At 46.7% G+C, this 120,781-nt stretch overlaps 1 protein-coding gene across 2 annotated transcripts; it reads right to left on the bottom strand.

Annotated features, from left to right (window-relative positions):
* Positions 1 to 24,531: 24,531 nt before the first annotated feature.
* Positions 24,532 to 56,617, bottom strand: ARK2N (arkadia (RNF111) N-terminal like PKA signaling regulator 2N). 2 transcript variants are annotated; one of them, XM_009905072.2, is made up of 4 exons: positions 55,859 to 56,617; positions 37,355 to 37,537; positions 31,811 to 31,937; positions 24,532 to 25,615 (listed from the first exon to the last, which is right to left on the bottom strand). In XM_009905072.2, exons 1-4 carry the CDS (start codon positions 56,580 to 56,582, stop codon positions 25,426 to 25,428), a joined length of 1,224 nt encoding a protein of 407 aa, XP_009903374.1. In that variant the 5' UTR covers positions 56,583 to 56,617; the 3' UTR covers positions 24,532 to 25,425. The 2 variants fall into 2 exon arrangements, with proteins under 2 accessions (XP_009903374.1, XP_054034510.1); XM_054178535.1 differs by lacking the exons at positions 24,532 to 25,615; positions 31,811 to 31,937; positions 37,355 to 37,537 and adding an exon at positions 48,723 to 49,660 and having other exon boundaries at positions 55,859 to 56,611.
* Positions 56,618 to 120,781: the final 64,164 nt, after the last annotated feature.

Raw genomic sequence — 120,781 nt, 5'->3', positions numbered from 1 at the left:
GTGTGTGCGCGCGCAAGGGGAGGGGGAACGCTCGTGGGCTCTGGCACGCGCACGTACGCGTGCGGGACGCGTGTGGACGCGCAGCCGCAGGCGCACGTCCGCCGGGCACGCTGGCCGCGGGCACACGCAAACATACGTGCAGGCATGTACCCGGCTGCCTGCGTGTCAGTGCGCGTGTGCACGCGTGCGTGCGCGTGCAGGCACACAGACCCAGGCACACACGGGTGCGGGCGCACGCGCACGTAAATGCAGTCACCAATGTACATTACGTACGTGCACAGGCGCGCGCACACACGTGCGCGTGCACACATTGACGCACACACGTGCACACACAGAGATACACAGACTGATGTACACGCATGCACATACTGATGGAGACGTGCAGACACATATTGATGTATACACACATGCACACACACACCGACATACACATGCACACACGTGCATACATGCACATGCACTCAGGCATGCACAGCACACAAAGGTGCAGATGTATGCACACAGTGCATACAGCCCACTGCAGATGTGCCACTGGAGGAATACACACGCACATGCACACAAACACACATGCACACACACCAGCAGCATCGTGGCACACACCATCCACCCCACACCATCCCACAAGTTCCCAGAGGCCAACAGCCACAGCCATACATCCTCTCTTTTCCCCCAGCCAGTATAGGAAGCATAGGTCAGAGGTGCAGGAGGATGGAGAGGCTCAACCCTGTCCCCCCATCACCGCAGGCCACACGGTGGCCGGTTGTGTTGATGTCCCAGTTACCGACAGAACTTCCTAATTGGGCGGACCTAAAATGGCTCTGTCTGAGCCCAGGATGCTCATGGAAACCCAGCAGGGCTTGGAGCTGTCCTCCTCACGGAGTGAAGAACCTTCATGACTTAAAGATAAGTCCTCCTCACACAAAAAAAAAAAAACAAAAACCAAACCAAACCGACAGCCAGAAGCTTGTCCCTGTTCACCCAGAACTGTTTTAAAGCAGTGGGAAAGACCCTGCTGTGTAGGAGGGGTGGCTGCCAGGGTACCAGGAAGCACTTCGCTGTGTTGCAAAGTGATGTTCTGGGGCCCTGTCCGCTCCGTCCAGGCCAGGGGGTTGCTTTGGCTGCCATCCGTTGTGGGGAGCCCTGTTAATCCCCGCTTAGCCTTATCCATCCTGTGCATCTGGCCGGTTTAAGTGCTCGACAGCTTCCGAACGTGGCCGTGCGGTGGATTTGTTTGCCTGGATTACGACGTCGGATCTGCCCCAGGTTTATTTTGGGGTTTGGGTTTGTTTTCCTGATCTGAACTAATAGTGGCGACCTGGGTCTGTCTAACCTTCTCCCTCACACCCCCACAACCTGAGGGCCGATGCTGGGCAGTGGTATGGGGAGGATTAACTTGATCCGCAGGCAGCAGGGGCAGCTGCTTGCCTGCCCTTGTTGCTTTCTTCAGACCTGTGACATCCACCCAAAGGGGCTCTTTGGGGATAAGTTTTCACACAGCTGCTGCACTGATCTCCTCTCAAATGGGAGGAGGAAAAGTCCCAGGTGCCCACTGCCTCCCAGTGCCCACTTGATTGTATCCCACTTTGGATTTTGTCTCCTGCCTCACACCCTTTGGTGTCTCCCAGGAGGCTATGCAACCCCGGGAGAGTTTGCTGCTGGGGAGAGGCTGGACCTTGTCTGCCACAGTCACTGTGCTGCTTTGAGCAATGCCCACACTATGACCCTGCATCTGCCACACTCAGTATTTGCAGGTAGCACAGACTGTCCCACCAGCAGGGGTAATTCCAACTAAAGAGCAAACTCGTTGTTCTTTTGTTTTTCCCCCACGTTTATGTTGTAAAGAAACAGTTCCCATGCCCTGTTTATGGTGCACCACAGAAAAATTACCATTTTCCACCCATTTCTACAAGTGGCAGGAAACTGTTTCCAGCAGCAAGGTGCAATCTGCTTGGTCATGCTGTATTAGACACATCCTACAAAGGCACACGTCCCTAAGTGCTTAAAAGCCTGGAAGGTGTACTGCAGACAAACGTGCACATGCAAACCCAAGGAATGATCTCCACCATGTTTCCCACTCCTGTCCCCACTCTGGTGGCTGCAGGACAGGCCCTGGGAGTCTCCCCATATGTGCACGGACCCTGCAAAGCACTTTGACATCCCCTCCGTGGTCCTCTGAGATCAATGCTGGCTGTGGGCCAAGGGCAGCCCTGCCACCAGCTGCAGCTGCCTTGGGCAGCTGCTCCTGTGGCCTGCAGCCCTGACACAGCAGTTGTTACAGCTATTTCATGGGGCTAAGCCCTCACTGCTGTTGCTTTTCATCCGCACACACTCACCTCCCCCCAGGACACCTGATCCATCACTGGGTCTTTGCATGTCACACAGATGCTGCAGTCACAGGTTGACATTAAAATTAGCCCTCAGCTTCCTCATGGCCAAATGGTCAGTGCCTGGTAAGGCCCTGCAACACAGCTTTTGGGGTCCCAGCTCCTCCTCCCATTTTTTTTTCTGCTCTCTTTAAAAGTGAACAAACACCATGACATTCTTCTTCAGTGCAGTGTCACACCTGCTGGCAATGAACTTGTGGAGCTGATGTTTTGGAGATGCTGCAGCACAGGTGTCAGGGCACTAGGGATGTCTCGCTCTTCAGTCCCACAGGGAGGGTTTTGCCTCTCAGCCAGGCATGCATGGAGGATATTCAGTAAATATCAATGTGTTAAGAGAACAGCTGAGCAGTTGTGAGGCTCATATGGCATGTCAGCCACCCTCCCTGTGCAGATCTGGAGGTGACCATAGCTTTCAGCTCATTGCCAGACCTGGTAGTCATTCTCTGCCCAGTTCAAAGCCATTGGCAATTTCAATGTGATGTGGAATTTTTCACCTTCTCTGCAAAAGCAAGCTGGATGAAATCCTTTGGCAAGCCAGGATGGAGTCAACTGGCTCAAATAAGCCAGTTTCCTTCAAACTTGAGGGGTTTTTGTCCAACACCTGAAAGAACAGTGGAAATCTCCAGTGATGAAATATTTCTTGTCTCATCAGTTTTGAAGCCATGGTTTTCCTTGGGGAAGACATCTGGCACTCCCAGAGATCAGTTCATGGCAGGAGGGGAGCAGTGGGTTTGGTGGCATGAGAAGATCTGACACCTCATTCCTGGTAGGGATGAAACACGAGGATTGTGTGATCTCTTGCTAGACAACAGTCTGAGGTTCTGATCTCAGCTAGTCTTTGGGTAATTCTTCCCTTGCCAGCATATCCTGATGTCCCCAGTGACACAACCACAGCACGGCCGTGGTTGGATCTGTGGTAGAGCCTCTAGGGCAAGGGTAATGGGAAAGGCAGGGGGTCTTACAAACACTACAAAGAAGTCTGGGGTTTTGAGAATCTGAAGTTTCATGGGGTAGGGGGTAGGGGGGAAAACAAAAATCCTGTTGGGCTTGGTATACTAGAACTTAAAGAAAAAGTGATAGTGGAAACATAAAGATGCTGAGTTACAGGAACACGTCCAGAGAAGGGCAACAAAGCTGGGGAGGGGTCTGGAGCACAGCCCTGTGAGGAGAGGATGAGGGAGCTGGGGTTGCTTAGCCTGGAGAAGAGGAGGCTCAGGGGAGACCTTCTTGCTGTCTACAACTACCTGAGGGAGGTTGTGGCCTGGTGGGGGTTGGTCTCTTCTCCCAGGCACCCAGCACCAGAACAAGAGGACACAATCTCAAGCTGTGCCAGGGGAGGTTCAGGCAGAATCCAACGGCATGAGGTTGAACACATCCAAGTGCCAGGTTCTACACATTGTCCACAGCAACCCCAGGCAGTGCTACAGGCTGGGGTCAGAGTGGCTGGAGAGTGGCCAGGCAGAGAGGGACCTGGGGGTGCTGGTCGATGGTAGGCTGAACATGAGCCTGCAGTGTGCCCAGGCAGCCAAGAGGGCCAATGGCATCCTGGCCTGCATCAGGTACAGTGTGGCCAGTAGGAGCAGGGAGGTCATTCTCCCCCTGTACACTGCACTGGTTAGGCTGCACCTTGAGTCCTGTGTCCAGTTCTGGGCCCCTCAGTTTAGGAAGGAGGTTGACTTGCTGGAGCGAGTCCAGAGAAGAGCAACAAAGCTGGGGAGGGGTCTGGAGCACAGCCCTGTGAGGAGAGGCTGAGGGAGCTGGGGTTGCTTAGCCTGGAGGAGGCTCAGGGGAGACCTTCTTGCTGTCTACAACTACCTGAGGGAGGTTGTAGCCAGGTGGGGGTTGGTCTCTTCTCCCAGGCACCCAGCACCAGAACAAGAGGACACAGTCTCAGGCTGCGCCAGGGGAGGTTTAGGCTGGATGTTAGGAAGAAGTTCTATACAGAGAGAGTGATTGCCCATTGGAATGGGCTGCCTGGGGAGGTGGTGGAGTTGCCATCGTTGGAGGTTTTCAGGAGGAGACTTGATGGGGTGCTTGGTGCCATGGGTTAGTTGTTTAGGTGGTGTTGGATTGGTTGATGGGTTGGATGCAATGATCTTGAAGGTCTCTTCCAACCTGGTTTATTCTACTCTACTCCTATTCTATTCTATTCTATTCTATTCTATTCTATTCTATTCTATTCTATTCTATTCTATTCTAAGAAGTTCTTCTTACAAAGAGAGATTGGCCATTGGAATGTGCTGCCCAGGGAGGTGGTGGAGTCACCATCCCTGGAGGTGTTTAGGAAGAGCCTGGATGAGGCACTTGGTGCCATGGTTGAGTTGACTAGATGGTGTTGATGGTGATGATAGGTTGGACTTGATGATCTCTGAGGTCTTTTCCAACCTGGTTAATTCTATTCCTATTCTATTCCTATTCCTATTCCTATTCTATTCTATTCTATTCTGTTCTAGGTGGAATGGAGAATGGACAGAGAAAAAGTGAAAAGGGAGAAGAAATCTCTCCAAGAAACACTGTAGCATTGTTCCATGCCTGAGAAAAACAGCAGCCCAAGCCCAGGTGGAGAGCCAGAAAGCGAGGGACTCTTGGTTCATGAAAGGGATTTGAGTTTTATTTACACTGACATTTAATCTGTGCTTATTTCGTTCCTTTATTTGATGCCTCCCTGCAATTTGTTGTCTCTCTTCTCCTTTCGACCCCTTTTGTTGTTGGTGTTATTTTTGTTTGTTTTTCTTTTCTTAAAAAAAAAAAAAAGGCAAGTTATAGACAATCATCATGCATTTGTTTAAAATTAACTATTTCCAGTTTCATAAGGGAAAAAAAAATAGTAAATGGCTGAAAAACTCCTATGCAAAGAGCAGCCACTTAGGAGGTGAGGAAGAAAATGCCATGCTCCTCTTTTACCAGAGCAGATTCCAGGTAAGTGTCACAGGGCTTTCTCCAGGGGAATGCAGAAAGCTGCTTTTCATCTTTCCCCAAGAGTAAGGATTTTCAGGAGCTGACAGCTGCCCAAAGAGAGCCAGTGATCACCCAGCACCACCACCCCCCCAGACAGTCCTGCAACTTCATCGGATTCTGGATGAAGCTGATGTTTCCATCCATTGTCTAGCTAGGTACTAGCTGTCTTCAGGAAGGCTGCTGTAACTTAAACAAGAAGATTTTGCAGAGCATCCACCTCCAGCATCACATTTCAAGAGGGATCACAACTTATTGCAGCAGGGGGAATAGGGAGTCACATGTCCAAAGAAGGGCTGGTGAAGGGCCCAGAGAACAAGTCTTAGTTAAGAAGAGTGGCTGAGCAAACTGGGGTTGTATATTCTGGAGAAGAAACAGCTGAGGAGAGACCTTCTTGCTCTTTACCTGGAAGGAGGTTGGATCCAGGCAGGGGTCAGTTCCTTCTCCCAAGTAACAAGGGATAGGACAAGAAGAAATGATCTCAAGTTGCACCAGGAGAGGTTTAGGTTGGATATTAGGGAAAAAAAAATCTCACTGAAAGGGTTGTCAAGCAGTGAAACAGGCTGTCTGGAGAAGTGGTGGAGATACCATTCCTGGAAGCACTTAAAGGCATGTAGACATGGTGCTGAGGATCATAGCTTAGTGGTGGACTTGGCAATGCTGGTTTGATGGTTAAATTCAATGACCTGAAAGATCTTTTCCAAGCAAAACAGCACTACCCTGCCATTTATGTCTAATCATTTTCCTAGAACAGAATCATTTTGATTCAAGGCTTTTCACTGTCCTTTTGTGCAGGTACAGCAGGCTACAAAACATTTTCCTGTCACATGCTACCTGTTGCAGGGTGAGAGACAGCAATGTTTTGCTGTGGTGACTTTGGGGTGGGATACTGGAGCTGATGAAATGCTTCCTGCAAAGGATACTTACAAGCACACATCCTCAACGTCAACTCTGTGCCTCATTACAAAGCAGGCAGGGACTGGGCTGTAGGATATTTCACATCACTGTTTCTTGAGAAGACCAAAGCCTTGTCCTCTCCATCCTGCCCAAAATTTAGAATCACAGAATTGTTAGGGTTGGAAGGTTTCTCAGGGATCATCCAGTTCTAGCCCTCCAGCCACAGGCAGGGACACCTCACACTACAGCAGGTTGCTCACAGACACATCCAGCCTGGCTGCAAACACCTCCAGGCAGGAGGCTTCCACCACCTCCCTGGGCAACCTGTGCCAGTCTCTCACCACCCTCCTGGGGAAGAACTTCTTCCTAACAGCCGATCTCAGTCTCCCCATTTCTAGTTTTGCTCCATCCCCCCCAGTCCTATCACTCCCTGACACCCTCAAAAGTCCCTCCCCAGCTTTCTTGTGGCCCCCTGCAGATCCCAGAAGGCCACAATTAGGTCTCCTGGGAGCCTTCTCTTCTCCAGACTGCACAACCCCAACTCTGTCAGGCTGTGCTCATAGGAGAGCAGCTCCAGCCCTCTGCTCATCCTCATGGCCCTTCTCTGGACACCTTCCAGCACCTCCAGATCCTTCCTGGAACAGAGGCTCCAGAACTGGACATAGAGCTCCAGCTGTGGTCTCACCAGAGTGGAGTAGAGGGGGAAAATCACCTTCCTTGACCTGCTGGCCACACTTCTCTTGATGCAGCCCAGGCTCTGCTTGGCTCTCAGGGCTGCAAGTGCTCACTGCTGGCTCCTGTTGAGCTTCTCCTCCCCCAGCACCCCCAGGTCCTTTTCTTCAGGGCTACTCTCAAGCCAGTCCCTGCCCAGCCTATATTGGTGCTTGGGATTGCCCTGACCCAGCTGCAGGACCTTGCACTTGGTCTTGTTGAACCTCCTGAGGTTGGCTTGTGCCCACCTCTCTAGCCTGTCCAGGTCCCTCTGGATGGATCCCTTCCTTCCAGCTGTCAGCTGCACCACACAGCTTGGTGTCATCAGCAGACTTGCTGAGGGTGCACTCAATGCCACTGTCCATGGCACCCACAAAGATGTTGAACAAGCCTGGTCCCAGGACTGATCCCTGAGGGACTCCCCTTGTCCCTGGCCTCCACTTGGACATGGACCATTGACAGCCACCCTTTGGGTGCAGCCCTTAAGCCAGTTCTGTACCCACTGAATGCTCCATCCATGGAACCCATCCTGCACCAGCCTGGAGCCCAGGATGTGGCTCAGGACAGTGTTGAAGGCTTTGCTCAGGTCCAGGTCAATGACATCAGCTGCTTGGCCTTCATCTATTGATGTTGTGACCTTGCCACAGAAGGCCACCAGGTTTGCCAGGCAGGATTTGCCCTTGGTGAAGCCCTGCTGATTGTGCCCAATCACCTCTTTGTTAGTCCTCTGCCTCAGCAGTGTCTCCAGGAGGATCTGCTCCATGATCTCTTTGGGCACAGAGGTGAGACTGCCTGGCCTGTAGTTCCCTGGGTCATCCCTCCTTCCCTTCTTGACAATGGGAGTTATGTTTCCCCTTTTCCAGTCACTGGGGACCTCCCTGGACTGCCAGGACTTTTGGAGTATGATGGAGAGCAGCCTGGCAACCTCCTCTGCCAGTTCCCACAGCACCCATGGGTGTATCCCATTGGGTCCCATGGACTTGAACACTTTCAGGCTCTTCAGATGGTCACAACCTGATCTTCACTCACCATGGGCAGTTCCTTCTTCCAGCCCCTGCCATTATCTTCCATTACTCTGGGAGTGCAGCTGGAGCCCTTGCCAATGAAGACTTGAGGCAAGGAAGTTCTTGAGAGCCTCAGCCTTCTCCATGTCACTCATCACCAGCTCACCTGTTTGCTTTCTGAGGGGGTCCACACCTTCCCCAGGCTTCTTTTTACCATTAATGTACCTATAGAAATGTTTGCTGTTCCCCTGGATCTCCCTGGCTGAATTGAAGTCTAACTGAGCTTTAGCTTTTCTAAGCAGGTCTCCTGCTGCTCAGGCAGCTTCCTTACATGCCCCCATTCCAGCTGTCCTTTCTTCCACTCCTTGTAGAGTTTCCTTTTGTGTGCCAGTGTGTCCAGGAGCTCCCTGCTCATCCAGGCAGGTCTCCCAGCATTCTTTCCTGCTTACCTCTTTGTGGGTACACTTTACTCCTGGGCACAGAGAAGGTGGTCCTTGAACACTGCCCAGCTGTCCTGGGCCCCTCTTCCCTCTAGGGCTTTATCCCACGGTACTTTGGCCAGCAGATCCCTGAAGTGATCCAAGTCTGCATGCCTAAAGTCCAGGGCTGTAAGCTTGGAATACTTCCTCCTAGTTGCCCTGAGGATCTTAAATTCTGTTGCTTCATGGTCGCTTGCAGCCAAGGTTATCCCTGAGCCTCACACTGGTGACCAGCCCTTCCCCATTGGTGAGAACAAGGTCCAGCACAGCACTTCAGCTGGGCTGGCAGTGCCACCCTCTTAGGTGAAACCCTCTTGATTCCCTTGGGGTGTCCCAGTGCTTCATCCTTGGCTTGCCTGAGGTCAGCAGGTTGAGAGCCCTTGCTAGCATCCATCCTTCTGCCTCTGGTGAGCTGCCATGATGTTTGTCACAGGCAAGCATGAGATTAACAACTCCTTTTCCCTTAAAATCTAGTTTAAAGCCCTATCAATGAGCTCTGCCACCTCCTGCCCTAGAATCCTTTTCCCCCTCTGGGCCAGGTGCATCCCATTGGTTGCTTGCAGCTCTGGTGCCCTGCAAACTGAGCTGTGATCACGAAATCCAAACCCCTGTTGACGACAGCAGTCCTGGAGCCATGAATTGACCTCTTGGCTCTTCCTAAACATTCCCTCATCCATTGCTGATGTCAGAGGGATGGAGAAGAACACAACTTGAGCTCCTGATCCCTTTAGCAGTTGCCCCAAGGTCCTGAAGTCTCTTTTAATCACTCCCCACCTGAAAAACCAGCAGTGGGTGACAGTCTGAAGGACTCACAAGGGTGGGAAATTTACCTACAACATCCTTCACCCAGGCACCAGGGAGCCAGCAGAGCTCTCTATGGAGTGGGTCCAGTCTGCTTATCAGGGCCTCCCCCCCCCTCAGCAGGGAGTCACCTACAACAATGACCTTTCCATTTGGCTTTTCAGGGTCAGTTTTCATGGCTGGCCTGAGGCAGGTCGGCCTTGGTGGTACCTCTGCCTTTGTGGCACTTTTGGCTTTCGTGAGCCCTCATCCTTGCTCACAAGCAGTTCCTCCTGCAGAGCCTCATAGCTGTTCTGCAGGGGCACTGTGGGTTGTGTGCTTCTCAAAGGAGCAGGTTTGCTCCATTGGTATGGTTTGTGTCATCAGGTGGCTGCCTGTTCCCACTGACCCTGCACAGGTGAGTTACTGCAGGAGGGCTGGGGGCTACCTGATGAGAGGATATTGAATCCTCTGCCCCATTTAGAGTTAGCTCCTGTTCTGTTTCTGTTAAGATCAGTTTGCAGAAGCTATCAATTTCCCTCTCACTCTCCCTGATGTTTCTCAACCTGCTTGCCTCTTCCCTGAGCTCCATCACTTCATCCTGGAGCTGTGTTACCCGGCTAAGCAGTTCAAAACCTGCTCACACCTCACACCCCCATAGTTGGTGTGGCCCCCTGTTGCCTGTGAAAGGCTGTGGCACTCCTCACAGCCTGTGGTCTGGGTGCCAATATCCATTTTGGTGGGTGCAGAGAGCACAGTCTTCCTCCTCCAAGCAGCCACCATCATTCCTCACTGAAACTGAAGCACCTGGTGCCCTGCCCTCATGCCCTGCTCATGCCAACTACTGAGCTGTGCTGGGGCACACTCAGTCACTATTTGCTTTCCTGTTAGCCTGCCTGTACCAATGGCCGCACGCTCCCAGCTGTCTGCACACAGCACCCTTCCGCTCGCACCCCACTCACTGGGTTCCAAGCAGCAAGAAAGCTGTTGCCTCACACTTCACAGTCTGAGAATCATATTCTGGGGGAGCAGATGTTTTGGCTTGTTGTGCTTGCTGGTGCCCTGATGGTCTTTGCATCCCACTAGTGGCTTTGGGACGCAACCGCAGCGGGTGCAAGAGACGGGATGAAAGGAAAGCCCTCTCCCGGCAACATGCTCAGTAGCAGCCTTGCTGCAAGACTCAATCGTTTCTGTCACTAATCAAGGACGCTGCAATATTTTACCTGTGAAATTTGCTCCTTGCTCTCAAAGTGGTTTTTCACTAACCAGAAATAAGGCAAGGTCAGTGACCATTGTTTGTGTCTCCAGATCCAGGCTAGAAACCCAGAGAAACGACTCTGTCACACTCATCAGTAATTAACTGCCTTGAAATGTCTGCTGGGTAATTTAATTGTAGCTTTACATTTCTTTTGCTCTTCCTGGGACCCTTTTCCCTGCTGTGGGATAGACGCTGCCTGTGTGGGCAGGGTCTGGCCAAGGCAAGTGTCCAACATGGTCAGGAAAACCAAAATCTTTGATATCTTTGCATTTTTATCTGCTTTTGAAGGGTCTTCCCCTGTTCTGGGCAATGCAGCAGAGGGTGTGAATGCAGCCTGAAGCCCATATCCTCCGGCTTTGGTGCCATCTAGTGCCTTCCCATGGGCTGCTTCCAGCCCAGGCTTTCGGAGCTAAAACATCAGTGATCAAATTGCATTAAAAGTAGTTAATGCTACCCCATTTGAGAGCTCTCACCTCCACACACACACTCCCCTCCAGCCTGTCCGTGGGGCTGGGACTGGGCTGGGCTGAGATTGGTGCACTGGGAATTGAGGGCACAGGGAAGAGGCAGGTGTAAAGCTAATTTTGAAGCATTTTTGAGAACTTTCCATAGCATTGTAAGTGTTCTGCTATACCCCTGCACAAAGTGTGAGTGCTGGTCCGTTGAGGCATGATGGAGCTCAGCATCTCCCCTTAAAAAACTTGACTGTAGCATGCAGTGCTGCTGCTTGCCAGGGTATAAATAATTATTATAACACTTTCTTGGCTGATTTGGAGCTCAGCCCCTACTGGAAAGCATGCTCACTGTGCTGTGCCCTGCCCAGGCCTGGGACTTCTTTTAACATTGTGTGATTTTTATCTCTCAACAAGCAGCTGGTACAAGAAGACAGTGGTTTCATAGCTCCAGTTGGAATGGGGTTTTTAATGTCCTGAGGCCATGTTTTAGTGGTACTCCAGCCACAGAAAAAGTTTCCAAACTGCCAGAGGAGTTGTGGAGGACAGTCAGTTGTGTGTTAGGAGCTCATCCTCCTTTTGCATTGGAGGAGATGAACTAAAGAGTATTTTCAACTTGCCAAATCTTGTCTGAGACATGCTGTGAGCTGCCATTGGAAGTTGTCTTTGGCTTCATTAGGATTTGCTCAGTGTTTTGTCTTCTTCTCTGGGTGTCTTAAACCTCCAGCCTGCTCTTCCTCTTCCTGGTGTACACTTTTAGAGGCTTGCATCTACTGTGGCTTGCCCCAAAGGCTACCTCCATCCATTTCCCCAGCTCTGTGGGCAACAGTGGTCTTCAAAGCTAGAAAGAACCCATGAGGGTGTGTGACTGAGGAAAATAAGATGTGAAATGTAAAATCCAGGTGAATAAAGAATATTGAGACCAGTCATATACTGCCCCACAGCAGAGAGGGGCAGAATGCTGCTCCTTCTTCCCTTGATCACAGCACAGCTTCTCATGGAGCTCCAGCACTCACACATCTCAGTGGGCTCTGGCATTCTCTAGGAGCACCTGGAGAGAAAAACAAGTAGGGAAAAGCTGGGGGGTTAGGATTCCAGTGGTGACCTCAAAGTCACCTGAATTTCTGCTCTGCAGTGTCCCTAAGGCATCAAGGAACCCACAAAGAAAGTCAGGAGGTGTCCAACAGGACACACAAGCTTCCTGACCCCCAGCCTGCAGTGCCCTGTGGAGCCTACTGTGCCCTACACTACACTGCAGCAACACCACCATTTGCTGCTTAAGGCTAAGACCAAGCCTGGAAGGACCTGCCTGCCTGCTGCCACTCAGTACACTGCTGCACTCACAGAGTCACAGACAGGTTGGTGCTGGCCTGTTCTCACTGGTAATTAGTGATAGAACAAGAAGGAATGGCATCAAGCTGCCACTGGTGGAGAGGATTAGACTGGAAATTAGGAAACATTTTTTCACATCAAGAGTGGCCAAACATTGCAATGTCCTGCCCAGGGAGGTGGTAGAGTCACCAAGCCTGGGGGTGATCAAAGGTGGTTTGGATGTGGTGCTTGAGCTTATATGCTTCAGGGGTGAATCTTGAGGTCTGTGATTCTGTGATAGGGGAAGGGATGTGATGATGTGGTGCCAGAAAGCAAGGCTCTGACGGCTCCATCTGACCAGACAGGTAGGACTTGTGGCCTCGGGGCTTGTGGACAGGCAGCAGGCTGCAGGCCAGCCCAAAGCCGGGGAACTGGATGAAGCTTCTCGGCTGCGGCACAGATCCACTTGGGGAGCGTCTTTCTGAAAGGAAGCCAGGGTGGGAAGTGGGGCGCCCTAGAAAAGAAGAAGAAGAAAAAGAGGAGGAAGAGGAGGAAGAAGAAGAAGGGCATCCAGAAAAAGTGGATACTCTTCTTCTTCTTCCTCCTCTTCCTCCGCTTGCTCTGACACAAAGAGGACGGAGCAAAGAGGATGATACGGAAGAAGAGGACAGCAGAGAGAGGACAAGAGCAAAGAAGGGAAAAATGAGGGAGCAAGAGAAGGAAAGGAGAGGAAGCAGAAGAGGACAAGACAGAAAGAGGAGAAGGAGGACAGTGCAAGAGAAGGGCAAGGGAAAGAAGGAGAAGGCCCTGATGCAAGAGAGGACGAGGCAGAAGAAGGAGAAGAAGAACCATTTGTAGGCAAGCCCACCCTCTGCCCACCACCTGCTTCCCCTGGTGCAGCACACCATGGATGCCCCAAACCACCACGTCCTCCCAAAGCTCAGCCTTGTTCTCCCCAAGCCCAGCAAGCTCTCCCCAAATCCCTTCTTTCTTCCTCCTTAATTCAACTTCTTCTTCATATTCTTCAGTTTCTTCTCCATCTTCCCCTTCTTCATCTTCTTAGTCATCTTCTTGCTCTTCTTTTCTTCTTCCTCTGTGTCACTGCCGTGTTCTCCCCAAACCTACCGTGTTCGCCCCATGCCCAGCAGCACCTCTTTGCCAAGCCCACAATGTTCTCCTCCAAGAAGAAAAAGGGAAAGAAGAAGATGGGCCCTGAGGGAAGAGAGGATGACGCAGAGGGAAGGAGAGGAAGGGGAGGGCACCAAAGGAGCCCAGGGGACGGCGCGGAGGAGGGGAATGCATCCACTGCTTCTGGATGCTCTTTCACTTGGACCTCCTCTTCCTCTGACAATTGGACACTAAGAAGACGGTGCAAAGAGGACGACGCAGAGGGAGAGGATTGTGCAGAGGGAGAGGAAGGAGCAGAGGGAAAGGACCGCACAGAGGGAGGGGATTGCACAGAAGGAGAGGTTTGCAGAGGGAATGCGCAGAGGGAGAGGAATGCTCAGAGGGAGAGGGTTGTGCAGAGGGAGAGGCTTGCGCCCAGGGAATGCGCAGGGAGAGGAATGAGCAGAGGGAGAAGACTGCGCAGAGGGAGTGGACTGTGCAGAGGGAGAGGAATGCGCAGAGGGAGAGGAATGCGCAGAGGGAGAGGCTTGAGAAGAGGGAAAGGGATGTCCACAGGGGAGGTGCAGAGGGAGAGGAATGCGCAGAGGGAGAATGCTGTGCAGAGGGAGTGGGTTGTGCACTGGGAATGCGTAGGGGTGAGGGTTGTTCAGAGGGAGTGGACCGCACAGAGGGAGAGGAATGTGCAGAGGGAGAGGGTTGCCCAGAGGGTGAGGGATGAGCAGAGGGAGAGGAATGAGTAGAGGGAGAGGAATGCGCAGAGGGAGAGGGCTGTGCAGAGGGAGCGGGTTGCACAGAGGGAGAGGAATGCGCAGAGGGGGAGGGCTGTGCAGAGGGAGTGGGTTGTACACTGGGAATGCATAGGGGGTGAGGATGGTTCAGAGGGAGTGGACTGCACAGAGGGAGAGGAATGTGCAGAGGGAGAGGGTTGCCCAGAGGGTGAGGGAGGAGCAGAGGGAGAGGAATGAGTTGAGGGAGAGGAATGCACAGAGGGAGAGGGCTGTGCAGAGGGAGCGGGTTGAATACTGGGAATGCGTAGGGGGTGAGGACTGTTCAGAGGGAGTGGACTGTGCAGAGGGAGAGGGTTGCTCAGAGGGATAAGAATGAGTAGAGGGAGAGGAATGCGCAGAGGGAGAGGGTTGCACAGAAGGAGAGGACTGCTCAGAGGGAGACAAATGAGTAGAGGGAGAGGAATGCACAGAGGGAGAGGGTTGAAGAGAGGGTGAGGAATGCGCAGAGGGAGAGGGTTGCACAGAGAGAGAGGAATGCACAGAGGGAGAGGGCTGTGCAGAGGGAGCGGGTTGCCCAGAGGGTCAGGGATGAGCAGAGGGAGAGGAATGAGTAGAGGGAGAGGAATGCGCAGAGGGAGAGGGTTGCACAGAGGGAGAGGAATGCGCAGAGGGGAGGTGTGCGCAGAGGGAGTGGGTTGCACGCTGGGAATGCATAGGGGGCGAGGATTGTTCTGCGGGAGCGGGCTGCGCAGAGGGAGAGGGTTGTGCAGAGGGAGGAGGCCGCTCAGAGGGAGACAAATGAGTAGAGGGAGAGGAATGCGCAGAGGGAGAGGGTTGAGAAGAGGGATAGGGTTGTGCACAGGGGATGCGCTGAGGGAGAGGAATGTGCAGAGGGAGAGGAATGCGCAGAGGGAGAGGGTTGGCAGAGGGAGAGGGTTGGCAGAGGGAGAGGAAAGGGCAGAGGGAGAGGAATGCGCAGAGGGAGAGGGTCGAGAAGAGGGAGAGGGAGAGGGTTGCGCAGAGGGAGAGGAATGGGCAGAGGGAGAGGAAAGGGCAGAGGGAGAGGAATGCGCAGAGGGAGAGGGTCGAGAAGAGGGAGAGGGAGAGGGTTGCGCAGAGGGGATGCGTAGAGGGAGAGGAATGTGCAGACGGAGAGGAATGTGCAGAGGGAGAGGGTTGCGCAGAGGGAGAGGGTTGCACAGAGGGAGCGGGCTGTGCACTGGGATGCCTAGGGGAGAGGATTGTTCAGAGGGAGTGGACTGTGCAGAAGGAGAGGGTTGCAGAGAGGGAGAGGACTGTGAAGAGGGAGTGGCCTGCACAGAGGGAGAGGATACTGCAGAGGGAGAGGACGGCACAGAGGGAGGGGACGGCACAGAGGGAGAGCACGGCGCAGGGGAGGAGGACAGGGTAGAGGAGGAGGACGCTGCCACTAGGATGACACAGGGGAAAATTGATAGGGTAAGAAAAGGGAGGGAGAGGAATGAGAAGAGGTCAAGAGGAAGGAGGGAGAGGATTAGGCAGAAGGTGGGGATTGCGCAGAGGGAGAGGTTTGTGCAGATGATGAGGACAGCGCCGAGGGAGAGGATTGCAGAGAGGGTGAGGAATATTCAGAGGAAGAGGATGGCGCAAAGTGAGGATGAGGACAGTGCAGAGCAAGAGGACCCTGCAGAGGAGGAAGACGGTGCCAATAGAAAGACACAGGGGAAAACTGACAGGGCAAGGGAAGGGAGGGAGAGGAAGGAGAAGAGGACTACAGGAAGAGGATGAGAAGGAGGGCAGAAGAAATCGGGAAAGGGAAAGAAGGATAAGGCCCTGACGTAGGAGAGGACAACGCAAAAGGGGGCAATGGGGATGATGCAGAAGCATTTCTAAGCAAGCCCACCCTCTGCCCACCACCTGCTTCCTCTGGTGCAGCAAACCAGGGCTGCCCCAAACCACCACGTTCCCGTAAGCTCACCTTTGTTCTACCCAGACCCACCATGGTCTCCCCAGTTGCCTTTCTTCTTCCTCTTCTCATTCAGCTTCTTTCTCTTCTTTTACTTCTTCTTCTTCTTCTGTTTCATCCACCCTATCTTCTTGTGCTGTAGCCCTCCCATGTTCTCCCCTAATCCACCATCCTGTCGACCAACCCCACCCAAGCCCACCTATGTTAACCCCAAGCACATCACTTTCTAACCAAGCCCACCCTCCTCCCTCCAAGCCCACCCTGTGCTCCTCTCAGAAGGAAAAGGGAAAGCAGGAGAAGGGACCCGACGCATATGGGTACGATGCAGCCCAAGTGGAGCCAGGTCTGACCAAGCCCACCGCCTTCTCCTCAAGAGCACCAAGCACTCCCCAACACAACCATGTCCTCCCAAAGCTCACCCTTGTCCTGCCCAAACCCACTACGCTCTCCCCAAATCCCCTTCTTCTTCTTCTTTAATGCAACTTCTTCAGCTTCCTCAGTTTCTTCTCCTCCTTCCTCTTCTTCTTCATCTTCTTTGTCTTCATCTGCCTTCTCTCTCACTCCCCTATTCTCCCCAAATGCACTATGCTCTCTTCTACGACTCCGTCCCCAACCCTGCCTACCGTTATCCAGCCCCAAGAGCCTTATTTTCCCTCCAAGCCCACCACGCTCTCCCCAAACCCTCTTCTTCTTCCTTCACTCGCTCAGCTTCTTTTTCTTCTTTTCCTTCCTTCTCTTCTACATCTTCTTGGTCTGTTCCTTCCTCTGTACCTTTCCCGCCCTCTCCCCAAATCCACCCCAATGCCCACCCACCTCCACCAGCAGCATCTTCTTCCCAAGCCCACCAAAGAAAGAGAAAGAAGCAAACGGGCCTTGACAAAATAAAGGCAAGGTGGAGGGAAAAAGAGGAAAGGGAGTGTGCAGCAGGAGCCAAGGGGAAGGTGGCAAAGGACAAGAAGGGAAGATGCAGAGCAGGGGAATGCAGAAGAAGAAGGGATTCAATGCAGGAGAGGAGGCGGCAGAAGGCAGCCTTGCAGGCAGAAGAAAGAGAGGAGGATGCAGAGCTACAAGTCTTAAGAGGACAATGCAGCAGAGCACCAAGCACAGGTGGGCCATGCAGATGCAGAAGAAGAAGAGAAAGAAGATGAAGGAGGAAAAGGGCACAGCGTCAGTGAGGACGATGGCGCTGAACCACCTGCTGCTGCAGCTGCAGAAGCGGCAGGCAAAGAAGAGGAGGAAGAAGAGAGAGAAGAGAGAAAGAGAAAGATACCTTGGTGCAGCAGAGTGTTCCATGGAACAAGGGCAGGCACTGTGTCCCACACAGCCATTGGCTCTGCAAAGTGAACAAGAACCAAAGTCACTCTCTGTGTCCTCCACAGGACGCCAGCTGTCACCACCATCCCCATCCCCACAGACGGAGACCAGCACCCACTCTGAGGTGACCTTGTGCTCTCAGCCTTGTCCCCTCCCTCCAGGAGCTCTTGGGCACTGCAAGGTCCCAACCCCTTGGTACCTTCAGCGGTGGTGCTGCACACCATGAAAAGGGCCTACAACCCATCCCAGAAGTCCATCTTGCTCAGTCTCTCCTTGCTGGGACACTCCCCAGTGGGAGCTCCTTCCACCACTGGCTGCTCCTGCAGAGTGCGGGACCCGTGGTTCTGCGTCCCCTTTTCCCTCCTCGGCCGGGTGTGTTGCCACGGCACCCGGAATGCAACTGACAGTGCTGCCCACGGTGAGGTCACAATCACTGCCTGCCTGACGGTGCTGCCGCCACTCACGCTGCCCCGCTGCCCTCTGGGACGAGCTTGCCACCACAGCCTCCTTCTGCCTTCAGCCTCCAGCTCACGTCTGATTAATCAGGCTGACTCCTTTGCCTTCTCCTCAAGGGACTCCAAAGGGATAAAGCCTGGCTAGGTGCCTCTGGTAAAAGGAGGGGCAAGGACAACCTCCACTCCTCACTGGACATGGGAGGGACTAGAACACGGAAGAGGAGGAAAATGCCTCCTTTGCCTCAATCTTCTGTAACAGTAGCACAGGTTGTCTTCAGGACGGTTGGCCTCCAGAGCTGGCAGGTGGAGTCAGGGAGCAGTGTAGTAACACTGTCAGGCAGGAGGAAGCAGGTAGAGACCTGCTGAGCCACCTGGATCCCCGCTAGCCTATGGGATTGGATGGGCCAGACCTTGAGGCCTGTGTCCAGTTCTGGGGCCCCTCAATTCCAGAAAGATGTTGAGTTGCTGGAACATGCCCAGAGAAGGGCAACAAAGCTGGGGAGGGGTCGGGAGCACAAGCCCTGGGAGCAGCAGCTGAGGGAGCTGGGGTTGTTTAGCCTGGAGAAGGGGAGGCTCAGGGGAGACCTCGTTGCCACCAAGTTGACCAGGTAGTTACCTGCAGAGCCCGGTTCCTCAGATCCAACGCCGCCTCCCATTCGCTTCACAGTCCTAAGTGCAGCAACTTCTTCCTTCAGTTCAGCCACTAGGTTAAGCAGGCAATCAAGCTGCTCGCACCAAAGACAGGTGGTATCTCCATTGCCCTCCACTTAATGTGCCAGGCTCCAGCACTCTCTGCAGCCAGTTGCCTGAACAAGTCTTGCATGTTCACGTTTGACCTCAGTTTGGGCTGACACAGGTCACTTCAATACTGCTGTAGGGGGAGTGGTGCCCATCTCTGCACCTGCCAGTGTGACCTATCCACACATCATATGTCACAATCTGAGGTGGTGGCATGGTCTTGATTGCACAAGAGGAGTCCAAGGGCTGTCTGATGCTCGTCATCAAGATACATCTGCAACATACCCACAGTAAATGAATGCATCAGCTAAACAAACAGTCTTCAATTATTCAAGGGAAGGCATCTGCTTACTCTCACCAGCCTAAGTAATGCATGAACATGTGAGAGCTTCACACCTCCCCTAGAGCAAACAGACACCAAAAAGCTGCAAGACCATGTGTTAGGTGTTAAGGGATAGGTCGAGTGTCTGGTTATTTAGTTCCTTCTGTGGGAGTCAGAGCAAACCCCTGCCTGGTCCTGTGTTAAAGAAGCACAGTGTGAGCCCACAGTTTCCCACAGCAGAGTGTTAGGTGTAGAACATAATATAATTCAGTAGAATTCCACAAGCAGCAGAGTCAGTTTGAGATGTCTTCAGAGGGGGACCCCAAACAAATAAATCCCTGGGCCTTTATGCCCTTACAGACCATGTGTCCACTTCCCATGTGACCCTCAAGCACCTTGCATATGCCCTTTGGTCTGATGTTTATTCTGGCCTGAGGTCCTCTCACACCTTCTGATTCCCTTGTATGTTTCTTCATTGTGTCCAGCCAGGCCATTTTCTTGGCTAGTTGCCAGGCCAACACCAAGCTGTGTGGTGCAGCAGACATATCGGAGGGAAGGGGTCCATCCAGAGGGACACTGACAGGCTGGAGAGGTGAGCCCATGCCAACCTGATGAAGTTCAAGAAGGTCCTCCATCCAGGTCAGGCAATCCCAAGCACAGATAGAGGCTAGTTGAGAAGTGGACTGAGAACAGCCCTGCAGAGAACGACTTGGGGGTGCTGGTTGATGAAGCACATGAGCCTACAATTGCATTAGCAGCCCCAAAAGCCAACTGTATCCTAGGCTGCATCAAAATATGCGTGGGCAGCAGGTTAAGAGAGGTGCTTCTGACCTTCTGCTCTGCTCTGCTCTTGTAAGACCTCACCTGAAGTGCTGCATCCAGCTCTGGAGCCTGCAACACAGGAAGGACACGGATCTGCTGGAGAGCATCCAGAGGAGCACCCCTCCTGCAAAGACAGGCTGAAGAAGGGAAGACTCTGGTGAGACCTTACGGTGGCCTTCCAGTACCTGAAGGGGGCCTACAGGAAAGCTGGAAAGAGACTGTTTACAAAGGCCTGTTGTGATAAAACTAGGGAAAATGTCTTTTGACTACAGTAGGGTAGATTTAGATGGGGTCTTAGGAAGACGTTCTTTACTATGAGGGCTGTTAGACACTGGAATGAGTTCTCAGAGAAGCTGTGAACACCTCATCCCTAGAAATATTTAAGACAAAAGTAGATGAGGGTTTGAACAAGAACATCTAGTGGGATGTGTCCTGCCCATGTCCCAGTCTTGTTCAACATCTTTGTGGGTGCCATGGACAGTGGCATTGAGTGCACCCTCAGCAAGTTTGCTGATGACACCAAGCTGTGTGGTGCAGCAGACAGGCTGGAGGGAAGGGATCCATCCAGATGGACCTTGACAGGCTGGAGAGGTGGGCACAAGCCAACCTCATGAGGTTCAACAAGACCAAGTGCAGGCTCCTGCAGCTGGGTCGAGGCAATCACAGGTACAAATCCAGGCTGGGCAGTGCCTGGCTGGAAAGCAGCCCTGAGGAGAGAGACTTGGGGGTGCTGGGGGAGAAGCTCAACAGGAGCTCTCAGTGTGCACTTGCAGCCCGGAAAGCCAATCAGATCCTGGGCTGCAGCAAGAGAAGTGTGGCCAGCAGGGCAAGGGAGGTGATTCTCCCCATCTGCTCAGCTCTGGTGAGACCCCACCTGGAGTACTGCCTCCAGTTCTGGAGCCCCTATTACAAGAGGGATCTGGAGGTGCTGGAAGGTGTCCAGAGAAGGGCCACGAGGATGAGCAGAGGGCTGGAGCACCTCTCCTGTGAGGACAGACTGAAGGAGTTGGGGCTGTTCAGTCTGGAGAAGAGAAGGCTCCCAGGTGACCTCATTGTGGCCTTCCAGTATCTGAAGGGGGCTACAAGAAGGCTGGGGAGGGACTGCTCAGGATCTCAGGTAGTGCTAGGACTAGGGGGAATGGAATGAAGCTGGAGGTGGGGAGATTCAGGCTGGAGGTGAGGAGGAAGTTCTCCCCATGGGAGTGGTGAAGCCCTGGAATGGGTTGTCCAGGGAGATGGTTGAGGCCCCATCCCTGGAGGTGTTTAAGCCCAGGCTGGATAAGGCTCTGGCCAGCCTGATCTAGTGTGGGGTGTCCCTGCCCATGGCAGGGGGGCTGGAACTGGATGATCCTTGTGGTCCCTTCCAACCCTGACTGATACTGTGGTCTTGGAGCCTGCTCAGGATCTCAGGTAGTGCTAGGACTAGGGGGAATGGAATGAAGCTGGAGGTGGGGAGATTCAGGCTGGAGGTGAGGAGGAAGTTCTTCCCCATGAGAGTGGTGAAACCCTGGAATGGGTTGTCCAGGGTGGTGGTTGAGTGTGGGGTGTCCCTGCCCATGGCAGGGGGGTTGGAACTAGATGATCCTTGTGGTCCCTACCAACCCTGACTGATACTATGGTACTATGATTCCATGTCAGGGGTATTGGAACTAGATGAACTTTAAGTGTCTTTCCAATTCAAGCCATTCCGTGACTCCATGATCTTGGCTAGTTAACAGCTGCTGGTTGCAGCTGATGGTTGTGGACTTGAAGCTTCCTCCTGATTTACCCTGGTTCTTGAGGGCCTGTTTTGCCTCACCAGAACCACAGAATCATAGAATTGTTTTGCTTGAATGTTATGAATGTATGGTTATTAATATTTAATAGACAATTAAAATATTAATAGAACAGAACAGGGATAGGATAGGATAGGATAGGATAGGATAGGATAGGATAGGATAGGATAGGATAGGATAGGATAGGATAGGATAGAATTAACCAGGTTGGAAAAGACCTCAGAGATCATTGAGTCCAACCTATCACCCAACACCATCTAATCAACTCAACCATGGCACCAAGTGCCTCAGCCAGGCTCTTCCTAAACACCTCCAGGGATGGGGACTCCACCACCTCCCAGGCAGCACATCCCAGTGGGCAATTACTCTTTCTACGAAGAACTTCTTCCTACCATCCAGCCTAAACCTCCCCTGGCACAGCTTGAGACCAACCCCCACCTGGCTACAACCTCCCTTCAGGGAGTTGTAGAGAGCAAGGTCTCCCCTGAGGCTGCTCTTCTCCAGGCTAAGCAACCCCAGCTCCCTCAGCCTCTCCTCACAGGGCTGTGCTCCAGACCCCTCCCCAGCTTTGTTGCACTTCTCTGGACACCTTCCAGCAACTCAACATCTTACATATCCATACAGTGAATGAAACCAGAACAACAACAACAAAACCCAACAAAGTGGTATTGTTTAAATAATACACTCTATTTTATTTAATCTTAAAATAGTTTAACCTTTATGCTACAGACTTGTTTCAAAAAACAGAAGGTCTCATCTTGCACCAAAAATATATATATTTTTATATATATATATAACACTCTGTTTTATTATTATTTTTTTCTCCAAAGACCATTAAATACTAGATGGAAAATGAGAACTAAATAATGAGTGTCGAGAAGAAACAAATTTTGTAGCTAGTTGCATTTTTTTAAAACATTTATAATCTAAGTAATTATTTGTCTTCACTACAGAAGATTCTAAGTTCACACTCCAGCAATTCAGGAACTGCTAAACCATGAAGGGCTCCAGCCAATGCACACCGAAGTCGATGGAAAGCCCGGTTATCAACTACAGTGGGTTCTGGATCAGGCCCCAAGTGCATTGGTTTTTAGCCATACAATGGCTAACATTTCTCTTTCTTGCTGAGAAGAGCAAAACTGTCCAGGCACCTTTTGCTCTTAAAGGAAAAAAAAAAACAACAACAGAGAGAGAGGGAAAAATAAACCAAAACCACTCACTAGTTCTGCAGTGATTCTGGTTTTTCATATCACTAACCCTTTCAATTTTGTTAAGAGAAACATATGTAGTGTTTTAAATAAAAGGAAAACTGCATTGGACTACAACACATGGATTGTTTAAACAAACACAGTGCACAATTGGAGGAAGTTTGGTGAGGACGCAGTCATGTTCATATATACATGGAAGTCACATCATATACAAACTGAGAAACCAGTTAGTTTGTATTTTTCATGGAAGAAGTACTACAAATGGGTCCCTGCAGCTTTCTGAAGAACTCATCTTTGAAAGACACTGTGAAGCAGGAAACAGCAGCTGCACTAAATCACTGCTCCAAAAGTTACCTAGCCCACTAAAACAATCGCTGCGTTGCATGATTCAAAATGTGAGGAGGAGAGATCAGCAGCCACGAGTGACACAGTGCACCAACGACACAGGGGCCTTCCCTACTGAGTGCAAATGGGCTCCATCCACACACTGCTCCCCTGCTTCCACCTGCAGAGACGGGAATCGGTCACCAGAAGCACCACACGCGTTTTCTGGCCGTGCAATACACTTCTGTTCAGTGTTTTAGAAAGGTGGAAGCCGGAACTCTGAAGCTTGACACTGGAACATCCCTTTCCTAGCTGTTCTTCCAAATGCAGTCACAACCTTTCTGCTTACTATAAAGCAAAGGATGTCTGCTACCAACTACACCACCACTGCTGGGTTTCTTTGCCATCATGTGTAATCTTGTTTATTCTTCTGGCCCACAGATAACATTCTTCGAAGCCAAATAAATTCAGAAAGAAGCCAAGACAGAAGCAGAACTTCCTGTGTCCTGACTGCACCCAGCTTGGTCTGCAGTGGCACAAAACCAGAATCTGATGACAGAGCTGTACAAAATTTCCACTGGAAACACTCTGAATACAAAGGAACATCTTAATTGCACAACAGACATTTAAAGTGAATATCATCTTGTCAAAGTCTAATCTTTGGTTTTTACCTTGAGAGAGGCTCAAAATGACATATGAGGGGCAGGAACTTTTTGATACACTACAGGAACTACATCCCACTGAAGTAAGCAGTTCCACTGATTTTGGTTAAGTATTCTGGCAGGAAGTGTTTCCTGGATCATGCTCTAAAAAGAGTTCCAAAACCAGGATAAGAGACCATGAGCTGAAGCCAGGGAAATGTTGCAGATCTAATTAAAATAAAATAAAATAAAGTGAAATAAAAAAAATAAAATAAAATAAATAAAGTAAAATAAAGTAAAATAAAAGTAAAATAAAATAAAATAAAAATAAAGTAAATTAAAATAAAGTAAAATAAAGTAAAATAAAAGTAAAATAAAGCAAAATAAAATAAAGTTTAAAAAGTAAAATAAAATAAAATTGAATTAAAATAAAATAAAATTAAAATAAAATAAAAAGTAAAATTAAATTAAAATAAAAGTAAAATAAATCAAAATAAAAGAACGTAAAATAAAATAAAATAAAAATAAATTAAAATAAAAGAAAATAAAGTTAAATTAAAGTAAAATTAAAATAAAGTTAAATAAAATAAAATAAAAATAAAGTAAAATAAATAAAATAAGATAAAATGAAATTCAATTTTTAAAAAAATTAAAACTTTAAGCTCTGATCTTGTGTGGCAAAGTTAATGTTGGGGGGAAAGTTGAACCCACCACATCCTGCAGCATCTTTTGGGACAAAGTTTTAAGCACTTGAACGGCCACAGGAGTTTCAGTGAGCTGCCTGAGCTGAAGGCGACGCAGCTGCTCTGCCAGGCTGGGGCCTTGCACGGTGGTTGGTTGTGGTTTTGTTGTTTGTGGTTCTGTTGTTTGTGGTTTTGTTGTTTGGGTTTCCTTTTTTTTTTTCTCCTCAAAATGGTCAGTGAAGCAAAATAAGGATCAGCAGCGATGAGGATTACGAGCAAAAAGTTTTTCTCCCCTTGTACTCCAGGCAAGACTTGGATATAGATTAAAAAAATAAAACAAAATAGAAGTTCATCTCTACTTAAAAGAGAGCAGGATGCTGGACCTTTTTGTTGCTTTTTCTTGTGCTTTTGCCATCATCAGCTGCTACCAAGTCACTACTACTACTATTTTAAACCATAACAAGCTGTAGGAAACGATCAGTGAAACACAGTAGTCGAGTAGACAGAAGACTCAGCACTGAAGAAAGTGTAAACTATAAATTATACTGAAAATAAAAATTCTTTAATTAAAAGCCATTCAGTGCATATGTTATGGGCCGTTGGTATCAAGGACAGTCCCTTCTGCTGGTAGGATAACCAAATCAGCGTCGGCAGAAATACTCTTGGCCCAGAAGTGTTGAATAACCCCAATTCCACTGAAATCAGCAAGGACACAGCAATTCTAAAAACCACTGATGCTCACACAGCAAAACACTAACTTCTACAAACAAACTCAGTATACTGATAAATTAAGAAAGCTCTGAAGGTGGAGGTGGACATAAGTTTGCACAGAGTTATTTCTTCAGATTAACACACACACACGTTAGTAACCGCAGATGCATTTTAAATTTGGTGCTATTAGCTTTTCATTCTGGGAGGAATCCTCCTTTTGAGAAGGCAAAGCCATTTTAAATGATATTGAAATTATACTACATTCTTATAGAACTGAAAAACTTTGTGAGTTTGGATTTGATAATGCCGGGAAGAGGGCTTCTGAAGCTGAAGTTTTAACAGTGAACATCTGTGCCACAAAAGGGGGAAGGGGTGGGGACAGAAACGCGGCGGCACTGCATTACAGTAGGTATTTGCGCCTGGTATCCTCATCCAAAGTGAGGTCTACTACTTCTGGGGGCGAAGACCAATTCTGCTGGGGAGTCACAGCTGTCCATGATTGTGTTTGCTGAGTGTTAACGTACTGTGAGCCTGAGCCGTGTTTCCAGGAAGACACACTCTGAATCACGCCTCCCCTGGGATGCGCACACCTGTAGTGAGGCAAAAAACACAGAGGATTAAACTTACTGTCGAATTCGGGCAGGAGATTCTTAGCTGCAGTGCTTTAGCATCTTGTTAACACATTCCTCTCCAAAACATCCTCATGAATTCCCCATTTGTAGAACCTGTAACATCTTAAATACCCAGTAACAAAGCTGAGACCAGCCCTGAATTTGAACTTGGGGGTGGTGACGAGGATTAAATTGTTTTCAAGAACCAGGGGTGTAAAATGTGTGGCTTTTAATGCACATGTCCATATGAGCATGGATCCCAAAGACCTGGACTACTGTGCCCAGTTCTGGAGTCTTTATTACAGGAAGGATCTGGAGGTGCTGGTAGGTGTCCAGAGAAGGGTCACGAGGAGGAGCAGAGGGCTGGAGCTGCTCTGCTATGGAGACAGACTGAGGGAGTTGGGGTTGTGCAGTCTGGAGAAGAGAAGGCTCCCAGGAGACCTAATTGTGGCCTTCTGAGATCTAAAGGAGGTTACAAGAAAGCTGGGGAGGGACTTTTGAGGGTGTCAGGGAGTGACAGGACTCGGGGGGGATGGAGCAAAACTAGAAATGGGTAGATTCAGATTGGAGGTGAGGAAGAAGTTGTTCCCCATGAGGGTGGTGAGAGCCTGGCACAGGTTGCCCAGGGAGGTGGTGGAAGCCTCCTGCCTGGAGGGTTTTGCAGCCGGGCTGGCTGTGGCTGTGAGCAACCTGCTGCAGTGTGAGGTGTCCCTGCCCATGGCAGGGGGTTGGAACTGCATGATCCTTGAGATCCCTTCCAACCCTGGCAATTCTGATTCTATGACCTTGAAGAAGTCTGCCCTGTCATGTGTAGTACCACAAGGGGCAATGGTTTGAAATCAGAGAAGAGGAGGTTTAGATTGGATGTTAGGAAAAAGTTCTTTGCAATGAGGGTGGTTGACCATGGGAACAAGTTGCCCAGAGAGGTGGTTGAGGCCCCACCCCTGGAGATATTCAAGGTGAAGCTTGATGGGGCTCTGGGCAGCCTGGTCCAGTTGAGGATGTCCCTGTTCACTGCATGTGGGTTGGACTAGACGGCCTTTCGAGGTGCTTTCCAACACAGGTGATTCTATGATAATTCAGAAGCAATTTTACCCACTGGACTTTCTGAAAAATTGAATAGAGGCTTGATGAGAAAAATAGAAAAGATAACTTTCTATATGAAATAAAAACTATGCTGAAATAAGGACATAATGATGTCTTCATGACAACAACTACAAGAGAGATCTTGCAATTACACTATTACAGCCATTACCTTTGATTTTCCTTGATCTTGACTAACAATGATAAACATGCTGGGAAATGCTCACTTACAACAGCACAGCTTCAACAAAGCAAATCACACAGTTAAAAATGAGCACAGGCTCAAGTGAGGTAGGTACCTACTTATCTGCACCTATTTTAATATTCTCCCCTATTATATTGGTAATAGATATGTGACAATTCAAGCACAGGCTAATCATAATTAGACCAAATCAAACCACCCAAAAAAACCCCAACCAACTAAAAAAACCCCAAAAGCTAGACTAATTTTATTATGTGATGACGTGATGACAAGAATTTACCAGTGTCTTTAACAAGATCACTCCATTCCCAGCTGTAAACCTTACACAAGTGCTCCAAACTTGTGCAAAACTTTACACCTGGTGCTCCAAATGTTGTTTTGCTCTTTTGAGTGCTGGTGGTGGCTGTAGCTGCTCCTGGCTCCATATGCAAGTACAAGATGTTTGGCTGCTGGGGTAATGCTTTTGTGTTTCTTCATGACGGCACCACTGTGTTTTAGGAACTCAAGTTTTCTGCACTGGTCAAATACCCTTGGCATTGCTTTTCTTGGTGTTTTTTTTTGTGTTTGGGGAGGTTTTTTATTATGTTTTATTTAAGGCAGTGCATCTTTTTTTTGTTTCTTCAAAACTGCTTAGGTTTTGCCCTCCTCTCTTGGCTGCCTCATGAAAGAGAATGCAGTATCTCATTCTCTGAGCTCTAATTCTCTGAATATCAATATCTAGTCTCCTTTTCAGAAACACAACAGAGTTCTGGATGTGATAATCCAAATGGCATTTTGCTACTTCTTCAGTCTTTAAAGCATGTACTCAAAAGTACATGCTTTAAAGTACAAGAGTTAGTAACGTGACACTGGAACTCTAATAAATGCAGATTCTTTTTAAGCTTTCTATTAAGGAGAAATATTTCAGTGTAACTGACAAGAAAAGATTGTTGTTCAAGCAAGTTAAGCAACAATATTTGGTGTCTCAGGAACTGTGGTCCTGATGCAGAACAGGCCTCAATGCTTGTGCAAAGCTAATGCCAACTCTTCTCCCTGAAGATGACAAAAAGCAAGCTATAAATGATCTCACAGAAATGGTACCTCACAAAAATGAAGTGTTTATCCTCAAACAAATCACACAGACAGAGCAAAATGTTCAGTGAAACTCTAGCTTAGGGAACATGCTTTGCAGTTTTGCAGGAAAGATACCAACTCAATCCAACAAAAAAGCAAGGAGAGAGCCCAACCAGCCAAACCAGGAGAAAAAAAGAGGAAGACTGTTTCATATGCATCCATCATAAGAAAATCTATTGAAGCAAAAGCAAATAAACTCAAAAATGTAACTTAAGTGTCCTAAATAGATGCCAAGTAACATTCCAGTCATGTGAAACAGATTAACCAGGTTGGAAGAGACCTTCAAGATCATTGTGTCCAACCTATCACCCAACACCATCTGATCAACTAAACCATGGCACCAAGTGCCTCATCCAGGCTCTTCCTAAACACCTCCAGTGATGGTGACTCCACCACCTCCCTGGGCATCACATTCCAATGGCCAATCTCTCTTGCTGGGAAGAACTTCTTCCTAACATCCAGCCTGAATCTCCCCTGGCACAGCTTGAGACTGTGTCCTCTTGTTCTGGTGCTGGTTGCCTGGGAGAAGAGACCAACCCCCACCTGACTACAACCTGCCTTCAGGGAGCTGTAGACAGCAAGAATGTCCCCCCAGAGCCTCCTCTTCTCCAGGCTAAGCAACACCAGCTCCCTCAGTCTCTCCTCACAGGGCTGTGCTCCAGACCCCTCCCCAGCTTTGTTGCCCTTCTCTGGACACCTTCCAGCAACTCAACCTCTTTCCTAAACTGAGGAGCCCAGAACTGGACACAGGACTCGAGGTGCAGCCTAACCAGTGCAGTGTACAGGGGCAGAATGACCTCCCTGCTCCTGCTGGCCACACTGTTTCTGATGCAGGCCAGGATGCCACTGGCCTTCTTGGCCACCTGGGCACACTGCTGGCTCATGTTCAGCCTACTCTCAACCAGTACCCCCAGGTCCCTCTCTGCCTGGCTGCTCTCCAGCCACTCTGACCCCAGCCTGTAGCACTGCATGGGGTTGCTGTGGCCAATGTGCAGAACCTGGCACTTGGATGTGTTCAGTCTCCTGCCCTTGGACTCTGCCCATCTGTCCAGCCTGGCGAGGTCCCTCTGCAGAGCCTCTCTACCCTCCAGCAGATCAACTCCTGCCCCCAGCTTGCTGTTGTCTGCAAACTTACTGATGATGGATTCAATCCCCTCATCCAGATCATCAACAAAGATATTGAACAGGGTGGGGCCCAGCACTGATCCCTGGGGGACACCACTGGTGCCTGGCTGCCAGCTGGATGTGGCACCACTCATCACCACTCTCTGGGCTCAGCCTCCAGCCAGTTCCTAACCCAATGCAGTGTGCTCCATCCAAGCCATGGTCTGACAGTTTGCTGTGGGGGACAGTGTCAAAGGCCTTGCTGAAGTCCAGGCAGACTACATCCACAGCCTGCCCCACATCCACCAGGCAGTGTCTTCGTCATAGAAGGAGATCAGCTTGGTCAGGCAGGTGCAACTCACCAACTCACTACCAATCTGACAGCGTATGAATGCTAGACAAGCTCTAGGGTCTCACAACTCATGCCAGTGCAACAATGACATAGGATATGGAGCATGATAAAAAAACATGTGGGCAAAAGAACTGAATCCAGAGATCATTCTAAGCATGCAAAAAGCACTGATGAAAATCCTAAACCTCTTCCAAACAACAACCCTATTGGAAGCCCATCAACACTTCATAACTGCAAGCCTAGACCTGCAAAAGAGATGAAATTCTAAACAGGAATCAAACAACTTAACTTGAGTACTCAACAGAGCTGGTTAGAACTAGCCTTTGGAAGGTGGTAGATGGTTACATGAACAAAGGATACCACAGATGTGTGCTTCATCTCTTGTCTTTGCTGAAATAATTTAAGTTCATATCTACTAAAACTGATTTAAAAGAAGCAGCTGTGCATTTGCTTATTTCCACTGTTATACATGGCAAGTATTACCCAAGCAAGCAGCAGGTAAAGCTTTTGCACAGGGTACCTCAAGCAGAAGGGTTGTGTCTATGTAGTGCTAAAACAGACTTAGAAGAACTAGTATGGAAGGACAAGTCCACACTGCTCATCATTAGGACAAACACCCTCCATGGCCTGGATCTGCTGAACAGAGCTGTTTCCTCAGAAATTATTATCTTCCAAGTGAGACACCCATGCAAGCACTTTCACTACCTTAAAAGTGAAGACTAAACCTCTCTTCCTTCCTTACATTTCCTTTGTTCCATATCCAGCACCACTGGACTGTGTCTGCACTATCTGTAGAGTTTCCTGTCTGGGAAATTTGGTCTCGTACATCTTTCTTCTTCCTTTCCTAAGGAAAGGAGGACAAGGAGGGACATCTCTGTTCCTCATCCCTCACTCCTTTTCTTGCCACTAAGCAGCATCCTAGTTTTAGGAAAAGCTTGTCTGCATCCTGTTTTAACTTACTTACTTTTATTCCATCCAGTTAGCATGCTGTATGAAATGTCAGTCTTGTTAACTGCTGCATGATACCACAAGCCACAGAAAAATCATGAAGATGAAGAGTCGTATCAAAGAATACCTACTGAGAAGAGCAGCTGAAGCACAGCTAGACAGCATTCTCTCTGAGCTTGAGAAAAACCTCTGGCTTCCTTAACCTTCATCTACTTTGGAGGTTTGAACTCTTTTGTATATATTGAAACAGAATCAAGACTTAAAAGGATCTTAATTTCAACCTAAAGGGACCATCTTATGACATTAACCATTGAAAAGCTGGTAGCATTTTCACAGCTACTGATTGACTTAATAAAATGGAATTGGATTAAACAATTAAAGTAAGCATATTTTAAAAGGAAGCAAGAACCCACATAAATATTTTTATATGTGGTTGCATATTCACACTATCCCCTTACAAATCTGAATTCCTAGGAAGTCGTTCTGGCCCTGCACACTGCACTGGTTAGGACACATCTCAAGTCCTCTGCCCAGTTCTGGGCCCCTCAGTTTAGGAAAGATGTTGAGCTGCTGGAAGGTGTCCAGAGAAGGGCAACAAAGCTGGGGAGGGGTCTGGAGCACAGCCCTGTGAGGAGAGGCCGAGGGAGCTGGGGTTGCTTAGCCTGGAGAAGAGAAGGCTCAGAGGAGACCTTCTTGCCCTCTACAACTCCCTGAAGGGAGGCTGTATCCAGGTGGGGGTTGGTCTCTTCTCCCAGGCACCCAGCACCAGAACAAGAGGACACAATCTCAAGCCATGCCAGGGGAGGTTCAGACTGGATGTTAGGAAGAAATTCTACAGAGAGAGAGAGAGAGATTGGCCACTGGGATGTGCTGCCCAGGGAGGTGGCATTGGAGATGTTTAAGGAAGAGACTTGATGGGGTGCTTGATGCCATGCTTTAGTTGATTGGGTGGTGTTGGACACAATGATCTTGAAGGTCTCTTCCAACCTGGTCTATTCTATTCTATTCTATTCTATTCTATTCTATTCCATTCCATTCCATTCCATTCCATTCCATTCTATTCCAAATTTGAAGTTTCACTCTCTGTTATTTTCATAGTATGTATCTGTAGCCTGCAACTGTTTGATACCAAGTCACAAGCTTAATTTTAATACTTACCAAGTTGGTTAAGCTTCTAAAAGCAAAACACATTCTGACATCACTATGATCAGTAGAACAGGGAAAAACAAGTGCAAAGTTTGCTGCCTTGTGAGCATCAGTGATGGATAACTACAGAACCTGAAGCCCATTTTTAATTTATTGGTTTGGCAATACATATATTCTGATAAATTCAAAGAAATATTAAAGCAAACAAAAAAATAACAATTCATACCTGGCATGTTCCTGAACTCCAACAATCTCTACTTCACTATCAGAAGAGGTGATATTAATTTCTTCAGTGATCTGGGCATTACCAGAAGAGGTTTTGTCACTCACAATGAAGCCTGGATCCAAGTGACCTTCAAATGGGGGAGATGAAAACACAGCCCATGTTCAACAGCTTACACAACTCACAAATCATCTGAAATAGGAATTTTTGAAGCTAACCAAAAATTAAAGGGGGGGGGGGAAGGGGGTGGGGGGAAGGGGGGGGAGGGGCAGGGAGGGTACTGAAACACTGAGATTGGAACATATTATTAGACCAAGTTAACCAAACTCCAGTACACCACCTGATTCAGAATCACTCCTGCACTTCTCTAGCAGCTCTCATGACAGTGTTATCACGCAAATGTGAACAAAATCCAACTATTGCCTCCAGGACATGATGTACACAGATGTGACAGTGTGTCCTAATATGACTTCTCACTTAGATAAAGCTTATGTTGTTATTCTAATGTTCACAGAGACCACACTCTACGTTCAGTTGTTGCAAAAGCAAAGAAAGACCCTTGGTGCAACACCTGATCATGGATAGCAAAGAAAGGAAACCTGTATGCTGTCATGTACCAGAATGGGATGGGATGGGATGGGATGGGATGGGATGGGATGGGATGGGATGGGATGGGATGGGATGGGATGGGATGGGATGGGACGGGACGGGACGGGACCAGGCTGGAAGAGACCTTCAAGATTATCGCGTCCAACCCATCAACCAATCCAACACCACCTAATCAACTAACCCACGGCACCAAGCCCATCAACCCCATCAAGTCTCCTGAACACCTTCAATGATGGTGACTCCACCACCTCCCCAGGCAGCCCATTCCAATGGGCAATCACTCTCTCTCTGTAGAACTTCTTACTAACATCCAGCCTAAACCTCCCCTGGCACAGCTTCAGATGTGTCCTCTTGTTCTGGTGATGGTTGCCTGCCTCTGCCTGTCTACAACCTCCCTTAAGGTAGTTGTAGAGAGCAAGAAGGTGTCCTCTTCTCCAGGCTAAGCAACCCCAGCTCCCTCAGCCTCTCCTCACAGGGCTGTGCTCCAAACCCCTCCCCAGCTTCATTGCCCTTCTCTGGACACCTTCCAGCAACTCAACCTCCTTCCTAAACTGAGGGGCCCAGAACTGGACACAGGACTCAAGGTGTGGCCTAACCAGTGCAGTGTACAGGGGCAGAATGACCTCCCTGCTCCTGCTGGCCACACTGTTCCTGATGCAGGCCAGGATGCCATTGGCCCTCTTGGCTGCCTGGCTCATGTTCAGCCTACCATTGACCAGTACCCCCAGGGTCCCTCTCTACCTGGCTGCTCTCCAGCCACTCTGACCCCAACCTGTAGCACTGCATGGGGTTGCTGTGGCCAATGTGCAGAACCTGGCACCTAGATGTGTTCAATCTCCTGCCCTTGGACTCTGCCCATCTGTCCAGCCTGTCGAAGTCCCTCTGCAGAGCCTCTCTGCCCTCCAGCAGATCAACTCCTGCCCCCAGCTTGGTGTCATCTGCAAATTTACTGATGATGGACTCAATGCCCTCATCCAGATCATCAATGAAGATGTTAAAGAACATGGGGCCCAGCACTGATCCTTGGGGACTGGCAGCCAGCTGGCTGTGGCACCATTCACCACCACTCTCTGGGCTCAGCCTCCAGCCAGTTCCTAACCCAGCTCAAAGAGCTGCTGTCCAAGCCATGGGCTGACAGCTTGGCCAGGAGTTTGCTGTGGGGAACGGTGTCAAAGGCCTTGCTGAAGTCCAGGCAGACTACATCCACAGCCTGCCCCACATCCACCAGGCACTCACCTGATCATAGAAGGAGATCAGGTTGGTCAGGCAGGACCTGCCCTTCCTGAATCCATGCTGATCCCTTGACCATCCTGTAACTGCTGTGTGATTGCACTCAAGATGACCTGTTCCATCATCTTTCCTGGCACTGAGGTCAGGCTGACAGGGCTGGAATTCCCTGGCTCATCCAACTGGCCCTACTTGCGGATGGGTTTGCAACTTTTTAAAGTAAAAAACCACAAGATTTGTCAGCTGAATATCAATCACAGACTCACAGAATTGTTTGGGTTGGAAGGGACCTCCAAAGTCCATCTCATCCAAAGCCTCTGCAGTGAGCTGGGACAGCCTCTATTAGATCAGGTTGCCCAGAGCCCTGTCGAGCCTCACCTTCAATGTCTCCAAGGATGGGGCCCCAGCTACCTCCCTGGGCAACCTGTTCCAATGTTCCACTACCCTCATGGTAAAAAAATTGTTCGTAATATCCAACCTAAATCTACTCTTTGCTAATCACAAACCATTGTTCTTCATCCTATCCCTACAGGCCTTTGCAAACAGTCCCTTTCCATCCTTCTTGTAGGCCTTCTTCAGGTGCTGGCAGGCCACTCCCAGGTCTCCCCAGAATCTTCTGCTATCCAGGCTGAACCCCAGCTCACTCAGCCTGTCCTCACAGGAGGTGTTCCAGCCCCCTGATCATTTTTGTGGCCCCACACCATCAGGTCCATGTTCTTCTTGTGTGTAGGGCATCAGAGCTGGATGCAGTACTCTGGGTCTTAACCAGAGCTGGCCATGCTTCTTCCAAGGCAGCCTTCTCCCAACCTTACAGTACAGCTGAACACTCCTTGGCAAAATCACTGACTGACAGAAAGCCCCAGAATGGGTCACAGGTATTTCTTTAAAAGTGGCTAGGTATACTGTGACACATGACATGGAGGTGTCAGAGGCTTTGATCCACGTGCTGGCAATGCAAACTGTGAGCTTCATGTGTTCACTGCCCCAGTGACTCACCTTGGCCTGCTCCTGAATGTCACTGCTGCTACAGCACATGCAGATGAACAGCAGCATGATCCTTAGTCATCAGTTCATGCAGGGCAGTATGGACCTCAACCTGCCTTAACACGCTGTACTAATGATAGATTACTGTTCTGCACCCTTTGCTAGACAAGGTAATGTCCGGCAGAGGGGAAAAACAGAGCAATTCTTAAACAGCCCACAAAAGAAGGACCAGATATGTAAAAGAGAGCCTCAAAAGAACAGTGTATTGCCATGGCTTTAAGTTCAGACAACAAAAAGATGGATTAGCAGAAGAGAAACCATGATTAGCTGAGTCAATGTTGCAACAGTATTGCTGAATGCAAATCAGAACCACAGCATGCAGAGAGATTCACAGCCTCTGGCCACACAAACTTCATGCCTAATAACATGACTGCACTGTTAATTTCTTTGCATGAGCATTAGGATGATGCCCAAAGGAGATGTTTTGTTTGCCCTACAACTTCAGAGCTTGCAAAAACAGCCCGAAATACTTGCTCATGTACACAAATGTGACAGTTTGTCCTCATAAGATGTTTCACTTATGGTGTTATTCTCCCACAGGAACACACTGTTTAGTATCTGTTACACTAGATACTGGGGTTCAAATATGCAGTCCTGGACATGGTTAAGAAAAGGCTGACTAGTTGGACTTGATGATCTTAGAGGTATTCTCCTACTGAAACAACTCTATGATCCTATGAAATGCAGAAGTGTGCTGAGACTACTGGGTTCTGGGGCACGGTGTACGCAGAAAGAAAAAGAGATTGGTCCTTTCAGACACTGGCGGCAGCACCAGGAGCAAATTTGTCTGGACATGTTCCCACAGGCTCAGGGATTAATTATTTTCTTGAAGTTTTCCAGTTTTCCTTTACCTGGCAACCTCTTCCTTGGAAACGGAAGGAAGACAAATGTCTACCCACGCTGCAGCACTGTACTCAGAAAGTGGAATAAAGCTTGGTAAGAAACATTACTTTATATTTCCTTACACTCCTCTGAAACACCAGTCCATTAGTACTATATAAAAAGGACAATATCAGCTGTTCTAATAATTCAATAGATTACATAATTAAGGAGTGCACTTGTTAGGATTCACATGGCTTTGTTAGGATTCTCAAGCTGCCCCAGGGGAAGTTTAGGCTGGAGGTGAGGAGAAAGTCCTTCCCAAAAAGAGGAATTGGCCATTGGGATGTGCTGCCCAGGGAGGTGGTGGAGTCACCATCACTGGAGGTGTTCAAAAAAGGATTGGATGTGGCACTTGGTGCCATGGTTTGGTTGGTGTTGGGTGATAGGTTGACTTGATGATCTCTGAGGTCTTTTCTAACCTTGTAGATTCTATGATTCTATGAAAATTCAATAGCTAACTATCAGCCAGGTGCCATCCTGCTAACAAAACCAGTGGGCTTGGAAAACGCTGGCCAGTTTCAAACAGGCTGGAACAACATCCAGCCACAGATCACAGTGAAAATAACACAGCAGAGATTCTCATATTGAAAGAACAGATTCACCTGCTTTATAACCACAGAACAGCTCTTTCAAAATCAGCCACATACTTTTGTTTCTTCCAGGCACTGAAAAGCAGCTCAGAACCACCCAGACACTTTGGAGGTAGCTTCCCTTTGGCAGGCTTTTGTTTGGACAACACAGAATGAAACAAAAAACTGCCATGAAGCACTACTGCAGGTAAAGCTCCAGGTCTTATGTATCCACCATCACTAGAGGTGTTTAAGAGCGGACTGGATGAGGCGCTTGGTGCCATGGTTTAGCTGATCAGATGGTGTTGGGTGATAGGTTGGACTCAATGATCCCAAAGGTCTTTTCCAACCTGGTTAATTGTACTCTATTCTAAAAATCTTAACATGTCTATTGAAAAATGAGTGGAGAGGAAGGCAGTGTGTTGGCATACAAAGCTATGTATGGGATAAAGTCAACTGGAAATATCCTATGCATTGAAAACACAGTGGCATTTCATGTTGCTGTTTAACTCCCTTTATTAGTGAAGAGCCATAAACATTTAGTGAGGCTGAACAACTTTCATGAGCTGCATAAACTTCTCTGAATTCCTCCACAGCATTTTTGCTCTTTCTTTTTTGAAGGAAATTTCTTTGCTGTCAGTTGATGGCAAGACCATTTACAGTGTTTTCACCCTTCATCTCTACCTCATGCTGGCCTGTTCAGTTTTCTAGGGTATGTTAGAAATGCAGATGGAATACAAGAATAGTTAATGCTTGTATTTCAGAGAAATAAAGACATATACAAAAGAGACAAAAAAGACACAGACAGGCAATTACAACACTTAAAATGGGATTATGATGATGGTGGCATGGGTTATCATAACCAACCATTCAGTAATAAGCTTAGCTCACTTTTTTTTCTTTCCTTAATTAAAAAAAACCCAAACCCAAAACTAAGTTCCAGGAACTAATTAGAGGGAAAAGAAGGAGAAAAAATAATAATTAACAAAATTAGTGTCAAAGAATTCATTGCAGGAATCTTTGTCAATTTTTATCAGTTGTGTTTTGGAATTAATGTCAGACTTTGTTAACAGGCACCTATTCCGGTTTACTGCAAAATCCACACAAGGAGCTTTTAAAGTTGTATAAACTATAAAAATACTAATAGCAGGGAAAAAAAAAAGGAAGCAGCACTGAGTTAGTTAAACAAATACAAGAAGAGGGAAATTACACAAACCTGCATCAGCATTCAGTTTATCTAGCAGCCCTCTGGCTCTCCAGGTAGATGCTGAGTCTTGATTTGCTAAAGAATTACTGTGCTCTTGAACTACTGCAGCCGCCAACAGATTGTCCACATTTACCACTTCTGGGTCTGAATTTGTGTCTGATATATCATAGTGAGCTACAACTGGAGGTCCATCTGCAGGGGGAGAGCAAAGCAACGTGGATTAGAAGTCAGCATACAGTGAAAGAAAACTTCAGAAGCACAAATAATTTCTTTAAGGATTACTGCGACCTCCTACATGAGGCTCTTAAAGACCATAAATTGTATGAATTATTAAAGTTCAGTTAATTAACATAATTTGTGGTTACAGAGACATTTTAAGCTTTGTATACACAGAAGACACAAATGTCAGAAAACCATGTTTATCAGTGTATCAGCTATTTGTGTATCCTCTTTTACATTAACACATAAACATCTCCATGTCTGACAGTGTCACATTTACAATCTTGAAAGGGTAAAAACCTTCAGTTTAAAATAAAAAATAGTAAGTTACAGGACATTAAATTTGGCAAGACATTTCCCTAGAGAATTTTACAAGACTTCTGTGACAGCTCACATTACTCTGGGGCTGACTGAATAAAACTAACTCGTGATATGACTGGTCCAGTAACAATACATTTACCATTAGGCAGCGCTCCTTTCGTAACATTCACCTGTCAAGGGCAGTGGAAATCTTTTAACTGGCAATGTGTTTTGGTGTTGTCTTTTTAAGATCAAGAACAACATGAAACAAAACTACAATGTGCAGTGACAAATATGCTTTTAATTCAATGACAATCATACCCATTTTTGGACACCGAACTGAAAGGGGGAGAGAAAACTGCTTACATGATTCTGAAATCTGTTCTTGAGGAATAACAAAAGCCTATTTCTAGTCTATTTTAACAGGATGGACTATTTTCTTGTGAGGAATGAGAAACACTTGAAAAGCATTCTAGAAACAGAAAAGGCTCAGGAAAAAAAAAAAAAGGAAAAAAGTCAAATTCAAGACAAGGATTAATGTGGAAGCAAAGAGTAAATGGAAAAATACTGTAATTCTGAAAGGATGCACAATTTAAGTCAAATGCCTCGTCACAGCTACAGCTTTTTGACTCAGAGTGGAGTAAAGTGGTTGGAGTTCCCACTTCCCCAGTGGCAGAATCAAAACTTTCTTTGGGCTTTGTCTACAAAAATGAGTATGAAAGAGAAAAACAGGCTGGGCCAAAGCTCAGCTGCTTTGCTACTGCAGTTCTTTCTAAGTCCAAGGAAGTTTTAACAGTTGAGTGTCTGGAGATTTTTGTTATGGGTATGATACCTAGTGGTTGTAACCTGTATGGGATAATATGCAATAAAGTGTTTAGGAAGATAGGACAGTCAGAATTACAGAATGACTACAGAAATATTTTAAAGCCACAAAGAATTAAATGAAAAAAAAAATTCAGGAAAGATTAGTTTATTTTAGGAATCTTAAGTGGCTACTGAAGGCAGAAAAGACCACAATGAACTTAAAAGCTTCAAATTTAGTTTCCTGAAAAGCTGTTTCTATTGAGGCTCTTAAGAGTGGTGCTTTGTTTTATGTGGGTTTGTAACTTGGTCCCTGAAACACGATTAAACTCACTGTTTCTCTGACTAGCAACACACTTCTTTGAAGAGTGACCACATTGCTTAAGCTGTACTAAAGATCAGCTCTGCAACACCATATGAAGAAATTTACAAAGCACTGCTGATCAGACCTGCCTCCAAAACAACACTTTCATTAAAAAAAAAAAAAAAAAAGATTTATATTACAAACTTAAAACAGACCTGACAAAAATAAATGGGTAGTTAAATGCCAATGTATTAAAGACCAAACTGTTTGCAACATGAAACACTGATGATGAGGACTGAAAAAGATGTCCTGGCAATCAACTGCAAAGCAATCTTCCTCTTTTTCAAACAGCAGTTATAAACCAATGGACTACCCAGTTCAGAATTAAGCTGGCTGATGTTTAGTTAATTATTTGTGAAGGCCAGTGGTTAAGTTACATGCAGAAGTTACAACTGGAGCAGATCATGAGAGGCCTGCTTTCTTTCAGTCTTCTCATCAGAGCTCAGCGTGGACATATATAATGTGATCAAAATAAACAGTCGAGTGCAGAAGATACGAGGGTCAAGTACAATATTGACTATTTGACCATTTTTTTCCACAGGTTAACTAAAATTTCAGGAACTGTGTACTGCTCTTTCAGGTGTTTGTTTCTCTCACTTCTTACTAAGATCTCCAAAAGCAGAAGCAAAATTTTGTTTTAGGTAGACGTGTCTACACAAGTAGAATCATATTTGGACAAAAGGCACCAATAGTCTCAAGTCAAAATTGTACCACTCCTACATGTATAATCATGCAAAAATGTATAATAAATGTATATACATGCAGAGTGATATTCTCATCACCTACCCATAGAAATAACTTGTGTGAAAGTCTTCATCAGTAGAAAATACAAGCATAAACTTGTTATCTGTAGCTCCACTCTTGTATCTTCCACACTTCCAAACAGCACACCTTATAACTTAGCTTAAATTTAGTATACATCAAACAGACAAAAATATTTTCAATATAATTTACATACTGTAATTATATTTGTCAGTGTAATAGCCACCAATTTAACAGTCTGGAAAAAACAAGCTGCCTATCTGCAGAGCAATCACAGCAGGGATCTATTTTTGCTTTCCTCGGCCTTGCCTTTCAGGATAAGATTTGTAAATGAGAGGCCCCTGACATGAGCAATATCCACACCTATCAGCAGTAAATGACCAGTGAGGCAACAGGGATGATGCTAAAACAAATCCTAGGATTCCCAGCATGAATAAAAGAATAATTAGACAATAAACATCTACATGTGTTTAAAGGGAGAAAAGAAATAGAAAACCCAACACAAACCAAACAGTAAGTGAATCAGTAAGTAAGTTGCAGACAACGAGATGAGAGTTGCAGCAAAGGCATGTAAAAAATTCCTCCAAAAGCCCTGTTCTAAAAAGCCAGTTTCTTTTTCAGTGCTACAGGAACAGGACAGGAGGGTTTAATTTGGAAATAAATAATATTTCTCTAGCCAACTATGTAATCATCTGATGATGGTGATGCAAAGTGAATGTGTGGTGCCAAGAAATAAGGACAACTGGCTTCAGTTAGGAAATAAGTGAAAAAATGCTTTCAGATTGAAAGGCCAAAAGGATTAACTCCTGCCATAGATGCAGTTTATCATCATTTCTTTCTTAGAAAGTCACTCATGTCACTGACTGCAACAGGATTTCAACAGAGAGAAAAGCAGACACCAAAACAAAGCATGCCAGAATCAAAATTCAATGTTGCAGAGTGAGGAGGTTCCCTGGTCAGTAATTTAAACAATCTGTTTCAGCAAATTTGCATCTTTTGAGAAGCCAGTGTAGCTGGAAGACTTACATTTTTCCCTAGTGATAAGCTTTAATTAATTTCTAAAGCCTGCTTTTTGCTGAAAGTCAGCAGCAAAATACAGCTGTTGACATTCAGTATTAACCAGGGAGGGGAAGACTGTTTTGGTTTTTTTTGTTTTGTTTAGGATTTTTTCAAAAGAATTCAGAGGCAGAGGTCACCATGGGGACAGCTTCCAAATGTCCAATTGTCCCTTCATTTACACATCGCATCAAAATGAGTTCTGCTGAGCAACAGAATCCGAAGACACGTACACAAAACCCCCATGCTTTCATGTCAAGCTTTACATTTACAATTCAACAGTTCATCTGCTAGCCACTCCCATGCTTTTCACAGAGCCACATCTCAACATGCAGTGGGTGTAAACAGCACTGCGAGAGCCACACTCCTAATACCCCTTAATTTATCCTAGAGGTAGCACAAACGAAAACAGGGAATCAACTGTAAAACTCTAGGCTGTATGTTAAAAGCAGAGAACCTGTAGGAAAGCACCATACCTCTGTGATGCCACAGCTGTGTACCAATGCACAGTAGTACCTTGTCAGAGGAAATCAAAGATAATAGCTAGCATAACCTGAATGAGGAATTTTGTCCTTTTAAGTCATTATTTCTCTTCAGATTTCTTCAATTTAAGCTGGCAGTGCCAAGCTCATCACCTAAATGCCCTCCCACTGCAGCCAGAGACAGGAACTTCAGAATCAAGTGATCTCAGCGTGGAAACTGCAGCCTAAGCATCACCTTCCTTCCCTCCCCAGTAAACAGAAAGAGGTTAGACAAGCACTGCAGACAAGGCACACCTAACTTTTACTCTGCTAAAGTGCACTCCTGCATTAGGGAGAGAATATTTTCTCTACAAGTAAAGGGCAAATTAAAAAATCTCTGGAGAACCATCCCAATTGAAATTATTTCAAAAGCCAAAGACTAATTTTGGGGGTCAGAAACACCCTCTGGCTGTGCAATGCGCAGCATCTTTGCAATGGAGCCTTATTTAGGTGTAAGTAGCACCCTAAGCTTCAAAACACAGAACATGTACAATAGTAATAGCAGTAATTATAGCACATCATTCTTACAAAAAGCTTTGCATTAGTGGATCTCAAAGATGTCCCAAGTGGTTATTAACCTCCTTTTGCCTATGGGGGAAACTGAGGCAAGCAGAGATTTGCAGCCTGCTCAAGGCTAACAAGCAGAGGAGGTCATCTTTGCTGAAAATACTCCCCTCAAATTACTAAGCTATTCTTAACTGGCCAAATTATTAAGGAGTTTAAAAATAGCGTTTAGGAATGCACTCTTGAAACATGCAAAAACTAGAAAGGCAACACACAAAGCCACCTAAGGAACCACAAGCCCAAGAAGACAAGGTTCCAGCCTCACCTTTGCACACTGACTCTGCAAGCAGGCACTGCTCTGTCTCAATCTCAGTACTTGAAACTAAATTGCATTTATTTTTATATACAAAAGGGACTGTTGAGACATTTTAACATAATAAAAGATCTAAGACTGCCCTCATTTACACTTGACAAATTTGAGGCATAACTCCATTTACTTTAAGATTAAGCAAAATATATAATGGACTTCAATACCTATATAAATTTTAAGTTCAGATGATCATTACAACTATTGAAACAATAATATTTTATGAAACAAAGCCTGTAAGATTCACCTTAAGTGGCCTGCCAAAATAATTTTTACAGTAGACACACCAGTAAGTTTGATCTAAAAAGAAAGGGTTCTATACAAGACTACAGGCTGAATTTACAGCCTCTTTGTTCCAGGTAAACAATACAAACCTGGTACTACTCAAAAACACAATCCAGAGCTGTAATTTCATAAAGTACAACTCAGATGGCATAAACTACCTGAACCCTACAACAATTCCCAAAGAGTGATGGGGGAGCAGGAAATTTGTGCTTTCTTATGCTGTTGAGCAACATGAAACACTTCATTACTATTTTTATTCATTTATTTATTCCAGGTTACAGTAGTTACATTGCAAAATGTACAGGGTGAGGCAAAGAATACTACATAGTAATTACAACAGAAAAACAACAGTAGTGTAACAACATTCTCTCCAAAATCATAAAGTGAACAAGAAGTTATTGATGAATCAACTTTACTTGCATTTTCCTTCATTTCACACAGTAAAGCTTTCTCTCTTTTTTTGTTTGGTGTGTTCTGTTTGTTTTTCACAATAAGAAACTAAACAAAGCCAAAACAAGGTGATCAAATCAGTATCTGTTCTCAGACTAAATCACTTTCAATATGTCACATCGAAGGAGGTCTCAGAAATTCAAGTCTTGCTGATCAACATTCAATCCTTCAGGCTTTTGATGATTAGATGGAAAATACACTGTTCTACCAAATTATGTATAAAGACATCATAAAGTCTTCTTTGTTGTGCGTTAAGCAAAGGCACATGGAACATGGCTGATACTGAAAATATCCCAAGTGGCCTGCACTTCATATCCTATGTTAAGGTTCATTTTTCCTGATGATGCCTAATGATTCATTCATTAATTATGGCAGTAGATACATTAGCCAGATCCCATCCCCAGATTTACTTGGGGTTTTGGAAATCATCACACCTTACTCTTGGCTAAGACAGTTAAAAATATCCCCATGTAAGTAAAGCCTGCATTAGGAAAAGGCAGGCAAAACACACACTCAACCAGAAAACATCACATTTTATATATACAAAATGCATCTTCCATGGAAGGACTGATAAAGCCTTGATACAAAACTTTTAATGGTCCAGACTAAATCCCCTGCTCAATCAGTCTTTGAGACTTAACAGAGCACTCCACTTCTAACTTAATAAGCCTGTTTTCCATGTGCCTTCATGTCGTGAGAAAGATGAGTTTCTAGCTGCATGTTTGGCAAAGTACTGCCCATCTCTATCAATCAGCCTGAGTATTTTAGCTTCTACAGCACAAATTACACAGTACAGTTGTTCTAATGCTTCCAAATGTAACTGCAGCAGTCATAGTGTAGACCTTGATTGTTTTAAAAACATCTATCCAGTTGGCCTGGTTTAAACAGACTCATCAGGTAAACACTCACTTAAAAGACTGTTAAAGGATTTTTTTGACCACAAACTGCAAAATAAGTTCATTTTTTCATGAGGTGAAATGCTATTCCCACTGAATCAGTAGAAATTTTCAACTGGTTCTAATAGGGCTAGGATTTATTTTCTAAATGCTCCTGAAACACTGATTTAAAAAAAAAAAAAAAAAAAAAGATTTACAGTATATGGATACAGGAAGAGACAAAAATATATAAAGAACAGAAATCAGTCATAATAAATACATTTCAATTTGTAAAATAACTGCCAAATACAATCCTGTATCATTGAAGTTAAGATTGGTCCTCCAGTCTTAACTCTAGCAGCTCAGGTAAAATAACCTAATGATCCTGCAAAAAAAAACCATTAACATACACTGTGAACTTAAAAAAAAAAATAGAGATGCACCTTTCTGGCTGAATCATTTTGTCCTAATACTGTTAAAAATTACAGTGAAGAGCAGCATGTTTGAAAGGCTCAGGTACTTGTTTGTTTGTTTTTCCCCAGACTTTGTTTTTGCAATAGAAAGTTTCACTCCCTTTAATCCATCCTGCGCTGTAAATTACCTGCCTTTTTATTTTTTTATTTCCTAAATAAAACTTGCAAATTTATATATTTTGTAGAGAAGCTTATGAAGGAAACACCAGGCTCTCAGATAAAATGATGTGTGAAGGGTGGAATTCCCTACAGACCTTCCTTAAAACCCCACTTGAGGGAAGGGAAGCAGCACAAATGCCTGAAAAAGAACCTGCAGCCAAGCCTGCAGAAAACACTGCACACAAAAGTCCTCCTACACAGGGCCCAATTCTAGGAACAGATCCTTTAATTTTTCTTTTACTGGGCTGTCAGTTTGACATTCAGTGACATTTAGACTGAGACTTTTCACAAAGACTTACTTCTTTTGCGCTTGCACAAAAAAAGACCCTAACAAAGTCGCTGTGTTTCACCTGCGACCAAACCCTGACAGCATGGTCATACCCGTGTTTAATCACTCCCATGCAGAAACAGCTGCCACCTTGAAAATACATGATGCAACATTACAAATGGCAATATAGGCAACCTGAAAGAGCCAGCTGGATTTAAACTGGCACCATCTTTCCTGGGATTGCATCAGTCCACATCAGCGATGCATTTACTCTTCAAAACCCTAAGGTGAGTGTGATTCTCCAGCATGTTTCTTTATGCCGTTCTAAAGTACAGAACTCAGGGCAATGAGGGAGGTTTTAAATTATCATCTGTGAGTCTCCACATCTGAGCAAAACTCATATTGATTTCTCCTCTGCCTGAAAATTTGGCAGTTTGGGAGGAATTTGTTGAGATGATAACATAAACATACATTCAAAAATGTAACTCTGGGTTGGAAAGTAAGGAAAGTTTCCGTCAGATAATCTTAGGACAGTCTTAAGTAAGGCCAGACTGCTTTAACCAAATATGGAATGGATAAGATTAAAATTTATGTTAAAATTTCAGCTGAAGAAATTTTAACTCCCTGAAAGTTTCAAGTCAAAGCCCTTCATACATGAGACCATTTAATGGAAACCCTGAAAAATTTCACTGCAGCCCTATAATGTAGTAACAATACTTCCAAGAGAAAAAAAAAATAAATCTGAAGTGATGTATTAGGAATCTGTTTTCTCACAGAAATCATAGAAACAAAGAATTCCCAGGGTTGGAAGGGACCTCCAAGATCTTCCAACCCCCCTGCCATGGGCAGGGACACCTCACACTACAGCAGGTTGCTCACAGACACATCCAGCCTGGCTGCAAACACCTCCAGGCATGAGGCTTCCACCACCTCCCTGGGCAACCTGTGCCAGTCTCTCACCACCCTCCTGGGGAACAACTTCTTCCTCACAGCCAATCTGAATCTACCTATGTCTAGTTTTGCTCCATTCCCCCCCGTCCTATCACTCCCTGACACCCTCAGAAGTCCCTCCCCAGCTTTCTTGTAGCCCCCTGCAGATACTGGAAGGCCACAATTAGGTCTCCTGGGAGCCTTCTCTTCTCCAGACTGAACAACCCCAACTCTCTCAGGCTGACCCACACATTTGAAATACTGCTCCATCGCTGGCATAGCTAATTAGAGGTTGGTTTCTCCAGTGCTCTGCGTCTTTTAAATTCACAATACAAAGCAAGAAGAGAGATGCTCCTGTTACATTTGACAGCCTGTGAAATCCTTCACCAGGTAGGTTACACTACACCTGAACAACAGAAAGGTGGGGCTCCCCTCCCAGCTTCTTTCAGAAGAAGAGAGTGGAAAACAAGCTAATGGACAAAATACTCTACTGTGCAAATCAACACACACTACTCATTTCAAAGGAGATTATTTTTGACAGCTGAAGTCCTGGCTCCAGGTTTGAGGCAAGTGTTAAAAAGAGCAACCAACCAAAACAATATTTACCATTGACAATCACTGGTCTTACACTAGGTAGATTTTGTGAAGGGCAATAGTTAAAATTATATTTCATCTGAACTATTCCTTCAGTCTTATAGGTACCTTGGAATGCTTTTATCCTTAGAAGAGTACAGCTTTGAAGACTATATACTCTATTGCTGTAATGCTCTTGCTTGCTCTTTCACATTCCTAGCTACCTGCACTGAAAAAACTACCATCAACAAATGGATAAAATGCTTGAGTTTTTACTTTTTGCCTATAGTAACTAAATTTTTTTTTTTCCCCTTTCCTTTTCATTTATCCCAGTATTTTGGGCTTGGTTTTTTTTTGTGTGTGTGTGTATTGTTTGCTGTTGTTTGCTTGGTTCTGGGGTTTTTTGGGGTTTGTTTGTTTGAAGAGATTACCTAACTGAAACATTAAAAGTTGAAAGAACTGTCGCTGACTACATCCCGAACAGTTATCATCCATTCTGAGAGATAAAGGAGTTCAATTAATCCCCTCACACAAGTTGTTTGTAAGTATCTAATTCATACATACATACTATTTCATAAAGAAAAATGTTAAGGGCATGCTTACAGACATACCAAGTTAAGTGACTCTTAGAAATAAAAAGAAACCAGTCACTGCTAAAAAGCTGCTTCTGCATGCATGGGAAGGCTTGCAAAGTTGTCATGCCTTAAAGTATGCTGTTCTTATCATAAAGGTGTATATATATATGTATCTCTATCTCAAATCTATGAACACCAGAAGGAACTGATTTTATGTCAGCAAATAATCTTCCCTGAAATATTTTAAGTTTTAAGCAGGTAAGGACAAGTTTCTTACACTGCAGACAAACACAAACTCATCTAACTCTTTACCTACAGCTAAATGCACACAATGTCAGATTAGGGAGTTTTCTTACAAGTTCATATCAAAAGTTTTGTATCAAAATTATGCATGAAGGCGATCTGTAAAGAATTTATTCCAGTACTTAAAAATTCTCTCCTGCATAGTCTTTTTCAAAGAGTTACTCTGAAAATAACACACCTCTCTAACCCTTTTTTTTTGTCCTTTTTTTTTTTTTTTTAATGAAGGCATCACATACTTTAAAAAAAAAAAAAATCTGGGCCAAGAATGTTAAAACACTAGTGTTAGTATCATACTGATAAGAAAAAGCGTTTCTTGAGCTCCTGTTACAGGTTTGATCCAAACCCCCATATAAATAGACGGAAAAACTCCCATGGACTTCAGGAAGGGGGGAAAAAAGAAAACAACAACAACAAAAAAATAATCAGACTGACATAAAATACAGTGGCTGCTTCCAAATGGAAGCAAAGAAATTATGCTACATTAGGAAATGTAAAATACCAGGACTAAAGGAAACCTCTAGTGTTCTCCTTATTTAATTAAGTCTATGCAATTTCCCTTATTAGAATATTTTTTAATTTGCATTAGAGATTTTAGCAAGTTCTAGCTGATGATAGAAATTTTTGGTAGCTAAACTGAAGTTACTTCACAAAAGAAAGGCCTTAATGAAGAAGTGAGAAAAAATCCCCATGTTTAGCAATAATAGTAAGAAGTAAATAGAGATTTCTAATATATAGATTAAATTAATCCTACTTTAAGCATCACAGTTTTAAGCCTGCCTATTCAGGATAACTATCAGTATAAAAAAAAAATCCACACAATATCAAGTTACTGTATTATTTGAATGAAATTAATGCTCTGGCATTCCCCATCACAGGTAAGTAATGATCTCAGTGGCATTCAGATGTGGTTCAGAAGAAGCTCCTGATGTCTGACCAAGACTAGCAGCCTCTACCTTCAGACTACCACAGTGATTACTAATCTGGCTGCTAAAACTTCCTTTAAATTCCTGTGCCAAGGCTCAGTCCATCTAGTGGCTGCAGCTCGTCCTGGGACTGACACGACTCTCTCTATCGCAGCACGGAGGATGCGACTTGATCGCACACAGAGAAGGAAGCAGCAGCGCTTTGTGTGCACAGGCCATGCATGCACATGCAGTCGGGTGTGACTCATGTCACCTACACTCAGCCAAAAGTTATCTAAACTGCTTATCAGGGAAGTTTAGACAACAAATGGAAGGGGAAGGCACTGCCAGGAGGTGCCCTCTGTAGGCTTATCTCTTACCATTGATGCAGAGGATGGACAGAAGAGCAAAGTAGACACCTTAAACTTAGAGGAGATGACTTCCACCCAAACCAAGCATGCGTGTATGCATGTGCATATCTGTGCACACAATATACGGCAGCTGCTGCTTTAAATATGCCATGTGCAATACAGCAGTGACACTAATAAAAGCTCTGCACAGAAAGTGAACTACTAAATGGGAGGAGGGAAAAAAAAAATCTGCTGTGTATATTTGTTATACATAGATACATCTTCAAGGGAAGCTTTTGAAACCTGCCTAAAGAGAAGGAAAAAAACTAATGTGAGACAAGTTCAAGCTGCAAAACTTGGGAGTAAACAGACAGCTGAGAAAATATTATGGATCTCTAACTAGTCTGGTTCTCTAGGGTACTTCACATCTTTAAATATAAAACTTACTTCCTTATATAAATGTTCTAGCATGCGAGAAAGAGCGTTTGGATGAATACTCTGAATGCTCCTATTGTATCAAACACAGCTCTACTCATTTTGGGGTACCTAAGCAAGGATTCTAAGTTACATTTTCCCAGGTTTTGTGATGAAAGCTTAGAGTGGTTCCCCTGCACACACACCCCTCTAAAGGTGTTTGTATGTGTGTGCTGGCACATGCATGTGGGGTACACTGTGGGGTATTTAAAGAAAAGAAAAAAAAGATACCATGGTAATAGAACACAAAAGAGAAAGCCAAAACAAACATATACAAAGAGAAAAGCAAACTTTGTTCTGAGCATCATTCAAAGTAACATCAAGATAGCAGAGACTGCTTTTTTCAAGTTTATGACTGATTCAAATCACGCTCTGCAATATTCCCATTCTCAGGAAACAGAGGTGGAAAATTGTTATTAAAAGTCGCTGGAAACTCTAGCGTTGCATCAACATTCTGATAGCCCATGTAAGAATTGGACGACTGCTGTGGAAGTACTTGGCTATCAGGCATCTGCATGAAAGCCCCTGACTGTGTGGTAGGGGGGATTCTTTGGCCAACTAGTTGAATTTTAGGTTCCCTGGGCTCCAGTTGTTGCTTGCTTTCTTCATCCGTGTCAAGATGGGTTAGCTTTTCTATCCACAAGCGAAATTTCTCCTCTGTCTGCCTCTGCATCTCGGCAAAGCAGTTCATGGCCTCTTCCAGGACATTGCCTATGCAGTTCCTATCCCACACGGTGCCCCTGTCAAGCAATCCTGGAATTTCCCTGGTCGCTCCTCCAGATCCCCCAGCACGACTGAAGCCAGCTTTAAAGACATTGAGGCCATTTGATAAGACATCATTAAGTAAGAACATAACACTGTTTATTAAGGCATGTTAGCTCAGGAAAACAAACTTTTCTAGTTGTGTCCCTTGGACATGACAACAGGGGAGGACTTAGCAAATATCAACCAACAGTATCACCATCATCAACAACAGAATATTTCTGTTATTCTTTTTGGTTTGGGTTTTTGTTTTTGTTTGTCTGTTTTCTTTTGTTTAGTTGGTTGGTTTTGGTTTTCCTCTCCCACTGAGGTAATAACAGAAATTTTGGCTTCAAAATTATTTTTATTCTTGGAACTCTCAGAAAATTATGTCACAAATGCATGTAGGGTTGTTGTTTTTTTAACCTGTTGTTTTTCATTTGGTTGGTTTGGGTATTTTTTAAATAATCCAAATTAGTCCAATTCCTTGACAAAACCATTACACAGTAACATATTTAAACTGTTGAACTGTGATCCAAAGTTCTACTGTTTGATAAACTTGAAAAATGGGGTGTATTTTACCTGCACATTTGAACCTTTTGGTAATGGAGTGTGAAACACAGACAAAACTGCACACCAGCTGCGAGACGTTAAAGGCTGATACAGTGATTGCAGCATCTAACAGTAGCCAAGAGCAAAGCTCTTGGTCCAGTTTTGGGAAACACACTAAATGCCAACAAAGAGAACACACCACACAGTCACACATACACAAACATGGAAGGATATGTGAATGCTATGCTAATACATGAGCTGAAAGCAACCTCCATCAGGCTTGATGGACAGCACTACACTGTAGGGGTAAACCACACAACGTGGAGTGATCAGCCCCACACCAATTCAAAGTGTGCCCTTCACTGCAGGAGCCACCAACTACGCAGCATTCTAGTGCAATTCCAGTTAAGGCAGAAAACAGACAGGGCATAGCTGGAAGGAGATTGTTTTTTCTTCTATTAATAAAAAAGATGGTTTAAAATGACTGGCTTTGGGATTATGAGGAAAAACTTTAGCAGCAAGAGAAGGCCATTCTCATTAATTTACTCTACATATTAATAAGAAAAGGCACTGATATCCCCATTTTTAGATTCAGAGTTCACTCAGGAATCCTCTAGGAAACAACAAAACCCCAAGAAAACCTGTACCTTTTTTGAAGAATAGTAAATAACGTGTGCATGCCCTCTGAATACACAAATGTTAACTATAATAATGCTGAAAACAAGACAAGCATCACATTAAGCTACACAAAGTCATTACAACATCTGACAAACATGAACACAAAACTTGTGGGATCCTCTAGCTTAAAAAGAATAGAAAATAGGATATCCTAAGACTAAATCACTGCACAACCTAAGCAAATTTTTACTAATAAAAGCATAAGGCACTAAATCCTTATTGGGACTTCACTGTGTACCTGAAATTGCAGAATTAAACAATACTTTCTTTTTAGGAGCTATTTATGAGCTACACATCAGTCCCTCACTAAGAGCTAAACAAAGCCCAGGATTAGTCTCTTATTTTCCAGCAGTAGCAAAGCTACCTGCAGGAGGCCAAAAAACTTCTAGTAAACTCCCTTTTTAAGTCTTCTCTGTCACCTGTTTACCTGTTGAACAGGCTGGAAATTCAGCATTCAGGTCCTCTGCTCAAAAATACTTTACAGCAATTAATTTGCTTCTATCCAACTGCATTTTAATTGAAAGTAATTAAGTGAAACAGTAACTTTTTCCTAAACCATGGTTCCTCTTCTATATGCAATGTCTTTTTCCTCTCTGAAAAAGAATATTCCTCTATTCCTATATTCCCAGGGTTAAACATTCAACATGACTGCCTGTCATTTGTCTTCAGTCAGGGATTCTATCCTACGATCATGTAATAAATGGCAGTATTTCTGATTTCCAGAGGCCTACACCTTTAAGTAATGCTTAGAAAGCTTTAACTGCATTTTGAACTTTTAAAGTGAAGAGTGAGATAGCATGGTCAAAGATGACAACATGGGTTTGTAAAGTAGAATAACTACATATTACCTTGCAATACTGTTTTTAAAAAGGCATCATTCGCAGAGTATCTACAATTGACAGTAGCAGCAAATTAATGTTTCCAGTGTTTCCCTTGCAGTTCTTGCAACAAGCCTTATTCAATCTGCTCTCTGCTGGAGGCCTTCAGGTTTAAAAATCAGGCCCCAAAATGCATTTTTATTATATTAGAAATGCCAGCATTTATCTAACTGGTCACTTTGCTACCTGTAAACTTACAGCTCTACAGCCTTCGAAGTTATGTCAGATTAAAGGTAAAGACATTAGCAGTTGCAAAGCAGTCAGAATGCAATACCTGTATCTCATTTTCAAAGCAGCAAAACAGCACCCAAAATTCTAATGATTGATGCCTCCATGTTACTATGCCACACAACAATTTCAAATTAGTACCTTACTGCACATCATTCTTAGTAGATTTTGGGTTTCCATGTTCTTATATAATGGCCATCTTGAGTCACTTCATCTAAACTCGTCCTTCGCAAGGTGCTTCACGCAACATCTGTGCACAGTTCTTAGGAAGCAGTGACCTATCTGAGAGTCCCTCACACACTGTACTCCTCTCTTTGGATTTCTGTGTATTTTTACTGTTTAAGCCTAAAATACAAGCCACCCTTAATTTTCTGAGTTGGGGAAAGCACAATGGTAGTAAAATGTTAACATTTTCATATTTGAATTTTTTAAAACCCCTTCCTCCTTCCAAAGAAAATGTTTAGAGAGAAATAAATACTGACTCCCAGATTTGCACTCATGCCAATTTCATTCAGAGTTAATATGCATGGTCAAATTAGAAACTGTTTAAAGGAAAAATTTTCTACAGCAGCAGGTCTAGTAAAGCCTATTTCAGGACTCAAAGCTCATCCTCTTATGCCATGAATGCCTGCTGGTATTTACAAATGGTAAGATCCTACATGCCAACAGAGAGGCTCAATCATTATTGCAGGTGAGGGACAGTTTCTGTCAATTCAAAAGTCATTCCCCAAATTAAAATGGCACTCCCCAAACTAGGGAGACCAAGATTATGACTTCTCAGTTCAGTAAAAATATTTTCAGTGGCACCCATGAAGTTCAGGTGTAAATTAACAACATATAATGTATTCAGAATAACAACATATGTCGTGCTTTGTTCCTACTGAGCTCACAATATTTGTGTCAAAATTATCACCAGTAAGACTTCAACACTTTACTCTTCAGCATGAGGAGAAAAAACAACCCTGCCTGTATTTTAATCCACATTACCTTTGAGTTTAGCAGAGAGAACTGACTCTGTATTGCACAACCGTTCAGTTCACAACTCGAGGTCATTATCTACCTCACTGAACATTTTCCTTACCTTCCTAATTTAACCAAACCTATTTCAGAGCCAGTGACGTGGATGCTTTGAAAAAAAGAAAAGAAACCAACCTGCACTATTAAAATGAAATAGCTTTTGTTACACAACAGGAAAGATTACTGTATTCTCAAATGTGGCACTTCAATTCTCAGACCAAATACAAGCAAACTATTGTCTGTAACACTACATGTCCAAGAAGGTTAAAAGCCAAGGTATGTATAACTTCTGCACATTAAGGTCCCATTTTCACTGGAAATTTTAGAGCATCTCTGTTGGCAAAGCTGTTTTTCATACATCAACCTTTTGAAATCAGTCCCAGTAATAAGCTATGTCGAGATACTAAACAACACTACAGCTGAATTATCCAAACACATTAAGAGTAAGGACAACACAGGCTGCCTGTGAAACTTTTCTGCATCAAGGTGTGGAGACTTTTTTCAAAAGTAAAGGCCAACATCTTTTTCATGCTTGTGGCCTTGAGAGGTACACTCTAGTTTCCTGACACTCAGGTTCAAGCTGAACCTCAGATTTTGACTTGTGCAGAGGACACGTGTGGCCTGAACTTCCAGTAGTGCTTTTGACTCCCTGTATTATTTTCTAACTAAATGTTGATTCTCTAAGTTTTGGTGACACTCAGTGTAATACTAAGTACACTAAAATGGCTTCCCAGTGCAAAAAAAAAAAAAAAACCAACAAAAATATTCAGTTAAGCACTTTGCCAGTTCCAAGAAGAGGGATCACAGATGGCATATGAACCTACCACTGTGACAGAGAGCTGGGAGTCCTACTCAGACTCACAGTTCCACAGCATCTGTTACAACCACAACGTTTCATTAACCCACAAGTAGAAGAGGATTCCTTTTTGGCCAAACTTGTCCTTATCTCTACAGAATGTATTTTGCTTTGGCACTTGGAGACTGTTTCCCACAAACCACAGTCGCTTCTATTTAAAGGAAAACCGCAATGTGGCAGGTATGAATTACACCCAATTTCAAAATGACAGGCCACAAGTTCTAATCTCTTCAATGTAATTTACCATCAAGCAGCTAACTGTGATTAAAGAAGTAAAATGTCATTGCTCCTCAGGATGGTTTCTACACTCCCACATCTTGCATCACAGGTCAAGTGGGGCCTTGGTGTAATCACCACCAAGTCATCAAGTCATTGCCTTGTTTCACTGCAAGCACCTCGCAGCTAAAGATGGAGAGCTCAAATACAGAAGAGCCTAGTGACACATAAGTACCCCAGAGTGGCTTCAGGTCCCTGCAGTGGAAGTCTGAAATCTAAGCATATACAGAAATATCATGTGGTGCCTTTCTGGGTCACAAGGTACTTTTATGACATTAAAAAAACCCCAAAACTAAATAAATTATATATCTATATAACTTGGGGATTTGTTGTGTGTGTTTGGGGCTGTCTGGAGGGTGAGGAACCTGTCCCAAAACTTAATGAAACAGTCTTCTTCAGCAGGCTTTAAATGAAGCTTCAATTGCTTGGTAAAGTACAAATGTAGTAAATCTAAACAGGCACAAAACTATGAAAGGTCAAAGTCTGACTGAGTACTAAATTGGTAAAAATTATTTTAGATCTCCACTAAAAGTTTGCAACACAATAATTACAGGACTATGGCTTTCCAGACTTTCTAATAATAAACATTAGCTTCCTTTGTGCAACCTGCTTCCCAGCAAGACGTGGGAAGAATGCCAGTACTCAGGGTGACAGAATCATTCACCATAAGCAAGTTTGTTACAAGGCATTTGTCAAGTCTGATGCCAATTTTAAATCTAACAAACACTAGTTCAGCGTCTTAGTCTAAGACTAATTATTGCAGTTTTCCTTTAAATGCTCTTGCCCTACGTAAGCTGGTATTTATCTCCAAAAAAACCCAACCACCAGCACAAGAGGCAAAAAGGCATGTAACCCAGTAAAAATTGGAAAGCCAAAAGGTTTATTTTTATGTGATTTTATTTTTGATTGCCATATGAAGATTGCCATAGGATGATAGCTCTATGTTATAATATTCTGCAAGAATAACCCACACAAAATCTATCCACAGCACTTAGGCTAGTGAAATAAAGGCTCAGCAGACCAAAAAAAAAAAAAAGAAGAATTCACCTTTCTTTCCTTAATAAATTTATGAGAAGGCCACTATAGCTTGCTGGATCAAATCTTAACACAGACGTGTCAAAAAATCAGAACTACATAACTTATAGGTCCTTAAAAGACCTCAAAAATGCTGAAAAATTAGGTGTGGTTATAGCTTGGCACCCACACAAACAAACTGGCATCTATGTCCCAAAACAGGTGACCAGCTACAACCCACAAGAATTTACAATAAGGCTAAACAGGTTTGTCATGCACTGAGATGTAGAGCTGAAAGCACGGCACGAGTGCAATAATGAACGGGGCCTCACTGTAACATGAGCGAGAGGTATGCCATGTTATTTCTGACACAGCTGCTGAACTGTGGTCTTAATATCCTAAAGCAAAGCTGGCCACTTATCCTAAGAATGTATTTATTAGATTATCACCACCTAATGGGATTTGACAGCACTAATAAAAGTTCATAGAGGCTTACAAAGGAGAAGAACTTAAAACTCCAGAATTCAATGGTAGTCCTTTTTCCAATTGACCATTTCTAAGCTTTGTTGGTGTGCAAAAGTGCACTGGCACCTCAGGACAGATTTTAAATTTGCCCATGTCTTGTTAACATACTGCAGTCTTCAAATTTACACAGAGCTGCAGCTCTCCCGGTTTTTCTCAAGTGTCACTCATGTAATTTAGCATGACAGCTGAGAAACGATGTCAGATGCGTTACAGTTCAGTTTAAAAAACATCCTCTACCTGGTATCTCTGCAGTGATTGTCTTGCTGCTCCCTGAAACCTCTTCATCATCATCTGATGAGCTCGTGCTCGAGTCACAGGTCAGGTCACTGTCGCTGGTACTGCTGTCCTGCAGCAGGTTGTACTTCTTGCGAGCAGCTGCCTCCCGCTTCTGTCTTAAGAGACGGATTCTTTCTTTGTGCTTTTGGCTTCGATGGCCTTTTACCTTGGTAACTCGACCATTCTGCTTATCGCTAGACTGTCGGTTTTTCTTGGCAGCCATTGTTGAAGTATCACTTTCAGACCTGGATCGCCTGGATTTCCTCCCAACTGTAGCCCCAGAAACTGCAGAAGGGTCTCCCTCTACAGCAGCTTCAGCCTGACAGGGCTCATTCTCTTCTGTGGAAGACAAGGTGTCTGAGTCAGCCAAATGCCCACTGGATGAAGGTGAAAGCATGCAATGATTAGAAGAGTCACTCTCGTAAACTCGACCACCAGTCGGCTTATCGCTCTCTGTAGACGCTAACTGCGATTCTGAGGAGTCTCTCCTCAGTTCCATCAGTAAGCAAGGCATTGAAGAGAGCACTGCAGAGTCTGCTGCAGTGGGCATGTTATCCTTCTGATTTTGTGTCTCAAGTTCTATAGGTCCATCTTCATCAGGAGCAGTCTCTTGCTTTGCAGAAGTCTTTGGTGGAACTTCTGAATCAACAAGTTCTTCTGTTTTTCCCACTGCCTCCATCTTCATTTCAGAGCATCAAGATCCCCTGGTCTCAAAGCATGAAGCACACTACCTGAAGACTTGGTGCACTAGATGCGGACTTCAGCAACCTGCACAAGAACAAAGAGTAAGAATAATTTACCCACATAATTCAGTCCCACTTTTCACAGTATTACCTAAGTAACTCCTTGCTTTTGACCACAGACAGGTTGGTTCAGTACCATTGGTTTTCTTCCTTTTCCTTTTCCAAGTGACCTCATCCTGTTACAACACATTATTCTTCCTCTTATATACCCATGAAAGATGGTTTTAAAATTGTATTAAACATAATTCACCCCACAGGAATCAAAACACATCAGTAAATAATAAACAGACTTCCAAATTCTGACTTTATAATTAAATCAAGCCATTACAAGCAATATAACCTAACCTTCTTTACCCAGAACTTTAAACTTGAGAATTTTTGCCATTACAAACAATGCCAGGCTGAAAGTTCCCAAACTTAGTAGCCATCTACTTGGACAGACCAGAATACAGCACTGTATTCATATCACAGAATCCTAGAATTAGTCAGGGTTGGAAGGGACCACAAGGATCATCCAGTTCCAACCTCCCTGCCATGGGCAGGGACACCCCACACTACATCAGCCTGGCCAGAGCCTCAACCAGCCTGGCCTTAAACACCTCCAGGGATGGGGCCTCAACCACCTCCCTGGACAACCCATTCCAGGGCTTCACCACTCTCATGGGGAAGAACTTCCTCCTCACCTCCAGCCTCAATCTCCCCACCTCCAGCTTCATTCCATTCCCCCTAGTCCATCATTACCTGAGATCCTGAGCAGTCCCTCCCCAGCCTTCTTGGAGCCCCCTTCAGACACCGGAAGGCCACAGTGAGGTCACCTCAGAGCCTTCTCCAGACTGAACAGCCCCAACTCCTTCAGTCTGTCCTCATAGGAGAGGTGCTCCAGCCCTCTGATCATCCTCATGGCCCTTCTCTGGACACCTTCCAGCACCTCCAGATCCCTCTGGTAATAGGGGCTCCAGAACTGGAGGCAGTACTCCAGGTGGGGTCTCACCAGAGCTGAGAAGAGGGGGAGAATCCCCTCCCTTGCCCTGCTGGCCACACTTCTCTTGCTGCAGCCCAGGATCTGCTTGGCTTTCCAGGCTGCAAGTGCACACTGAGAGCTCCTGTTGAGCTTCTCCTCCACCAGCACCCCCAAGTCTCCCTCCTCAGGGCTGCTGTAAGCAAACTACTTTCAGCTGAACAGGTACCTCCACCTTATTGAATGACAATGTTTTTATGGTAAGTTGCAAACTCACAGTTCCACCATGATAGAGGAGAAACCCAGTCCCTTTGAGCAGAAGCCAAGCAACTGCCAAACATTACAAAGCCAGTCTACAGATACATTCCTTTTCTAGTAAAACTGCTCAGCCAGCAGAACTCACCTAAGATGTATTCACAATAGAATGAGTGATTCTAAATTGTCAAGGACATGGTATTTGCAACATCTGTGAGCAAGTTCTTGAGAAGTATTACCTATGTCTAATGCAGACTTGCTCTCAGCAGACAATCACGACGATAGTGAGTCATGTAAAGACTTCTTAAGACAATCTAGCGCAGCATTTGAGAGCTTCTTCAGTGTCCCTCATACACATCCTGGTTGTAAGAGAACCTACAGGCTGATCTAATTTCTCTCAAATTTGTCAGAAAACCAGCAACAATTAGCATGGGCTGCAAGCAAGAAAAAGGATGCATCCCACACCAGCAACCTAAATTTCACTTCAAGTTAAAATTTAGCAAATTGCACTACCTCAGTGCAAACAAAAAACTCATGCTAGTTATCCACTTGATAAACTACATGTTATCAACCCAAAAAGTACCTTAAACATTCAGTGAAATGTTGTTTTAGAGATCAGTTATTTTACCTGCATTACCCACACTTTGCCTTCCACCTAATTTTCTCTGGGCATTCAGTGTAAAGGTCTTTCCGTTACCACGTTGGCATTAAGGGAATGGAACAATATCCTTCATGGGTTTAGAAGGAAATGGTAAATTTAAGGCCCTTCAAAAAACAATGTAGATAAGAAAAAGCAGGAGTAAAATTTAATCTACTGCTCTACAAAAATGCATTTCTGCAGACAAGGGCAATAAGTACTTGAGTAGCCTGAAGAAAGCACGGATGGTTCAGAGGGACTTTCTGTGCTTTGACAATCCTCCCACAGATTCCTGATGGATCCCAAGCTGCCTGCAATTGCATGTACAACTGTAGTCTACTTCCCTCCATCTGCAGCACATGGTAAGGCATCTTCCCTGCTTCTAAAAGGTGCTATGGAAAGCTCAGTGCTGTCCTGCCTGCCTTAGCCCACTTTGAAAATTCATCTTTTAAAGAACACTAAAGCAGAGGTCATACTTCCTTGAGGTTAATGAATGAAATACTGCATGATGCACGGGAATCAGGAAAGTACTTGTTTTGGGGAAACACCAGTTATGGGAGGAAAGTTTACCTGATAGAAGACAACACAAGAAAGGAGATGACAACTCTAGGTCTGCTAAGTATTAAAATACAAAGCAAAACACAAACAACAAAAAACACCAAAACCAAACACAAAAACAACCCCAAAAGCCCCAAGCAAACAGTAAACCCAGCTTTTTACTTCCCCCTGGGAAAGAGTAAAGCACATACTGTAAAAATACAGGAACACATATAAAGAAAAATGTTTGTCAATACTTGCACTGAGTAAAAAGTCTCTTGAAAGCAATGCTAATTTATGTAGATGGTAATTTAATGTAGGCAATAAATATGATATGAGAACCAATTAATATCCAGGCCACAGCAAAACACTGACAAACCCAAATGATGAATACATGTTCTGAGAGATGAACACATCCCAATACTGTAATAAAATCAGTGTATCTACATATTTTATATGCAAATCTACATTACCAAATGATTCTCCTGTTACATGGGTAAGTAAAACATAGACTTGATGACCAAATGGCTGCCCACACACAACGCAGTATGTATCATACATACCAGTGCAACACCCGGCCTTGCTCTGTCCATGCACTTAGAAAAGCATCTTTTCTAAGAGTTTTGAAAAGTGCCATGGAAGGAAAAAATGTCTTGCTCAAACACACACCTGACCAAAAGAAATGTAGTTAAATATTCACAATAACAACTGCAGAACGTTTTCTGCGCTCTTCATCCTGTTAGCGTGTAGAGCACACAGAGCACAGCTCGACACGAAGCTGAAGGACAGCCAATGTGAACTAGAGCCTCTTTTTTCACAAATGTCCTACTTGGGAACATTATCTACCTCACAGCTCCCAAAGGGACTATAAGAACACCTGTACTTGCCTTTCCATTTCTCTGGCCTATGAGCCAGAAGAAAATCACATTTCATCCCCATCTTGCCACCCTCCTAGAAGACTAATTACAACGACTTAAGAAAACCTTTTATTAAGTAGGATCTCCAAGTGCTTGAGCCATGCTGGTTTGATTCCCTCATGCAGGGATCAGTGATTTGTATTTTCAGTGACAAGGCAGCACAGGGACTAGAAACTTCACAAAAGTCTGTCCAGGACACGTTGACATGTCAAAACTTCTGTGCTGGATTCTTCCAACAGAAATCACGTCTTCCATCCACACGCAGAACAACACACCAGGATGCAGAAGCCATCACGGATCTAACAGTACCTTTACCTGGGAAATAATTTCTTTTGTGGACCTATTTGTAAAGGCACATTATTTGTGCACTACAAAATCTGCACTCTGGTGAGGAAATCCAGAAGGACTTTGAAGGTCAGATTAGCAAAGGCAATTTAACAGTTTGCTTCCACTAACGGAGGTGAGCTTTTACCCCCTAACTGTGACTGTGCCGTCGTATTTCCTACTGTGCAGCAGAAATGCCACATCCATCCTTGGGTAGATTCACTTCACTAAGCCAGTATAAAGCAAACACAGAAAACAAGTGAAATTTTCTGCCAGAGCTGTCAGGAAGGAGAGAAGGGAGTGCAAGCACAAATCATCCCCCTGGAAGAAACCGAACTTGACTAACAACTACCTGTGCTCTTTGGTCTCATCAGACCTTGAACTCTCAGGTTCCAGCCAGACACAGGAGATGGTACTGAGTGTTTCTTTCACAGCAGTGTTTGCTCTAAGAAGATAAAGAAGTGTAAACGCAAAACTTAAATCCACACTGAAGTGTCAGCAGCTTCCTAAAGAACAATTATCTGGAACGTAAGCTATTCAGTAGTACATACTACTGCACAGTTGTACCACAGATGGCATATGTGCCCTTTATTAATGAACAACTAGCCACTCACATGCCCTTCTTAATACCAGTTTTGATTGCTCTCTGTAAATGCTCTTTGTAATTGTGTATCCTGCAGTGTCAGAAGGAAACTAATTTCACCCAAATTATAAGGCCTGAAATACTCAATAAACACCATAGCATGCTAACCTTAATTGTACATTGTTATTTTTGGTGTTCAGTGAAGTATTTAATGATAAGGGATGCCTAGCTTAGGTGATGTGAAGCATCTCTTCCCAGCATCTGTGAATATGACCCATTCTTACTTCAGAAGTGATGCATTTATCATGGGAGCTTGCTGTCAAAAGCTACTGTAATACATTACTGACGAGTTTGTTCCTATTCAGAGCTCAACTGACCACTTCTTTTTATTGCTTATGACTGTATCACCTCCTTATGCCAGTTACAGCAACTGTGTAAACACAACTATCCCACAGAATACTGGGTCTTAATGCCATTTTAGTTAGCACTGGAAAGTTTGTTCACCCCACTTCCTCAGACCACAACCTACTACTGCAGCAGTTTGGGCTGGGTGCCTCCTGTTCCTGTCACATGAGATGCACCCTCGGTGCCCCAGGTGTGCAGCCCAGTGGGTGGGCACAGGGAGCTGTGTATTCCATTCTCATCATGTCCTGCTCCCTGTAAATCTATCAGCAAGGTCTCACACTTCCTCTTTCTTCCCTCGCCATTCCTGTGGGAGATGCTCCCTCTCTGGTTATGGAAGGGGAGTTATCTCAAGGCCTCTTAGGCCTGGCCAGGCCTAATGCCAGGAGGAGAAGGAAGAAGGGCAACCTCAGATCTGGCCAGCTGAGATTAGCCTAACAGTGGGGGGGTGGGGGGAGAAAGACCCCTGGGGTTTTGCGTGTACCCTCAGGTGCGGAGAGGGGAGTGCTGGGAGGCTTCTGGGTATGCTTTGGGATCTCTTCTGTCACTGTGCTTGTGGTTGTCTGCAAAGCACTCGCTGCTTTCCCATTTCAACTTTCCCTCACTTCTGCAATCCATCTGCCCGAGTCTCGTTTTTCTGCCCTGGTGGGAGGCAAGAGAGGATCTGCCTTCAAACTGGGACACCTATTTATTTGCAAGCTGTGATTTGAAAAGAATGAAACTGCACCTATATTTTTGCAGGAAACACCACCAAGTGTGTTCTTTAAGCTTTTGTGACTTCACAAATCAGAAGTGAAACTGCACTGCTGCATAGGAAATGTTCAGAATACACAGCTAACTACAGAGATTCTTCCAGAGCATCTACTATCAGTGTCACACAAGTGACACACAAGTCAATACATCCATTTACATTGGAATGGGTTTGTGTTTATAAAAAGCTAAAGACTAGAGTAGCTCCTACTTATATAATCCATGGGCAAAGGCAGTTGATTACATTGTCTTGTGTCTACCCAACACAAATGAAATAAATCAGAAGTGAGAGAGGTAATGACAAATGTGTACAACTGAGGGTAATAAAATAATGTAAACTATCTGACTTCTTTTGAATGAAAACACTCAGCCCAGCTCATCAGGCACACACATTTGTCTAAGGATGGTGGGGGGTTAGGAAAGGACAGTGGCACTGAAGAGTTGATTCTAAGGCACAAGTCCACTTCATAAGACAGGAGAAAGTTTTGACAAAGACCAAAGTTATGCCCTCTTCTGAGAGACTGTAAGATAAATCTGAGGATGTGAAGTGCTAAAACCTCTAGCCACTCCCAAAGATTTACCAGACACTTTTGTAGGTGGACTTGTTTTGTTGCTTGTGCTATTTTTCCCTTCTTCTCGTTTCAAATAGCTATCTTTCTCAAGTGAAACCTTAACTCTGCATACTCAGTAGGTGACCTTCTCTTATGTTCAACATATAGAGGCATGATCAACCACAAAAAGTCCAAGTAACTAATGAATCCAAATAACCAGAGCTCTGTGAGACAAGAATAACCTGCATGAGGGCAAATGTGGGAAGTCCAGAAAGCACTGGTGCTTCTAACTCATGTCTTTTGGACTTGTTCATCTCCTCCCCAAGACATCATACAGGCTTTTAAAATGTGTTTTATTACAAAGTAAAATAGACCAGACCAGGTTGGAATAGACTTTTGAGATCATCGAGTCAAATCGATCAAACCACACCATCTGATCAACTGAAAACACGGCACCAAGCACTCCATCAAGTCTCCTCCTGAACACCTCCAGTGGTGGTGACTCCACCACCTCCCTGGGCAGCACATTCCAATGGGCAATCACTCTTTCTACAAAGAACTTCTTCCTAACATCCAGCCTAAACCTCCCCTGGCACAGCTTACATAGAATACATACATAGAATAAACCAGGTTGGAAGAGACCTTCAAGATCACTGCATCCAACCCATCAACCAATCCAACACCACCCAGCTTGAGACTGTGTCCTCTTGTTCTGGTGCTGGATACCTGGGAGAAGAGACCAACCCCCACCTGGCTACAACCTCCCTTCAGGGAGATGGAGAGAGCAGGAAGGTCTCCCCTGAGCCTCCTCTTCTCCAGGCTAAGCAACCCCAGCTCCCTCAGTCTCTCCTCACAGGGCTATGCCCCAGACCCCTCCCCAGCTTTGTTGCCTTTCTCTGGACACCTTCCAGCAACTCAACATCTTTCCTAAACTGAGGAGCCCAGAACTGGACACAGGACTCAAGGTGTGGCCTAACCAGTGCTGAGCACAGGGGCAGAATGACCTCCCTGCTCCTGCTGCCCACACTGTTCCTGATGCAGGCCAGGATGCCATTGGCCTTCTTGGCTGCCTGGGCACACTGCTGGCTCATGTTCAGCCTACTCTCAACCCATACCCCCAGGCCCCTTTCTGCCTGGCTGCCCTCCAGCCACTCTGACCCCAGCCTGTAGCACTGCATGGGACTTCTGTGGCCAATGTGCAGAACCTGGCACTTGGATGTGTTCAATCTACTGCCCTTGGACTCTGCCCATCTGTCCAGCCTGGCAAGGTCCCTCTGCAGAGCTGTCCTACACTCTAACAGATCAACTCCTGCCCCCAGCTTGCTGTCATCTGCAAATTTACTGATGATGGACTCAATGCCCTCCTTCACATCATCAGTAAAGATATTGAACAGGATGGGGCCCAGTACTGATCCCTGGGGCACACCACTAGTAACTGGCAACCAGCTGGATGTGGCACCATTCACCACCACTCTCTGGGCTCAGCCTCCAGCCAGTTCCTAACCCAGCTCAGAGTGCTGCTGTCCAAGCCAGGGGCTGACAGCTTGGCCAGGAGTTTGCTGTGGGGGATGGTGTCAAAGGCCTTGCTGAGGTCCAGGCAGACTACATCCACAGCCTGCCCCACATCCACCAGGCAGTCACCTGATCATAGAAGGAGATCAGGTTGGTCAGGCAGGACCTGCCCTTCCTAAACCCATGCTGGCTGGGCCTGATCCCTTGGCCATCCTCTAAGTGCTGTGTGATTGCACTCAAGATGACCTGTTCCATGATCTTGCCTGGCACTGAGGTCAGGCTGACAGGCCTGGAATTCCCTGGCTCATCCAACCAGCCCTGCTTGTGGATGGGCACCATGTTGGCAGCTTCCAGTCTTCTGGGACCTCTCCAGTGAGCCAGGACTGGTGATAAATGATGGAGAGTGGCTTGGCACCTCATCTGCCAGCTCTCTCAGCACCCTAGGATGGATCCCATCCGGTCCCATGGACTTGTGGCAATTCAAGTGGCTAAAGAAATCTCTAACTACTTCTTCCTGGATCACAGGGCAACCATCCTGCTCCCTGCCTCCATCTGCCAGCTCAGGAGGCCACTTGTCCTGCAGACAACCTATCCTGCTATTGAAAATGGAGGCAAAGAAGGTGTTAAGTACCTCTGCCTTTTCCTCCTCTTTTGTTACTATGTTCTCCTCGGTGTCCACCAAGGAGTGGAGTTTGTCCTTGCCCTCCTCTTGCCATTGATTTATTTGTAGAAGGAGTTTTTGTTGTCCTTCACAGCAGTGGCTAAGCTCTAAATGGGCTTTTGCCTCTCTAAGTTTTTTCCTGCATGACCTAGCAACATGCTTAAACATTCCTTGGCTCACCTCTGCTTCCTTCCAAAGATGATACCTCCTCTTTTTCCCCCCTTAATTCACTCAGAAGTTCATTGCCCATCCAGACAATGCCCTGGGGCTCATCTCTGGCACATTGGCACAGCCTGTTCTGGGCCTTCAAGAGTTCCTTCTGGAAGCAGCTGCAGCACTCCTGGACCCCTTTGTTTTTAAGGGCTGTTTCCCAAGGTACCTTCTGAGTTAGTTCCTTGAGTAAGCTGAGGTCTGCCCTCCAGAAGTCCAGAGTGGAGGTTTTGTTGAGTGGAGGTTTTGTTGCTGCCCCTCTTAGCTTGACTGCATATTGAACACTCAACTGTCTCAGCAGGTATCAGGCAGGTTGAAGTCCCCCATGAGAACAAGGTCTGGTGATCTTGAGACAGCCTCTAGCTGCCTATAGAATAAGCCCCGAAGCCCGTTTTGATTGCCCTGGGACCCCTGGTTGCAACATCATCGTTCCCTAACTGCGTAACTATTACGGGGCAGTAATCAGAAGGCTGCACCAGACTAAGCAGCTTTCTGGATCCCTGATTTGGGCCCCCGAGAGGCAGCAGGCTTCCCCGTGGGAAGGATCTGGCCGACTGTGGTGGTTTAGGCTGGGTGCTTGCCCAGATGCCACTGCGCAGGCCACACCTGGGAGGTCCCAAGGGGGAACCAGGTATTCCATTCCCATAGTGCCCTGCTCCCCTATAAAAAGTCCATGCAGGGTCTTCACTTCCTCTTTCGTCCCCTGCTGCTGCCTAGGTAAAATGGCTGAGCTGCCTCCCTTGGGCCTGCCCAGGCCCAAGGCTGGGTCGGGGTGGGGGGGAGGAAAGAGCCCTGGGGGGGGGTTGGGTATACCCCCAGGTGGGGATGGGATGTTCTTGGGTATGTTCTGGGATCTCTCTCTTTGTCATGGTGCTTGTGGTTCTCTGTAAAACTTTCATTGTTGTTTATTGTTGTTTTCCTATTTAAACTTTCCATCACTTTTGCAATCCGTTTGTCTGAGTCGTTATTTCTGCCTGTGGTGGGGAGGGGATCTGCCCCAATCCATTACACCGACATATGTGGCCCTCTGTTCCCCTCAGGAGGGAATCACCAACAACAATTACCCTCCTCTTGTTTTTGAGGGAACAAGTCCTGATGCTGGGGGCAGGCTGTTTAGCTTTAGGCTGTTTTGCCTTAGGCAACACTTCAGATGGTGTGTCTTCAGCCATCAGAATCACCTCACCCTCAACTTCCAGTGCTCTATATTTGTTTTGCAAGGGCAGCTGGGAAGGTGAGGCATAAGGGGTTTACTTTATGTCTCCTAAGAGGGACCTGTACCCATTCCTCACTGCTTTTTGGGTCAGCAGGCTCTGCTGGGGGAGCCTGCAGAGCCTGGTTACTCAAGTTACTTTTATATTCCCTTACAGTTCTAAGTCTAGCAACCTCCTCTTTCAATTCAGCCACTAGGTTAAGCAGATAGTTGAGCTACTCACACCTCATGCAGGTGTTGTCTCCATCACCCTCCATTTCAAGTGCCAGGCTCCAGCACTCTCCGCAACCAGCTGCCTGCACACCTGCCTGCTTATGTTTGACCCCAGTCCGGGTCGTCACTGATCTGCTGGAGGCAGGTTTGCTGCGAAGCGCAACCATCCCTGTCCCAGGCCACCGACCCACTGGGGGAAAGATCTCAGCAGCCCGGTGCTGCGGTCGAGCGAGCAGCACGGCTCCCTAGCGCAGCGCCAGCCCGCACCAGCCTCGGGCACGCTTGAAGCATCCCGCGGCTGGCCTCACCATCGCGGGCGGGCAGGCAACGACAGCAGTGCCGCAGCTTCCCCTCTACCCGCCGGCTGCTGGGGTCCTGCCGCTCCTCAGAGCCTGGAAAGGAGAGCAGAACGAAATGCCTTTCTTCTTGAGCGTGTTGGTCCCGAGGGCCGGTCGCGAGTCAGCTGCCTAGCGAAACGCTCCATCCAGTGTCATCCATACCCGTCCACTTAACGAGAAATGTGACCAGCGCTCACTTCAACTCAAGACAGTTGACTCAGCTCTGTATGGATGGAAGTGCATGATGCTCTAGAGATTTTTCATAACACTAAGCCACCCCCGCACGGATACCACGTAATTTATATAGTGTTCCTTTGAAAATGCTGCCCTGGAGCTGACTCACTGCCATACAATTCCACCTAAGGCACATTCCTGGGAGTGGAGCTGGCTATTTATCAGATGATTCATAAATCAGGCCTGGTAGCAACTCCAAAGAATAGAACTCTTTGCAAAAGATAGGGTAACAGAAGCGACACGGTAAGAGAACTGCAGTGTGAAACAAGAGAAGAAAGGATTAAAACTAATGCTGTGTTTCAACTGGTTTTGCATAAACAAAGGAAGGTAAAAAATAGACTGCTTCCTACTAAGTGTTCAACAGGCTGCACATACAAATGATCCAAGACTGAAAGGGTTTGGAGCATACTTTGCCACCTTGAAAAGCAACTTTTTTCTTTGTAAATAAGAAGCAATACTTTACATTTAAATAAAAGGGTTTGCACTCTAATGCTTAATGCACATATTTTGCCTCTTTCAAATGAAAGGTAACTAGCAGCTATAGGTAAGTTCTCAAGCCTGCACAAAGGCTTACAGAAACATTCACTAACTGCACTGGAATCCCACATTAAAATAAATAAATAAATAAAAAATCACAATCCTTGTAAAAATAAATTCATTAGCATACAGACAAAGGCACACAGGGCTGACTGCACTTAGCCTTCTAAAAGAAATTTCTCATTTCTTCCTCACAGGGACATCATTTTTCTCAAGTCAGCAGTGATTTAAAATGTACAATGCTCTCTAAAAATTAGAAGGGGCACATTTTGACTCTCATCTAAAATTTAAGTGACTCATCCAGATTTTTCATTATTCTTTCATCAACACTTGTGGGAGAATTCAGTGCTAGGATAACCATGCTCCATTTATTTTTCTCTGCAATGTATTATCTTCCAGAGGTCATCCCACTGAAGTGAGTCATATGAATGTACCATCTTTTACTAAGATTTTAACATATTTTCCCACTTTGCCTATCCATTTCTGCTACTCAAAAGGAAATGTATTCTGTGCTTCCTCCATTGTTCCATGCCATTCTAAACAGATCTCTTCTTCTCAAGAAATGATTGTCCATTTTTCCACCAGTCAATAAAATAATGCTCACAGAAAAGCCACCTTTTAAATTGCTTGTGCATAGAAGTAACAAATTAATCCTGCCTTTCAGAGCACAGATTCTCTTTCTATTAACATAATTTACCTGAAAGGTCCTGAAAGTAATCAAATGTTGTAGTAGTTGTTAATAGCTCCTACTGGCAGATTCAGACAACTGCACTGTACCTTTGAAGTAGTAAAGTCCTCTAAATGGTGATTCGAGGGAGGCTTGTGCTGTCTCCAGCAAAAATCAAAGCAGCACGGCCCGGCACAAGGGTACCTTGCTAACGCTGTTATTTGAAGCACCAGCGAGTGCCATGGCACATGCTGCAATTCAGCAGCTCTTCAGTCCACTCTGCAGTTCACTGCCACTTTGAAGAGAGAGAACCTCCCACCTGATGGGCCTATTAGTACCCATCAATTTCTTTTGTCATGCAACTTCCCAGAGGAAAACTGTGCACCTTATCATCGGGCTAGCTGGCTGAGTCCAGAAGGGCAGCGTGGTGAGCATCTCACACTTTAGACCACTGTGACAGGCCTGGAGCAAGGAGAGCACTGGACAGTTCACCTCATCTTGCAAAACACCACTCCAAAGTTGCATAACCCTTGATATTAGGAGAAGAGATACTTCCAACAGAAAAGAAGTCTGTGTTGTCATGTTCTGTGTAGTGTTCTCTTCCAGTAACAGTGCTGCCTACCTAACCCATGCGACAACCACCCAGGCTGTCTTACAGGTATTTCCACAGCTCAAGCAGCGACTCACCACCATCTCCACATCTCCTACAGCAATCTTAGAGCTCACCTCACTCAACTGCAAGTGCTATGCGTTTACGATAGCCATTTAACAGGGCAGAGTTAAGAGGTATTAAGTCACTCTACAGTGCTTAAGCATTTTATGGCCAGACCATTTTAACACTTCTTTGCCACAGGAAAAGGCAAACCCACCCTTGGGTATTTTTAATCTAAAAATACTTTCATTCATCACTGTTGTCTTTGCTTTCAGCCAGTATCTTCCTGGCACAGGGCAGTATTAGACCCATTTTATGCTCTGGACAACTAAAGAAAAGAGATAGGCAAGGTGCCCAAATTCTGCAGAAAGGCTGGAAAGGAGCTGTAAGCCAACCAAACCCTCAAGTCATTTTCTCATCTATAAGCAACTAATTTCTGTATTCACTAAGATAGTAGTATAAAATCTAAGTATTGTAATACGAATTTTCAGCAGGTGTATAGCCAATAAATAAATGCTATCAATGCACTAAAGTCACTCTGCATTCAAATCATGAAAGTTTTAGTAACAGTATGATGTCAGCTGCTGTTAGGCTGTTCTGGATATCAAACCTTTAACTGTTTTTTGACTAGTAGTAAGAGGTGCCAATTGATTTCAGCACCCACCACACAGGTAACAACTGATACTTGAGTTCTTGCATATCCAAAGGGCTCCTAAAGAAAGCAAGAATTTGTACCACTGCTCTGTGATAACTTAATTAAGGCACAGTAAGCTCTGCTGGAAACAACCCACTCCTTTCTCACCAGGAGAGCTCACCTGTGCCACTAAGCCACATAGAAGAGCAGAGCTAATTCAAGGCAGCTAGTGTTTGAGTCTCTATCTTTACAAACCCTAACACCCTTAGTTCAGCTTTTCTAAGAACATGATGCACCAAAACAGTTAACATTCTTGTAGGACACCACAGCCATAGATGAACATCTGTGGACACTGGTGTGAGAAATTGTGTTGCCTTTAATATTTGGCTTTCGCAGGGACCGTGGGGTTCGGTCGTTGGGCTGATCGGTTGCTGATGGTCTGTATTGTGTGGGGCATTGGGAGAGAAAGGTGAAGCGCCAACAGGTCTAAAGACTGGCCAGGTTAAAAGTGCAGGTTTTGTCTCAGTCCTGATGGAGAGGGGTGGGAGCGTGCTGGGGAATATATGAATATGTACGTTTTAATATATTAATATGTATGTTTGCCGTCTATAGAAGTTCAACTCGTGTTGAACACAAAAGCTGCTTCAAGTACTTCACATAACAGAACTGACAGTTCAAAAGCCAGTTACATGTATGTTATGAGTAATGCCTCTGAGCACCTTTGACTTTCAGGTACTTCCTACAGTATTTACTCCCACTTGGCTCAGGTGAGGAAACCTGACCCCTAATTTGAGTGGACAACAGACAGACCAGGAAACAGACTTTTACTTCCCACAGCACACAGAAGACTTTACATATATTTGACTACAGAAATTAAATAACAGCATGCAAAAGAATACCAAGTTAGAAGCTGCAAAAGGACCAGAAGAAAACGAAAAGATAATTTTCACCAGTACCATGCAGATACTTACAGGAAACCAAAATGCCCTGTTTACCCTTAAACAAATGCACCAATTACACCAAAATTACTTGTTGCACTGTTGTTCTTGACTTAGAAGAGGGTCACCTGGAATAGCCTTCTTCAAACAAATTAATAACAGCAGAATAAAGCAATACATACAACTTCTCCATCAAAAAGGGAAATGGGAAAAACAAGAAAGCATCAAGTCAGTATTCAGTATCACCAAGGTTGGAAGAGACCTCAAAGATCATCGAGTCCAACCTGTCACCACAGACCCCATGACTAGAGTAGGGAGGACAATAGTGCCCACTGCAGGCTTGAACTCACAAGCTTCCCATTAAGGGTCTCACGTGCTACCAACTGAGCCACACCACAGGCCTAAGTCTAGACTGTTAGTTCAACCTTATCTTATTACTGCTGTAGCCTGACATGTCCTATACAAAGAAAACAGTGAAATCCACTCCAGAATGCAGAAAAGACATTTTGATCTTGTAAAACTAAAAAGGGAATCACACAATGTCTGCTGTCAAACCAACTTTACATTGAGATAAGCGAGGTTTGTATTTTTGCAAGTTCTCAATACTTGGCTGTACTATGTTTCTCTTGCTCAGTTTCCCAGTACTCAACAATTTCTGGGCTTTCCTTATTACACTGAGGAGAAAGCATGGAACCCCAAGCCTGTGAATGACTTTTAAGAAGACTTATTAATATCAGTAACTGGAACCATTGAAAAATAACCCAAAACCAACACCTTTTTTAAACAACATTTAAACTGATGTTTTTTCTGGCTCCTCAGAGATTCTGTGCAGTGCTGGTCAGAAGGTATTAACAGATCAGAAAGAGCCACAGCTACTAAGCACTCAGTTGTGTTTATCAAGGATTCAGGTCATGAGCACTACTACTTACAATCCCACCACCTCCCATAATGACAACCTCATTACCAGAAGACATCTTGCTAAACATGATGACCCTCCTCAGGTTTCATCTAGTTTACTTCATTAGGAATTAATCTCTAAACCTCCTATCTTACACTGTATTTTCAACCACAAATACATGGACTTATAAGACAGCTTCCTGTCCTATTTTTTAATCACACTTTTTCCCTGTAATTTGGCTTTTTTTCAGGTTTTGCAGCTTGCTCTCTCTAGCAGAAGTCGGCAGTCCCAGAGAGCAGCAAGTGGGAGAGTAAAGTGAGTTAGGATATTAGCAGCTGATGAGAAAGCCACAGTACAAGAGAACAGTCTTAACCTTACCTGGCTACCCTGTGAAGCTGCTTCTTTTTACTTCAGGAAGCTTGGCAATACTACTGGAGCATACAGTGCAAACCTCAAACAGTATCATGGAAATGCAACATTTCCTACAATAAATAAAAAACCCACCAACAAATTGCAAACAACTGGCACTGCAAAGTCTGGCTCTTAGCTATTCCCAGCCCTGCTGCTGTCTCCAGGCATTTTAGATGAATGGAAGCAAAGTCTGCATTCTCTAAAACAAGTCTTGAAAGGCTGATGTACAAGCACCACGAAGCAAGACATTAGAACAGACATGTATTAAGAAGAACATTTATCCAATGATGGTCTGGCTCTTCCTGCTCATTTCCAAGAAATTCTGAAGAATCAAATCAGAAGAGCACTGTGCAGGACACTGGAGAATTCTCACTATAAAGTCAGTCCCATGATCCATGTATACTGATTCAAAAGTGCTAGTTTGAAAGAGTCTTAAATACTTGCATCTAATTAAAATGGTGCTCATCTGTTCTGCTTGTGATTAAAAAGCTGTCAGACTGACTCCTAACAGCTTTAAGCTGTCTTTTTAGAGGCCAGCTATCATGAGGAATGGCTTGTTTGAAGCCTGTATGCTATTCTGCTACTTAATCAATTTCTGAACATCCAAGAGACAGACTCTGTGTCAGCAATGGAGACTGGAGTCAATATGGACGCCCAATATGATCAAGTATTGCTCCTTTACTGTTCCAGTGTTGTAGGACCATAGTGTGAGCATGGTGAGTACAGTATAGCAAAGGAAAGTAAAAGAAGGGAAAGGAAAGTGCATATTAAGGGAACTTCTACAACTTCTATAAACTTGGAGAGCATTGTTGGCATAGCTTCACTGGTTCCCACAAGTGACCATCTACTGCTATAGATTATCGGTCCAGCTACTAATAACACGTGAGGTTGTTGATGCAGGTGCACGTCCTGTTATTCCCAGATAATTCTCTGTTTATAGCTACCAGTGCCCTGCTTTAGATACATGCTGTAGGCACAGCACTGCTTTGTTAAACTGCTAGCCACTTCTGCACTTACACTGAGCACAGCCTACCACCATGTCAGGCTCTAGGCCTGCACTGCCAGGTTGCTCACACTGCTCGTCGCTGGCATTGCCACAACTATGTGGTCAGATTGATATAAAATTCTCAGCATTTTATTAAATACGAAAGCACATTAGGTTGGGCTATCCCAAATCTAAAGGTAACTCACCACACAACCATGGACATGTCACTTGACCTCTCTCTGAATTCAGTAATGCATCTGCAAGGGTGTAATGGCAACACCTCAGTGACTGAGCCACATCTCATTTTCAGTCCTAAGTGAGTAATCAAGGTATGCCAAGCTGCATAAAGCAAGTCATATTGATGGAGAAACTGCTATAATGCCCAGGATCTATTCATGCTGATCAGGAACACTAACAAGTGCAAACAGGCAGCCCCACAAACTTAAATTATAACCCACAGCAGTAACGCTGAGGAAGTGACAAGGTTTCAGCCACTCCAGTCTAACTCAGGGTTGCTTTGTCATGACAAAACAACTGCAGAGGCTAATATTTACACTATATGCACACTTTCATTTACTGCCTCTTTGTGCCCAGAATCGCACTTTGCAGGCACTGCATTGTGGATCTCAGTTTGCACACACACTCCAAACTGCATTATGCATTAAAAACCTTAACCAAAAGCCTGACAAAAAGACAATATAAATCACCACAAAAATCTTGCTAAGTTCCCTGCAATAATGTTTGCTGCCACAGATTCTGGTGTCGTAACAGTTCATCTGCTCCCAGTTACAGTGCTGAAGTTAAAGGACGGAGCGCTGGTTCTCTGACAAACTTCGATTCATGCACTGCAAAACCGAGACAAAAGAGGTTTCCTGCCCGTGTTAAGACTCAGGTTGCCTTGGGAGCTGTAACTGAGCAGCAGCACACACTCCACCACACCACTTGATCCTAGGGCTCCCTCCCAGGACTATGCCTGTCTCCCTCTCCCACTGCTGTGTCATTCTTGCTTCCTCGTTGCTCCCGACAATGTTCAAAGGCAGCAAAGTTCTGGCACTTCTTCCCCAGAGTGCTTCTTCTGAGTTACACACTTGCAACTATCATACTCGAATCTTTCACTCTGACCTAGTCAATCTGTTATTAAAGTGCTGCTCAGTTTCTGTAAATGTTTCATTTTCTATGTCATTTAGACAGCTACAGATAAAACCACTGAAGCTGAGACTGACCATCAACCTAATTCTGTCCAAAAGTGCCACCAGCACACCAACTTTCAAATGTTATAGAAAATTAAATACAGGTTGCTTGAAACTCTTGATTCATTTGAAAAGCTTAAAAAGCTTTAATATATGTAGTGGTGACTTTTTGGTCAGAGAGAGAGCAGCCAGACCAGAGCGAAAGCTGCCTCCGCAGCTGCTTTCACGCTGTGGTATGTAGACTCCCATCTCATTAACAGATGCTTAAGTGAAATGTTGATATACAGGTGGGACATAGATGGGCATGCATCCTTGGTAGAGCAGACAGCTTTCATGGTAACATACAAGAAACAGTAAGGAAAGTGTACAAAACCAAGGCGAGACAAAGTAGCCTGCATGTTAAAGGTGAATACACTACAGGCCGATGGTGTGGCTAGGAGGATGGAGTCAGTCTTTTTGCAGTGGTGCCCACTGGCAGGAGAAGAGGTAAAGAGGTAATGCACACAAACTTGAACATAGGAAGTTCCATCTAAACATGAGCAGGAACCACTTTGCTTTGAGGGTGGCAGAGAAGCAGAACAAGCTGCTCAGAAAGGTGGTGCAGTCTCTATCTCTGCAGTCATTCGAAGCCCGTGTGGACTCCCTCCTATGTAACCTGTTCTACATGAATCTGCTCTGGCAGGGGAGTGGACTAGATCTCCAGAGGTCCCTTCCAACCCCTATCACTCTCTGTTTCTGTGACAACAAAGGCAATTACTTCTTGTTGCTCCCATCAAGTTGCGCCAATTTATCTCCCTATGACTTGATGTTCAAAGCCACTCATGCCTCTCTGCATTTGCTCTTCATTCATCTAGTCTTATGTCATTAATCCTCAACCCCTCCATGCTGTCAGCTGACAGTGTGAGCTGCCTTTTTGTCAAACACACAAACATCCTTCCTACCCCTATTTTATCACTTAGAGTAGTGCTTGACTCGTGTGTTTTGTGATGACTCCATATTAACTATTTTCAACTGCCTTGTGCCTGGCCTCAGGCTCCTTCTGTTTTCTCCTCCCTCTGTAGTAGAGTTTAATGTACCCACTCCTTTCCCAACTCGTTTGCACACTTCCGTCCCTGTCAAGCAGGCAGAGTTCATGCAGCACAAGCACAGACAGCCAGGCTGTTCTGCAATACATATCACACGCTTGGATGTGCAAGACCACAATGCTTTACTCTTCCTGATTTCTCAGGAATTTCTCACAGCACCTCTTCATGATGCCAACTAGCAATTAGGCTGAAAAGCAAACAGAAATAGTAGACACATTATAATTAAGAACTCAAGGGTTTAAAAATGAGTCAGAACTGTTATCCTCATACTTGAGCATAAATACCAGCTGCCCAAACTCATGTACTATACTCCATCACTCCCACTGCCCTTCCTAACCTTCTAGACAAAACACCAGTGTTACTGGTATACCAAAAATAAGGTATTTCACTACCTTTTAGAGGCCACATAACCACTTGCTTTGGAGCTTTTTTTGCAGCACCAGTCTGGTCTAGACTACTAGATGTGAGAAATACTCAGTAAATGACACTTCAAACTAACTGCTGCTGCACAGTTGACTTCTCCATACCTCACCTCTAGTATCTGAAGGGGGCTCCAAGAAAGCTGGGGAGGGACTTTTGAAGGTGTCATGGAGTGATAGGACTGGGAGGGATGGAGCAAAACTAGAAATTGGTAGATTGAGATTGGCTGTGAGGAAGAAGTTGTTCCCCAGGAGGGTGGTGAGAGTCTGGCACAGGTTGCCCAGGGAGGTGGGAGAAACCTCATCCCTGGAGAGTTTGAAGGCCAGGCTAGATGTGGCTCTCAGCAACCTGATCTAATGTGAGGTGCCCTTGCCCGTGGCAGAGGGGGTTGGAACTGGCTGATCCTTGAGGTTCCTTCCAACCCTAACAATTCTATGATTCTATCTCACTGCTTTTGTATTGTAAATGTATGGGAAAGGGCATGTTTGGGTTTCACAAACACACAGCCTAACTTCACCCTACCCTCAGAGCTCGATACAAACTTAACTGCGCAGCTGTGTTTCCCTCCTCCACGGTTGCACTACTGTGACTGCCTGAATTCCAGCTCTTTTATCACAGAAACAGCAATTTCAAGTGTTAATTAGGGCAGGAGAACCACAAGACAAAGACCTCAAAAGAGCACCATACCCAGTTTACACCTCAAAGTCAAACATTAAGTTTTTAACAGACTTCAACATAAGGAACTTTAAGAGAAACACTTTGTTTGCTGTTCTAAGGGGGGGGGGGCTTAAACTTGCAAACGGGAAATAGGCTAGCACTTGCCTGCAAGTGAAACGATCCTACACTTAACAAGTACCAGCAAAGACTTAAAAACAAACACAATCGGGGGGCGGGGGGGGGATTAAGAGAAACTGTATGTTTTTAAAAGACGCTCAAAGACTACAATTACTTAATGGTAAAAAAGAAAAACCAATACCAAACCAGACCAGCTCACGCCACAGCCTCTCCACACACAGATTGTTGCTTTTCAGCCTCTGAAATGCTGTCAGGTACTTTGTGCTGGGTTAACTAATGTAATTACATACAACCACGACCTCAATCAACTGCGTTACTGCAGCTACGGTTTCACAAAGGCACCTACAAAACTTAATACAAGTAGCCTTGTTCCACTGCTAACAAGCTAAGCACAGTTAGACGCTACTTAGCGCATGTGCAAGTTACTCCTACGAGCTGCAGGAGCCTAAAAACCCCACCAACTCTTTCAAAATACGGCCTTTTAAACAGCTGTACGGCAGCCCCGATGCAAAGAACACTACAATACTGGAACTGTGGAAACAGCTAAAATGCTACAGGCCTCCTCAGACTGCCTTTTTCCTTTTCAGAAAGAACAAGTAGCACAGTTAAAGTTTATAATTCTTCCCGGGTGGCTGCGTCGCTCAGAGCCACATCTGCAACTCGTTAAGTCATAGGAGCTCAAGGGGAACTCAGGCTAGATAAGGGACGAACGACTTAAACTCTTTTCCACATAAAATGTATGTTCTCTCATCCAAGGTAAACAAGAAGAAAAATAGAGACCCGTACGAGGAGAGCAACCACACGCCTTGTTTTTCACAGGATGTTTCCCAACAACCAACACAATCCTACAGCACATTACAGAAGTCCCGACCAGGAGTTGCTTCCAGGAACTGGAAAGGCTTTCATCAAGGTTAGGGCAAAAAAGGGGCAGCCAGGCAGGACTCCCGCATTCCAGGCACCGTGTGGGGCCGGGATGGAGGTCACCCCGTACGAAGCGCTCCGCGCTGAAAGCCGTGCGCACACGTTTCCCCGTAAATCGCGGAGGATGCCCAGCGCAGGTGGGGCTGCCCCTCCGGGCCTGCTGGAACCAGGCCCCCAAGCGCCGCGGGGCCATGCCCGCCCGCTCCGGGGCACGGCCAGGCCGCCTGCCCCGGCCACCGGCCCGATGCGAGGAAGAGCCGAGGCCGGTGCCGTCGTCGCCCCTGCCCCGCGCGGCGGCCCGCCGCCTCCCGCACGCGCACAGCGGGGCTAACGGCAACGGTCCCGCCGCTCGCGGCCACGGCGAGGCGGCCCGGCTCCGCGCGCAGCGGGCGAACCCCGGCCGCGCCGGCCCCACTCACCTGGATGACGCAGGGCCCCTCCTGGCCTCACCCTGGCGGGGGGCATCAGCTGGGGCATGGGCGGCCGGGAGGAGCCGGTTCTCAACCGCCAGCGCCAGAGAGAATGTCACCGGAGGCCGCGGGGCACCGCTGAGCGGCGTCACTTCCTCCCTCCGCCGCCGGAGCAGCCGAGCGACGCGCAGAGCGGCAGCTGCTTCCGCCAGCGCCACCCCGCGGTAAAGAGCGGCAGGCGCCGCTCTCTCCGCCCCCGGGCGGGGGGCGTGGGCGTCGCTGGCGTGGTCGCTGCGGTGTGGCGCACGCCTCGCGGCGTGACTCCAGCACGGCCTCATGCACCGGCGGCGGAGCCCTCCCGAGAGCACGTAGCGGCTTCGGCTGAGGGCATGCAGCCGGCCGGGGCTGGGCTCCGGCACATGGAGGTGCCTGTGGCGGCGGCGGTGGGACAGGATTGCGAGCATCGAGGCCAGGTGCAGATGATGGCCGCACGCTGCCACCGCACCCGCAGGTGCCATAGGTTTCACCTGGACCGGCTGTACGCAGCTCTGCACAGGCAGGACACGGGGAGCAGATGACAAGGCCACAAAACTAATCAAGAGAGTTGGAGCTCCTGTCCTGTGACGGTCTGCATTTAGCCCGTAGCCAGGGATAAATTACAGCAGTTTTGCTATCAGTGGGATGTCTGTGATTGGGGATACATCTGCAGCCAGCCCAGGGCAGCTGCCCTGGCAGACCTGGGACCACTAATGGCCTGCAGACAATGGCAGGCCTAGTGTTCTGTCCCAGAAGCATCAGGACAACATGGAAAGGTTGAACCAGTTAGGGATACTTGGTCTGCAGAAAACAAGGCTCCAGGGACGTTTATTGTGCAGTATTTAAAGGGGGCTTAGAAAGGTAAGGGCTGACTTTTTAGTAGGGCCTGTAGTGACAAGAGCAAGGATGATGGCTTTAAAATAAAAAAAAGGGGGGGGGGGGGGGGGGGGGGTGAGATTTAGGCTAGATACAAGGAATAAATTATTTCCAGTAGAGGTGGTGAAACACTGGAAGAGTTTGCCCAGAAAGGTGATAAGATGCCTCATCCCTGGAAACCTTCCAGGTCAGGTTGGACAGAAACCTGATACAGTTAAAGATGTTCCTGCTCACTGCAGGGATGTTGGACTGGATGACCTTTAAAGATCTAACTAAACCATTCTATGATAAAGCTGAGGTAAATCGTGCAGGAGGGAAGCCTGCCTGTGGGCTAACAGCACACTGCTTTATTTGGTTTCCCAGCAGTGAAGCAAAGTGTGCAAACCAAGCACGGTGGTTGGAGCTGACACACAGGAGGAAAGAGCAGAGGAAGCTGAAGGAAATCAGGAAATGAAGAGAAAGAAACTTTTTCCTGTGACACAGGGCGACAAAGAGGACTAAGCTCAGGAGGGCTGTGGTTGAAGGTGGCAGGAGGCCATCATCACAAACTCCTCTCACCAGTTTCTTGGTCAGCACTTGGCTGGGGAGGGGTCTGGAGCACAAGCCTCATGAGGAGAGGCTGAGGGAGCTGGGGCTGCTAGCTGAGGAGGCTCAGGGGAGACCTTCTTGCTCTCTACAACTCCCTGAAGGGAGGTTGTAGCCAGGTGGGGGTTGGTCTCTTCTCCCACGCAGGCACCAGCACCAGAACAAGAGGACACAGTCTCAAGCTGTGCCAGGGGAGGTTCAGGCTGGATGTTAGGAAGAAGTTCTTCCCAGCAAGAGAGATTGGCCATTGGAATGTGCTGCCCAGGGAGGTGGTGGAGTCACCATCCCTCGAGGTGTTCAGGAGGATACTGGATGGGGTGCTTGGTGCCATGGTTTAGTCGATCAGATGGTGTTGGGTGATAGGTTGGACTTGATGATCTCAAAGGTCTTTTCCAACCTGGTTAATTCTGTTCTATTCATTGCAGTGTTGATCCCATCTTTGCATTCCCTGAGATCAGAGACCTAGGGGCTGGGTGGCAGAAGTGCAGTGTGCAATTAGGATGACATTATACAGCATGCATTAAACATCATTCTGATGTTTCTTAATCAGAGTGTTTAACTTTGCCGCCCCGGGCTATACATGCTGCACAACACACTGTACATAGTGCTCTGCAATTTGAAACACATGGCAGCTGTAATTTCAGTGCAGTCCTTAAACCCTCACCAGGACCTACAAATACCTGGGAAATTCAAGTGTCTGATCAGGTACAATGGTACAGCACAGGCACCCATAGAGGATAGGTTGGACTCGATGATCTCTGAGGTCTTTTCCAACCTGGTTAATTCTATTCTATTCTACTCTACTCTACTCTACTCTACTCTATCCTGCTCCTTCACAGACACCTCTTGCAGCACAGAAACTGTTACAGGGTTGATGGTATACAAATGTGTGTATGGATCTACACCTGCCCCACCCAAATCACGTACATGGACTTGGAAAACAAAGACAGACATCCACAGGCTACCTTATAAGAATTCATCACATTGAGGAGAAAGAGAGATTCAGGTCAAAATAGAGCTACACACTGGAAGGCTGTGCTGCCATCCAAAGAGATGTGGACAGGCTGCAGAGCTGTGCAAAGGCAAACCTCATAAGGATCAATAAGGGTAAGTGCAGTGTTCTGCATCTGGGGAAGAATAATACCAAGCACCAGTACAGACTAGGGGTCTTTCTGCTGGAAAGCAGTTCCATGAAGACCCTAGAGTCCTAGTGGACAACAAGTTGTCCATGGGACAGCAATGTGCCCTTGTGGCAAAGAGGGCCAATGGTGTCCTGGGGTGCATTAAGAAAAGTACGTCCAGCAGGTCTAGGAGGTTCTCCTTGCCCCTGCTTTGCACTGGTGAAACCACAGCTGGAATACTGTGTCCAGTTTTGGGCTCTCCAGATCAAGAGAGACAGACCTGCTGGAGAGAGTCCGATGGAGAGCTGTGAGGATGATTGCAAGGACTTCAACACATCTCCTATGAAGAAAGAGTGAGATAATTGAGACTCTGGTCTTGAGAAGGCTGAGAGGGGATCTTATCAACATCTATCAATATCTGTTGTAGGTGTCAAGATGAAGGTGCCAGTCTCTTTTTGATGGTGCCCAGTGACAGGACAAGGAACAAGCTAGAACACAGGAGGTTCCACATCAACCCAAGAAGACACTTCTTTGCTGTGGGGTTGATGGAGCAGTGGAACAGGCTGCCCAGAGAGGTTGTGGAATCGCCTTCTCCAGAAACTTTCAAAACCTGCCTGGATGCATTCCTGTGCAGCCTGTCTAAGGTGATCCTACTTTGGCAGAGGGGCTGGACTTGATGATCTCTGGAGGTCACTTCCAACCCCTAACATTCTGTGATTCTGTAATACACATTCAAGAGTTGATTATTATCTTCTAAGACAGTACTTTGCAAGATATTTCTCACCAAACATGTAAAACACTTCCTTCACAAGACCACCAGCCTCACTGGTACATCCAATATAGGCACTGTCAGAACGAGAGGGAATAAAGCAGGGCACTAACAAAATCTGTGTTTAAGAACAGATAAAACCTTCCCTGCATGGGGCTGCTGGGGACTCAAATTCAGAGTGTGCTCTCATTTTCTGGCTAGAGCCAGAGGACACAGTCTCAAGCTGTACCAGGGGAGGCTTAGGCTGGATGTTAGGAAGTTCTTCATAGAAAGAGAGATTGGCCATTGGAATGTGCTGCCCAGGAGGTGGTGGAGTCACCATCCCTGGAGGTGTTTAGGAAGAGCCTGGATGAGGCACTTGGTGCCATGGTTTAGTTGATCAAATGGTGCTGGGTGACAGGTTGGACTCGATGATTTCTGAGGTCTTTTCCAACCTGGTTAATTCTATTCTAAAATCAGCTCCTTAACCCTGCTGGCTAATTCTGGGGGAAATAATCCATAATCTGTTATTTGCAGGGAGGGATGTGCTTTGGAGTCCTGACTCCTGAAAGATACCCAAGGAACAGCATGCTGCTGCACAGGCATTAGGAGACAGCAGCAAGGAACAGGCAATGCCTGTTTTGGACAGCGTGCAGGAAAGCATAGCGACTCAGCTGAGGGTGGTGAGCATCTGCCTCTTACTTGGAAGAGGAGTGATAAATGGGAAGGAGCTCAAAGAGCCACGGCTGAAGGAATCAGCAGGCTGGAGGCCCAGTGAATGAAAAAGGAAATTCTGACTGTCATAGGTACAACGGAAGCACTAAACTAAGCAGGGAGACATTAGTGGTCTATAAATATTTGAATGAGGTAAGTGGCATAAAGGGAGGAGGCTGGTGATACATTAATGGCTTTAATGATGTGAGATTAAGGAAGGGCATGTTTAAGCTGAGAATCAGAGTGGAAAGCTTTTGACTGGGGAGCTGTAGGCTGGAAAATTGTCTCCCTAAGGGAAGTGGTGAAAGCTTTATTGCCTGAGATGTTAAATGCCAGATTAGGAGAAATAGCAGGGGACTCACCCTGATTTTTCACAGAGGTGGGCTGAAAGAGTAGGGAGGGAGTAAGAAAGGCAAAACATGTGGTGCTGGCTCCCAAGAGTTTTGGGAGTACAGCTTGGCGGCACCTCCTCCTTGGTTTCTTTGGCTTTATCATTTTTTTGACCGCCTCTGCCAGGAGCGAATTGATTTCAGCATTAGTTCCCTCCACGAGGAAGCTGTAAGAACTCCACCACAGACAAATGCGTCTGAGAAACGGGAGCCTCAGTGCGACATCCATCTCTGGGATCACCGGAGACGGGAGGGGCGGCCCAGCCACGCAGCTCTGCCCGAGCTTCCAGGGACGGTCACCACCACCGCCCCTCCGCGGCGCTTGCGCTTCCCCCAAGACAATAGGAGGAAATTATCTCAGCGTAGGAGGAACCCGAGCCACTCTCCTGCGTCAAACTAAGAGGTGATTGTGAGAGGACTTTAGCTCCTTAAGGGCTTCCAGGTTGGTTCTGGGGAAATGGAGATCCTCTGTCCTTGCTCCTGTCTGTTATTGCACAAGCCCTGTGAGGAGAGGCTGAGGGAGCTGGGGTTGCTTAGCCTGCAGAAGAGGAAGCTCAGGGGAGACCTTCGTGCTGTCTACAACTCCCTGAAGGGAGGTTGTAGCCAGGTGGGGGTTGGTCTCTTCTCCCAGGCAACCAGCACCAGAACAAGAGGACACAGTCTCAAGCTGCACCAGGGGAGGTTTAGGCTTGATCTTAGAAAGTTGTTCCCAGAGAGACTGGCCATTGGAATGGGCTGCCCAGGGAGGTGGTGGAGTCACCATCCCTGGAAGTGTTTAAGAAGAGACTGGATGGGGCACTTGGTGCCGTGGTTTAGTTGATTAGATGGTGTTGGGTGATAGGTTGGACTCGATGATCTCAAAGGTCTTTTCCAACCTGGTCTATTCTATTCTATTTCTATTCTATTCTATTCTAGTCTAGTCTAGTCTAGTCTAGTCTATTCTAATTCTATTCTATTCTATTCCCCAGCAGCCACTCTCCCATGTCAAACTAAAAGGTGATTGTGAGAGAACTTTAGCTCCTTAAGGGCTTCCAGGCTGGTTCTGGGGAAGCAGATGTCCTCTATCCTTGCTCCTGTCTCTTCCCCAGCCACAGGCCAAAAGTATTCTGCCTCTTTAAGAGCCCATCTCCGTGCCTCCAACAGTGGCAGCCGCAGGCACGTTACAAAGCGTCCTCTGCAGAAGGAATATATAGAAACGTCACCTTCTAAGTAGCATTTAATCAACACCTGTTTTCCAAGCTGGCTTGCAAGGCTGCCAAGCACCTGAAATCACAAATATGCTGCTGAATCCTGGCCAAACCATCCTCTCCCTGTGCTCCTGCTCCTTCTTTCATGAAGTCATCCAGGCTCTTCTGCAGGCACCAGCAGTGACCAAAAGGGGACCACGGGAGAGATGCTCAGGACACCAAGGGATTCACCAACCACCAAGCTACAGCCTATGCCTCCTGGGGAAAGAAAAGAGAGAGAAATTCTGTCATTGCTGCTGGGTTTTTACTAGCCAATATTGGCCATTTAAACAGCTGTGCTACAGGCTGGGGTCGGAGTGGCTGAGAGCTGCCAGAGAGGGACCTGGGGGTGCTGATTGACAGACACCTAAACTTGAGCCAGCAGTGTGCCCAGGTGGCCAAGAGGGCCAATGGCATCCTGGCCTGTATTAGGAATAGTGTGGCCAGCAGGAGCAGGGAGGTCATTCTGCCCTGTGCTCTGCACAGGTGATAGGTTGGACTCAATGATCTCTGAGGTCTTTTCCAACCTGGTTAGTTCTGTATTCTGATTTTTTTAAGGAAATGAGCATTTGAAAGAAGAAAAAATATTTCTAAAGTTGTTTGAAGAACAAACAGCAATGGCATACTCAGAGACTGAAGGATTTCCTGCAGCAAGGCTGCATGAATGAGGATCACTACTGATTCACTGCCTTCTCTGTAATTTAAACAGTCAAACAAGAGTTCAGAAATTGCAAAACCTCTTCCAGACCTGTAAGACCTACAGAGTACTAGATGTAACTCAAAAATCCCAAGTAAACACAATTTGACACATCACATTTGTTGCTTAGAAGTATCCAAAACAGAATTGAGTAGACAAACATTTGCTTTGCTGGAGACAGTACAGAGTGCAGCCACCTTCCTTTCAAATAAATCCTGAAACTATTTCAGTATTTTTTTTAATTGCATTTAAAATCACAGAATCAATAAGGTTGGAAAAGACCTCAGAGATCATCAAGTCCAACCTATGACCTATCACCCAGCACCTCATGACAACTGTACCATGGCTTCAAGTGCCACATCCAAGCCATTTGTGAATACCTCCAGGGATGGTGACTGCACCACCTCCCTGGGCAGCACATTCCAGTGGCCAATCTCTCTCTCTGTGAAGAACTTTCTCCTCACCTTAAGCCTAAATCTCCCCTGGCACAGCTTGAGACTGTGTCCTCTTGTTCTGGTGCTGGGTGCCTGGGAGAAGAGACCAACCCCCAGCTGGCTACAACCTCCCTTCAGGGAGTTGGAGAGAGCAAGAAGGTCTCCCCTGAGCCTCCTCTTCTCCAGGCTAAGCAACCCCAGCTCCCTCAGCCTCTCCTCACAGGGCTGTGCTCCAGACCCCTCCCCAGCTTTGTTGCCCTTCTCTGGACACCTTCAAGTGTTTCAATGTCCTTCTTAAATTGAGGGGCCCAGAACTGGATACAGGACTCAAGGTGTGGCCTAACCAGTGTCAACAAATAAAATATTCCTGCAGTGCTAGCCTAAATAGCTATCCACAGGAGATTCCATCCCTATCTTGTGATTCACTGCATTTTGAATGGTTGAGCTCAACAGCCTTGAATTTGCTTTATGTATTTAGCATTTCTCTAGCATTTTGTCTTTATTATTCTGGCTGTAGTACCTGAATGCTTTATTTCTTTTTTTTTTTTTCTAGTGGAATTTGGATCATTGCATTTTCTAAGAGGAGGAATTGAGCACATGGTGCATTGAGCATGCACATCTTTTGCACTTTGCCCATAAACAAAGGGGTCTGCCCCTCCACCTGGCTCTGACTCCAGCTCCAGTCTCACACCATTGGGCAGCTGCCCTGGAGCTGCTGGAGCCCTGTGAAAGCTCCCAGTGAGCACAACTGCTCTTAGCTTCTGAGTGTTAATAGCCAGGTGTCTCCAAAAAACCAGGCTGGGAGTTGAGAGGGAAGCAGCTGATGTAATCTGAAGGGAGGCTGGAGAAGCAGAAGCCACTCCAGGCACTCATGTCATTTTCAGTTGAGTGATTATTTCATAACATGTAACAGCCGAGGGGTCCAGCTGGTAGCCTCCCCCCAGGCTGCCATGGTTCCTTGCTACCCACTGTGACCTCCATGGAAACACTCAACAGCTGCCAGGGCAAAGGGTGAAGCCCAAAACATTTTCTCAGTTGAGCACTGACTGGTTTACTACTGTCTCACCAGGACCTCTGTGAGGTGTTTCTGCACCAGTGTCCTATCCCAGTGCTGAGGTAGCTGGACCACCCCAAACACCCAGCAGTGAAGGATGTCTCCATTTGCCCATGTAAATGTTGAACTGCACAACTGAGAAACCTGACAGTCCTCTGGATGCATACATCCTCTGACTTCCCTGGTTTCCATCAAGAGGTGAACTGTGGGACCTGCCAACTGGCTGCTGATTTATACTGTGTGCTGCAAATGGCTCAGCTGTGGCACACAGCTCACATGCAGCTGCTGGGTGTTTGTTTCCCTTTGCATTTCCAGTGTTAGGAAGCAACACGTTGCTGTAATTGTACAGCTCTTGAGTCGCTCTGGTTTTGTCACTGCCTCTATTCAGCCTCCCTGCCAATGGATAAGACACAGCACATGCTGTGAAATAGAAGCAGCCAGGGAATAGTGCAGCTGCCCTACAGGTGCAGGAGGAGAACACCCCCAGATTTCTCAACCTTCTCTCAAGCCTTCAGCCATGGTTACACTTTGTGATAAAAAGCCTTCATCGAGTGTTAGCTAAGTCTTGAGGCTCTTACTGAAAAGTAAGGCTGGTAGCATCTAGCTCTCACCTAATCCATCTTTCTATCACAAAACACAACCAATACAACACATGCAGTGTGCCCAGGCAGCCAGGAGGGCCAATGGCATCCTGGGCTGCATCAGGAACAGTGTGGCCAGCAGGAGCAGGGAGGTCATTCTGCCCCGGTACACTGCACTGGTTAGGCCACATCTGAAGTCCTATGTCCAATTCTGGGCCCCTCAGTTTAGGAAGGAGGTTGACTTGCTGGAACAAGTCCAGAGAAGGGCAACGAACTTGGTGAGGGGTTTGGAGCACAGCCCTATGAGGAGAGACTGAGGGAGCTGGGGTTGCTTAGCCTGGAGAGGAGGAGACTCAGGGGTGACCTTATTGCTGTCTACAACTCTCTGAAGGGAGGTTGTAGACAGGCAGAAGTTGGGCTCTTCTCCCAGGCAGCCAGTACCAGAACAAGAGGACACAGTCCCAGGCTGCACCAGGGGAGGTTTAGGCTGAAAATTAGGAGGAAGTTTTACACAGAGAGAGTGATTGCCCATTGGAATGGGCTGCCCGGGGAGGTGGTGGAATCACCATCATTGGAGGTGTTCAGGAGGAGACTTGACAGGGTGTTTAGTTGCATGGTTTAGTTGGTTGGGTGGTGTTGGATGATAGGTTGGACACGATGATCTTGAAGGTCTCTTCCAACCTGGTCTATTCTATTCTATTCTATTCTCCCTCACAGTATAAAAACTTAAGCAATCCATTTCTGATCTGCTCATAGAAGCTTCCAGTGATTAAGATTCCTTAATCATCATGACACGACCTCCAGTGCCTTACAATGTCTTTCTTGTTAAATGATTTGCCAGTGCCTACCCAGCTGTGGTCTGATGCCTTTCTGCTTTCCCTTTCCACAACAGGAAAGGTCAGATTATGCTCTTGCTCCTTACAGACTCAAGGAGACTCCCCTTTTGTGTTTGGTGGTTATTGTTGTATGAACAGTAGTCGTCCCTGCACTACTCTATCTGTTCTAGATCTCACATCAGTTACACCTTAAGTAGTTTTCCCTTAGCCAGCTTAGCCCACATACAAAAGGTGGCCTGTTCACTTGCTTCTGCCACCTTGATTCCTAGCTCAGAAGGAACTGAAGACAAGTAGCCATGAAACTAAGAGAACTAACCTTTCCCTGTCTTTAATTTTCAAACCTGACCCTAAACAGCAGCTCCTTCCAGCACATGGAAGATTCCCAACAGCAGTGGATCTCAGAGCATACTTCAACTCTTCCCCATCACAGTGAAAGAAATGAGGTGAAGGTCACAAGGTGAAGAGACTGTGACTCACTGCGCTTGCAGCTTTGAAGAAATCAGAGACACATGCTAAGCATAATCAGATACAAATCTGACATCCATGCTGTCACTTCAAGGGAGGACATGAAGGAATAGAATCTCTGCTCCAGTAAATCAGCAGCATCAATCTCTGCACTGCAGTAACAGCTCCTGTGGACAGGCACACCCTGCTAAATCATTTCCATCATCTCTTGCAACTCTGATTACAAATAGATGTAGCTACAAATTGTCACCAAGAGCACTGCTGCTATTTGTCTGGACATTGTCCAGTACAGATGGGTCCTAGTCTATGCTTCGTGTCCTTCACTGCTGCTGGATTTTGGGTTTTTTTACCCTCCACAGGAAACATTCAGATATCATGGCTTTAGTACAAAATAACTTTTAAAAGCTAGAGTGTTTAAGGCTGGTGTGATGGTGGCATGGAATTAAGACAACCCTTTTGGAAGATGTCCTGAGGTGGAATTGGAAACGGTAACCTAGCTTCACAACAATCACATTCCACAGTGGTTCTGAAAAAATAATACTCAGGTGTTTTCAGACCAAGCAAGGTCTCACTCTAGAGTGTGCTCCATGACCCCCTCCCTCTTCCCCCTTTGTTTTTCTTCCCCAAAGCTATTGGTTCAGTATCCATAAAGCTATTTTCATTTGCTTGCCTCCATTTGTAATGTAAGGAGAAACAACAAACAGTCAACAGTGGGCTGGCATCTCTCAAAGCCTTGAGCATGGGTAAACTTCACAGGTTAGTACTAGCATAGGCTTCCAATTTATCAGATGACAACAAAACTACAGCATCTTAGGAGGCCGATGTTGCTCCAGCTCAGCTGTTACCTGTGTGAGCAGCACAATTTGCTGCTCTGTGACCCACGTGAAGCAAAGCACAGGTCAACCTGTTTCCCTGGGTTGAAACAACCATCACATAAAAGAAAATCCCCCTTGTGGGCTGTCTCAAACACTGCAGAAGTTTAGACAGCAACAGGAACTAGTATTCTGAGCCTTAGATAGCTTTTGTATGGCTCACATTAACCAACAGATTGAATCCCTGAAAACATGAAGGAGAAAATTAACTGTTCAATGTTGCCTTTTATTTTTACGAGCTGATTGCTTGTAGCAGGCAAAGACGACCTGGTCCGGGGGGGGGTACAGCGGCCACACCCAGGCTGCTGGTCCATCGGCACACTGACACCAATGTGGTGGATGGCAAATGGCGTTTATTGCTGGTTGTTATCAGCTTTTATAACCTTGGAGTTACAATGTCACATCCGTCTGCTTACATCATGGCCTGAGTACCATAGGCTACAGAAAACCTTATCTACACGTACAGCACGCAATCTTCCGGCCGCAAGTCCCTAGCTACCACATTTCCCCCCTCCTTATGCTTAACTAAGTTAACAAAAAGAAATTTAACAATCCTAAAAACTCTATTCCAGTGTTAAATCCTTCCAGTGTTAGTACCTTATCATAGTCTTAAAGAATATGTCCTAAATCTACATAAAAATATAAAACACTCTATACCTAAATAAAAAAGGGTCTACAAAAAAATATAAAAAGTTGTAAAAATATAGTTTCACACAAAAAATATAAGGCACACTAGGCTAGTAGTGTTTAGTGCATAGCTAAAAATAGCTAAAAGTGCTAACCAGTGCTCTTCTACAACAGTGCATAGCTGAGTATAGCTAAAAAGTGCCAGTCAGTGCTTTTCTACAATAACTGTTGGGCTTCTACTAACATAATGTTGACCTTCTCCAAACGGCTCTTGACAAAAGACACGAGCCTGTTCAATATGCAAGGTCCGAAAATCAGTGCCAGCATGATTGTTACAATTGGTCCTGCAAGGGTAGATACCAGAGTGGTTAACCACGGAGAATGATTGAACCATGAGTCAAACCACCCTTGTTGGGTTTCCCTATCTTTCTTCCTCTTTTCTAAACCATCTCTGAGTTTGGACATGGAATCTCTAGCAACTCCAGTGTGATCTGCATACACACAGCACTCCTCTCCTAATGCAGCACACACTCCCCCTTGTTGTAAATACATGAGATCCAGTCCTCTACGGTTCTGTAAAACTACCTCCGACATCGATCTCAAGGACTTCTCAAGGGCACTTATTGATTGTTCAATTCTAGCCAAATCTTCATCTACTGCCGCTCTAAGAGCATGAAATTCTTTACTTTGCTGTACTAGTGAGGTTACTCCAGTAGCTACTCCCGTTCCCCCTAAAGCCATTAACATTGCTATTGTTAGTGCGGTAAAGGGTTCTCTTTTAGACAGGTGGTGGTCCGAAACGACCTGCAGATCATAGATAGACTCTTCAGAGTGATAAAAGATTTTGGGGACTACTGCTACTTGTACACAAAATTCTAAAGTTTCATCAAAATAATCTAAGGCTAAACAAGGTGTAACTCCCACAATGGAACAGACCCACTTAGTGTTTTCAGCTGGTAATAACCATTTTGCAGGTCTTCTGAGCTTATCAGAACCCCTTCCATCATTTATACACAGTTTTCTCTTCTCCTCAGGAACCTTACCTACACATACCCCTCTCCCTCTCACATGCGTTAACGTTATTCCTTGCCTCTCTACCTTCCATTTACATTGCGCCGGGTTGATATCGTTCGCGTACCGGACTGGTGTTGCTATTCCCACGGCTTCATAAAAAGGTGGCCTTATCCCATAGCACAGCCAACAATGTTCTGTAAGATTTGGATTTGATCCATTTAACACTAAATAACTAACCTGTATCAATTTCCACAAAGATTCCTCCCCAAAGCTCTCGTCCGAGGCTGGGGCAATCGGATCTCTTACATGGTCTGAGGTGCTTATGGTTAGGCTTTTGGTGTTACTCTTAGATTCTACCTTCAAAACTTGGTTAGGACCTTCTGGCAAAGGATCATTTTCAATCGGTTCCTTCTTAATAGTAATCAATCCACCTCTGTCCTTCCCTGTTTCAACATACCGAAATCCCCAGCTTCTCCCTACAAGCCAACTAGGGTTCTGAAATTGGATGACATTCAAGCTCCAAGTCTTACAATCCCGCACTAAAGTGTGAACTCTTCCCTGTGCATCAAAAGCACGACGCTCTGGTTGTGGTCTGCATCCGACAGAACACTGAGTTACATTTAAGTAAGGGTCGAGGGGCTTTGTAATCCATGTGGGGGCAATTGTCTCACAACCCCAGTATGCACAAAAATAGTGACCTGGCTGATTACAATAGGATTTTCCAGGGTTGGAGCTGGGACACATGTAAAACGATGGTGATTTACTGTCACATGCTCCCTTTGCGTTAACTAGCTCACACAGTGTAACCAGAAAGCTAGGACCCCCCACCGTTATTAAGGTTCTCACGACCGATCGATCCCCTCGAGACAGTGTCCATTTGAATGGTTGATGGGCCTGGTGACTGCGGTAATCTGATTCCGCCCGCCCTACAGCAATAGGTGCTAGAATCAAGATCACACAAAGGTATTGCAACCCTCTTCTGCAAAGGTTACTCTGCTGTTGTCTGGGTTCTGCAAGTGTTGGTCTCCCAGGCTTGGATGGTGTATCTGGTGGCTCATCGGGCTCTCCTGACAGCGGGATACGCGGGTCACGGGGGTGTCCAGAGATCCAATCCTGTGAACAGAAACTCACAGTTTTCATTAGTTTTATTCTGAAGATCTGGTTTGATGGACTTGAGTGGACACCATTTAACTGTGCCATCTTTTTTGACTGCGGCATACCCTCGCCCTATCAGGACTAATTTCCACCCCTGTTCCCATTCTCCCAGCTCATTTCTGACTGTAACTGATGGACCCTCTTCCATTGCTCGAGTAGCCCAATGTTTTTGGACAGGGCTATTTACCTCCTCCCCTCTGGGAAATTGGTTAAGCGCTAGCAAAGCAGTTGTCAAGAGACGTGCCTGGTCTCCTGAGGGAATGACATTGACAAAGCCTTCTGATTTAGCTAATACTTCAAGTTTGGTTTTTAAGGTCTGATTTGCTTGTTCTACTATAGCCTGTCCCGTGCTGTTATATGGGATACCATGTGTAAGGGTGATGCCCCATTTAAGGGCAAATGTCTGGACTGATTTAGACACAAAATTTGGGCCATTGTCCGTTTTGATCTGATTAGGGACACCAAGCCATGCCATAGCTGTCAGCCAGTGGTGGATGGTTGTTTTGGAATTTGTCTTAAGATGCTGGGTAGCTACAATCATTCCGCTGTAAGTGTCTACAGTGACTGCTAGCCACGCGCGAGGTTTCAGCAGCTGACACAGCGTGAAATCTGTCTGCCACAGTTCCGAGGCTTTCAGACCTCTGGGGTTGACTCCGCTGGACCACAGTGGTGCTTTTTGACAATGGGGACATGTAGCCACCACGTGTTTGGCATCGGTGACCGAGATCCCACATCTCTTTGCTAGTGCTTTAGCTCCAATGTGGAGAGACTCGTGCAGCTGGCGGGCGTCTTTGAGTGCCCACACTTCTTTCGCAGCGGCATCTGCTTTTCATTGCCTGTTTGGAAGAATCCTTTAATCGGGTCGTGGCTATTGACATGGATGACTGATATGGTACCTTTTCTAGAAAAGTGTGCTTCTTCCAACATGAGGGCTATTGTAGATGTTGGCACACCTGGGCCTGACATGGCTAAGCAGAGTTTGGCCACAAACATTGAATCAGTGACTATATTGAGGTGTTCTGTTGGGAACAGTTTACAGGCCAGTACTACAGCCATTGCTTCCAGCTGTTGGACTGAAAGGGCGCAGTCAGTCATCTTGGTGCAGTGCCACTCCTCACCTGACTGCCATACTGCTACTGCGGTTGAGGTTGTTGAAGATGCATCTGTGAAGACTGTTGGTCCTGGTTGGGGTCGGTCCAGGACCTTCTGTGGGAGATCAATGTCGACTATTGCTAACATTCGAGTCCACGGGGGCTTTGCTGCATACTGAACTTCTCCACCAAATCCAACAAGGGCTATAGCTAGGTACTCTGACATTGCTACTGATTGTGTTGGGAGCTGCTTGCGGAAGGGTAGATATATCGTGGAGGGTTCAATGCCTAGATGTCTTAGGGCAAGTTTTCTGCCTTTCATGATGAGGTTACTGAGGCACTCGGCTCCTGGAGAGAATGCATGTGACGGTTTTCCCAGGACTATCCACTGTATGGGCTGAGCTTCGTTGGGGGGGCCTTGGGCTAGTGCCCCTACTCCCCCACCCCCTGTGAAGAGTACATACAGATCGAGCGGTACGTCTGGGTTCCACCTGGCCAGTGTGCACGATGATACTTGTTGCTCGATGAAGTCGAGGGAGATCATCGCTTGCGTTGTCAGGGTTTTTGGTTCCCATGGGTTCTTTCCTTTGAGAAGATCATACAGGGGAGCCATGGTTTCAGGAGGGATCAAGACGATGTTACGGAGCCACTGCAGGGATCCCACAAGCTGTTGTGCGTCATGAAGTGTTTTGATGTCGCGACAGAGTTTCACTTGGGGGGGGGTTATGTAAGAGCTTGTGATTCCCACCCCCAAAAAGCTCACACATGGTCCTCTTTTGATTTTTGCACTCGCGATTTCAAACCCGTGTGCTTTGAGAGTCTCTGACACTGTTGACACCAGCAGGTCTACCTGGCTTCCCGATGGTGCGGTGATGAGAATGTCATCCATGTATTGAATGATAGTCGCGGTTGGGTCACTACTCCGAACCGGTGCCAACGCTTGATCCACGGTGATCTGGCAGATGGTAGGCGAGTTGACCATCCCTTGAGGCAGCACTTTCCACTGGAAGCGTAGATTGGGACGCTGGCTGTTTGGGAACACGACAGAAAAAGTAAACCGCTCCCTATCCTCCTCATGCAGGGGTATTGAAAAGAAACAGTCCTTAATATCAACAACAGCACAAGGTTGTCCTTCTGGGATCATAGAGTTCATAGGCAGCAGTGTTTGGATAGGTCCCATTGGTTGGATTCTCTTATTTACCTCACGCAGGTCATGAAGGAGGCGAAAACCCTCACCAGAGCGTTTGGGTATTACAAAAACTGGGGTATTCCACGGGCTGGTGGAAGGCTCTATGTGACCTTGTTGTAACTCACGGTCGATTATCTCAAGAAGAGCATCCATTCGAGGCTTGGACAGGGGCCACTGCTCGACCCACACCGGGTCAGACGACTTCCATGTCAATCTGATTGGCGGGAGTGGGTACACAGCAGTGGCCCCTAGGATAAATTTGTCACTTTGACCTTTAGCAGAGCTAGGGCGTCCCTCCCCAGCAGGGGAACGGCACATGGCAGAACATACGGAAAAAGGGTGATGGTTTTCTCCGGTCCCTTTTCAGTGTGGAGTGTGATTGCTACCAATTGGGTGCTCTTCTGGGCTCGGGATACTCCCCCAACTCCACCCACCATGGGGGCTTTCTCCAATTTCCAGTGTGGGGGCCAATTCGCCTCAGGGATGACTGTAATATCTGCTCCAGTATCAATCAAAAAGGGAACACTAATGGTGATGTCATGTGGGCCGCTGTAGAGGGAGCAAGTTCCCCACACTACTGGCGGAGTGTCGCATTTTACGGCCAAGGCCACCCTGGGGTCCCGCCACCAAGGAATGGTTCCTGCTGTTCCTGAAATGTAGGCAGGTTCGGCTGGGCTGCTGGTTGGGCCATATAGCTGGCTGTCTCCCTCGGGGGCAACGAGTTCATAAATGCCTTGCCTCGTCCAGGGTTGACATAGTTGGGCCGCCCCATATTGCGAGTGGGAGGGGGCTGTGTGCGGCCCAGATACCCCCTCCCCTTCCCGTTTCCCTGAACCTTGGACCTACACTCCTTAGCCAAATGTCCCTTCTTTCCACAAGTCCAACACGGTCCCCTGACCTGGTTTCTGTACGGGGGGGGTAACATTGATAGGTCCTCCGGCTGAGGGCAGTTTGCCACAACATGGCCTGTCTGGCCACATTTGAAACATGCCATTACATTGGCCATTGCGGCCATTGCCGCCTGGATCGGGGCCAACTGTTCTTCTTTTACAACGCGCTTAATCATGTCTGCAAGGTTCGCCCCTGCTGGCAGTGATCGTAAGATTTCTCTGGCCACTGAGTTGCTCTGCTGGCGTATGCATTCCGCTGTGAGTGGACCCTTGGCCTCTGCAGGCAGGTCTGAGGAATCGATAGCTGCATGAAGACGATCCACAAACCGTGTAAAACTCTCACTTTCCTCCTGCCTTATCGAGGACCACGGGGATGGCTTGGCAATGGCCATAGAGACTGTGCGAATAGCCTCCCTAGCTGCACGGGTAGTTGTCATAACTTCAGGGGCTCGCAGGCCTTGAGCCTGCGCCTGAGGAGTAACCATTGCTGGATCTGTACCCATTAGCCGCTGCAGATTAGAGCCATGGAGCGGGTGATCTGGCCCAGTTATTCTGGCTAGCTGCCTTGCACAGTTATCCTCCCACTCTTGCTTAAAAACGATCATCCCTGCCCCATCAAGAATCATTCTGCAGACTTGCTTTATATCAAATGGAAGCATGTCATCTCCCCCAAAAACTCCATCTATGAGAGTGGAGACCATGGCAGAATTAAGCCCTTTGTCTGCAATTGCTTTAACAATCACCTGCACATCCTTGGGATTTACCGGTGAGTAGGCCCTTTGACCCCCATCTATCACCCGGACTGGGAACACTAGGTTATCAGCAGGAGCCCAGTCGGCACATGCCATTTTAATTTTTCTCCAATTAGTGAGGGGAAATTTTTCTTTGTTATGGATGGGGATGTTTTGCTTTTTCACTCTGCCTGTCCCTGTTTCCTCCTCTTCAGAACTGTACTCTGATGAATACCATTTGTACCAGCTAGTATCTGATATGTTCCACGAGCCGGAGCTCGACTGACTAGTTACGCTCCCGTTCCGCTCGCTACCGCTGGTATCTGATCCAGAGCTTGACCGGCTGCTTGCTTCTGGGTCCCTGTGCCGTTTGGTTGTGCTGCGGCCCCGCCTACTCCCCTTGTGGGTGGGCTGTTCCCTCCCCCTTGGGCCGTCCCGCCTCCTGCTCGGGCTCTGGTCCCGCCCACGCCCCTTGCGAGCGTGTCGGTCCTTCCCCCTTGGCTCGCCCCGCCTCCCGCTTGGTGGGGTGGTGGCTCTCCGCCCCTCGTTCACGCCCCGGTTCCACCCACTTCTCTTGCGGACAGGCCGCTCCTCCCATTCTGGCTCGCCCCCACCGCTTTCCCCCTTTCCTTTCTCCTCCCCCTCCTGCTTGTGCGCGCTTAATGGCTGTAATGCCTCCTTTGTTTTCTCGCCCCAGGCATCACCGCCCCACCCTTCCCTTTGTCTGTCGGCGCCATCTTCGGGTGCATAGGGCGGTGGCCTCGCCCCGGCTTCCACGCTCCTAGCTTCCTCAGCCAGCTCACCCCAGGAAGGCAGGGCGCGCCCCTGATTGTCCTTATAAGGGCTGGCGCTTGGGTGTTTTGGGGACGTAGGGGGTGTGCCGCTCTCCCGCGGCTGTTCAAGCTCTGCAAAATCATCGCCATCTGAAAGGCTCTGAGTCTGCGTAGCTGCCCCGACTCCAAGCTTTGGAGTATCTCTCAAATACTCCCTTGCTGCTTTCCAAGTTTCCTGTTTTTGCCTGGCTTTCTGTAAAGCCTCCTCAACCCTCCCACATGACTTAAGATTTTTCCCACAGCTGGAAGACTTTGCCTCTTCGGCAAGCGCCTTAGTGCATTTCTCCCACACTTGTGGGTGGAGGATATCTATCGGCTGATTAATGACCCCAAGTTGTAAAAGTCTCGTCACAGCGAGAGTAAAGTCTTTAGATTTACAATCAATACCCCACTGCCTGTGCAATTCTGATACGACCTGCATGAGAGGCTGCATCGTCATCGGTTCCGGGGAATTCAACTCGACTCTTCGCAAGATGACCTTCAGAGAGATTCCCCTTCCTCTGCGGGTCCTTGAGAACTTGTACTCTCTACTTCCTGCGGGTCCTGGGGGCGTCCCCCCTGTGGCAGTGGGCTTCTTCTGGGGAATCCAAGGGTTTTCCCGGGTTTCGGCACCAAATGTTGCCTTTTATTTTTACAAGCTGATTGCTTGTAGCAGGCAAAGACAACCTGGTCCGGGGGGGTACAGTGGCCACACCCAGGCTGCTGGTCCATCGGCACACTGACACCAATGTGGTGGATGGCAAATGGCGTTTATTGCTGGTTGTTATCAGCTTTTATAACCTTGGAGTTACAATGTCACATCCGTCTGCTTACATCATGGCCTGAGTACCATAGGCTACAGAAAACCTTATCTACACGTACAGCACGCAATCTTCCAGCCGCAAGTCCCTAGCTACCACAGTTCAACTCTGTTTGAAGGTAACACTCAAACTCCAGGCATGTTTAGAACTCATCTTTTATAATTGGTAAACATTAGACATGTTATAAGTGGGAGGAAAAAAGCAAACCACAACTGCATCCCCAAGCCTGAAATAACAAGAAAAAACAAAACAAGGGAGCAAAAGCCAGGGAAGTAGTAGATGTATTATTGATGATCTGCATGAGGGCATTGAGTCCATCATCAGTAAATTTGCAGATGACACCAAGCTGGGGGCAGGAGTTGATCTGCTGGAGGGTAGATGGGCTCTGCAGAGGGACCTCGACAGGCTGGACAGATGGGCAGAGTCCAAGGGCAGGAGATTGAACACATCCAAGTGCCAGGTTCATTGGCCACAGCAACCCCAGGCAGTTCTACAGGCTGGGGTCAGAGTGGCTGGAGAGTGGCCAGGCAGAGGGACCTGGGGGTGCTGGTTGATGGTAGGCTGAACATGAGCCTGCAGTGTGGCCAGGCAGCCAAGAGGGCCAAGGGCATCCTGGCCTGCATCAGGAACAGTGTGGCCAGCAGGAGCAGGGAGGTCATTCTGCCCCTGTACACTGCACTGGTTAGGCCACACCTTGAGTCCTGTGTCCAGTTCTGGGCCCCTCAGTTTAGGAAGGATGTTGACTTGCTGGAATGAGTCCAGAGAAGGGCAACGAAGTTGGTGAGGGGTTTGGAGCACAGCCCTGTGAGGAGAGGCTGAGGGAGCTGGGGTTGCTTAGTCTGGAGAGAAGGAGACTCAGGGGTGACCTTCTTGCTGTCTACAACTCCCTGAAGGGAAGTTGTAGACAGGCAGATGTTGGGCTCTTCTCCCAGGCAATCAGCACCAGAACAAGAGGACACAGTCTCAAGCTGTGCCAGGGGAGGTTTAGGCTGGAGGTTAGGAAGAAGTTGTATACAGAGAGAGTGATTGCCCATTGGAATGGGCTGCCCGAGGAGGTGGTGGAGTCACCATCTTTGGAGGTGTTCAGGAGGAGACTTGATGGGGTGCTTTGTGTCATGGGTTAGTTAATTAGGTGGTGTTGGATGATAGGCTGGATACAATGATCTTGAAGGTCTCTTCAAGCCTGGTCTATTCTATTCTATTCTAAAGAGTTTGACATTGCCATACTTTCAATATCAAGTAAAGGAGTCAAGGGAAAAGAACAATCCAGAAACAGGACAGTTAAAAAGAAGAAAAGCAGACACTGATTAGTCCAATTCTAAGTGGTAATGGACAGCCAAAGCCTAACAGGGACATCTCCAGCTAAAGGTGCCACCTGGAGGCCAGTTGCAGGCATGCATCACATGTGGAAAGGGAGCTGATACAGAAAACAGCAAGCCCAGAAAATTATTTTATGAGAAATAAGCTATGTTTACAAATGCAAGGCCACTTGAATCTCTAGAAGTGAGCAGGCTTGCTGTAAGTTCACAAGTGTGCCATCCAGCAGCAGGAAGAAAGAGGCAGAAAGCTGCAGGAGCACAGTAAGAATTACAAATGTTTTACTAGTGGAAATAAATAGGCAACAGAAGGGAATCTTCTTCCGGCAGCCTACTTCAGGTGGACTGGAGTCTCCTTAGCCTCCTTACACTTCCTTAAAAAATATGTTATTAACCTCATGTGCGAACTCTTCTTCCACAACATTCTAGCAGAAGAGAAAACAGAAGGAGTCAATGACCATGAAGCAGCTTTCTTACATTCTTGCTAGACAAACATACCTATGATGACAAAACCTTGGCATATTAGCACTGATTAACTCATGCATTGAGCCACGTGGTCTCATGACTGCACAAGGCAGTAGTCTCTGTACATAGCTACAGAGAAACCTCTAAATGAAGGACTCAAAACTCAAATGCCTTCACACTGTGCCCAAAATGTTTTATTGGACACCTCCTAGCTGAACAGAGATGCTCCAGAGGTGAGTACTTTGACCTGATAAAAGCCTGAGGCTGGTGAGGTAAGCTAGCATTTCTGAATCAAAACTAAAGGGCTTACCAACCTGAGCAGCCCCACCTGAAAATGTATAAAATACTCTCAAAGCTGTGATTTTGTGATCACAGCTTTAAGGCTTATATGATTCCCAAACAGATTCATATTAATGCTTCCCAACCACCATACCTGCAGATCACACAAACATGGATGAAATGGGAATTATGAGGAAGTTCCAATTGCAGTCTACAAGGCAGCTGTTACATAAAATAGGGGCCCCAGAGCCCTCTGAGAGTTCACAAGCAGCAGGGAAGGTTGTGAGACCAAGAAGCAGCATTACAGCTGACTGAATAAACATTCCAATAAGTGAAGGAGATAAAACCCAGAGGGATATACCTAACCCTCACCAAGATCATTATGCCCAACTGCACTTGTAGCTTAGATACCATTCCTCCACCACTACCTTCTACCAATGTGCACAGCTGCTGCCTTGTCAGAGCACAACATCCCTCTGGAGATCTTTAAGACTACAATCTGAGGTAGATAAATCCACAATCAATTGATACTATATAACTATGATATAATTGCCATCACTGAAACGGGGGGGGACAGCTCCCATGACTGGAATGTTGCCATGGATGGCTATGTGCTGTTCAGGAAGGAGAGACCAGCAGGATGAGGTGGGGGAGTTGCTCTATATGTGTGAGAGCAACTGAAATGTGCCGAGTTCTGTCCAAAGGGAGAGGCAGAACAGGTTGAAAACCAGTGGGTAAGAATTAAGGGGTATGGGAAAGGAGGTGAAATTGTTGTAGGTGTCTACTATAGACCACCAAACCAAGAGGAAGATATTGATGAGGCCTTCTACAGTTAGCTGGAGGTAGCCTCTAGAGTACACCCTCCGGTATTCATGGGTGACTTCAATCACCCTGGTGTTTGCTGGGAAGCTCACACAGCCAGGCACAGACAGTCCAAAAGGCTCTTGCAGTGCACCAATGATAACCTCCTGATGCAGGTAGTGGAGGAACCAACAAGGAGAGGGGCAGTGCTGAACCTTGTATTAACTAATAAAGAAGGACTGGTTGAGGACATTAAGGTCAGGAACAGCCTTGGTGACAGTGATCATGATATGGTGGAGCATTATACAGGGTAGAAGCAGACCAACAAGTAGAATGACAACCCTGGACTTCTGCAGAGCTAGCTTTGTATTCTTCAGAGACATACCTGCAGCAATCCCATGGGCTAAGATGCTGGAGGGCAAAGGAGCCAGGAAAAGTTGGTTGATTTTTAAAGACCACTTCCTGCAAGCCCAAGCTAGGTGTGTCCCCATGAGTAGAACATCTCTTTGGGTCCCTTCCAACCCCTGACATCCTGTGATATAGCTCATTTTGGAACAACAGCACTCATTTAATTCTGTGTGAAAGGAAAAAACAACTCATACCAGTTCTTGTTTTACTTCTTCGATCTTCACGTGTGCAAGGGGGATGCTCTAATGAGAGAAAATAGCACAACAAATCAGAATCTCCACTGAGAACACAGAGTTCCTGCATCACTGCAAAAGCCCACTGCAAGAGTGTTGCTAGGGACTTCAGGGATAATGAAATCAGTTTGGAGTATAGCCTTCACATGCAAAAGGCACTGACACTGAAGACACGAGTCTGGTTTGGACAATCGTGCTTTTCAAAAGCCTGGTACCAGCTGAAGCCTTAAGAAAAATAAAATAAAAGAAAGTCCCAGCATGGATTTAGGAAGGGCAGGTCCTGCCTCTCCAACCTGATCTCCTTCTATGCCCAGGTGACTGCCTGGTGGATGTGGGGAGGCTGTGGATGTAGTCTGCCTGGACCTCAGCAAGGCCTTTGACACTGTCCCCCATAGCAAACTCCTGGGCAAGCTGTCAGCCCCTGGCTTGGATGGGAGCACACTGCATTGGGTTAGGAACTGGCTGGAGGCTGAGCCCAGAGAGTGGTGGTGAATGGTGCCACAGCCAGCTGGCAGCCAGGCACCAGTGGTGTGCCCCAAGGATCAGTGCTGGGCCCCATGCTCTTTAACATCTTTACTGACGATCTGGATGAGGGCATTGAGTCCATCATCAGTAAATTTGCAGATGACACCAAGCTGGGGGCAGGAGTTGATCTGCTGGAGAGTAGAGAGGCTCTGCAGAGGGACCTCGACAGGCTGGGCAGATGGGCAGAGTCCAAGGGCAGGAGATTGACAACATCCAAGTGCCAGGTTCTGCACATTGGCCACAACAACCCCATGCAGAGCTACAGGCTGGGGTCAGAGTGGCTGGAGAGTGGCCAGGTAGAGAGGGACCTAGGGGTGCTGGTTGATGGTAGGCTGAACATGAGCCTGCAGTATGCCCAGGCAGCCAAGAGGGCCAATGGCATCCTGGCCTGCATCAGGAACAGTGTGGCCAGCAGGAGCAGGGAGGTCATTGTGCCCCTGTACACTGCACTGTTTAGCCCACACCTCGTATACTGTATCCAGTTCTGGGCCCCTCAGTTTAGGAAGGAGGTTGACTTGCTGGAACGAGTCCAGAGAAGGGCAACAAAGCTGGGGAAGGGTCTGGAGCACAGCCCTGTGAGGAGAGGCTGAGGGAGCTGGGGTTGCTTAGCCTGCAGAAGAGGAGGCTCAGGGGAGACCTTGCTCTCTACAACTACCTGAAGGGAAGTTGTAGACAGGCAGAGGTTGGTCTCCTCTCCCAGGCAGCCAGCACCAGAACAAGAGGACACAGTCTCAGGCTGTGCCAGAGGAGGTTTAGGCTGGAGGTTAGGAAGAAGTTGTATACAGAGAGAGTGATTGCCCATTGGAATGTGCTGCCCAGGGAGGTGGTGGAGTCACCATCACTGGAGGTGTTCAGGAGGAGACTTGATGGGGTGCTTGGTGCCATGGGTTAGTTGTTTAGGTAGGTTGGATTGGTTGATGGGTTGGATGTGATGATCTTGAAGGTCACTTCCAACCTGGTTAATTCTATTCTATTCTATTCTATTCTATTCTATTCTATTCTATTCTATTCTATTCTATTCTATTCTATTCCAAAAGCTACCAGCCATGGTACTGGATTGTAAACATATCCAAGTGTGGATTTTCCAAAGCACAACAACCTTGCAAGGATAAACCTTCCTCTCTCCTTCTGTCTGCTAGGCACTGGGGCTCTTCCTGTCCCCAGTGACAGCAAGAGTGGAGGGAGGGCAGAATGGGGAGGACATAATCCGATTTGAATGTCCTGTTTCACTTGAGGAATGGAAGGAGCTGCCTCTTGGAGTGAGATGGATTTAAAGCAGAAGCAGTCTTACCCTCTCCCTGCATCCTTTTTCTACTAGGAGCAAGACAGCAGTATGTGAGAGATGTGTGGAGAGGCTGGAGCTTGTCAGAGGCGCTACAGATAGGCAGTGAGAAGTGTGGAGCAGAAGACAGGTCACTGGTTTGTGACGGGAGGCACCACTGACTACAGAGTTTCTGTGCAATTTTGGACAAACCTCTTTGTCCCTCTGGATCTCTATGCCCCATTTGTAACACACAGGATAAATCTTTTTTACCTCTTATGCAGGGCTCCTACCAACACAGGTAACCAGATAACCAACACAAAACTGTAAACTACACAGTTACAACCAGAGCTGATGAAACCAAAGCCCATCCAGCTACTCAGCTTCTGCTGCTTCTCCCCGAATGACAAAGCCATTAACATTCATCTGTAAAAGTAATACTTTGGGTCCAGCTGTTGATGTCAGATGTTGATGTACAGACAGCACACACAGCCAGGATCTACTGTTACAGACTAAAGCCTTGTTTACCCAAGACTTCATGTCACTATAAAGTTATTCACAAACTTAACTGAAATAGTCTTTGTAACAGGTGTTCTAATCTGAAAAGAGTAAAATCTCTTCTTCTAAAGGATGCTTCCCACAGCAGCCTGATAGTGAGGACAACCAAAATAGGACAATAATTGGGGGTTTCAAAACTGGGATTTAGTCACCTACATTGCAGACCTGTGTTTTCAGAGACCCAAGTGCCCAGCACCCTCAAGGGAAATCACAGAAAATAATGGGGCAAACAGTATCACAGTATCACAAAGGTTGGAAGAGACCTCGAGGATCATCGAGTCCAACCTGTCTCCACAGACCTCATGACTAGACCATGGCACCAAGTGCCACGTCCAATCTCCTCTTGAACACCTCCAGGGATGGTGACTCCACCACCTCCCTGGGCAGCACATTCCAATGACGAACGACTCGCTCGGTGAAGAGCTTTCTCCTCACCTCCAGCCTAAACCTCCCCTGGCACAGTTTGAGACTGTGTCCCCTTGTTCTGGTGCTGGGTGCCTGCCTGGGAGAAGAGACCAACCCCTTCCTGGCTACAACCTCCCTTCAGGGAGTTGTAGAGAGCAATGAGGTCACCCCTGAGCCTCCTCTTCTCCAAGCTAAGCAACCCCAGCTCCCTCAGCCTCTCCTCACAGGGCTGTGCTCAAGGCCTCTCCCCAGCCTTGTTGCCCTTCTCTGGACACCTTCAAGTGCCTCTTAAACTGAGGGGCCCAGAACTGGACACAGGACTCAAGGTGCAGCCTAACCAGTGCAGAGTACAGGGCACAATGACTTCCCTGCTCCTGATGGCCACACTATTCCTAATACAGGCCAGGATGCCATTGGCCTTCTTGGCCATGTGGGCACACTGCTGGCTCATGTTTAGGTGGCTGTCAATCAGTACCCCCAGGTCCCTCTCTGTTTGGGAACTCTCCAGCCATTCTGACCCCAGACTGTAGCTCTGCATGGGGTTGTGGCCAAAGTGCAGCACCTGGCACTTGGACTTGTTGAGTGCCATCCTGTTGGCCTCTGCCCATCTGTCCAGTCGGTTGAGGTCCCTCTGCAGTGCCCTTCTACCCTCTAACTGACCAACATCTGTTCCCAACTTGGTGTCATCTGCAAACTTGCTGATGACTGACTCAACCCCCTCATCCAGATCATCAATGAAGATGTTAAAGAGGATGGGGCCCAGCACTGATCCCTGGGGGACACCACTGGTGACTGGCCGCCAGCTGGATGTGGCACCATTCACCACCACTCTCTGGGCTCAGCCCTCCAGCCACTTCCTAACCCAGCTCAAAGTGCTGCTGTCCAAGCCACGAGCTGACAGCTTAGCCAGCAGTTTGATGTGGGGGATGGTGTCAAAGGCCTTGCTGAAGTCCAGGTAGACCACATCCACAGGCCTCCCCACATCCACCAGACGGGTCACCTGATCATAGAAGGAGATCAGGTTGGAGAGGCAGGACCTGCCCTTCCTAAATCCATGTTGGCTGGACCTGAGCCCTTGGCCATCCTTCAGGTGCACAGTTATTGCCGTCAGGATAATCTGCTCCATCACTTTCCCTGGCTGCCAGGCCTGGAGTTTCCAGGTTCCTCCATCCGTCCCTTCTTGTGGATGGGGACCACATTGGCCAGTTTCCAGTCATCTGGGACCTCTCCAGTGAGCCAGGACTGGAGGAAAATAATGGAGAGCGGCTTGGCAGCTCATCTGCCAGCTCTCTCAGCACACTAGGATGGATCCCATCCGGCCCCATGGACTTGTGGGTGTCCAAGTGGCTCAGCAGGTCCCGAACCAATTCCTCATGGATTTCTGGGGCATCACACTTCCTCACATCCAATCTCAATCTACCCATGTCAAGTTTTTTTCCCCACATTGTCCCCAGTCCTATCACTCCCTGACACCCACAGAAGTCCCTCCCCAGCCTTTTTGTAGCCCCCTTCAGATACTGGAAGGCCACAATGAGGTCTCCTTGGAGCCTTTTCTCCAGACTGAACAGCCCCAACTCCTTCAGTCTGTCCTCAGAGCAGCTCCAGCCCTCTGCTCATCCTCATGGCCCTTCTCTGGACACCTTCCAGCACCTCCAGATCCTTCCTGGAACAGAGGCTCCAGAACTGGACACAGTGTTCCAGGTGTGCTCTCAGCAGAGTGGAATAGAGGGGGAGAATCCCCTCTCTGGCCCTGATGGCTATGCTCGAGTATTAAGTTTCATCTATTAATAGATTAATCTTCCTTCTATTGACATCACTGCTGTCCTACAGGTCTATATCCACCCATCCATTGAAACCATCACAACAACTGCCTTGTATATTCTGATGTCCATTAAAATTAATCTAATGGCAAATACAGTAGAACAATGAAAAAATATTTACAGGAGATAAATTGTTGTAGGGCTCCACTTGACTCTTCAAATTCTCTAGTTCTCTCTCCTCTTCAGCCACTTTCTGTGAAGAAAGACAGACAGATTATATTCTGTAATCTTACTTGTAGAAGTGATCTGAACAGTAAAATATATTGGGCAGTGACTGGCTGGAAAGGAGCCCTGAGGAGACTTGGGGGTGCTGGGGGAGGAGAAGCTCAACAGGAGCTCTCAGTGTGCACTTGCAGCCTGGAAAGCCAATCAGATCCTGGGCTGCAGCAAGAGAAGTGTGGCCAGCAGGGCAAGGGAGGTGATTCTCCCCCTCTGCTCAGCTCTGCTGAGACCCCACCTGGAGTACTGCCTCCAGTTCTGGAACCCCTATTACCAGAGGGATCTGGAGGTGCTGGAAGGTGTCCAGAGAAGGGCCATGAGGATGAGCAGAGGGCTGGAGCACCTCTGCTATGAGGACAGACTGAAGGAGTTGGGGCTGTTCAGTGTGGAGAAGAGAAGGCTCCCAGGTGACCTCATTGTGGCCTTCCAGGATCTGAAGGGGGCTACAAGAAGGCTGGGGAGGGACTGCTCAGGATCTCAGGTAGTGATAGGACTAGGGGGAATGGAATGAAGCTGGAGGTGGGGAGATTCAGGCTGGAGGTGAGGAGGAAGTTCTTCCCCATGAGAGTGGTGAAGCCCTGGAATGGGTTGTCCAGGGAGGTGGTTGGGGCGCCGTCCCTGGAGGTGTTTAAGCCCAGGCTGGATGAGGCTCTGGCCAGCCTGATCTGGTGTGGGGTGTCCCTGCCCATGGCAGGGGGGTGGGAACTAGATGATCCTTGTGGTCCCTTCCAACCCTGACTGATTCTGTGATTCTGTATTCCATTATGTACAGCATTTCTGAATTCTCAGATACTGACGACAGCTTTCATGATGGATCTTAAAACCCATGGAAATATGAAGATTTGCTGTTTTCAGTTAGCCTGTCAAACCCAGACACCGTTTTCAGGTATCTTTTCTTACAGTATAACCACCTGATTTCCCCTCCCTGAAAGGAGAAGGGATTTCAAATGAGAATTCACCAGAAAAGAATTTCTCTGCATGCCAGAGAGAAAAATATGCCCTAAGGAAGGGGATACAGTTTCATGTCCATGGCTCCTGTGAGAAGAGTTTTGTACACACAGCTGCAAGGAGCCCCCTTACACTTGTACCACTTCACTTTGAAAACAAGGGCAAACAATCTCTCTTTGGGAGTGAATATCCAGCACCTTCCACAGTTCACAACTCTCTTCAAATAATCAACTAAGAGTTCTGTTAAAAAACACTCCAAAGATGAAGTCATTCGTGCTACCAAATTCATCTCTTAACAAAGCAGGTAGAGGAATGCCAGCAGTCAAACCTGCCCTTATGCTCAGGTGCTAGAGGATGACAAGTCCAGAAAACTGGCTGTGACCTTTCTTTGGTCTGTAGAAACTGCTGGAGGTTGGTATGCTTCTGAAACAGTGTGCAGTGCAAACACTGCCACCCAGTGCTGCTCATGAGAGCGACCGGAGCCTTGGAGGAGGACTAACTGCTCTCTTTATTGCTCTACGGGGCAGCGGGACCGCCAGCGGCACCTCGGCTGGATTGGCGCTGCTGGTTCTCCATGTGGTTGCTGCTCGGGACCGCTTGGGCTCGTACGTTACCGCCGCCGGCGCTTTTAAAGCCGGCGGTACTCGCGGGCGGTTCCGTTTCAGCCCGGCTGCTCGCTCAGACGCGCGCCGACGCACCTGTTCTAAACCTTTGTCCAGCAGGTCCCGCGGGCAGGGCTGGCCATGGTGGTAACTCACAATAACTCCTTTAAAAAATCAGTCTCGACTCAGACTGAGGGGGAATATAAACAGGTAGGTAAGTGTCATAAGCAAGAGGTAGGTGTCCAGGCATCTGGCTGCAGAGAATGCTGGAGCCTGGTGCTTGAGATGCAGGGTAGTGTGAGCAGATTGACTATCTGCTTAACCTGGTGGCCAGACTGAAGGACCAGGTTGCTAGTCCTAGAGATGTAAGGGAATGTAGGAAAGAGATGAACCAGAGTAAGCCTGCAGGCTCCCCCAGCAGAGGCTGCTTATCCAAAAAGCAGAGGGGAATGGACACAGGTTCCTCTCAAAAGACACAAGGTTAAACCTCCTTGCCTCCCCTCAGCTTCCCCGCTGCTCTTGGAAAACAGGTATGGGGCACTGGAGATCGAGGGTGAGGTGGTCCTGATGCCGGAGGACACACCATCTGGGGTTCTCCCTGAGGCTAAACAGCCTAAGATTAAACAGCCTTCCCCTGGCATCAGGACCTGCTCCCTCAAAAAAAAAAGAGGAGGGTAATTGTTATTGGTGATTCCCTTCTGAGGGGAACAGAGGGCCCCATATGTCAGCCAGACCCTTCTCATAGGGAACTCTGCTGTCTCCCAGGAGCCCAAGTTAATGATGTTACCAGAAGGCTACCTAGCCTGGTGCAGCCCTCTGACTACTATCCCTTACTAGTTATGCAGTTAGGGAATGATGAGGTTGTAACCAGAACTCCCAGGGTTATCAAAAATGACTTCAGGGCCCTGGGAGATCTGGTTTAGGGGTCAGGTGCACAAATAATTTTTTCATCAATACCCTTGGTTGCAGGAAGGAATACCATAAGGAGCAGGTCAGCAGCTATAGTTAACAATGGCTTAGAGGCTGGTGCAGCCAAAAGAATTTTGGGGTTTTTGATCTTGGTAAACTTTCTACTGCACCAGGTCAGCTGGCAACAGATGGAGCACATCTGTCCCAGAGAAGGGGAAAGGTCACAGTGTATGAGAACGGCCTGTCCCCCAAAGGTAAAAAGATTCTGGGAAGGGAATTGGCAGGTCTCGTTGACAGGGCTTTAAACTAGTTTCAAAGGGGGAAGGGGCTGAAACTAGTCCCTCAGGCAAGAGTCTGGGGGCAATAAGCTAGAGTCAGAGGTGAAACCAGCAGCCCAGCTGCAATTCATGTACACTAATGGATGCAGAATGGGTAACAAACAAGTGGAGCTGGAAGCCTTGCTGCAGCAGGAAAGTTATGATGTAGTTGCCATCACAGAGCCGTGGTGGGACGGCACACATGACTGGAGCACTGCAATTGATGGCTACAGGCTCTTCAGGAGAGACAGGCAAGGAAGAAGGGGTGGAGGGGTGGCCCTGTACATCAGGGAGGCACTAGATGCCATTAAGATGGAGATCAGGGATCATCCGATTGAGTGCTTGTGGGTAAGAATTAGAGGGAAGTCCAACAGGGCTGACATCCTGGTTGGAGTCTGTTACAGACCACCCAACCAGGAGGAAGATGTTGATGAAGCATTCTATAGGCAGCTTAAGGCTGTCTCAAGATCTCCTGACCTTGTTCTCATGGGTGACTTCAACCTGCCTGACATCTGCTGGGATCTCAACACAGCAGAGAGGAGACAGTCTAGGAGGTTCTTAGAGTGCATGAAGGACAGCTTCTTATCCCAGGTGCTGAGTGAGCCTACCAGGGGTAAGGCTATGCTTGACCTCCTCTTCACCAACAGGGAAGGGCTGGTGGGGATGTGGTGGTCGGAGGCTGTTTAGGGGCCAGCGACCACGAGATAATTGAATTTTCGGTATTCGGGCAAGCTAAGAGGGGCAGCAAGAAGACCTCCACTCTGGACTGCCGGAGGGTGGACTTCAGGTTGCTCAAGGAACTAACTCAGAAGGTTCCTTGGGAAACAGCCCTTAAAAACAAAGGGGTCCAGGAGAGCTGGGACTACTTCAAGGAGGAACTCTTGAAGGCGCAGGATCAGGCTGTGCCAATGTGCCAGAAGAGGAGCCGCCGGGGCAGACGGCCAGCCGGGATGGGTGATGAGCTTCCAATAGAACTAAGGGAAAAAAAGAGGGTGTATCATCTTTGGAAGAAAGGGGAGGCAACCCATGAAGAGTTTAAGGATGTTGCTAGGTCTTGTAGGAAGAAAATTAGGGAGGCAAAAGCACATTTGGAGCTTAGACTGGCCTCTGCTGTGAAGGACACCAAAAAGTCCTTCTATAAATACATTAATAGCAAGAGGAAGGGCAAGGACAACCTCCACTCCTTGGTGGACATGGAGGGGAACGCTGCAACAAAGGATGAGGAGAAGGCAGAGGTATTTAACACCTTCTTTGCCTCATTTTTTACTAGCAGGACAGAATGTCTTCCAGACAGCTGGCCTGCAGAGCTGGCAGAAGGAGCCAGGGAGATGCATAGTTTCCCTATATTCCAGAAGCAGGAGATTGGATCCCCAAAAGTCCATGGGACCAGATGGGATCCATCCTAGGGTGCTGAGAGAGCTGGCAGATGAGCTGACCAAGCCACTATCCATCATTTTCCAGCAGTCCTGGCTCACTGGAGAGGTCCCAGAAGACTGGAAGTTGGCCAATGTGGTACCCATCCACAAGAAGGGCTGGTTGGATGAGCCAGGGAATTCCAGGCCTGTCAGCCTGACCTCAGTGCCAGGCAAGATGATGGAACAGGTCATCCTGAGTGCAATCACACAGCACTTAGAGGATGGCCAAGGGATCAGGCCCAGCCAGCATGGGTTTAGGAAGGGAAGGACCTGCCTGACCAACCTGATCTCCTTCTATGATCAGGTGACTGCCTGGTGGATGTGGGGAGGACTGTGGATGTAGTCTGCCTGGACCTCAGCAAGGCCTTTGATACCGTTCCCCATAGCAAACTCCTGGCCAAGCTGTCAGCCCCTGGCTTGGACAGCAGCACTCTGAGCTGGGTTAGGAAGTGGCTGGAGGGCCGAGCCCAGAGAGTGGTGGTGAATGGTGCCACATCCAGCTGGCAGCCAGGCAAGAGTGGTGTGCCCCAAGGATCAGTGCTGGGCCCCATGCTCTTTAACATCTTTACTGATGATCTGCATGAGGGCATTGAGTCCATCATCAGTAAATTTGCAGATGACACCAAGCTGGGGGCAGAAGTTGATCTGCTGGAGGGTAGAGAGGCTCTGCAGAGGGACCTCGACAGACTGGACAGATGGGCAGAGTCCAAGGGCAGGAGATTGAACACATCCAAGTGCTGGGTTCTGCACATTGGCCACAGCAACCCCATGCAGAGCTACAGGCTGGGGTCAGAGTGGCTGGAGAGTGGCCAGGTAGAGAGGGACCTGGGGGTGCTGGTTGATGGTAGGCTGAACATGAGCCTGCAGTGTGCCCAGGCAACCAAGAGGGCCAATGGCATCGTGGCCTATACTGCACTGGTTAGGCCGCACCTCGAGTACTGTGTCCAGTTCTGGGCCCCTCAGTTTAGGAAGGAGGTTGACTTGCTGGAACGAGTCCAGAGAAGGGCAATGAAGTTGGTGAGGGGTTTGGAACACAGCCCTATGAGGAGAGGCTGAGGGAGCTGGGGTTGCTTAACCTGGAGAGGAGGAGACTCAGGGGTGACCTTATCACTCTCTACAACTACCTGAAGGGAAGTTGTAGGCAGGCAGATGTTGGTCTCTTCTCCCAGACAGAGAGTACCAGAACAAGAGGACACAGTCTCAGGCTGTGCCAAGGGAGGTTTATACATAGAATACATATACATAGAATAAACCAGGTTGGAAGAGACCTTCAAGATCATCGCGTCCAACCCATCAACCAATCCAACACCGCCCAAACAACTAACCCACGGCACCAAGCACCCCATCAAGTCTTCTCCTGAAAACCTCCAACGATGGCAACTCCACCACCTCCCCAGGCAGCCCATTCCAATGGGCAAGCACTCTCTCTGTACAGAACTGCCTGAGGGAGGTTGTAGCCAGGTGGGGGTTGGACTCTTCTCCCAGGCAGCCAGTACCAGAACAAGAGGACACAGTCTCAGGCTGTGCCAGGGGAGGTTTAGGTTGGATGTTAGGAAGAAGTTCTACACAGAGAGTGATTGCCCATTGGAATGGGCTGCCCGGGGAGGTGGTGGAGTCGCTGTCATTAGAGGTTTTCAGGAGAAGACTTGATGGGGTGCTTGGTGCCATGGGTCAGTTGTTTAGGTGGGTTGGATTGGTTGAGGGGTTGGACACAATCTTAGAGGTCTCTTCCAACCTGGTTTATTATTATTATTAAAAGCAGGAAAGCCAGCTCCACTGCTTCACTTAAGTAACAAGCAGGAAAAGCCAGCGAAAGAAATGGTGAAGAAGAAACGGTAACAGCAAATAATATTAAACTAGGGTGAGTACAGACAGAGCAATATAAAAGGGGGTTGTGTGTCTACAGGTGCTTCAACACAAAGCTGGAGTATCTGTAGCTAGTAACTCAGGACATGTGCTTTTCCCTTTAATAAATGATCCCAAAGGCCTTTACAACACAGATAAAAACAGTAACAGTGCCTAGTGGCTCAGAATCTGGGCTTCTCTGGACCTCCTCCCCTTGCTCTGAAATGCTTGAAAGCAGGTTTACTAAACACAAACTAGAAAGAATGACCCATCTGATTCTATTATGTAATCAGTACACAGGTGTCCCTGTAACAGGAAACAATCCACACAATACCCAGTGTTTCTAAGGCAGGTCACAGAAGAAAGAGGAGCTAAATCACAGGCTGACATTTTTTATTTCAGTGACAGTCAACTTACTCCATGGGAATTCTCTAGCAGCCTGTATTACTGAGAGAGTCAGAGAGAGGGAAACATGAAAGCCACAAAAGTAGGTTCTCATTGTTTCCCTTAATATGTCCATGATGGAAAGTGTCTTCCCAAGTCCAAAATAAACCCAGCTATCACCCTGACTAAAAGCTACCCAGGGATGGCTTCTCAATTTTTAGGAGAGACAAACCAACACACCCCACTTCAGAGGTATCCATTATTTGTTCACCTCCTCAACATTAATGTTTCTTCAAGTAACCAAATAGCAAACTACCTTTCCTGAAACTACCTGACAAACAAGGCTAGTCTGTGCCACTGTAGCAAACTGGCTGCTTGTCACAGAATGTTAACGGTTGGAAGGGACCTCCAGAGATCATCAAGTCCAACTTCCCTCCCAAAGCAGGGTCATGTATGGCAGCCTGCACACAAACACACCCAGGCAGTCTCCAGAGGAGCGTCCACAACCTCTGTGCAGCCTGCTCCAGTGCTCCATCACCTCCACAGCAAAGAAGTGTCTCCTTGGGTTGATGTGGAACCTCCTGTGTTCTAGCTTATGTTTGTTCCTCAAAAAGAGACTGGCACCTTCATCTTGACACCTACCCCAGATACTGATAGATGTTGATAAGATCCCCTCTCAGCCTTCTGAAGGCTGAACAGCCCCACTTCTCTCAGTCTTTCTTCACAAGAGGCATGTTCAAGTCCCACAATCATCCTCAGTTCTCTGTTGGACTCTCTCCAGTAGATCCCTATCTCTCTTGAATTGGGGAACCCCAAACCTGACATGGTGTTCTAGGGCAAAGTAGAGGGGGAAGGTGGATGCACAGGAGGTAAAGCGATGCCCAGGCCCAGAAAGGTTGGGAATGAAGCTAAATCCAGTTGGTGGCTGGTCACAAGTGGTGCTCCACACAGCTCAATACTGGGTCCAGTCTTGTTTAACATCTTTATCAGTGATTTGCCTTAGAGGTTTGAGTAAGTTTGCAGGTGACACCAAACCAGGTGGAAGTGTTGATCTGCTCAAAGATAGGAAGGATCTACAGAGGAACCTGGACAGGCTGGATCAGTGGGCCAAGGTCAGTTGTGTAAGGTTTAACAAGGCCAAGTTCTGGTCTTGAACTTGGGTCACAACAACCCCACGCAATGCCATAAACTTGGGGCACAGTGGCAGTAAAACTGCCCAGCAGATAAAGACCTGGGGTTGTTGATCAACAACCAGCTGAAGATGAGGCAGAAATGTGCCTGGGTGGTGAAGAGGACCAACAGCATTCTGGACAGTATTTGGAACAGTGTGACAAACTGGCCCATGGAAGTGATCATGCCCCTGTCCTTAGCACTGGCGAGATCACACCTTGAGTACTGTGTTCAGTTCTGGGACCTTCGCCACAAGAAGCACACTGAGGTCCTGCAAGGGGTCTAGGGATAGGCAATGAAACTGGTGAAGGGTACAGAGCACAAGTCTTATGAGAAGCTGAGGGAACTGGGATTGTTTAGTCTGGAGAAAATGAGGCTGAGGGGAGACCTCATTGCTCTCTACAAGTGCCCGACAGGAGGATGCAGTAAGGTGAGGGCTGGTCTCCTCTCCCTAGTAACAGAAGAAACGTGGGGGACTGATGAATCTGTGGACCTTCTGAAGAGCTCTGGTGAAGAGTTCAGTATTGACAACATCACCTGTGTTCCCATGACAAGCTGGAAACTCCCTGGACTGGGTGTTGGAGGATGAGAAACCACAAGGTGAGATAGGAGGCCACCTGGACTAGCTTAACAAGTAACTATAGCAATCACCCTAAGAATCTTGAGAAGAGTTTGTTAACCAATCCCATGCAGCCACACAAACAAGACAGATACAAATATGTGTTGTTGCTGGAATAAAGGGGGCCTTTTATCTTTCTCTATACTCTGCCTGGGTTTTATCTTCATGGCTTTGGCCATTGCCCTATCCCTTAGAGCGACAAAGAAATGCTCTGAAATTGTACCAGGGAAGGTTTACATTAGCTATGAGAAGAAACTTCCTTGCTGGAATAAGCTGCCTGGGAATGTGGTTGAATCCCCATCCCTGCAGGTGTCTGCAAGATGCTCAGAAGTGGTGCTAAGGGACAAGATTTAGCACCAGACTCGGCAGTGAGGTAATTGTTGGGCTTGATCTTTTCAAGATCTTTTCCATCTGAAACAGTTCTATGATTCAGTTCGAGGATTCCATGGAGCACCTACCTCAGACAGGTTGACGAGCCCTCTGTGTGTCAGTGACGGGTCCAGCCCCAAAGCAATGAGCTGCTTCTGCAAAGAGGGGAGAAGATGTACATCATCAACCAGGAAATACAACAAGACAGACAAATACTTTTACATTCCCTTGGGTTTTGATCTCCAGGCAAACAAGGACACTGTTTGTCAACAAGAGAACTGTGCGCTATTTGAAACACAGCCACAGCTGGTACATGAAATCAGTTGCTACTAGAATTTGTATCAGGAATAAGAAGCCTTTCCAGGAAATGACTAGGAGAGGAGCATGTGGCAAGGCTGAGAAAAGGCTTCTCAGTAAAATGTCATGAACTCTAATACAATGTTTTCCATTTCATATTTTTTAAGAGTATTGGACAGCATCCAAATGTTAAATAAAGTACTCAGATGTCCTTCATTAGGTAATGGGGGTTTTTTCTCCCTCACCTTTCCTACAACTTCCACCTCCTGTGTTTAATCATTCATCAATTTTAAAAATTAAATGGCTGTATTCCAAATGTTGACGGGCAATTTGCCTCAGTGAATCATCTCTTCTACTGGTAGCTGTCCATATACTCTTATATGCACTCATATATTGCCTTTTCCAACCTGGTTAATTGTATTCTATTTTATATGACCATACCTCAGAATATACACTAGGTAGTCCAAGCTAATACAGTTCTCAGCTGAAGAAGAAAAAGTACCCTTGCCTTTATCATTAAGATTTCTTGGGTAAAGCCCATGAAAATAACAACAACAACCAAAGCACAGTAACATGCTGCCATGCTACACCAAGAGTCCTCTGCCCTGGAGTTTAGGAAGCTCCTGGGATGTCTTTGTAACTACAGTTTTGGGCCTGACCGATCATGACTGTACCATCCCATCACAGTGTCTTGTTAGAATATTCCTTCCATTTACCTCACCAGTCTTGGCTCTGAACTTTAAATCCAGAGTTTTCCTTTTCAGGAAGCCAATAGTATTCATTTTTCTCATAAGGATGGACTTCTCACATCTAATTTCCATCTTGGCGTTTTTAAGATCCCTTTAAAAACAAAAAAACAAAAAACAAACACAACCCAAACAACAACAACAATAAACTACCACAATAAACTACACGACTTTTACATTCAAAGAGATATCAGCGATAGCAGAACACAATTACCTTATTAATGCTTAATTATCTATGCTCAAGCTTAACTCTGTAACACAAACACTGCAAGAAGGGAGAGAATGAAGAACTTGCATTTCCCTTTGAGATTTCCCAGTGGAAGCATCCACAGCTGTTAACTCCAGAGGCCCAAAGGTCAGGGGGAAAACAAAGAAGTCAAAAAAACCAAACCAGTAACCCATTACTCACATTTGCAACTGGCTTTCCCGTAGCTTTGCTGCAGCTAGTTTTTCCTTCAGACAGCTCAACTCCAGTTCCATTTTTCTGTTTTTAAGTTCTGTTGCATATATCTCAGAAGTCATGTCATTGATAGCACAGAAGAAGCTAGAAAGAGATTCAGTGAGAATGCTCTAGGAGTCAGTAATTCTGAGTTTCAGAACACCTATTTCCTTCACACAAATGACTCTTTCATGTGCCTATATTATGATCAGGTAACTGCCAGCAATTTCAGAGGAAGAGAGTGAAATAAGTCACTAAAGGTATTTGCTTCCCTTAACTAACAGTGATTTCACCTACAGACAGAAACAGCCCAGCAATCTGGAGGTCATTCTGCCCCTGTACACTGCACTGGTTAGGCCACACCTCGAGTACTGTGTCCAGTTCTGGGCCCCTCAGTTTAGGAAGGATGTTGACTTGCTGGAACGAGTCCAGAGAAGAGCAACAAAGTTGGTGAGGGGTTTGGAACATAAGCCCTACGAGGAGAGGCTGAGGGAGCTGGGGTTGCTTAGCCTGGAGAAGAGGAGACTCAGGGGTGACCTTATTACTCTCTACAACTACCTGAAGGGAGGTTGTAAACAGACGGATGTTGGTCTCTTCTCCCAGGCAAGCAGTACCAGAACAAGAGGACACAGTCTCAGGCTGTGCCAGGGGAGGTTCAGGCTGGATGTTAGAAAAAAGTTCTATACAGAAAGAGTGCTTGCCCATTGGAATGGGCTGCCGGGGGAGGTGGTGGAGTCGCCATCACTGGAGGTTTTCAGGAGAAGACTTGATGGGGTGCTTGGTGCCGTGGGTTAGTTGTTTGGGCGGTGTTGGATTGGTTGATGGGTTGGACGCGATGATCTTGAAGGTCTCTTCCAACCTGGTTTATTCTATGTATTCTATGTATTCTATGTAATCTCAGTGAGACAAGGTAGACAAGATCTGGTACTTTAGATAATATAACCACTGGGTTTGAGATCAACAGATGCTCCACTCCCAGCTGGTCAAACTGTAACTGTATTCAGTCCCTGAAACAGCATGTCCTAGTGATAAACTCAACAGTATTTCAGTCTCTTCTGGAGTGGTTCAAAGGTGCTTGCCCCTCCATTTCACATCTGTAAGAGCAAATCTCCTGTGAACACACAAAAATTGGATTCCAAAGCGTATTTTGGCTCTTCCTTACTGCCTGTTGTGCTATGGGTCAAGTCCGGCTAGGGAGAAGGACCTGTGATGAGCAGACTAACTGACTCTGTAAACATCTGATCAAGGCTCTGCAGTACAATTTAATTCATCAGGCATCTGCCTAACATGAGAAAATATTCTCTACAAGATGCATCTCATCACATACTTCTGAACCAAAATAGTCTCTTTATTGTACCCAAAGACTCTGCTAATCTTCTTTTGAGATACATAGAATACATAGAATAAACCAGGTTGGAAGAGACCTTCGAGATCATCGTGTCCAACCCATCAACCAATCCAACACCACCTAAACAACTAACCCAAGGCACCAAGCACCCCATCAAGTCTCCTCCTGAAAACCTCCAATGATGGTGACTCCACCACCTCCCCCAGCAGCCCATTCCAATGGGCAATCACTCTCTCTGTGTAGAACTTCTTCCTAACATCCACCCTAAACCTCCCCTGGCACAGCCTGTGTCCCCTTGTTCTGGTACTGGCTGCCTGGGAGAAGAGACCAGCCTCTGCCTGTCTACAACTTCCCTTCAGATAGTTGTAAAGAGCAATAAGGTCACCCCTGAGTCTCCTCTTCTCCAGACTAAGCAACCCCAGCTCCCTCAGCCTCTCCTCACAGGGCTTGTGTTCCAAACTGCTGCCATTTCTTTGTGGCTGAGCTAAGGAAATCTTCTTACATTGACTGAACCCAGGTAAGAGAGGAGAGAATGAGGAGCCGAGACAGGAAGATCAAATAGTTATGCAGTCCTTGCCTAAGTAGCATGAATGCTGCTTGAGCTTGTGTTACCTTACACCACAAGTGGCAGCATCTTGTAGCCACTGCTCACAAAAACAAGGGTAAAAAAAGAGCATCAGAGACTTTGAGGGGACAATCAGTTAGCACTTTGTGCTCAGCTCCTGCGTGCTCCAAAGTGATGCAATAGCAGCTGGGCAAGTAAGATTCTGAGTGTGAAAGTCAAGGATGAAAATGCTGAATTGAAGAAAAAAAAACAAAAAACACAACAAAACAGAGAGAAACAGCAGAGATCATCAACCACAATGTATAGTGGGAATAATTACCTGGTAAGAGAAGTGTTCTTTGTGTCAAGTATTATCGCACTCTTCACCAGGACATCGATGTTGCGAAGACTTTTACGAGACAGGCAGGACAGGGCGATGCCCACTTTTCTTCTGAGAGCACTTGATAGACACTTAGCTGGAAAACAAATACAACCCCAAAGAGTAATTTTTTAATATTACTGTTTTTTTAAGGCCTAGATGGGACTCCCTCTTTTAACATGTGTTAAAAATGATGCACTGAACTGCTCAAGAAAACCCCCCCCCATTATCAAACATTCTCCCTGTTTCATATTTCGTAAGTGCTTTCTGTAACAGTGGATTAGCACCAGTTCAGACTGCTAAATCAGATGCAGGGTTGCTTCCCTGTCTATCCAGTCAATATTTCATTGCTCTGCTATTCAGCTGAGCAGGTTTTATCATTTAGTCTGTCTGCATTTACAGCCTGCTCCAGATGGCTTAAAATCATTGCTCTGGACCAACCTTATGCTATCATAAATGTTGCTGAAAGGCATGGAATGCACTGCAGTAAAAGCTGTACTAGAACAAAAGCTTAGTTCACTCCAATTACTTTATGGATATACAGATTTACATGTAAGACTTTAACAATCTTCAGGGTTACTGAGAAAATCTGAGAACTGGAGCTTCAAACTCACTTTTTTCTTCATAGTCTGTTGCACTCTGCTTCATGTCTTCTATCAGTATACCAAAATTGTTGCTTACAGTTTCATTGTATTCTGCAAGCCGATACAAGGCATCAACTATCTGTTCAGTCATCTTGTGGTGTGGAAAAGCCTCATCCAGATATAGTTCCTTTATCCATGGTGTAATCTGCCAGAGTTTAAAACAAAACAAACCAAACAAACCAAAAAACCCAAACCAACACAAACACAGAAGAAAAGAAAAGGAGTAAGCAATCAAGCGAACCGAAAGGAAACCCACCAGAGCCGCGCCGCCCTCCCCCCTCGCCAGGCCCTAGTCTGGGACGGTAAGGATGAGCGCTCTGGAGCGGAAGGGGCATCCCGGCCCAAGGATGGGGCCGGCTCCCGCTCGAGAACCTGCGCTCCGGGGCAGGGGCGGCGCAGCCCGGCCGCACCGTTACCCGTCTGAACTTCTCCTCCACTGAGACCTCCATGGGCTCGAAGCTCGCGCCACAGCCGCAGCCGCCGCGCAGCAAGGCCTGATGGGACTGGCAGCTTCCCGGGGCGTGGCCGGCGGGAACCGCGCTCTGCGGCGTGGCGGCGGAAGCCGTGCTGCTGTGAGCGGTCCTAAGGCGCGCCCAGCCCAAGCGTCAGCCCAGCGCCGCCCAATCACCGCTAAGCCGTGTGCCTCCGCACCACGTCTACATGCTGCAGGGATGCTGACTGCACCACTTCCCCGGGCAGCTCTCCCAGGGCTTGACAACCCTTCCGGAGAAGATATTGTCCCTCTGTCCAGCCCAACCCTCCGCTTGATTGGCAGCTTGAGGCTGTTTCTTGTCGTTCTGCCTTTTGTTACCTGGGACCAAAGACTGACACCCACCTCACTACAACCTCTTTTCCGGTGGTTGTAGAGAGCGAAGAGCTCTCCCCACCGCCTGCTCCACGCTAAAACGTTGTAGGCTGTGGTGAGGTGGGGGTTGGTCTCTTCTCTCTTTGGGTGATAAGTTGGACTTGATGATCTCTGAGGTCTTTTCCAACTTTATTGATTCTATGATTCTGATTCTTCCTAGTATCAGGCAACACAAACAGGCTTGAAATCCTGTCAGGGGAGGTTTAGATTGGATATGAAGAATAACCACTGAGAGTACGGTAAGGTATTGGAATAGGTTGCCCCGGAAGGTGGTCATGTCACTGTTTCTGGAGGTGTTCAAAAAAGAGTACAGATGTGGCACTTTGGGACATGGTTTAATGGCCATTGTAGTGTTAGGCTGATTGCTGGACTTGGTCTTACAGATCTGTTCCAACTGAAAGAATTTGATGATTCTACAACTAGGAAAAAATAGTCTTGAATCAGCAAAATTGAGGGAATTTCATTTTTTGATGGAATTGGGTTTCTCGTACCCATAAAGCAAAGTACAAATAAAGGCACGAAAAACCCTTAATCAAAAAGGAATGAATCATACTTGAAGTTCAAAAGTACAAAATAAAATCAGAATAGCTTGTGTATTATTGCTGACACAAGTTCATATAATGGCTTCAGTGACCGTGAGATAGTGGAGCTCAGGATCACACAAGGAAGTAGCAGGGTAACAAGTAGAATTGCAACCCTGGGCTTCAGGAGAGCCAACTGGGACCTTCTCACAGACCTGCTTGGAGCAAGAGCTCTAGAAGAAGGTGGGGCAAAGAGCGCTGGTTAATACTCAAGCACCACCTCCTCCAAGCTCAAGGTGGTCATGAGTAAGAAATCAAGCGGGAGAGGCAAGAGACCTGCACGATGAGCAAGGAGCTCTGCAAAGACTCACATGGAAGTGTAAGGTCACTGTAGGTGGAAGAAGGCACTGGCCAGATGGAGGAATATAGAAACATTGCCAGAGTATGTGGGGGTGCAATGAGGAAATCAGGGGCCTTCTTGCAATTAAATGTGGCAAAGGGTGTACAAATATAACAAGAAGAGCTTTTTCAAGGACATCAGGAACACCAGGAAAAATGTAGGCCAGCTGCTGAATGAAGTGAGTGACCTGGTGACAGAGAATGCAGAGCTACTGAACGCTTTCTTCCTTCACTCTTTAATGCTAAGACCAGCCTTCAAGAATCTCAGACCCTGTGGGTAAAAGAGAAAGTTCTGGAGGAAAGAAGGCTTTCCTTTAGTTGAGGATGATCAGATTAGAGATCCTCTGGACAAGTTGGACATCCACATCCATTATGGTGTTGGATGATGAGTTGGATGTGATGATCTTGAAGGTCTCTTCCAACCTGGTCTAATTCCTATTCCTATTCCTATTCCTATTCTATTCTAATCCATGGGCCCCAATGGGAGGTACCCATGACTGCTGAGGATTGTTGCTGTACCACTTTGCATCATTTCTGAAAGATCCTGGAGAACAGGGGGGATGTCTGAGGATTGGAAGAGATCCAGTATTGCTCTAATCTTTGAAAAGGGAAAGAAAGAGGACCCAGGAAACTACAGGCTAGCCAGCCTCCCCTCCAGCCCTGGAAAGGTGACAGAACAGCTCATTCTGGAAGAATGAAAAGAAGATTATCATCAGTCAGCATAGATCCATCAAGGGGAAATCATGTCTGACCAATATGATAGCCTTCTGTGATGGTGTGACCAGCTGGACAGATGAGGGGAGAGCAGTGGACGTTGTCTACTTCGATTTCAGGGAGGCTTTTGACATTCTCTCCCATAACATCCTCGTAGGTAAGCTTAAGATACGTGAGTTAGATGAGCAAGCAGTGAAGTGGCTTGAGAACTGGCTGAATGACAGAGCAGAGAGGGTTGTGATCAATGGTGCAGGGTCTAGTGGAGGCTTGTAGCCAGTGATTGGCTCCAGGGGTCAGTATGGGTCCAGTCTCATTTAGTATCTTTATCAAAGACCTGGGTGAAGGGACAGAGTGAACCTTCAGTAAGTTTGCTGATGATAGGAATCCTGGAGGAGTGGCTGACAGACCAGAAGGCTGTGCTGACATTCAGTGAGATCTGGCCAGGCTGAAGCATTGGGCAGAGGTGAATCTCATGAAGTTCAACAAGAGCAAGTATAGAGCCCTGCACCTAGGGAGGAGTAACCCCATGCACCAGTACAGGTTAGGAGTTGATCTGCTGGAAAGCAGTTCTGTGAAGG

This window comes from Dryobates pubescens, chromosome Z (genome assembly GCF_014839835.1).
Source record: "Dryobates pubescens isolate bDryPub1 chromosome Z, bDryPub1.pri, whole genome shotgun sequence".
Taxonomy (NCBI): Eukaryota; Metazoa; Chordata; class Aves; order Piciformes; family Picidae; genus Dryobates; species Dryobates pubescens.
This window is presented reverse-complemented; position numbering and strand designations above follow the sequence as displayed.

Coding starts and splice junctions, on each gene's coding strand:
- ARK2N (XM_009905072.2), bottom strand. CDS start 56,582: ATGAAGATGGAGGCAGTGGGAAAAACAGAAGAACTTGTTGATTCAGAA. Junction 37,538..55,858: donor AATCACTGCAGAGATACCAG/GTAGAGGATGTT, acceptor CTCCCCCTGCAG/ATGGACCTCCAGTTGTAGCT. Junction 25,616..31,810: donor GGAGTTCAGGAACATGCCAG/GTATGAATTGTT, acceptor GCCTCACTACAG/GTGTGCGCATCCCAGGGGAG.